We start from the raw sequence: 144,179 nt of genomic DNA on the forward strand, positions 1-144,179 counted from the left end.
ATAAAACATCGTGGAACTCTTCAACAATACCAAGACCTAACCACTGCCAATGATTGCTTTCTTGAAATAGACCGTTTGTAATAAGGCCACTGGCAATTGATCACATTGCTAAGAAAGTCCATAAGATTGCATTGTTAAATCTTCATCCATCGGCAAACATGAGACCACAGAATTTGGGCCAACAATGGCATCATTACACTTGCATTGGACATTAAGTGTGAACAACCAAATATGGATTGAACATCAATAAAGTAATAACACACAAGGAATTGAATGTTAACAGCAAATTAATTCCATTTTTCCACCATAGACTTAAAGGGGGAGTGCAGGGATAACAACTTCAACAACATCATTTGTACGTGAGGTAGACATATATACATGCGCAAATCGATCAATAAAGCCAACCATGTTTGTAAAGTCCTTCTGTGTGCGCATTGGTTGAAGGGCAAATAGGTCAAATTCGAGCATGTGTGCAAAAGTAAAAAAGTCCTATTCAATGTTCATTTTTTCACACGCCTGTGCAACAAATTCTTGATAGGTCATCCCACAGTCTATTGAAATGCCTTCTTGTCTTCCACTCTTATATTCGACATTCCAATAACCACCCTTTATTAGTTTTCCTTCCGTATGAAGGTAACATTATATTTTGTTGGATGATTCCATAAATAACCATGACAATTCTATATTTATCCAACCTATTACAAACAACCAACAATTAAAAGAGAACCAAGTGACAAATAATCAACATACAATGACAATCAAATAATTAAGGTGAATTCAAATGTTTAATTTGAGCTACTTTATGGGTAATGAAACAAAGGGCAACATAAACTACTAGAAATCAATTTTCCAACTTTCTATCACAAAACAACTTTTGCATTTAAGGCCAATAATAGTCTAACAAATTTCCCAAATCAATCATGACAAAAAACTATAAAATCGCTACAATAAAGTAATATGTGAAAGATAGGAAAATAAATTGACAAAACCAAAAGAGAACAGGGACATTACTAACAGTGGGATGAACCAAGGGGAATAAACTCTAAAATGTTAGCTCATGCCATCAGATTATGACCATTGGGTGGCAACCATCGTCTCTCATTTGCACTCCAGCAAATACTTTACTTGTAATGAAGAAGATTTGCAAAAAGTTCATTTGTATGTTATCGATTTTCAAATCAATTTCGTCTTCCTTCCTTGACAACAACTAATGAATTGATGAGGATGGAGTTCCCCCCTTTATTACATCGACCACAATGTGTGTAGAGATCGAACCTCACTATGATATAGGATAATGGGCTAGCGACTGTCTATAATAGTTGAGGGTTATGACTCTACTAGGGATATGATGTGTGGGTTAGGGCAACATCTTAATAAATGACCTTTGTGGTAGGTTTCCCACTAAAAGAATTGTTCTTTATTTTTAAAGAAAATGTATTTTTATGGTTAGACTATGTCATGAGAGAAAATATGTTCAATGTGTTGTTGGTTAATAGTATCAGCTACCAATTATGTCGCGGTTGCTGAATTAACGCTATATGGACTACACCCTTGTATTTGTACATATAATAGTATGTTATGTTAAATTGCCTGAAATGGTAACCAATGTCTAAAATGACTCAATTTTTACATGAGAGCCATGTTGTAATCGTTTCCATTCACGTGGTTGTCTAATATAGTGATGGTCTATGGATAGTGTTCTGTATTGAAATTGAAATGTGTTAGCTACCACAAAACATAAGTAGCCATTCTCCTTAAGAAATGTATTGTTTACAATGTTTATGGATACATCAACAAATTCATCAATTACTAAGGTGCACTTATGTTGTTGCACAAACTTAGAAACAAGTCATTCTCAATTCAGTTTGATTAACAGGCATTACATGTAATAATGTTTAGGTCTCATCATTTAAAACATTGAGACCTTGTTGCTAAGCAATTCGTATTAAGAACCCAAAAAAATGTAATTAAAAATTGAATAGATTTTCATGTGTGTATTCGAGGGACGCATGTTTGAAATTGTAGTTACAACAAAAAATTTCGTTGGGTTAATATGACATAATTCAATGTTTGGGCAAGTTTAAGTAAAATTTTTTAATAGGTTTATTTGATTAATGAGATTAGTGAAAACCCAATTTTTGAAATTTATCATTTTATCATTTTTTTTGGTCTTATTTTGACAAAAATGTCTTGTTATATATATATATATATATATATATATATATATATATATATATATATATATATATATATATAAATAATGTTTTGTTTGAAAACCTAGATGTAAATATTTGAAATGACAAAAGACATTTATGGAAAAGATAAATTACTTTAAAAAAAAATAGGAAATGATTAGATTCACAATTCAAGGATTATTTCATCATTTTTAAGCAAATATTTCTTTTTAATGTATAAATTGAATTGGGTTAAGGTTGGATATAACCTAAGACCAATTCAAACCAATTTAATATTTTTATAATGTATATTATGTTATATAATAATATTTATCTTCTTTTTAAATTTTAAAGGAATATATTATGTTATAATTAAATAGTATATTTTTCATTTTTTAGAAAGATATAAATTTATTTTTACTTTTTTGTTTTATCTTGAAGTTTTCTTTTATTTACTATTTAAATTATAATATAAATATATATATAAAAAGGTTTTTAAAAAATATTGTAGATGAATTTGAATTATACAACATGATGAATTCAAGTCTAATTTAACTAATCGAATCTAACCAGATTTATTTAAACTCAATTCAAATTTAGAAAAAAAAAAAAAAAGTTAGGTTAGACTTGGGTTGAATACCTGGAGTTAAATACCTTAGGTTCGAGTGGAGTTAAGTTTGACTTGATTGTTTTTTAATTTGAATGAGGTTGAAGAGGTTAATTCTAAACCCGATTTTATATTCTAAACCCTAACATTCTAACTTTAGGAGAGAATATTACGAAGCATCATATTTTACTATTTAATTTTCAAATTATTGTTTTCTTAATAATTTGTTTAAAAATAATATTTTTAAAATGGAATCCCCTTTTCCCAAAAAGCTCTTGCATCCATTGGGCCCATATTGTTTACATTGAACCCCATGCAAGTAGGGAAGAAGGGATTTTTAACATGTTACCAAGGGAGTTTCTTCACAGCTTCCAAATCTAATTGCCAACTGTTTTCGAATACATTTTATTTTATTTATATTTTTATTTAAAAAAAAAACAATTTAGTGGGTTATATAACTGATTTCTATTGGATTCAACGGTTAAAAAAGTATGGCCCTTCCAACTAATCTTTAAATCTGAAGAAATTTAATTTCATTCCTTCACATTTAAAAAAATAAATAAATAAATTCAAACCCAACCTTCATCCATCTTTGTCACATTTAATTTAATTTTTGGACCAAAAAGAACGAATCTGGGATTTAAGATAAAGTTTAAGCTTTTACCCTTTGACCCACCGACCTAAATGAAGCCCTAAATTCAATTTTTGAGGTGGGGAGTGTTTCTTTCGCCTCGGGCAACTGCAGATGGTAATAAAGAGGAGAAGGGGGAGTAGTACTTTACCCTCAGCCTTAACCTAAAATCTAATCCAAAATCTCCCTCTTTCATCTTCCTTTATTTTTTTCATACCATCCCACCCAAGGCACAACATCAAAATTTTTGATTTTTCATCTCTGTCAAATTCAGATCTTTTTGTACTCATATTCCAAATTGTTTAGATACCAAAAAAACAGTATTTGCCCCTTTTTTTTTTTTTTGTTTTTGTTTTTTTGTTGTATCTGAATCTCATCTACAAGGTCTAATAACATTCTCCTCGTTGTTTTACCCTCTTGACTACAAAAACAATGTCGACTCATCATCATCTGAGTGAGGAGGACCCAACAACTCCCACAGTATATTCAGCGCAACAACAGCCTCAGAGTGAGGCCGCCACGCCTACACATGTCTCCGCCCACAGGCCCTATCCTGAGGCTGCTGCCCAGTACCAGGAGGTTGTTCAGAGTGCTGATCTTTTCTGGCAGACCCTCAAGGATTTTCACAGATCTTTTGGTACCAAGTTCATGTATGTGTCTCTCTCTTCTTCCTCTTCTAATATACCCATGTTTCTTTCCTTGCTTGTTTTGTAATTCTTGGTGTATTTTTCGATGGTATGTTGCTCAAAAGAACCATAAACGCACGACCCATTGTCATAGCACCCAAGAGGGCTGGTTTCCATGTGGATAATGGAATACCCAGATAGCAGACCCACTAGCTGGTTATTTCTTTCACTGCTTGGTCTCTCTTATTCTGTGAAATCGTTGTTTTTTTGTTTTTCTTCTTTTGCTCATGGACGATGGGAAGTACAGTGGGTTGGCTTCCACATCAAATAAATGGATAAAGTTCTGTGAAATCTTATGAGCAGAACCCAGGGTTCGTTTTAAGATGCCTTTTGCAAAGGATGCACTTGGTAAGGGTTTCCACCAATTTCTGGAGTTTAATAGCTGTGTCAGTGTTTAAAAATTTCATCTGAAAAAGAGGCAACTTTTATAGGTGGAAACGGAGATTTCCAAAGAAGTCTTGAGGCCAGCATGATATCCCCACTATTTTCATTATCTTAAGTTTCTGGGTTTCGTTGTAGCATTATTGCTATGATTGGAATGACAGTTGATTTATGAATACCTTCCAAGTTTGTGACTTTGTGTGTCTCTCATTTTATTATGCTGTATTGTTCTCCTATGAGGAACGAACATCTCAAAGAATCACTAAGAAAAGTTGCCTCTTTGCTAAAATTCAATCTTTTTCATCATTAACAGCATTTGATTCCTTTTAAGAAGAATGTTGTTTTCACTCAAGACATCATTATCTTTTGTTTCCCTCTGCTGCTTCCACAAGGAAAGATTTGATTTTTCAAAATAATTTCAGATTCATTTGTCTTAAGATCCCTAATTGATATGACCTGTAGTTTGATGCTCTGTTAATTTTTGAAACATGTACGAACTGAATTGCACTAGGAAGGGGAGAAAACCGGGGTTGGAGGTTGTACTTCTTGCTAGCTATTGCTCAATTTAATTTGAATTCTTCGTTCATTGTAAATCCGCTATAAAAGTAACTCCTCCAGTAGCTGTTTTTTCAATTATCTTAAATTGGAACTCTAAAGTAAAGTTTACCTCATTTATTTGCCTAAAATAGATGGCAGTAATTAGTTATCATGTAACTTGATCTATCCTATTTCTATACTCTGTCATTGTTAAGCGATTGATTTTTTAATCTGGTTTGGTTCCATATGTGTCCAATGTCAGATTCATGGTAAATGCTCATAGGGGCATTTTCTTTTCCTTTTCTCCTTCCTCTGTGTATGTGTGGGATTTGGAAGGGGATTCAGTTTGTCTTACTTATGTATAATTTGCTTCAGCTTGTAAAATTAAGTGAATCAGATTGAGTTACGAGTTTTCTATTCCCTTTTTCTGGTTTGGTTCCATGAGTGTCCAATGTCAGACTCATGGTAAATGCTCATTGGGGCATTTTCTTTTCCTATTCTCCTTCCTCTGTCTGCGTGGGATTTGGGTGGGATTCAGTTTGTGTTATGTATGTATGATTTACTTCAGCTTGTAAAATTGAGTGAATCAGGTCCAGTTATGAGTTTTCTATCCTCTTTTTCTTTATCTGTGCTTTCAGGAAGTGTGTGGGTTCTTGGGAGGTATTGGGGAGTTGGAGTTGATTGTGGGTGTTGCCAGGTGGTTGTGGGGAAGGGGACCAGGATGATGCTTGGGGAACAGGTGTTTTCCTTATATGTTTCGGAATTACTGTTTGATTCAACTTGTAAACTGAAATCAGTTATATCTCTCTATTTCTTTTCTAATGATCCCTGCTCAAAGTTGAAATTAAATTCCTCTAGTGACAATAGAAGAAAGTTGTTGGGTTTGTTATCCTATAAAAACTTGCTGCCTCAAGAGAGTGGTGGTCTACTGGTGAACATAGTAATGAATCTACTTACTAGTTTCATTATGTTCTTGTTGCCAAGATTTGATCCTATATTTGACCGACCACCTTTTATCAGCAAACTCTTCAACAATGTATGGAGAAAATATTTGTCAAGCACAAAGAAGAAAAATTAATAAGGATTTTGTTAATATTCTTTATGCTTTGGGTTTATAGGGTTCCCACTACAGGAGGAAAGGCTCTAGATCTACACCGCCTTTTTGTGGAGGTTACATCTCGTGGTGGCCTAGAAAAGGTATGAGTTATTATGTTTTTTCTGGCATATTTAGGACACCTTGCATGATATGATGAGGCTCTGAAAACCAAAACTATAAAAATGTTACAAATCAATTCCCTGCTAATCCTTTATTGGCTGGTGACGTGACTAATTTAAATCTAATGGTGATGAAGGGGAATTAGTTCACAGGTCATCGTAATATGAGGATAATTCAAACCCTGCTATCCTAAAGTTCTCAGGGGCCATAAGTTGTCTTGATTAGGTTCCAAATTAGTCTGCAAATTTTTGAAAGAATTGATATGTTGTATTCAGGATAACTTTCTCTCTCTTTTTTATCTTTGACGGGTATATTCAGGAAAACAATTGAAAACATTTTGCACAGGGATTCCTCTAAACCAACTTGATAACTCTTTCAAATCACGTTTCCTGCTGCTCTCAGCAGTGTGACAAATTTCTTGGTCCATTTTATCTCAAAAAGGAAACCAAAGTAGTAAGGTTCTAGTCTGCAGTATGTTCCCAAAACACAACCAACCCATTTTGGTCAGCTTCAAATATTGAGCTCTTAAATGCACTGGATATTCTAAATGTGCTTTCTGTATAAAATACAGATTTTATCCTCATTTTATTGCGAGAGATTGATGACTAAGCAACTTTAGGGCATGAACTTTATCTGAAAGCATCTGAATCAATAGACTCAGTCAAGCTTCCTTTTCCCTTTAGATGTGCATTTATCATTGTGCACCTGTGTATATTATTTATTAATGTAAACAGGTGCACAAAGCATTTTGTATCCTCATTTTTTTTTGCTAGAAATTGATGACTGGAAGCAACTTAGGGAGCTTTATCTGAAAGCTTCTGAACCAATAAACTTGGTCAAGCTTCCTTTTCCCTTTAGGTGTGTATTTATCAGTTTGTGCTGTGTGTATTATTTATTAATATATACAGGTGCACAACGCATTTCTACAAGGTAATCTCTTGAACTGGTGGCAGGTTATTCGAGATCGCAAATGGAAGGAAGTGACTACAGTTTTCAAATTCCCAACAACAATCACCAGTGCATCATTTGTTTTACGGAAGTACTATTTGTCATTACTTCATCACTATGAGCAAGTTTATTACTTCCGCAAGCAATCCTTTCCAATCTCAATGGCTGGTAAGTATGATCCTTGGTTTTGTTATATTGTTTAGAATTTTCTGTTGGTTAAAATATACATGATTTTTCATTTTGTTCTACAGATCCTCTAAACAGCAGCCCCATCAATGGGTCAGCTACTACACCTGTTTTTCAGGACAGTGCCACTACGAATGATTTGCCAGGTCAGGCTAGGTGTTGCTATCATTTTGATATAATGGTTCTATAAACTAAGGCCTCATTTATATATACTATACTCCTGCATCTGCCTTCATTATTATGAGTATTATTATTTTGGTGCTTTTATCTATAGTTTTTCAGTATTGTGAAGGATAGCTGCACTTGAGTATTCTTGAAAGGAGCTCTTCAATCCCTCATTTTTAGAGAGCATCTTCTATCTGAGCATTCAGACCTCTATGGGCACTCCATCATTTTGGCACCTTATTTGCAAATAAAAGATCAGAACCTTACATAAAATGAGCTGTAGCTACAATATCTTTATGTTGATTTTTTACAGTGATTAGATGATCATTTTATTCAGTATATTATTTTAGATGGTGGAGAATTTTTTCTGACCAGAGGAAATCACAAATTAAATGGTCAATCAGTTAATTTTGTTGAAGCTTGGCCTCAACAATCCCAAGTGCAACTTATGTTATCGTGTACTTCATTAAGTGCAAGTCACTCCCAATTTCTTATTGCTCATTTAAAATTTTTATGCAAGTTCAGGCACAGGACCTTGACTTTACTAAACTTCCTTTTGTATGCCACTCGTAGAATTACATGAAATTTGGAAGTACTTTAGTGACCAAGCTCATGCAATGCCCTTCTCTCTTTTGGATGAATATCCTTAAACTACAATTTGGGAAAGAAAGAACAACATTAGAACTATAGGGCTGATTGTTTATGATATTGATCTGCTTGCTTTAGAAAATTTGCCTTTGTATCTTATTTAATACTCATCACTTGTTCCTGTTTTCTCATTTGTGCATTTAGTGTCTCTTTTTGTGTTATTGAATATGCTTTAGCGTTTCAGTTGCGATAAGGATTTTGTTGTCTATGTTGCATGCAGTGAGCCCTAGATTGCAGCCTGGCTGTTTGGTGACTGGAACTATAGATGGAAAATTTGATAACGGATATCTAGTTTCTGTGAATTTGGGTTCTGATGTGCTGAAAGGTGTCCTGTATCATATTCCTAATAATGAGTCACACATGTCTCGGAGTTCTAACGCTTCAGCTGTACCTCCTCCCCGTAACTGGAAGAGATCCCAGCTGGCACTACGGGATCCCTCTCGGCCCAAGCGAAGCCAGAGTGGTTACAACTTCTTCTTTGCAGAGAACTATGCCAGGTTGAAGCCTTTGTACTCTGGTCAAGAGAGGGCCATCAGTAAGAAGATTGGTTTCCTATGGAACAGACTCACAGATGCTGAAAAACAGGTATTATGGAGCGTTTTTATCCTCTTCATTTTTCTCCCATGGTTTTCTGATTAGAATTTTCTATACTCATCTGACTTACTGAAAGTCCTAAACTTAAGCCTTGTTTGTGATAACTGCTTCCTTTTGGCTTTTGTTAAAGTTGAAACCGAAACTGAAGTCATGAATTTTGAAGGGGGTGATTATGGTATTATAAAACTTCCATTAAATGTATAACACCTTTCTGCATAAGCCAAACAAAGGGCTTCCATGAAAAGCAAAATTGTCCTTACTTCTCTATTAAGCTCTTTTTTAAGCCAAAAGCTCTTTTATTGAAATTAGCCAGACACATCTAGAAGCTCCTAGTGACCTTAAAAAATAACTTTTGGTTTCCAAGAATCCAATCCAAATAGGGCCTTAATATGTCTCAAAGTGAAAATATATTTCATGATGTTATGAAATTTACAGATCATTCCCACTTTAAGAATGTTGTTTATGACTTGTGATTCAAACAAGGTGATCATTTGTGGGCCTGACCAAAGATCATTCTGTATGTCCTGAAGAAGTCGATGTCTTCTACTAGTTATGGGTACAGCTAGATGCATAGGCAAGACATTGAGCTATGTTATCTGGTCCCTAGGCTGATAGAATATAATCATGTGATCATTGTGAAGACAACATAACTCAAGAAGTCCTTTTCCAATTATAAAACTTTTGACTGACTTCATCCTTTTGTCAAGCACAAATACCTGATTATATCAGGTGCCTAGGCTGATATATGGTATTTATGCGTTCACAATTTTAAAATTTTAGACTCAAGACCTGCATTCTTTGGCCCGGCTGATAGTCATGGCTGAGCATTGAAATGTTCAATTCGTATTCTTCCTTTGTTGGATACCTTTGGGTTTACATGCTTTGGAGTGGCCTGGCAATAAAGTTTGATTTTTACTTATTTACAACTTATCTTTGCCCTTGGAATTGTTATGAGTTTGTTGTTTGCCATAGCTTCTTTCCAAATTATTCTCAAAGTCCATGCTATATTAATCTCTAAGTTGATATTTTGTTAATGTTGGTAACATGAGCAAATAAATATCCAACCATCATGTAGTCCATCTCAAAAATTAAAAGCGTATATAAAATTTTCATGATAGAAAATTCCTGCCCTTTGAAATCTTAACTAAATTGTATTCTTGGTAATGCACTCATCATATGATTTGAAATCTTTTAATACTTCGGTAATATAGTACTGCACCACATTATTTCATTGTCGGGTGATACTGCCTTACAAACCTTGATTGTCTGGATCATGATTCTTCATTTATATAGAGATTGTGTTCATTGCTTCATGCTATGTTATGTTTGCTTTTAGTTTCATGTTCTTGCATTTTCGTTAATCGTGTTATTTACTATTCTTATATTGTGTGGTTACAATGATAATGATTATGTCTTCTTCATTATTTATATATTATTCATAAATAATCAAACTTTACCTGGAGAGAGTTTCTTGGAACCAATGACTAGTGAGTCAAATGCTAATGAGGGGATGGCTGACAGGTCAAATAATAGTTTTCAACTTGTGCATTACCAGGCTGATTCGTTTTAACCCGAATTTAAATTCTCAATTTCCAAAGCTATATCTGTGTACCTTTTTTCCCTATATTCTGAATTCACATGCCTTTTTGTTGTTTTTTGGCCAAATTGATAAAAAAAAAAGGTGGTGCATATCCTTCTGCAAGTGTTTTATTTGCACATAGCAAAGCATATCACTGCTGTGTTGATATGGGGGCCTCAAAATACCACATTATATCAAGAGGATCCAGTGTGATAAACTCTCATCCTGCAGAAAATAGGAAGGGAAGATTTGATAATATACAGAATAAGAGTCCGTTTGACAGCGATTCTAAGAAGCGTTTTTATCCCAAAAAGTGTTTTTTTTTTTTCAAAAGAAAAAATAGGTGTTTGGCAAAATTTAGGAAACACTTTTAAAAATATGAAAAATCATTTGTAGTGTTGAAAAATTACTTGTAGTGTTTTTCAGAGAAATACTTATAAGTGATTCTCCTAAAAAACACTTAAAAAGAAAATACTTACACTAAAAACGTTTCGAGTAGAAATGTTGCCAAACACACTTTAAATAAATAAAGGATGGTATAAGAATATTTTGTGAAATTTGATAAGATTGTATTATTATTAACAATTTCAAATTATTATTATATTCTGTTTTCTGCCCTTATAACAAGAAGCTTGCATTTGAAAATGGTCAAAATTATTTTGTAGTGGAACTTTAGATAAAATTGTTTGTTAAAGTATAAAATGGAGCATCTTCATGAGATTGATAGTTTGAGGATCTTAATTTCTGTCAACAGTCTTTATGACAAATTTTCAACTTTTCATTCCTGCACTGCAGGTCTATCAAGAAAAAGGCATGATAGACAAGGAGAGATACAAGACTGAAATGTTGGAGTACAGATCCGCATATGATTCAAAACCTCAATAGTCCCCATCTTGTGGGGTTACCCATTCAGGACCTCATCTCTCTCCATTTTGTTGTTGTTGCTGCTACTGTTGTGTTGTCTCCATTATGTTCTTTACAAAGATTACCCGATAACATGATTCCTATGCCAAAACTATTGGTCTTGGAATCTGTAAATGGTCTAGGGAATTTTAGATTCAATCTGGATCAGTGGAAAATTAGCTCAGCTTATATACACTGCTAGAATCAGAGAAGTCAATGATCTGGTTCCCTTTGTTGTCGTTTTTTTTTTTCCTAATTATCAACCTCTGTTGGCCAAAAATGCAACTTGTTTTTTGTCGTCCAATATTTAGAAACAAAATGTCTGAATTATTTGTGATGATGGATGCATGGGTTAATCGTATTCTAAGTGAGCTCTGACCCCCTTCCATCCGAATTCCTGGATGTTGTCACGTTGGGCATCCTTGGCCATTGCTGGGATTTGGTGCAGAACCTTCTTGTTGGTTCCACAACACAGTATGGTTCCTGATATGGGGTCAAATAGGGAGTAAATTACGTTGGAAACGAGGCTACTCTTTCAGCATCGCCCTCTTTCATTTGTCTTTATGTGGGTACTATTGAAAATGCTTAAAAGCTGCATAACTTGATTTGGTACACTGTTAAAGCACAGAGGAATTCAAGGATTGAACTGTTGTATGTGAGCTTGTCTCATCTCGATATGGAAAGGTGCTACTATTCTATGACTGAATCAGTATTTCAGATTTTCCCTCCTAAAAGTGGTCTCTGGCCATCCTTCTTTGATTTTTCCCAAGAAGGGTTTTATTCATATTGGAGGCAGAGGAGCAGTCTTTCAGAGTTGTCCTAGTATTGGAGATGGGTTCATGAATTACCAGGAGGTTCAAGTGAAGAAGCATGATGGTGGGACAGGTTTTGTCCAGAAGGGAGTTTAATGTGGGAGAAATCAGGAGGCAGGGCTTTGAACAAAAGGATGTCGGCCAATCCCATAGCTAATAGTTTTCAATTTGTGGTAAGAAACACTAATCACCAAAGCCCCTGGATGGTGAAGGAGACTCAAGTTTCAACCCCCACTGCCTGAGAACAATTCTTGGTCAACTACGATATAGGATGCTGCTGTCTGGAAGACATGATGAGACACTAGTATTGGAGCCTGGGCTCCCATCCAGGCCCCACCAGCCAAGAGGCGAGCTAAGATGTCAGTTGCAGCAAACAAGTGAGGAATTGAGGGAAGTGGGGCCTCTACTAACTGTATAGATCCGGCAACAACAGTGGAAGACATGGATTACCCGAGTGGTGATTATAAATGCATCCACACAACACAAGAAGCAGAAGAAACAGGAGGCATCTCGTAGCAACGAGCAATAACACTCATCACCACAATTTGGCAACTTCTGGTTAATACCAGTGCATCGCTCGTCATAAATCTGCCCCTTCTTACCATGCCTTTGGTTGGGGTTTGAGAAGAATGAATTCAACTGAGGCTCTAAATTCAACAGAGTTTGACAATGTGGCCCAGAGGCTGCAAGTACACACAAATGTAAAATCTGCTACAAGAGTTTTGGACTGGTCATACTCTTGGGGGGCCACATGGGATGCCACCGGACTGGTAAAATTGTAGCTCCACCTACCCCATCAATATTAATGAGCTTTCATCCATGGAGTCCTAGTTGTAACTTACAAGAAGCTAGGTTTCAAGCTTATTTGCATCTTGGAAATCCATCCATATGCATCTTCCTTTCACAATCCCTTTCAACTGTGTAGATATTGTTTGCTTTGAATCCAAGAGATTCATATGGTTTTAAAACACATACAAATTTAAGAGGTGTCCATAGTAGCTTTTGGAACTTTTTCTCGGGATATCGCATGGATGCTTACTCCATTGGATTACATAGCAACCATTAGAAACTTTCTTTACATGAAAAGCATAGGACTACTCATCCTCCACTTCTAACTTCCTCTGTTTTCCATACACCATATCCTCTTTTAATGCTTCTTCTGCATGCAGTTGCAAGATATGCAATTGTCGTGAAATCGTCATGCTGATGATCAATTTTCAAATACGCGCTCTGGGCAGGTGAAGGGGCCTGAAACAACTAACAGAGCCAGGGAAGGAATTCAACTAGTCAACTGAATCATATAACAAAATTATCACATCACAATAATTAACAAAGCTACTGCAGCCATTCATATTCTATCCTACATGCTGAAAATTTTCAAGCTAACAAAAAATTGGTCTCAAAATCTTTTCCTGCAACTTTGAAGAAGTCCATTTCCTGGGCATATGTAAGTTTCTATTTAATATATGGTAGATAACTATTGACGCAGTCATTAACTAAGATTCAGTACATCAAAAGTCAGGTCAAAGGGTTGACAGGAGAGGAAGAGAAAAAGGAGAAAATTTGTGATGGTGCCATCACATGTTAGGTCACCCTGACTTTGTTTTGTTGTCTGTCCTACCAAATAAGACCCAATACCTTCCTGCATCAGCTGAATCAAATTCATCTTTGTGAACATCTTTCCTTTTGACCTTTTGGGTGACCTCTACAACAGTATCATCAGTCTATGAAACATTATCATGTTACAGCTCCTCCCACCACTTTTGGTGGGTGCCTGGTCTTTGGATGATATTGTGAAGAAACTTCCCAGTCTGATAAAGATGGTGTTTCAAACCCAAGGTTCAAGCTTAAGTTGATTTTTGGGTAAGCAGTTCACTTTGAGTATGAAATGAAATAGTCAATAGGGCTAGTCCAAGGAACTTTCAGAATCAACTGGCCCCAAATGAAGATCAGAACAGCTTCCCCCTACCCATGAAACAATGGTGTGATTTAGAGACTTCAAAGAGGAAAAGTCCTGTGGAAAAGATTTATGGAAGAAGACCCAAATTTTCCTTTTTGGTACCCTATATGCTTATACTATAAGTCAATGAAATATTGAATACTGATATTTTATTGAAGATATTAGGCAATGTGTAAGGACCTTTTTAGAACCCTATATGCTTATATGTTAATGAAATATTGAATAGTGATTTTTGATTGAAGATATTAGGCAAGGTGTAAGGACAGATGATGCATAGTATACCATATATGTGAGTGGCTTGTTATTAAATTCCATAAACAGAGGAATGTTACAAAACTATACCTTTTAAATGTGTATGTAACCATTAGCTTTTAAAAAGGTTCTTTTTTCATTTATTTATTTTTTAAATTCATCCTAGTTATTAATAAATAATAATAATAATAATAATGAAATGAAGATGCATTTGTTTTTATTTCAAATTGGGTTTTTTTTTCTCCTTTTTTGTTTACATGAAAAAATGGTGGGTTGTAATTAAATTTTATGAACTATCAATGGAAATGAAAGGAAGAAAGAGAATTTTGATAAGGAGGGAAGAAAATGTTCATAAATAAGGTGAGATTCTTTGAGATTTGATTTTTTTTTTTTTAAATATTTATCACAATTCATCTTATTTGTTATTTTTATTGAGAGAATTACTACTATAAATCATAGTCCACTATAGAAATGAGCATTTTTCCTCATCTAAGAGGTGGGTTTTTGCTTGATTTTGTATTAGGTTTTTTCTTTTAGTCATAGGGTTACCCACCTTTTAAAATAAATAAATAAATTTAATTTTACAATGGGATAAAATATTTATTAGTGCCAATTTGGCTTTTCTCCCTTTGGTGTTAAAAGCAAGAGTTAAAATTCTTGTCAAATGTTGCTTGTAAAATATTATGTTGGGTAAGAAGTAATTTAGTTAATTATTGAAAATAATTAATTAAAATAAAAAAAATAAAAGATGATACTACCAATCTTATCAATATTTTTGTCATTTGTTTAAATGATAATAATGGAATAAATAAAAATTATTTAAATTATTATTTTATTAAATATAAATTTTTTTATCTCTAATTATCATCTTTCATCCAATAAGACAATAAAAATAATAAATAAAAATGGTAATAAAATTAACATTTTTTTTAGAAAAATGAAATAGGAAAATCTTTCATCAGAGTAACCAATTTAATTTCTAATACACTCTACTATTTTTAATTATAATTATCAAATTATTATTTAATGCTATTAGTGATGTAATATCTTTAAATGCTAAAACCCCTTTTCTTCTTCCTATTTTACAATATCAAAATAAAAGATATGATAAAAAAATAAAAAAAAATAAAAAATTAAGTGATAAGTACCCTTCTTTTTGTGAATTGAGTGAATTTGAAAGACCTTTTCACCCCAAGGATAATCTGATAAAATCTCCTCACCAAAGAGAGATTCAAAAGGAAGAAAAGGTTGGTTATTTGGGTCGTATAGATGACCCAAAAATTTGAAAATTTGAAATTTAAAATTTTGATAATTTAGATTTAATGAGATTTTGGTAGTAAGATTGTTACCGAATCTGGATGATTTAAGAAATCACGCTCCCTTAAATGCACCTTTGACCCATGCCCATGCCATGGCTGATTGTGAATACAAGGTTAAAATATATGGGTTGGGTTTGTAAATCATTACTCAATTGAATCAAATTGGATGGTGGCCTTTTCGCCTTTTCATTTTTCTTTTTGCTTTATGGGATGGGTGTCATGCAAAATCCTTTAAATAAAAAAAAATAAAAAATGAATTAAGGTATACCCATGTGTATAAAATTCATTAGTAATGATATGATATGATATGATATGACCGCTTGTATAAATTATAATAGAATTACCAAGAAGGAAGAAAGAGAGAGACGGTATTTGGGGACAGAAGAGAGAAAGGGCAAAAGAGGAATGAGAATGAAACCGCGTGGAAGAGGAAGAAGGAGCAAGATGGCAAGGGGAAGAATAAGTAGAGTGTGGTAGAATACAAGAGAGAAAGAGAGAGAGAAAGAATAGTAATGACTGGAGATAGCGATAAGCACGGATTTTAAAACCAAGAGTTTCTGGTTTGGAAGGTTTCATTTTCCTTAAAAACTTTAATAAATTACCTTTATTGTGTTGATTTTATTTATTTTCTTTTTTTTATTAATGGAAAGAGAGATTGTTGGCGAGTGAGCATATCCAGAGAGGAAGTGACCCGTAATTTAAGTGAAGAAAATAATTAAAAAATAAATAAAAACAAAAATCTTTTGACATTCCTGAATTACAGAATTACTACGTTTGGGATTTGGTGATTGAATTCAAAAGTTGGTGGTGTATTTTTGGGGAGTTGAGGAGAGAGATAGAGGGGGGGGGTGGGGAGAGGGGATACTGAAAAAACGGAATAAGAGGCAAAGGGACGAAGAACGTGACAGTCAATATCCTTCGTGAGCAGTTAAAGAATGACCCTTGAGTATGTACAGTGTATTCATTCTCTTCTTCTTCTCCATCTTCATCAGCTCTTCTTCTTTGGTTTTTCTCTTTACCCATTTCTAGATTTGTCTTCCTCTCATAGATAGCTTTGTTTTTTCGGATTAAGGAGCTGTTTTTTCTAGCTGGGTATACTGCAATTTTAGGTGATCATGATCAGTGCTTAAGATTTTTTTTTTTTTTTTTTTTTTGAAAAAAATTGAAAAATCTTTTTTTTGGTTTCTTTTCAGCTAAGCTACCTTTTCTGATGGATTGATCTGAATCTTGAGTCTGTGTTCCCGTCAGTTTTATCCTTAGGTGTTGGAAAGTCGGGTCGTGAGTCTGTGCTGTAAGTCACGCTAATTGGCTTCTGCCTTGTTCTCAGCTGGGATTCTTCTTCTGGTTTCGCTTCCATGGACGATGATCAAAAGAAAGATTACTGTAAAATACTGGAAGGAGGTGGACGGGAGGATCACGTCGCTTTAGAAAAGGGCGCGCTGAAAGAGAAGCCAGCGGCGGCCAACGGAGGGCCAATGATGAAGCTCAAGCATCAGAGCTCCTGGGAGTTGAATGGGGAAGATAACGTCCGGGAACCTCGGATCTGCAGCGTCTGCAAAAGGGAGTTTAGCTCCGGTAAGGCTTTGGGGGGTCATATGAGAGTTCACATTCAGGCCAGCAAGAAAGAGGACGAGCTTGTTAACAAGAAGACCGCCAAGCTCAAGAAACAATCCGTGAATGGTCCTGGTTCCACAACGAACAATGCCGATGACACCACTTGTTCCCTTTGCGGCAAGAATTTTCCGTCTAGGAAGTCGCTCTTTGGGCACATGAGATGCCACCCCGAGAGGGAATGGAGGGGAATTCAGCCACCGCCCACCGCCAAAAACAGTTCATCTTCGACCTTGTCTGAGCTTCTTCCCCGAATAATGGATGATCAGTTTGATTCGGCTACTACTGTTACCAAGTGTGTTACTGATTTGCAGCAGTCTCTGTCAGGATCCGGATGGTCAGTCACTGATAGGAGAGGCCGGAAAAGCTTTCTTCCTGATGCTGACTCAGATGCTGATGCTGATGCAGCTTATAATCTCTTGATGCTCGGCCATGGGGATTTCCTCTATCTTGGGCACCCTCCACACTCTTATCAGCAACAGCAAAGAGTGAAGGAGGAATGTGAGAGCAATTCCCCAACTAACAAGGCCGAAATTGAGGAGAATAACCAATATTTTGAATGCACAGCTGGGTCGAAGAAGAGAGGAATTGAGGCGTCACTCTTCGGCAACATGAAGAATTCTCCGTCAAAGAAGTTGAGAATCGGAGAAAAAGGTTCCACTGAGGCTAGGAATGGTGGTGCCTTAATGTCGTTGAAAAAGATGAATGGTGGCAAAGGCAAAGGTAAGGCTGTGATGGAAACTGGTCTCTCTGTGGACCAGCCAGGGGACATGAATGGCCTGTGGGCGGAGGCTTACTGGCCTAGAGAGGAAGCTGTGGAAGAGGAATCTGATAGCAAGAACACCTATGGCAGCGCACTTGGGGATCAGCTCAACTCCAACTCAAACTCCAACCAGGAGATTAGCATGAAAACGAAGAAGAAGAAGAGGAGGAAAATGAAGCTGACAGAATTGGAAGCAACAGGAGGAGCAGCAGGAGATATTGTGCCGGTCAATCAAATTCATCAGAAGCAGGTTCCTACTACTCCTGATAGGTACAGATGCAGTACTTGCAATAAATCTTTTCCAACTCACCAGGCCTTGGGGGGTCACAGGTCCAGCCATAACAAATTTAAGAACAGTCAAACAATGGATGATTCTGCATGTGCGGATGCCCCGCCGGCTGATTATGAAAATTATGGATTTACACCCAATGTCAACCTCACCACCCAAGCTCATGAAGCTCTAGGATGCAACGATGCAGCTGCTGCCTTAGCTTCCATGCTCAGTACTACACACCAATGCAAGTGCTGCAACAAGACCTTCCCAACTGGTCAGGCTCTTGGAGGCCACATGAGGTGTCACTGGAATGGTCCATCTGAAGCTCCATCCAGCCAAGTCACATCCCCAGGAGAAGCCAGTCAGACTGGTCCTAAACTCCTCCTAGGTTTTGATCTCAACGAGCTCCCCGCCATGGACGAGGAGGATGAAGGTACTGAGTCTGTCACTCTTGCAGCTGGTGATGCATCTTCCTCTCACAATTCCGTTAACTAATCAGTAGAATTTCTCAATCCAAACAACTTGGTTATAGAGTTGAGTAGCTCAAACTTTAGCTTCTGATGGTTTCTGATAGTTTCGGTTAGTATTGTTTTTGCTCTTGGTTGCAGCAGTCAAACATTATTGCAGAGGAAACCTCTTGGTTCTTTCTTGTTATATCTCTAATGGGTCTTTTGGGGCTTGTCTTTTTGTGTCTATTTCTTCAACCAAAGCATGATGATCCAGCAGGCTCTCTCATGGAAAGATCCAAAAGGACCTTTTGTTTCTTTCTTTGGGACGAAGAAGACGATGTAAAGCAGCTCCATATTATACATATGTTTCTTTTTGGTTATTTAGATCCTATATATATTCCTCATATTTTAATCTCCTTCTCTTTGGTGTTTAATGACTCTGCTTATTTTATTCAGATGATCAGTTTCATCTTTCCTTGCCCTTTCTTGGTAAAAATTTCAGGTTCCAATGAGGATTTTTTTTCTTTTAATCTTGGATGCCAAATGAGTATTTGAATTAGGTAGAATTTATCTGACTCATGATTTATTTATTCTAGTATGTGAGGCCAAGAAAGCAGCACTAAGTAGTGGAGGTCCAAAATATGAAAGAGCAGTGCAAAAGTCAAGAAGCAACTCTCCATCAGGAGAAACCTCACCCTCTATTAACTTTCCTTGCAAGGATCAACTTTTTTTCTTTAGGGAATTTTTTTAAATAAAATAAAAGAGGGTTGATTTGGGAAGAACATGGAACTTGCTCAAAGTTACTTAGGAGGTGCTTGGAACTTCCTACTTGTGGGGTCATTTGAAGGGGTCTTGTTGTACTCATGACAAAGATGTACAATTATCTTCCTATGCACTATTATTATTATCATATTAGGAGAAAAAAAAATACCAGTTCAAACTTTTGAGCTTACCTCAAATAAACAATTACACATGGCTCTATTGTTTAATCTACTCTTGATCTCAACTGTGGAGCTTTCGGTTTCCTGTCCATTTCGCGCTCCATACATCGTTCTCGTCTCTTTGCTATGGCAACTTGTGACCAAGTCAGAAGCAAAAGCAAGGCACACAACTGAGTCATAGAGAGGGTTTTAACATTCAATTATTATTAGGTCTGCAAATGAATTGCTTGTATGTATGATGTTCATATATTTGAATGAATCAGAACAGTAGACAGAGAAAGAGGAAGGCAGATAGAGAGAGCAGTTAATTGGCTGTGGTGGGGGTGTAAATGTTATGAGGGTGGGGGCAAGAGAAGGGTAGTGCACAGTAGGCACATCTTATATCTTTAGCTTATCAGAGAAAGAGAAGGCTCAACTGTTTTCTTGACACATTCTCGTGACCCTATGAAAGCAACACTTTTTATACGAATCATTTTTGACTTTATATATACATTGCCACCTTTCTCACGCCTTATTCTTAACTTTGGAATAGTACTAGACTTACTCACCTTTATGTGTCTACGCTCATTTACATTGTCACACATATATATACTCCTAGCTAGCTCCTTCAAATTAGAAGTCCCAATCTCCCTATCTACTACCCTTTTCTACTTTGATGTTAAATTTAGCATAATTCATTACCAAAATTGCCTTTCATTTCACAAGGCACAGTAGGACAAAGACTAGAAAAAAATCAAATTACATGATTGAACAAAAACTTACATTATAAAGCGTATGTAGGTATTCGATCTTTTGTGGATTACTCTAATGTTTTCATGTGCACGTCTCGCAACATGCCAACCAGAAACTACCCTCTAACCCTCTAATGATTTGACGCGTTATTGTATTTTCATATCCATAATTCATTTATTTTCTTCACATTCAGCAAAAAATTCACATCCCTAATCTAGAAACAAAAAACTTGTGAAGAAAGTCCTGACATGCTGCCTTGAAATTCATTTGGTACATTGTGATTTTCGCAGCATTTGGGCAGACAATTGGTCACTGTAACATGGGGGGGCCATGACTATGATTGCCAGGCAAATATAGAAATGGAATCACTGATTGAAATATGCAATGCCCTTGTTGCATAGCAAGTGCTATGAAATGTGACTCACTTCATGTCCCCTTTCAAAGACAAGATGGCTCAATTTCTCCGAACCATCCAAAAGTTCATTTTTGCAAATTCTTATTTATTTATTTGTTTATTTTTTGAGAGATTCCTGCAGGAATATACATTCAACATTCTTGTCTTGTAACGTATTGTATGCTTGCATTTCTGAGGTACCACTCTTGGACCATGCTCTATGATATGCTGATTTTTGTTGTCTCTTCATCCATAACCAGCTAGGGTGTTCACTTCCATGACTGAAGCTGTATTTACCATAGAATTTATTCAATAATGGTGATTGTTTGGCATGTGGGTTTAACAAAATCGGGGTGACTGTGATCTCCAAATGACATTGGTTGCTTGAGACTAAACCTGTGCCTTTAATATATATGAGCTATCAATCCACAATTGTGTCTTTTCTTAATTATTCAAATGAATAATTGCCATGATTGTTCAGCTGGGGTAGATGGCCTATCCATCAACTATAAAATCAGCCAATTTTTAAAGGGGATCGATTCCCCTTGAATTCATGATCACAGTTGAAACCAGTGTGCTTCTTTCATCCATAGTTGATTATTCATGCTTCCTTGTGAAAATTTGCCTAGATCTGTTCTGTACAACATAACTAGTTGTTTAGACTCTGAATGCATTTGCTTCTCACATCTTGCATCAAAAGAAATATTTCCACTAGCTGTTTTCAATTTTTTGTTGGACACTGCAATTGTTTCCAACCTTAAGAATCCAAGACTACATTGGACCCTCTTGGACCTCATTACCCTTGTGGGGACTAGGGAGTAGGTACTACCATAATGACATGTAGATTCCTAATCATGTTTATCAGTTCGTTGTTTCTTTCAGTGGCCTAACATCTTTCAATTTGAAACTTCATCCTTTTCCATTAATGATAGGAAGTTAAGTTTTCAAACTGCAAGATGCTAGTCAAGATCTCTTTCATATATAGGCATGGCATGGAGTATCTCACCATTTATCTCATATATACCTTTAAAATACCCCCAAGGACAAAGGGTGGGATCCTAAAAGTTTGTTCACAAAAGACACCCATGAGAACAAGAAGATGCTGACCACCAAGGTGCATTGGGGTTAAGTCTTTTATTGAAAAATTTATTCCTTCTCCTCTTCATATACTACTGGGGATGTTAACATCATCAGAAAGACTAGTATTAGAACCTGTTATTTCATGGGACCCTGTTAATCTTGGTGGATGCAAATGGGGTTAGTAGACTTTGAAGATATCTTTTAAAAAGAGGGGCTCCATTGCGATATGGACAGATAGGTTGAATAGGAAGAAAAGGTAGGGGAAGTGTTGCGGTGTAAGCAAAACTGGGAGGGAGTTGGGAAATGGTAGTTGACGACCCCCAGAGTGTGGGGGGCCCTTAGAGCAAGGCCCGCACCCCACCTTACTTTTTGTGGAGTGAGGGGTGGGGTGGTGGAGGACGTAGCACTGCCCCCGTCACTTTTGACTTCCTACGTACCCTGCATTCACCATTTCTTGGAATTTATATACGACCATGTCACCAAGAGTTGCCCACTTTACCCTTAGGTTAGAGTTCTAGGATTTTGGAGCTTGAGCTTGTAGTTAGCAGTTATCCGTTATGTTCAAGAGGTCTAGGAGTTGCAGTGGTTGGCGGTTTACCGTTAAATATAGGAGTTTAGGAGTGTAGACGTAGGTTTAGGGGTTTGTGTAGTTATGGAATTGTTAGGAAGTTTTGTTATTGAGACGTAGAAATGGAAATGGGGAAGATGGTTCTTAGATATATTAAAGAAAATTAACTCCTCTAAACCAATTATAAAGGTTATTTTGGTTCTCAAAAATAAAATAAAGATGAAAAATAGAAGGAAAAATGAAAAAAAAAAGTTGAAAAAGAAATATAAAATTAATAAATTATTTTTATACATAACTTTAATTCAAGTATTTTATTTTTATTTTTATATATAAAGATTAAATAATTTAAAAATATATGAATTAATTAATTATAATTATATTTAATTTTTTTTATTTTTATAATAAAATAAAATATATATAAGAAAATAAGGGGCTTGACTTGCTAATTGTTCGGTCAAACGATTTTTGGTTTTAAGAAAATGAAAACATGTTTAGCAAATATAAATTATTTTTTTATTCTTAATAATAAAAAATGATTTTTTTACATGTTTTAATTATTTACGGTTATTTTCCTATAATTTCTAATGACTATCTTAAAAAATAATAGGGTACATATGAATTTATTTTAAAAGATATTCGAGATTATTAGAGCCATTTGGAAATAATTTTAAGAAACGCCTTTAACATTTTAAGTGTTAAAAATATTAGAAAATATTTTTTAGAATCACTGTCAAATGATAAGTATTTCTATCATTTTTAACACTTGAAAAATAAAAATTTTCAAGTGTTAAAAAAATTAAAAATATTTTCTAAAATTATTGTCAAATGCACTTAAGAGTGCGTTTAAGAGTAATTTTAAAAAACGTTTTCACAATTCCTAATACTTAAATGATAAAAAATTTCAAGTGTTAGAAAGATTAAAAAAGTTTTCTAAAATCATCATTAAACGGATTCTTAGAACGTGTTTGATAGTGATTTTAGAAAATGCTCATACCATTTCTAATACTTGAAAATTTTTATTTTTTAAGTATTAAAAATATTATAAATACTTCTTAAAATTACTACTAAACAGAACGTATTTAGTAATGATTTTATGAATTATTTTTAACTTTTTTAATACTTAAAAAAAAAAAAATTAAGTGCTAAAAAAAATAGAAATGCTTTATAGAATTAATGTCAAACACACTTTTAAATTGTTTGGTAGTGATTTCAAGAAGTGTTTTTAACTTATAAAGTGTTTTTAGAAAAACATCAAGGTTGAAAAAAATTAAATAATCACTTATAATATTAAAAAATGACTTAATAATATCTATATATATATATATATATAAAAGAAACACTTAATTAATAAATCATTCTCTTAAAAACACTTTATGACAACACTGACATACCCAATATTTTGATAAAAGATTTGAAAACGTTTCTAAAATGACTCTTAACTCAATATAATATATTTGTATTTTTAAATCGGAAGATGTGTAGCTCTCGCCTGAGCTCGGAAGTTGGGTGCGGCTGGGTCCACCTTTCTCATATTGTATTTGATACGCTGAACAGAGATTCCAAAATAGGCGCCCCACCAGTGAAAGGGTGGAAGGTAGATTGAGGGTGCAGGAAGATTCAAATCAAATCATTGGCCCAACAACTGGACCACAGCCCACCCTCTTAAATTTATACCACTTTGGAGGCTGCAAATGATCATACCCTCCCCTCCCCATGAAACTGATTTCTACTAATAATAAATAAACCTCAGTATGACCAAGCCAAGACAGCCATAACCCTGCAACCACCTGCCAAATTTTGCTGCCTTCACTTTTTTCATTCATCACCATTCGTTATTAATTGCACAACCTTCTAATCTTACCACTCGAAAGGGGAAACAATTGTTGAAAGAAAAATTTGTGGGAGAAACAGATGAGGCCAATTTTAGCAAATAAATCAAACTGCTTGACAGTGCCCCTTCCCCAAACTATTGAGGGAAGAAGTAGTAACCACTCAACCAGGACAAAATAAGTTCTCTATTAACACTATGAAAATACTAGAAAATGAAAATTAACACAGATATTTCTCTGAGATATGTTAAGAATACACAAGAAAAAGGACCTAAAGTTCCCAGATTTTTGTTAAAAATACAGCCAAAAAAAAAGAAGGGTGGGGGGACCCTCAAGTTCCCAGACTTATGTGGGTACAACCACTGAAGAATGGGGAGGTAACTGAAACACAAACAATCCAAAAGCCAACAGCAATAATAACTGTATAAGAAAACACAAAGTAACCTTACACAGCCTTTTCTCCATCTTCATAACCTCTTCTGAGCCCAAAATATCACCACAATATGTCTCCAACTTCTCAGCTTGTTTCTTTAGCATTGCAGCCTTGCCTTCTGCTTCTCCAAGCTTGTTCAGCATCTGTGCTTGCTCCCCAGCCAGCGCTTTTTGTTCTTCATAAATCATGATTTGGTCCCCGGCTCTCAACTTCTGGATTGTCCTGGTTAGTGTCAGATACTCGACCTCAGCTTCAATCTTTTGTTTAAAGAGGTCCTCGAGCTCGGTCTCCATCTCTCTACACTGTTTCTGCTGCAACTCTATGGCACTTCCCGATTCTTCAAGTTCAACAATCCTGTATTCCTTGACCTTGAGCATAGCCGTCGCTTCCTCCAATTTGCTCTCCAGAGAACTTATATTTTGTTTTAAACTATGCATCTGGGTTTCCATGAAACATGAATCACTTTGTCTAGTCTCTTCGGAACTCAACTGACATGATGAACTCGCTTCATGGATTTCTGGACCCATGGAAGCAAAATCTGCAGAACTGCTATCCTTAATTGAACTGTTACATACTGAAATAGGTTCCTTGGCAATCTCTCCAAATTTCTGAACTTCTGCAAGAGTTATGCATAGTCTGTTAACTATATATCTTAATGAACAACCATATATAATTAGAAACGACACACTCATAGCCCCACATTTTACTAATTCACATCACAAAAGTGCAGATGAGGAATATCACATGAAAAGGAATATGTAAGTTGAAATTCACCAAAGAATGGACAACTATCTTCAGGTGACTGACTACAAACAATCAACTCCAAATTAATTAGTGAGCAACAATTTGAAAGTGAACACCTAATGTCCTCCTTTTTCCCAGCCCTATTAAATCAAGTAAAAAATGTTGTAAGTCAATAGTGATCTCACCCCTGTGAGGCAACCACATGCCACCAAACTTCCCCTCATCAATATGAACAAAAGATGACAGAAGCAGAATATATGAGAAAATTATTAACTCCAGTATTAATGAGGAGATGATGATATTTAGTAAGACTACTAAAATCTAAATAATATATGAAAAAAATCACATAAAAGAAAATAAGCACTTGTCACAAGCTCTAGAAACAAGTTTTGCTAGCCCAAATTAGTTGATAGCATACTAAGGTAATGTTCACCACCTTTAAAATAGAGATTACACATAAAACATCAAACCACAGGAGTGAAACTAGCATATGATAAAAGCAAACAAGGAACTTAACCACAAGCTCTTCAAACAATTTTGGCCACAGAGAGTATTCTTTTCGTAAAGCATTGCAGAATAAAGATTTTATTTCTATTTTCCTTTCTCAATTTTCATAAAAGAAATTCTATGGAAAGCTGATGCGCAAGCTGTTAACAAAAAGAGGATGAAATAGTGAAGGCCTAAAAATTAGGCAGAGAGAGAGAGCATTCTTTTCATCAACATTACAAATCTTCATTTTATTTCTAAAGTATTCTTTCTATAAATATAACAGAATCACCATTTCACTGCTATTTTCCATCTTCCCTTTTCATACAAGTTCTATCAAAAGAGGACGTACAAGATGTAAACCAGACTAATAAAGCCAAAGCCCAAAAATCAGACAAAGAGCCAGTAATTCATGAACTAAAATGTCAAAAGTGATATAAGCAAAATCCTTCAAACAAGACATTAAACAAGGGGTCTCTTTACATCATATATCCAAACATAATCCTAACCAGGAACAACATAGTTAATTCCTTACTGAAAATCCAACTTAAGCTTCATGATGCCTTTCCATAAAGCACCATCATGATAACCAGGGAACAGATACATAAGCCAACAAAATGCCATGGACAGAACAACTATAGCTATGATGACATCCCATTGATGGTTTTCCCTATCTGCATCAGATATCTGCAGCTTTTACACCTAAGATGATATGTTGCAAGCCCACCACTAGAAGGATCACACAAGTGATTGATATCGACATTAAAAGAACAAACCGGGCAACCCCTTGAAAGTGCTTACCCCAAATTGGAGAGAGGAGAAACCCATCCAATCTAGAAAGAACAAAACCCATCTGATCTTTGACTAGGTTAAGGAAGCTCAAGAAAATCTAAAGTCCATCAATTCATAATACTACCACAAATCCTATGAACTTTCTCATGGTTGAGGCAGTTCAGTTCATCCGTATTTTCCTCCCCATAAGAGAGCCCATCATGTTGATGGATCCTTTCTTCACCATTTTCTAGTTTAGAGAAAATCTTTCATTTCAATTGAAACCAATGGGATCCAGAGTTAAAGCAGAATAACAGCCTAGACCCCTAAAAGCCAAAGTACCAGACAAAATTCACTCACCCCTTAAATTCCCACGACAAATCATAACCAAGACTTTGATCACTTGGGTAGTACAGGCCCAATAATCACAAATCATTTCAAATTTTGCACATTTAGCATGAATAGAAAATTCTTCTAGAAATCATCACCACTTAAAAAAATGTTAGAAGGGAAAAAACCACTGAAAGGAGCTCCTAATTGGAAATTGGAAGGACAATCCATATAGATTTGTCTACATCTTAGCACTCTGTCCTCCACCTCCACCTTGTTTCCAGAACACCTCTTTATCCACCTTTGCTGTTTCACAATCGGTTTGATGTGTGGAACTCAGAGGAGGAGAACTAGCCCATAGCCTTTATAGAATGATGTAAATCTTCATAACTAAATAATCAAGTCTTTCTGCATGTACAGGAACAATATTTGAAATGAAAAGAAAAGAGGGTGACCATGCTAATTGAATAGGTGAGTTAGTCTGTATAAATTCAGTCCTATATTTTGCCGTACTTTTGTAGTTTTCAATACTCCTTTGTCATGATAATTACAGTGAAAATAAGGAATTCTGTTCATTTGATTTCACAAAATGTCCATATAGAAACTCACAAATACATTAGAGGCATGCTATAATTGCAAAGAAAGGAATTAATGTTATGATTATGAATTAATAATAAATATAGAAACATCCTAAGGGTGGTTATCAAGGTTGGCAGTGGAGGGCATACACACCTCTTTCTAGTGCTTCTTGAACAGACTGGAGTGCAAGGATGGAGTCGACCAATGGGTCTTGATCTATCAAGGGCTGATCAGTTTCACCTTTTTCTTCTTTAACCTCCCAAGGCAAGTCAGCAGCTAAATCATCTAGTGAAAGATCTTCAACTTCCCCCACAGTTTCTTTGCTGTAGCCAGTTTGAAGTTCCTCACCAAACTGTTTTTCACCTGCCTGAGCTTCATCACTATTTTCCCCATCATAATTTGTCAATGTTCCACTTTGTTTTCCATTACTATTGGCAGAAAAATTTCCCTGCATAAAGACAAAGTTTGAGCTTCTTGAGTCAGACTCCATGCTGGAATGAGAGTTTTCCTTCTCAATTTTGACCCTCTCTCCTCTAGGCTTCTTGCTGGTTTCAGTGCGAGGCTTTCCCTGTTGAACCCGCTGAATTGAATTACCTGAGCTTTTCCCACTCAGATTCTTCATCCTATTCTTATCCCGTGCATGCCCCAGTACTGCATTCATATCATGCCTTGCCTTTGGAGCGCTGGCTGCAGTGGAAGACTTGCTACTTCGATCCTCACTGTTCTCAGAGTCTGTACCAGCAGTAAAAGTGGACCCAACTGCAAACCTCGAATCCGAACTAGAGGCATGAGCAGCTAAATGATCATTGACACCTGAATTTTTTACCAAGATATTTGCGGATCCAACAGATCCCTCACTATTTTGCTTAATCTCGGATAGATATGGAGGTTTGGCTGGATTTAATGAACCCGACAAACCCCGTTTCAACATTTTACTGGAATCCACACTCACACTTGAATCCTTAACAAAGTCTCTTCTAATCCGCCTCCACTTCTTCAACCCATACCCTTTTGTGGTTGGATTGGAGCCTCCGAAAAGCCCAGGAGATTTGGTTGGGACCGTTGATGGCGAATCTAGAGGCTCAACAATCTGCTGATCATCCTTCCCTTTTGCATCAGGTGCCAAGACATTAGCATCCACAAATTCCCCACCAGAGCTCACCTTCTCAATTGCACAAGACCCATTATTATTGATCTTAGTGTCCTCAACAAGTGAAATTCTATCAGGGTTTAGCTCATTATCCTCGATGGATTCGGATTCTTCATGTCCAAGACATTCCCTTCCTAAATCCATCACTCAATTCTAGGTAAACCCTCAATTAAAAATCTTCCCTGGAATACCCTCACCGCATATTTCAGATCAAGATCAACTAATCATAATCATTCCAGCTCATGACTACATGAAATCGAGATAGCAACCATCTGAGACAATCAAAACACAGAATTGTTGTTGAATTGAATACAGATACAAGCAAGATCCAACAAAAGTAACAAACCTCAATTGCAAAAACAAAAAATAAATAAAAAATAAAAAATAAATAAAAAATTAGAGGAATTAAAACCCAAAATTGAAATGGAAAAACTGACCTTTTCCTCCATAAATGAAGCAAGCTGGGGACATGAGAAGAGCTATGAAGAACACGGAAACCCTAAACTCGGATTGGATTTGGAAATTTATAGCCATCAAAATTTAATTCTATTTTCTTTTACAAATATTAAAATAAATAAATAAAAGAAAGAAAAGAGAAAAGGAGTGTTAGAACGTGGGAGGGTGCAGATGGGGCCACATGCCCACACGTATACAGGTGGCTTCTGCTGCCCATCTGGCTGACACCCCACTCCAAGAATCATTCCCCTTTTACCTTTCTACCCCTGCGCACAGCTCACTTCATGACGTAAATGCCCTCACCCCCCATTTTTTTAATTTCCTTTTTTTGTTTTTTTATTAATTTTTTTAAAGATTTAAATTCTTACCCTAAAATAAGGATAAAAATAATATAAATTCACATAATTTCCATGATTAGACGTTATGAAAATATCATAAATATTAGATGAAAATTGGAGAAATTTTTTTAATAAAATGAAAATATTGAAAAAAAATTATAAAATAAGTAGTAATATATATATTGAGAAAACAAATATATGTAAATAAATTTTGTAATGTTGTGTAATAATATAAAAAATATTTTAAAAAAAATATTTTTTTTTAAATTACAAGCATTTTTTTTGTCTTTTTTATTTAATAGCTTTTAAAAATATTTGTAATTATGTTCACAAGTTTAAACTCGAAATTAAAACATAAATGAGAACTTTATCAGGATATTATTACAATAATTTTTATATGTGCAATATGTACTTTAATGAAATTTAAATATGATTAAAAAATTAAAATTTATTTATTATTTTGATTGAATTTTTTGGTTTTCCAAAGGATATGAGATTAAGGCTAATCCAATCCTAGTTATAAATCCAAAGGAGTAGAATTGGGTGTTAAATTTCGATAAATGTAAAAACAATAAAATTAAATAGTGCGGGATACAAATATAGTTTTTATGGTAGTTTGATGACCATCTATGTCTATTACTTCTAACATCTTTTAGACTTTTTCACTAATCTTAGTACTTTCTTAATTATAGGTTTTTAGGGCCGATTTAAAAACAACCCTCGAAAAACAAGTAAAAATAACAGAAAACGTTAAAAGATATTTTTTAAAACCACTCATTTTTTTTCTTAAGAATAAAAAAATAGAAAATAATTTTTTATTTTCTAACATATTTTCTATGTTTTTGTTCTAAAGAACAAAAAAAATTGTTATCAAATAAGCACTTAATATTGTTGAATTCAATATTATAATTGAACTTTATAAGGTTGAGAGTATTCTCCCATACTCAAAACACTCTTTTTCACTTCAAGAAATTCTCTCTCAACCATTTAATGCATAGCTTTGAGTGGAATGCAAGACACGATACAATTAAGGTCGATGGGCACCATATGGATTTTGCATTTGAAGCAAATGCACTCAAAGAACAAAATAAAAGCACTTTTCTCAAAAGAGATGAGTGATTTTCAACAACCGTAAACATCTCAAGAACTCTCGAAAACTCTAAGTAGGAGTTTGAAGCTAAAATTGGTATGTCATATTCAAGTTATAGTTCAATCAATTGATTTGATAATTGACTACTCCACTACCACTACACGTTGGAGAATTGTGCAATTGATAGTGCTACTCTTTCATACTACCCAACATGTTCCACTTCCCCTATTGAACTCATGAATTGTGCAATTGATCCACCTAATCCTTTGTTCTCAGAATTATGATTTTGTCCTCTTTTATGCCACAAAGAGTAAGGGTGGCTAGCACAAACTTTTATTTAATTTTTCAAAATCATTTAATTTTTCTATTGTCTGCATAAGTTTTTTTATAAGAACAGGTTTTTTCGAAAGAGAAGAAAGAAGTTGTTAGAATGTCTCTCAATGATCCAAGAAATGATCATAATTGGATGTTCTGTTTCATAAAAATTGGGCGTCCACTTGTAGGTACCTTCTCTAACGGGATAGACAACCCCTTATGTGGGGCGAGTTTTCATTGGAGGAAATCCGGGATATAGTCATCGGTACTAGTTCAAAGAGAAGAAATTAGTTTTCATTAATCTTATGATGATCATCTTCACCCAATTGTTAAGACTTGGAAACATTGTTAGAAGGGAATTTGACGAGGATTTTCTTTTCCAAATTTTGAATTTGATGCTCGAAGATAATAATTTTTCAACTTTATATCATGCTCAAAGAACTTAGCATCATGTAGAACAATTTAAAATTGTTATTCCTTCGCCTATTGCAATTTTTTATGTTCTTAGTTGTTTTGCTTTGCACCTTGTATTTTAGATATTCCTTTACTACATTTGAAGTGTGGAAATATTTTAGTATTCTATTTGAAGTGTTCACACTATTGTATGAGTTATTACTCACTTCATTTTGCTATGGAGATCTTATTCACACTAATATAGTGTTCAACAAATTTAATCATTGTTTACCATTAATGCACTCAATTAATTTAAATAGATTGTTTTGATCAACTGAGCTTGGATCAGATCATTGCAATTTCTAATTAATTAGTGAGTGTCTTTTATTTATTTATTTATTTATTTTTATTTTTAGAAATTTATACAAGCATGCATTGAGAATTATAGAAAAAATAAATAATAAATATTCTAAAATTAAGAAAATAAATATTATTTCCTAAATTAAGAGAATCAAATATTATTAATATTTAATTGCTTTAAATTTACGAAAAAATTGATTAAAATGGATCCTTAATATTATCGGTATGTCCTCCCATTATGTGTCCTGTCATTCTATGTCCTATAGTTATGTGTTCTATTTATACCTATATAAGTTTTTAGATTCCATCAATTTTAATATGTTTGATTTTAGTGAATTGTTATTGATATAAATGAGCCAAAAATAAAGGGGATTAGGACAAGATTTTGGTTACTATTGAGATGGAGGTGTTAAAAATAAAGCAGTTGATTCCTTTTATTTAGGTTACCACCTGTTATTATTAATTTGAGTTGCCTTTGATGGAGTTGTGTGCTAAAATTAAGAAAATAAATATTATTTCCTAAATTAAGAGAATCAAATATTATTAATATTTTATTGCTTTAAATTTACGAAAAAATTGATTAAAATGGATCCTTAATATTATCGGTATGTCCTCCTATTATGTGTCTTGTCATTCTATGTCAGTCTTGTGATTCTATGTCTTATAGTTATGTGTTCTTTATGCCTATATAAGTTTTTAGATTTCATCAATTTTAATATGTTTGATTTTAGTAAATTGTTATTGATATAAATGAGCCAAAAATAAAGGGGATTAGGACAAGATTTTGGTTACCATTGAGATGGAGGTGTTAAAAATAAAGCAGTTGATTCCTTTTATTTAGGTTACCACCTGTTATAATTAATTTGAGTTGCCTTTGATGGAGTTGTGTATGTGACCCTTAACTTTTTGGTGCACTACTAAGTTATTAGGGGATTTATATTTTTTTTTTTGAAAAGGACAACTTCAATTGTCAAATGATTCTTTTGGATGCATTATTCTTTTCTTTATTTTTTATTTTTTATTTTTATTTTTTCCACCCATTCTTACTAAAATAACTTATTTAACTTTTTCTAGTAACGATTCGATTGACAAGGAAGAGACTTTAATTACTAAGGACATATTTTATAATTGTTTTTTAAAATAATTTTCTATTCTTCAGAACAAATTATCAATAAAACACGTTTGATAATCAAAAACTATTTTTTTATTTGATAAAAGATATTTTCAAGTAACATCTTTTAATTATTTTCACTTGTTTATCTAAGGGCTGTTTTAAAAAATAATCATACAATATGTAGAATGATTTATAAACAGGTTAAACATATTTTATGTTTCTAAATAGACTTTTGTTTTATAAAGCATTAAAAAATAGTTTTCAAAAATTGTTCTTCAGAATCGTTTTTAAAAACAGTTATCAAACAAGCTTAAGAAAACAAAGAAAGTGACTTTCGAGTTTTTGATTTCTTTCTCATATGTATCTCTTTTGAAGTGGCAATGCAAGCTCCAATGGTGCTAAATTCTACCTAAAGAACCCGGATAAGTTGATACCCATGTAGCTCCCCAAGTGGTGACTTATCCTCATGTTTTAATTCACTTGCTATACATAACTAAACCAAGAGAATATATGCTTCAATTCATTTCACTTGGATATGTTTTCATACTTTAAACATAGAGGAAGAATGTTTCTTTATTACCCATCTTTTGGAAGATTCAAAGAATCATCATCATCATCATCATCACTAGACTTATTATCATTAAGAATTGGGAACCAATTGATGCTGGACTAATTGGGGTTAAAAGTTGATATGCATGGACATGACTAATAAGGGTAGAACAAAAAAGGACATGGGGAGGCACCATTATCAGAATTTGCTTTAGATGGGTTGCAATTGTCTCATAAGATGTACAAAAATTGTGAGATTGTGAAATATGAAGACAACTTTATGTTTCAATTGATTAGTCTTCTCACAAGTAAAGCATACATAATGTTGAAGTACAACTCAATGCCCCTTTACATAGGACTAAGAATCTTCCCATATGTCCTCATGGGTAATAGTTGATTTTTAGATTATGAGTTTTTAAAAATTTAAAATATTTTATTTAAAAATAAATAAATAAACATGCAAAGCAATTTTTAAGAAGTGTTTTTAAAAATGATCCAAATATATAGTAGGATTTAAATAAATAATTTCATAAATTTAAATAATTTCATTTTTATCCTAATCTATTTTTCATTCCATCATTGTATTAAATTTAACCGATTCGAACTTTCATTTCTTTGTATAAAATTTTTATTTTTATAATTTTTTTTAAAAATAAATTGAAAGTTTTACAATTTTGTATTTGATAATTTATTAAATTATTTTTTTAATGGTGGGTTCTTATTAATTTTGAATTTTGAGATGTTTAAATATTTTTTTATTAACATCAGTTTCCTTTCATAAGAAGCTCTTTTTTTAAGTCATAAATCCTCTTAGCAAAATTATCAAAAGATGCTAAAAGCTCTCATTATAAGATTCAATGTTTTTTTTTTTTTTTTAATTTATTATTGAACAAAAGTGATCATTATTAGATCAACAAAATATCTCCTTTTTTTTTTTTGCCTTTTCACATGATAATTATGTTATCAAATCAAAGCCGTTTATTTTTATTTTTTGAATTTATCTTGATATTTATCCTTTTTATTTTGCAATCATCACAATATTTATTCAATTTTATTACAATAAATTACTTATTTTTTGGTTCTCAAATCATGCAAACTTGTCCCATGAGGATTCATAAGACATTATTTATATTATTTCTTATAATATAAATCTTACCCTTTTGACTAGTTTTCATATAAGGGAAAGTTATAAAAAATGGTGGGCTGTGACGATGATAATAACTTAAAAAAGGTCACTTATCTCAAAAATTCTTAATAAAATTTATCATATGACAAATTTTTCCTTTGGATATGGTTTTCTATATTATCCACTATGATAAGTATAGTTAATCAATAGTGCATATCTCGTGTCCCAAAAAATTATTGTTCACTTTTAAAAAATGAATATGCTATTTAATATAGTTTTATTTATAAAAGTCAAAGATAAAGATAATTTTATTTTTTATTAAAATGCTAGAATTTCCATAAAAATAATCTAATAAATTGGGCATTATTAATCTAGTTTATTATTTTGCATTAACATCATAAATTATTTTATATTATCGCATCAATTTGGTACATTTAATAAATTTGTCATTGTTTTGTTACTCTTTGCTTACGTGAGCTTGAAAATTTTGGAAAAGTGAAAATATATATATATATATATTAAAGCAAAAATAATAAAAGATTAAAATATAAATTATATAATTTATTATTATTTTATTATAAGAAATTAAATTATTTGAAATATTTCTTTTTTCAAGTTCTTTTTCTTTTTCTTTTTTTCAAAAAATTTGAGATTTTTTTACCGAACTAGTAAAAAAAATTAATTTTCTATATCTCTTAAATAAAAACGACACTCTAATGTTATTATGTCGCTTTATATATGTAACATATAATTAAAAACTTTGTTACTCTAATAAAATGAAGAACTATTTTTCACGAGCACCTATCAATTCAATAATACATAATCATTTGTTTGGTAATATAATACGTGATTTAAAAAAAAAAAAATGTTGTAATGTATTATAACATTAGCATATTTATATTGTAAATATAATACATTTATGTTGTACCTATATTTTATGACAAAAGTAATAATTCTAGAAATACTTATTTATGTCCTATTGACATTAGTATTAACATATCATATCAGTATATTGACATAATTCACTCAATGTATTAAAATTGTTTAATAATTTATATATATATATATATATTAAAATTAATATTTCATTTGATTTAAAAAATGATTCATAATATATCTTAATTTGATATATAACATGTTGTAGGGTCATCTCATACGTGCATGGATACTATTTCTTCTATTGGACTAATAAGAAAAAAGTTAAGTAAAATCACTTTGTTCATGTCAGTTTAAATTTACTATTTTAATATGTTGTCTGAATATTGTAATATTGATTATGTTTATTTGTCTAAGTGAGAATGATATCTATACTTTATATTCTTTAACTATAACTTAAAAAACACATTTTTATTTTCTAATTCCTAAATTATACTTTGCGAGTGTAAATCATACCTTTTAATTATGTTTGTTTAATATTATTTTAAGTTATTATTTTCTTTCAAATCCCTTTAATTGGTAAATTATTTTCAATGTAGTATATAATCATTTATTTATAGGTCATATGTCACATCTTAGATTTTAGACTTACTAGTTAATAGTCAAAATACAAAATTAGTGTTCCCAAAACTTTGGAGACAATAATAAATGTCGAGTTTTAGGCAGTATATATGTACCCTATTATAAACCTTTGAAACCATTAATTAATAAAATATAACTTGTTTCACGTAAAGAAAACCTATACAATATTACTTTGTATATACCAAAACTTCATTGTTCAGGGTAGCCTATTCTATAAGTGTACAAAAATAAACATAAGCCTGATGTGTGTTTAAGTTGTTTCACCTTGATGAATAATAGTCTCTTTCCACTCTTTTTTATTATCTAGAATGGGTGCCCATTTCTTCAAAATGATCTAGTCTTCTTAATATACAAAGGGAAAAGTCTCAAAAAACTCTCAATACGAGCCAAACAATATTCAATTGATAGCACATGCAAAGTTCAAATATTAACCCCAACAAGTGTCTTCTAACTTGCATCTAAAAGTGAAAGAAATAAGGTGAGTTCACAACTCAGTTGAAAAGTTTCATCCTATGTATATTCTTAAAAAAAAAAATCCTTAAATTAAATATATAGAAACATGCATGATAAACATTTTATAATCATTAACAAATATGCAAGAATGTCAAATAAGCATGCAAGTTGCTGATGGTTTCATCTCTACTCTACCTTGTCCATTCTCTTACAAATGATAAGTTGTTAATTCTCACTAATGTACATATCATCAATCAATGCTCCAAAAGATGCTCGACCATAAATAAAAACTATTCTAGGACTACCACCCAAGGACAAATCATATCCCAAGTCTTTTTGGACTCATATCCAAGGACAGGACCAACCAAGTATCTTTTGAGACTACAACCCAAGGAAAAGACCAACTTCGTGTCTTTAGGGACCAAAACCCAGGGGCAAGACCAACCCTATTCACCAATATTAGAATGTCTTTCTCAAGAGGCGTAGTAGACCACACATGCCAGAAATCCTGAGGCCTTGACTAAATGGATTTGCCCGTTTAATAGGTCCAGTCGGCTCGATTTGTCCATTATGTCTGGCATTATAGGGTAGTCTGAAATATCAGTCAGCTTGGTCTGTCTAGGCATTGTAGAAGAAGGAAAACTTCTCATTTTTGGTGCCATACGGAGCTTATCTTGGTCCAGACGGAGTGACCCCAAACAGGTTATATGTTTGTTCTGGACAGTCAAAGGGTCTTGAGTCTAGAAATGACAAGTGGAGGGAAGCCCTCCACACATATCACACCTTAGATTGAACCATGATGACAATACACTTGATTAAATCATGTTCTTGTCTAAATTAAAGTAGAGATTTGTAATTATTGTAGTCTTGTTATATATATATATGTGTGTGTGTGTGTGTGTGTGTGTGTGTGTGTGTGTGTGTGTGATATGGACAAATTGAACCTAGTGAACTCTCCTTGTTTTACTTGAATTAAACAAAAAGATGTTTCATCTCAAAGAAGAAAATGAAAAAATGTTTGGTCCAAAAAGTATTATCTCAATGTAATTAAAGTTATGTATCTTACAAATTGCACATAACAAAAAATAATACCTTTTATTAATTTTATTAGCAAGAGACAATTCTACTCCATCTTGAAAATATTGGAATGAAATTAAACATATATTACAAAATCTTTACAGAACAATTGACATGAGTTTGTTTTATTTAAAAGAATTAGAATAGTAGATGTCTGGATATGCAAATATTGTATATCTTTCAAATCCCCAAAAGACTTCATCTCGAATAAGATATATATTTGCTTGTGAAAATACTATGATACTACGAAGATTGATCAACCAACAATGGTAGCTATCTTAAATAATTCAGAAATACTTGTAATTCATTAAGCAAGTCATGAATATGTATGGTTAATATCTATGATCGAATATATTTGAGTCATGTAAATCGTTCTCTATTAAAGGTAATCTAATGGTATTACATGAAAACAACTCTATATATATCATACAAATCAAAGGAGAATATATTAAAAGTGATCAAACCAAAGATGTTTCACCAAAATTCTTTTATAAACATAAGCTTCAGAAAAGTGGTTAGATCAATTTTAAACAAATAAGATCAAATGATTATAAACTTATAAATAGAACTCGATCTATCTAAAATATTTATGTTTTTCAATCAATTTTTACCATTTTTCTAATCAATTCTTACCATTTTTCTAAATTTTATACAAAGTTATGCTAATATAAATATTTTCAACCTTGCTTAAGAATAAAACATATGCTCTAATGCTGCATGTAGGTATAATATTCATAAATAATGGACCCACTAAGTTACTATCCAACATGCACATGGTCCCGGGCAATCATCTTCTTGTTAATTTTTGGATGAATAATAGGTTATTATTGTGGAAATACCACTTCTTATTATTCAAGTTGCAGGGAATGGTGCATCATCATGAAGGTGGAATTGGCACTTACTTGTTTGGATAATAGGAAAACTAGAGCACATGGGATCTAAATTTGTTGTAATGTTGGGATGGGGGTGTAATTGGATGGCAAATAAAGAAGCTTAGACTTATCTCATTACCTTCATTATTTTAAGAATAGAATGGCAGTGGGAGGGACTTGAGACTTCAGAGCTATAAAATAAACTTCTCTCCTACCAATGATGTTGCATTAAAAGAGGAGATTTAGAACATGCATCTCTTTTAAATAAATCAACAACCTCAGAAAGGACCACAGTTCCTTTTTGGCTTAAAAGCCGTAGATATAGGACTCCAGCCTAACATGATACAAGCTGAATTCAAAATTAAAATCAGTTGAATTCAGCTGCAAAATCTACCCATCTGCAGACAGCCAGGTAGAAAGGAGGAAAATTAATATAATGCCCAAAAAAGGAAGACTAAAGGAAAGAGAAGAAAGGAGACCTTGTTAGAATGCTAATAAAAAGGAGCTAGGAAAGTGAACTCAGGGCTCAAAGCCTCCTCCTGCTGACACATTAAATGAGTCAGCACGGCTTTCCAGCTTGGCCTAATCATATAGAGAAAAAGATACTATACTAGTACAGATAGAGGTGATAAATATATGCATATATATAACATGGGATCCATGATTCAGTGCAAATGATCTTATGGGTCCATGGTGAACTGTAAGGGTATCTTGGGCATTAGTATGGGATCACCAAACACAGCGCCACACCGTTTGCCATGTCCAGACACTGGTGGAAGTGCATTCAAAGGGAGCCTATGATAGAACTTAAAAGACTTTGAAGGGCTTTGGATGAGGGACAATGTCATTAAATTGGGTGTTATGCAAACCATTAAAACATACCCCATTTTCATCAGACAAGCCACGATGCTGCCGGCAAGAAGCAATAAGGTGGAGGGTGCTGAGCCCATTGACTAGTACCTTTGTAATTGTATTGTACAAACACCCAACAGCTCAGCGGACCACTCAAGTCATTTGCAGCATATCAAGACTTAAACAATTGACAAGAGCTCATGCTGACTCAGGAATCTCCAATTAAAAGGATTGCTGGGTCAGCTCAACTTAGAATTGAGCATGTATGCACGTAAGCAGAGAAAAACCCACCACCAAGGCATTAAATTAAATTACTTGGGAGGGGGGGCGGCACCAATATGAAAGAGTTGCCAAGTGGGATACTTTCTCCAAAATTTGAAAGGGGTTGTAGTGGGTGAAGTTGCCATTTTAGTTGTCTTTCCTCGGGAGATGAATAATTATTGTTTCAGTCCTCAGTTGGACTGGTCTATGGTCCAATTTCCAGTGCAAATAGTTTCAACCCTGTCAGATGAGTACACATTCAGAGAGCAACCCCGCCATTGCAATATATAATAGTCTTTGTTTTTACATGCAATGCAATGTGAAGGCCTAACATGCCCATTACCAACAGGTCTGAGTTATGGTTCCCCTCCCAATGCCCCTTTTCTCTGAGTTCTTTCTGACCAATCTTGGCTTCTGTAACAAGTGAGAGAGAACCCCCATGTTAGATTAAGAATAGAGGCATTAAAATGTACAGCACATAAAACAAAAAGATATAGTCCTAACCCCAGACAAAATGCTAAATTAATATAGAATATTACACCATTCACTCTCTGCAACTTCTTTTTAAGCACTAGTTCAATATTTTATGTTCAAAACCTTACAGATCCAACCCATCCATTCAGATTCCCCCTCTGTACAGCTTGTTTATTAGAGCAAGAGAGAGAAATATGAATTGTCTGGGGGTTGCAGCTACAGAAGCCCTCTCCCTCTTCTTCTTTGCCCCAAATGAAACCAAGTTAGGGTAAGTAAACTGAATCATTCTGAGTAACTGTTGATTCACACCATGTGCCTTGGGTTGTTTCTATAATGATCAGTGGCACCTTTGTTTGACTTTGATTCGGAGTAGTAGATCAAAGAACAAAGAATTTTTTTTTTTTCTCTTGGGTAATTTTATATCTAAGTTGGATTTATATCCTCCATTGTTTCAGGTACAAAGCTTGATGATTAATTTGATTCTTTAATGCGCCAAGAAGATTATGAACACTAAGTTTGTCATCTTATGTTGCTCTTCCATCCCTGGTCTGCATCAACTCCAGCGGCAGAAGTAAAACCAGGTCTGCTTTTGACTGAGAGAGGCCCACAAAATGGAGATGATTGATAAGTATCACATGCACATTTCTGTTTTAGCCTCACTGTTGCATTCATCTTATGGGCAGTCCTTTGTCAGTGTCAACCACTTAATTGTATCTGGCAGCATGGATTAGAGCAAAGAATCCGCAGTGAGCTCTGGCTAATTTTCTGATCCCCTCTGTCAAAAATAGTTGTTGTCAAAGACATCTTAGACTGATAATGGATGGGCTTTATCAACTTCCAGTCTTTGATAGCAGTGAAGTATAACCGAGGGGGAATTTTGTACTAGAGAACCTTTGTAAAATTTGAATTTCTTCTGCATTTTCTAGAACGAAAATACATATTGAGATCTTCACTAGGCTTGGTGGATTCATTGATGGTCATGGATGAAGAAGCACCACTGTCTGCTGAACTTCCTAAGAAACTCCCAGCTGTTGATTTCTCTGATTCTGGTGATCCAACCAAGTCCCTCACCATCAAGATAGCAAGCTCTAGCTGCAAACCAGGTAAGGAGTTTCTAGCTCCCCTCATATCTCCAAACATAAAAACCTCAGCTGAACCATCACCATACAACTCTCCATCACTCATCTCTCCACCATCATCAGCATTTGTTTCTGCTCTGCAGTCACCATACATATCTCCAAGAGCTCAAATCCCCAATCTCCAGGAGAACCCAACTCCAGTTATCCACCCGTCTCCGCCCATATCATACTGTGGTTCCCAGTCTGATGACATCCCCAGCTGTTCCTACACTCCCCCGCCAGAGAGAAATGATTTTTCTGATGACCCAACTGACCCAAAACTCAAATTTGTGACCTGCGTCCCAGTTCCAGACCCGGCTCCTCCTAGAATCTCCTTCTCATTCCCAGTCCCTCGAATTTCCTTTGCAAAAGGCTCTGTTTCTTCGGCTTCTAATGCAAAACTCAGGAGCTGTGACGTTTACATAGGCTTCCATGGCCAGAATCCCAACTTGGTGCGCATTTGTAAGTGGCTTAAATCAGAGCTCGAGCTCCAGGGAATTGCTTGCTTTATTGCAGATAGAGCAAAGTATTCAGATAATCAAAGTCATGAGATTGCTGATCGTGTCATCTGCTCAGTGACGCATGGCATTGTGGTTGTCACTAGTTCTACCTTCCTCAACCATCACAGCCTAGAGGAAATAAGATTCTTTGCTCAGAAGAAGAACTTGATCCCCTTCTTCTTTGGCACAGACCCTGCTGAGATCATGAGTCTTCTCAACCACAATTCAATTGACAAAGAATGCAAAGAAGCAATTGAAAGATTGATGAAGTCTCATGAATTCAAGCTGGAAGCCAGCGAGGGGAACTGGAGAAGCTGTGTATCTAAAGCCGCTGGGATTTTAAGGGCAAAGCTTGGAAGGAGAAGTGTCGCCGAGAAGGAGGTGGAAGGATTTGAGGAGTTACCTTTCCCAAGAAACAGATTTTTTGTAGGAAGAGAGAAGGAGATGATGGAAATGGAAACTGCCTTCTTTGAAAGTGGGGATTGTCTGGAGCAAGATGGTTCTGTGCCGATTGTTAAAGGAGGAGCAACTGGGCAATGTGATGGTTTTGCAGATGAGGAAAGCGATGCAGGCACAACTAGAGGAGAGAAGTATATTAATTTAGAGGTGGGTAAGTGCAAGGAGCCAACTTTAGAGGCTTGGGTTGAACCAGTAGTTGGAAGAAGCTCATTGAAGAGGCCAAAATACAAGAAATCAAAAAGTGGAAACTATAAGAGCTTTGGTAGCAGCGTGATCTGCATTAATGGAGGTCCTGGTGTTGGAAAAACGGAGCTTGCATTGGAGTTTGCTTACAGGTATTCCCAAAGATACAAGATGGTTTTGTGGGTTGGAGGAGAAGCTCGGTATTTTAGGCAGAGTATATTGAACCTATCACTAAATCTGGGATTGGATGTCAGTGCCGATGCTGAGAAGGAAAGAGGGAGGATCAGAAGTTTTGAGGAGCAGGAATTTGAAGCATTCAAGAGAGTTAAGAGGGAGCTGTTCCGGGACATGCCTTATTTGCTGATTATCGACAACCTTGAGACCGAGAAAGAATGGTGGGAAGGGAAGGATCTACATGATCTAATCCCCAGGAACACCGGAGGGTCCCATGTGATTGTTACCACCAGGCTTTCCAAGGTAATGAATTTTGACATTATGCATCTTCCACCATTGTCCTTGTCTGATGCAATGATTTTGATTAGAGGGAAAAGGAAGAAAGACTATCCAGCTGAGGAGCTAGATTTTCTCATGAAATTCGATGAGAAATTGGGAAGGTCTAGCTTTGGTTTGTGGGTGATTGGATCACTGCTTTCTGAACTAGCAATTTCCCCATCTGTTCTCTTTGAAGCTGTGAACCAGGTCCCATTAAATGAAGGTTCTAATTGCTCTAATTTAAGCATTCTTGACCAACAATTCTGCAGAAACAATCCTTTTCTAATGAAAGTTCTGGGATTTTGCTTCTCTGTTTTACAACAAACAAATGGGAAAAGGAACCTCCTTGCCTCTAGAATGCTTCTTGTTGGTGCTTGGTTTGCCACTGCACCCGTTTCAGCGAATTTACTTGCCACTGCAGCAAATCATATACCAACCACTGGAAACCGGTTGAGGAAGTGGACCAAGTGCCTGAGTTTGGCACTTTGTTGCTGCTCTGGTTGTTCCTTCTCACCACAAACTTGGAAAAGCGAAGAGGATTCAGCCCTTCTTCTCGTTAAACTAGGATTGGCCCGAAGAGCTAACAGACAGGCTGGAATTTGGATCGAGTTCCACTCCATAACTCAGATATTTGCCAGAAGGAAAGAGGGTCTACCTGCAGCCAGGGCAACAGTCTTAGGTGTAAGGAAAATTGGAAACCCTTCGGTAAATTCAGACCACCTATGGGCTTCTGCCTTCCTTGTATTTGGCTTTAAATCCGAGCCTCCACTGGTCCAACTAAAGGCAATTGACATGGTGTTATTCATCAAGAAGACTGCTCTCCCTCTAGCAATTAGGGCCTTCACCACTTTCTCCCGGTGCAACTCAGCTTTGGAGCTCCTGAAGGTATGCACAAATGTGCTTGAGGAAGTAGAGAAATCATTTGTGTCTCAGATACAGGACTGGTGCCATGGCTCACTTTGCTGGAAGAAAAAAGTACAGTCTAGTCAAAGGGTGGATGAGTATGTATGGCAGGATGTGACATTGTTGAAGGCTACATTGCTGGAGACCAGAGCAAAGTTGCTGTTGAGAGGTGGACATTTTGATAGCGGGGAGGATCTCTGTAGAACTTGTATCAGTATCAGGACAGTAATGCTGGGCCATAACCATGCCCTAACCTTGGCTGCTCAGGAAACATTGGCAAAGTTAGTAAGATTACGGAGTAAAATATGATTTTCGCTTCTCACTGAACAATCAGTCTTATACATGGGGGGCTCAGTTTTGCTCACACTGTAATCATTATATAATTATCAATTAACAATCAGTTTTGCAGCTTTCTCTTTTACTCAACACAGCACTAGACTTGAATAATTTGACAATAATCAAGTTAATCAGACATTTGAATCACAGTGGTTTCAGACTTTCAGTTAGAAAGTCCCTTTCTCCTAATAAATGTGCTTAGGTGAAGAACCAGTCTATCCATGCTGCCAAGTTAGGAGAAAGGGAGAAAACTAGACAAATCCTGTCAAAGAAAGAAAATCAAGCATACTTCATTTCTCCTTCTGGGTTGATGTAAGGCCCCATTTCAATGAATGGTACCTACTTTACTATGACATGTGGCTAAAATACAGAGAGGTGATCAGAACTTGCTTTTGGTTTTAGGTGTTGGATTAATTCTTCACTGAGATCTACTCAACTAATCCTATTGATCAAGGAAAGTTAAGGGCAAAGAATTCAGTCTGGAATAAAAACAGTGGGAAACACAAATCAACAAACCCCTTGACAACATAAAAACAACAATGACAAAAGCCTCACAAACCCTCATCACAGGCATCAAAACAGCTCACATTCATCCACTGAAAATCTCCTATGTACCCTCAAACTTGAATACCTCAAAGCAACAACGGCCTGCCACCACCATTCGGGCTTTCACTTACACAACTGAATCACTCAACACCTCCACCCCAAGTCCACAAAAACCAATTCTCACATCCCATCAAAGCTGCAATTCATGAATCTCAACCCTCACAAGTCAAAAGGAAATTCACAGGTAAAAAAGGATTGATTAATGAGTGAGAGCGCTCTCCCGTAGTCCTGCTTCGTCATCTTCCAATGGGTTCCTGAAAACCCCATGAACACAACATACAAGAAGCCCAATCCCAACTCCCACCACCAGATTCTCAAGCACACCAGTGAACCAAACCGCCATAACCGAAGCCAAAACCAAGCACAGCAGAACCAGCCGGTCGCTCACTTGCCGGCCGCCAACGAACAGCGGATCTTCCCTGAAGAAGTAGAAGATCAACCACATCCCCAACGTCAAAACCCATACCATCAGCGATATTGGGGTGCCGACGAGGGAAATCATCGCACAGCCAAGTATCAATATGCCGTAGTTGATGCGAAAGTAGCTCGCATTCTTGCGGACTCGCTCGCCGGCAACGGTTAAAGAATCCGGGCGGTGGAACACGTCGGCCGCAACGAAATCCGGCCATGGGCGACGAGATGATACAGCAGCGGAGAGGTTGTGGAAAGATCGGGAAATGACGTCAGCGCCGGAGATCGGAATGGAAGTGTAGGTGGCCGGAGTGGCAGCGGGAGTGGACATTTTGGGGTTTGACCCAACTACCATTCAAAGTTTGACCTAGCGAAGACATTTAACTTATTTTGTTGAACGTAAGTGTAAATTGTAACAAAAGTTGATGAATGTAAATAAGGCTTTTTTTTAAGAAAAATAAAATAAAATAAAATAAATTCTAAGGATATGTTCGGTTTTGGAATATTTGAGGAAAAATTGGAAGAAAATAAAATAGAGGGAAAAAGTGAAAATGAATAAATAAAAAGAAAAAAATAGTAAATTATTTTTATATTTTTTTTAATTTATTTAATTTATTTTTTTCTATTATCTAATTTTGATTATATTTTATTTTATTTTTTTTATAATAAAACCCAATATAAGAAAATTATTTTTCTTGATTATATTTGATTCTTGAAAAGAATTAAGGAAATAAAAAAAAGTAAAAAAAATGTAAAATAAAATAAAATTAAAATTAAAATTAAAATTAATAAAAAATTTATATATTTACATTAAAAAAATAAAATAATTTATTGACTTTAAATTTAATTTTTTTTTTATTTTCTATTATTTTGAGAGAACAAAAATCTTAATTCCTTTGAACTTGTTGTTCAAATTCTTTATATAAAATGATTAATTTCATTTATTCATCTCTTATCTCGGGATATATGATAAAATTTTAAACTTACGAAAAGTAAATATGAAATTTTAGAGGAGGTGAATGATTAGTATAACCCCAGGGAAGGTTTTAAGTAAAATATCATGAGACTTGGGGGAGTTTATTGTAAAAACAAACGTGGCGGCTGTAGAATAGGTCCACGTATACCATTGAAGACAGAGGGCAAATGCAAGCATCACGTGATGGGTTCACCTTTCTAACGGCATCCCATTAGTTTGATGACGCATCTCTCTTTCTCTCTCTCTCAATGTCTGTGTTTTGTTTTTCAAAGTTTTGAAATCATTCAACCTCCCCCCGAGATTGCCCACGTACACTTTCGCTATTCCAGCCACTGACTTGCCTTTTGGAACTCCAAAACTTTAACGTCTTAATAAAAAGAAAACCTAAAATCTTAATATAAGAATTTATCATATTACAATTAATGTATAGTCTTAATACAAAAATGGTTTCAGAGTAGTGCTTGCATGTTGCATGAGGAGCGCCGTCAAAAGACAAGAGAGGAGTGAAGTGAAGCAGCAAGCCAGCGACCACTACCCACTACCCACACATGGGGCTCGTGGGTGGCGGTGAACATGGGTGGATTGGGAGGAATTTGAAAGAATAATAATAATAATAATGGTAATATGGCGGAATGGTGGGGGAGTGGTGACGTGAAAAGACAGAGAAGAGAGGCCCACAAAGAAAGGGAGAGGGAGAGAGAGGGAGTGTGGACTTGCCAATAGCCATCACCCATCTCCAATAAAAACAAGTACCCAAATTCATTCACTTTTTAATGTACACACCACCCCCAATAAAAAGCTATTCCCCATTCCATCTCTTCTGTAGTTTTCTACTCTCACATTTTCTTTTTTTTCTTTTGGGTGCTGAGTTTTGACCACCTTTCTCTTTCTTTCCATTGCCACGCCTCTCCCTCCTCCTACCCTACTGTTTGTAACGGTTATATTTCGTGGGTCTCCCAAACTTGCATGCATGCTCCGTAAACCTTTGGAACATGGCCTACTTAATTCTCCCACTTCTTATTCTTCGTACCACAAAAGTTGGGGGACAGGGTGACCAAACTACCCACGCAAATGAACAAAACCACACGCTACAGTGACTCTCTTTTGGAGCTGATTTTGAAGTTAAATGTTGCAGATGCAGGTGCAGATGCCGACGCTGATGGGTCCTTCTGTGGACTAACCCACGTCTAAATTCAGAGTCGCTTCTAGATCTGTGTGGATTCAATGCCTCAGCATCGTCTTCTCTTATTGAAAATAGGTTGCATTCCATGAATCAACCAACAAAAAATATTGACATTGGCATTGTAATTCTGGAGCCTACAACCCTTGATCCACTCCTTTCTGACAATGATGTGGTTCCAACTTCCAACTTTATCTGAGGTTGATTTGGAGGACCCAAATCCCACTACTTCTATTATGTCGATACATATACTTAAGATGTTAACATTTCTTCTTCAGATTCAATTATTTTATGTAATTATAGACATAATTAACCAAAAGAGTTGATGTCATTGATGATGTTTCAGTCGATTAATGCTACCAAAACTATAGACTAAGTAGTGAAGATTCCAACCTTCGGATTTTCTGCCCAAAAGGAAAGAGAGAGACAAGCAAAACCACTCTCAAAATTGGGATACAACTAAGCTCTTTCTCAAACAAAAATGCCAACACTAAAGTATGAATTTATGCAGCCTAACTGAAGTAGAAAAACTGTAAGCACAATCTGAAGGGGGAAAAGAAACATTTTTTTTAAACAGAGATTGGGAGATGCTCCTTCATTCATTGATTTCTTGAGGGTCATCGTGTTTTTGAACAAAAATGGAATTGTAGGGATATCACCATAGTGGAGAGTTAAATTGAGGGGGCTCTCCAGTGAGGGCCGACAGGCCTAGCAGCATGGTCATGGTGTCAATATGTCAACCATGCAAACTAAGCAACACCTGGATAACAGGATAACAGGATAACATCAACCAGACAAATCCCACCCAAATCACCATCACCATGCCCAAGCTGAAGGAAGAAAAGAAAAATCACTTATCCTGGTAATCAAATCAATACTACTTTGAGTTGACATAATTCCGTTTGGTGCAACGTCACATAATCCATACCAATATGTGCAGATTATGCTATCAAAAACAGCTGAAGATAGAAAACAACCAACCATGATCAAACTAAAAGTCTTTCATGACTCAAATATAACAGGAGACAACTTGTTAAAGGAAAAGCTGCTCTAGTCCAATGTGTGAACAAGATAAACATGTCATATATATGAAACTTTTAACTCCATTAACTCAAAGCTAAGGTTCCTCTGGGTCACCTATTATTCCAAGATTGCTTATACACTGTCTAGTCTGGGAAAGCACTGAGATTTGCCTATTCAGAAGCCAGAAAAACTGTTTAAATCCGACTCACTTTTAGTACATTCAAAATAAAAAAGCAACTGTGTCCGAGAGCTCATCTGCTGGATTCTTGCAGGTTCTGTCTTGATCACCGCCAGTATGTTTGCCATTGGAAGTCATTTGAAAACCCAAAAGTTTCTAGCAATTAGTTTTGCAGAAACGGTGCAAGCTTTCAACACAAGCTGGATTTTTGTGAAAACTGGTAATGGACAGACCAATTGAAAATGGCTATCCCAAGCAAAACTCCCTGACTATGACAAGCTTGGAGAATAATACAAGTCGGATCTCAGATGACCAGTTGAGGACGATGAAGCTATAAAAGGATTCCGCTGAATGATACCAGAACTTTCTGAAGTACAACCCCATTTAACAGGACTTGTATTTGTTCGCCTAGAGGGGGGCACAATAAAGCAGTTGCTGTGTGCCGTCGGTGATTCGCCTAGGGAAGAAGGATCTTGCGACTGGTATCGGGAGAGGGGATTCAAATGCCTTAAATTATAATTGGGAGGTGCTGGAATTAAATTGTCAGCTGAAGGTACCTGGCTTTCTCTCAAGCATTTAGTGTGTTTGGCATCATCAGTGGTTGAATCAGCTTCACTTTCAGGAGTATCATCAATGATGATGATTTCTTTAATAGAACTTCCCATGGAAGATGAATTCCTGTATTGGGGGTGAGGAGAATTTGTTGCTTTCTCCATATGATATACCGATGTTGCACCCAGTCTGGTTGTGGGTCTGTTCTGTTGAGTCACCAAATTGTATTCACCTTTGTAGTCATGCGGTCCCAAGGAAGCTGCAAAAGCACCACCCATATGCTTGTTAGGAAACATGCCCTCCAGTGCCTGTGGTGTCTTAGGATTACAGTGGCCTTCAAAACTGTTTGGCAACCTGATACCAGAACACTGCCCTACTGTGTTATGTGGATCCTGGATATATCTGAAAGAACCTGGAGGGATCATATGATGAAAGTAATGGTAGTCAGGATTTTGAGCATTGCCATGAGAGACTCCAGAAAAGTTCAGAAACTGTGGATTCGGACAGTTACTCAGTGGAACTGGTTGGGTTTCTCCGAGCTGCATAGGTGCAACTTCATCTTTGTTGACTACCATCAAATTTTTTCCCATCAGCCTGAGAATCGGATTAGAACCAGATGGACTGGCAGAATCACAGTCACTGTGACTTGGGATTTTTAGTGCAGCATCAGTAGAACCATTTATAGGAATTGTATCAGTAGACGCCTTCATGACAGGGAAAACCACCTTTTCAGATCCTGAACTAGGACAGTTGCTGATAGAAATCATTTCAGGACTCACATTCAAATTGTTCGGTCTAGTATTCATATTGCAGCCTGTTTGCTTCCCAATAGCAGGCAACATTACTGAAGCCATAGTCCTTCGCCTTAGAAGCTGTGATTCTTGATAATTTAAAGCAACACCTTGAGAGGTCCTCTCCTTCCGTGAGCAACAGCATGGCTGATCATCATCTTGGAAACTGAGAGGTCCCTTTATGGAAGAGGTCACTTTGAATTTCAAATTTCCTCCATCCAAAAGGATTCTTTCTGCTCCAACACTAACCTTCTCAGGAACCATGAGATCATTTTCCAGTACAGGCCAAATGCTAGTAGCTGAGAAATCTGACCTGATCCTCTCTTGAACTGAATGAGCTCTGACAGATAATAACTGTTCTGAACATTTTAAATCAGGTCTTGCTACAGTGGAGTTTGAGATGGTTGATGTTGCAGAAATAGGAGAATCAGATGAATCGCCATCAACCAAATCATGTTGATCTTGGGAGGATGATTGAACCAGGCTTGTTGTTAATGATGAGTGCCCTTGAAAATCTTCAGAGCCCATATCCCTAGGACTTGGCAAAAATGAACCTGGGGGTCCTGGAATAGGTATTGGATCAACCTCAGGAAAGGAGTTCCCTTGCCCAATTTTAGACTCCATAGCAGCCCCCAAAAAGGAGTTTTGCCCAATTATGCCATTGCCAACTTCATCTAGACAAAACATCCCTTGCTCATCTCCCAGACTTGGATCAGTTAAACGGCACGATGCTTCATCTTCACATAGAGGCCCTTTATATTCTTCCATAGGTTGCAGTGAGCTGGATCCATTTTCCGGAGGATTAGCCAGCTTGTTGAATTTGGGACCTAATGATTTGTTCAAAGTTGTAATATTCCTGTCAGGACACATTTTGGAGGATTCAATAACAATGTCAGCTGCATGCATTTGAACCAATTTTCTTGCAGATTCTAGGCCATCACATTTATCAGTCATATCATCAGAGACTCTGACAGAAGAATCTATATTTTCCCCTACATCATGGCCATGACTCCAAGATGCTTGTGACCTCTTCAAAACCATGGCATCCTCCCCCTGGGACACACCCATAGCCCCTCTTTCTTGCCTGATTTCCAGCACACTGCTTCTATCAAGACACACACTGTCATTAATCTCTTCTACTCCAGATTGATTTTCAACATGATCATGCATCATATCATAATGTTGATCCCCTTCAGAAGGTGACTCCTCATCTATTTCTGCTTCAGAATGCAGCACCCAAGGCTTCTTTAAGGCTGAATATTTCTTGTTTAAAAATGATTGATGAACTGACAAAACATCCTTCCTCAAAGTGGAGGATTTCATGGCTTTTGATGACAATGATTTACTCCGGTATGGTTTTGGGTTTGCACTGGTAGAACTATCAGGGCTTCTGACAGGACCTGCAAGAATGTCAGATGTCTTATTGCTGAGTGGAGATACATGATTTCCTATGGTGTTTGTTCGTTTAAGCATAATTCTATCACAAACAGAAGTATTTTCTTTGCTTAATTGATTTGCATTTTGCTTCAGTGGTTCCTGAAACCTCTCCACATTGTCACTAATTCTGGCTCTAAACAAGGAACTTCCCAATCTCTTTCTTCCAGGAGACTGCTCCCCATCATCATAGCCTCGGGATTCATTCAAAGAATTCTCCACTTTCTTCTTGCTTTCAGAGGAAATAACATTCTCCATCAAGTTTGGAGATCTTCGAGTATTTTTCTCCACATAAGAATCACCCAAACATGACTGATCACTCTCAATTGCCAAGTCTTGTGTTGTACGCAACTTATATGCCGGCCGCTGATGGCCATCTTTACCATTAACCTTCTTTGAGAGACCAGTTCGCTTGGAGCATACCCACTGTCTCAAAGTTCCTGAATCACTGGGTTTGATCTGCTCTTGAGCTTTAAAATTATGTGCCCGATGTTCCTCCTCCTCATGAACTTCTGCCCCACAGTTTTCTTCCCGAGTCCCATGAATCTGTTTGCCAACAATTCACACCCATATAGCTGAAATCTCATACTACCAATTTGCAAGCAAGATGCATTTAAAAACTTGTGATTCAAGGTGAACACTAGGATACAAGAATCACAGCCTCAAAATATCAGCTTAACAAAAAGAAATTCTAAGCAAGCACAGCAACTAAATAACATGGGATCCAAATGAGCCCAATCATCAACAAAAGGGGCAAAAAATGAAGAAAAAGAAAGGCACAAGGAGTACGGAGCCAAGCTAAATCACTAAGGTATAATGCACCAAAGCTTTTACGGCATTGAAAGACATAATGCCAATAGGTTGGTGTTTATATGCTTCGATTTGCAATGTTTTCCTTATAGGCCAGAAACTAACCCTAGCCTAAAAAATAAGCAGTTAAAGAGAAGAAGAATGCATAAACAATCGGCCAAATGGAAAGACACATAGGTAGAACGTACCTCAGAATTATGAGCCTTGGGAGAACAATCTTTTTTGCTCTGAATAGCAACTTTCAGGTAGTTATGATATTTGTTCACATGCCGCTTTCTCTTGTTGGTTGAGAAGAATTTGCTTCCTTTACTTCCTCTTAATGGTTTGCTTGTCCGGGGATCCTCTCCTACTTTTGAGACAGATGATGGAACGTTAAGCTTTGACAAAATTCGAACTTTTGTGCCACTTGCATCAATATAGACTGCACCTTCATCGCCAGTCTCCTCAGGATGAACAGGTGAAAGTCTTTGTCTTTTCTCATGGGCACACCCCTCAGTATTTTGAGTAGGTAAGCTCAAATCCGTGGCCCAGTTTGAACCATTTCTTCTGTCAAGCTCCTCAAGCGTGCACCGTGGTGCTGTTGCGCAGATGTCCACCATCAATCTTGTTTTCCTTGGCTTTATTCTATGTCTGGTCTGTCTAGAATCCTCCATCCACCTGGAGGTTGATTCCACAGAAAGGCACTGATCTATATGAGCATTCAATGTGGTGTTAGAAGAGGATGAGAAGGTTTTGCAAACAGGGCATATTTTAGAAGCCATTGCTTCTGAGAGGGTTGTACAATTTGATGCAATATCTTCGGTTGAGCTAGGATCAGAGACCGCCCGCAATTTCACTATCAACCTGCACTTCTTAGCAGAGGGTTGAGTCTTGCTCTCAGTCTTATGGGGTGCGAGATCTCCTGCAGCTTCAAGTTCAGCTGAGGCTTCCAGTAAAGTATCAGTTTCTACTGCTGAGCTAGATAGCCTGTGAGTATGAACTGACCCTATATCAGATTGAGAGTTACTGGTTGTGGATGAAGGAAAATCTTTTTCTCCTCCAGATCCAGATGAATTTATGTCTATGCAGTCTGCAGCTATCCTCAGGTTCGGTTGAGCACTATCCGAAGAGCTAGGCACCCACCCAGAAGGCTCCCCATTCAAGTTCCTGAAACTATCCAAATTGCAGATATTCTCCTTGTCAGGCAGACAAGTCTCGGCCACACATCCTTTGAAGGACCCCTCCCTTACTGAATCAAGAGACTGAAATGGTGGCAACACATCCTTCACGCCATGCTTCAAGCAAAGTTGCAAATTTTTCTGAGAAAAAGGCCAATTCTTCTTGATATCCTTGCCCCGGGTACCAAAAACATAATCTCTGCAGTACAAAACCATAAAACTTTTTATCAGATATTTTGATCAATTTACACTAAATCCTATAAAGCCCAAATCATGGACGGCCCTTACACAGCCAAGCTCCCTTCAGACGAGAGCCCACCAAAACTGAAACTTTGAAAACTGTCAGACCCCCCCCATATTGTATGTTAACCCATGAAGGGGAACATATTGACTATGAAATCCAAACATAAAAACGCTAAAGACCGGCATGAATACCAAGATAGCAGCGGGATTCTATGATCTAATGAACCCTTTCCTTTTTCAAGTAGACAGTCACTTGGGTAGCTGGCATAAATACATACATATACATGTATATATCAACCAAAGGAGAACCAAGTAGTAGGGATTGAAGAGGAGCTGCAACAATCAAAGCCCAAAGGGCAGATATCTCGTGTACAAAAACGACATGAAATCATAGAAGGAAGGTCAATGGTGAGGAGATGGGTACGAATTTGACTAAATTTAGGTGAATACGCGCAAATTAAGAGGCTGGATTAAGTACTGAAACCCATATAGAAGAGCGTGCCTGCTGGAATAGGATGCGTGAATGGGTTGATCAGCAAACCAGGCAGAACCCCCTCCCCCCACAAAAGGACCCAAAAGAAAGAGAGACCAAAGCTGGGTTTCGTCATGTTGGACTGAGCCATAACACCCTATCATGGAGCTCCGGATCTGACCCAAAAATATCCCTTAGATCACTTGAGATCTACATGGGAAATAGTAATCGTCGTGGTGGTCGTAGTAGTAATAGAAACAGTGATGGTTGCTGCATCCGTGGGAGGAGAAGGGAGCAGACGAGAAGAGAGAAGAGAGAAGGGAGAAGAGAAAATTTGATTACCTTATGGAGAATTTGGGTAGCTGGGTATCATCAAGGCCTGAGTTGAACAGATCTACCTCTGGCAAGGCAAGTTTATCAGAAGCCCTCTCATCACTACCTTTCAGTTGGGAAATTTCGCAAGGACATGGGGGATCTGGTGGAGGGTTTTCAACGGATAACATCTGCAAAACAGCTTCTCTCTTCTTGTGCTGTTTTTGCAACAGTCACAAGCTCTTCTACTATTTCTCCTGCTATTGTGCCTTGTCTTCACCTTAGCCTCCCGCATAACAATAGCCCTCTCTCTCTCTCTCTTTCTCTCTCTCTCTCTCTCTCTCTCTCTCTCTCTCTACTCCGACCTCCACTTCTCACAAATTTAAGCTTCAGCTTCACCACCACCCAACAGTAGCAACAAGATCAGACAACCCCACTAGAATCTTCATCCATCAGCCTGCAACATACAACAAGATGAACATGAGATCACCAGTTTGAGGACCTACCCACCAAAACAATACACAGTCTCTGATTCTAACCCTCTCTAGAACGTTATTTTATGTGGTTTGGACGAGTAAATTTGAAGTATCTACGTCAAATCATCAAACTCTAGGAGCCCGATTGATGAAGCAAAGAACAAAATGGGCAAAAGAACGAAACCCACAAGCAAACATCGCACTCACTAAAGGATCAAAGTTGTGAGGAGCGTTATTTTATGTGAGCATACCCAGAAAGAAAAAAAGGTATACGAATTTCACAAGCATCAAAACATGAGATTTGGGAAACCACTATGCACTTGGATACTTGCTAAATCAAATCTCTAAACACCACACAAAAATACCATATTAGGGATTAACTAAAGCAAGGGGAATATAATAATAGATACAGAAGAAAGTTTCAAAGGCCTACAAACAACAAATCTCGCACCCCCAACGAGTTTACCACTAAGTGGAGGAAATGATAAAAGAGAGTCACAAAAGAGAAAAGATGGTCAGAATCAAAATCACCAGATGTAGAGAGATTAGGATTTTCAACAGTGGGAAGAAACCCAGAAACCCTGAAACCCCAGAAGCCCAAATCCCATCCCAGGTCGTCTGGTGAATAGTTGAAGACGACCAGAACTAAATCTATATCTTTGTTCCTCTTCCAAAATCGGGAAGAGCAGAAAAGAAAAGAAGAGGACCAGAGAAAGTCCGTGAAAACATTTAAGGCAGCCTAGAAAGCAAAGAATCGTAGACAATAAATCATGAAATCAAACGAAGCTTCACCATTCAAACTTGCCCGGTATGCTCTCAGCTCAACAACAGTGCAAAACCGAAAGAGGGGAGAGAACCCCAGGATGCAATTGGCAGAAAAAACAAAACCCACAAATGAAATAAAAATGGCAGAACAAAACGGAGAAGAAAAAAGGCTGCTATCTTACAAACCTTCCCCTTTGGAAGCTTTTTCCGGATGGGCAGGACAGAAGAAATAAAAAAGAAGAAAAAAAAAAAAAAAAGGGAGAGATAACGGAGACTTAAACAGCCCAAAAAAACATAAAAAACAAGGGGATTTAGCAGACTAAAATACAAAGCAAGGGCAAGAAGAAGAGAGAGAAAGAGAAAAGGAGGAGAAGGTAGAGAAGGTGGAGAGGGAGGAGGAGGGAGAGATTGAGAGATCTAGAGTTAGAGAAAACAGCACCACCCACTCACACATCAAGGGCATCAGGTTCTTCCACCAAAAAGCAGGTTTGTACCATCAAACACCTCACCACGATTCACATCCCCAATCCCATTCTGAATATGCGTTCAAGTCTCCATCCAAGAGAGAGAAAATTAATTTAAAATTTTTCTTTAATTCTTAAAAATAAAAATAAAAATAAATAAAAAAGAAAAAGAAATGTGTTTTCTCTCCTCTCTTCAAAGCTGTCCTATCCTATACCTACCCTACATCCCCTCATTTTCTCCATTCTTTTATTCTTTTGATTTTCCTCTTTATTAATATTTTTTTGTTCACCACCCATTTCCCAAATGTCCTCACTACCCCTCCCTTTTCATGATTTTACAGACCCTGACACTAGACGACAATCTTCCCATGTTGACAATTATGTCCACTTCCCCTTTTCCTCCTCCCCTTTCTGATATGACCATTATAACCTTTCTCTAACTTCTATTTACCATCATTGCCTTGGGTTCTCCCCAATTATTACTCTTTAAATTTTCCCATTATTCCCCACCTTTCCTTCCAAATTACATCATCATTTACTTCCAATTAATGTTATCTTATATTACTATTCTCTCTTTTTTTAATTGCATGGCGTGCCAAGTGGGATCTCTTTTTATTTTAATACTAATATCCTACACATACTTGTAGTTTTATTCTTATAAATTCAACCATTCCAATTTTAATTTTGAATATTTTTTAATAATATTATTATAAATGAAATCCAACCTCTAAATCCAAGTCTTCGTTCAAAATGGCCTTTCGTCCAAACAAAACATTCATCTTAAGCGTGTTCTAAAAATTTTATTAAAAATATAGCTTTTTTTTTAATCGTCTTTTCAAAATACGATTTCATTCATATCATATTTTTATTTGTTTTTTTCTTTTGTGGTAAATTTGAAAAAAAGACTAGTTATCGTATTCAAAACCTTGTGCTAATTATCATAAATGGGTTTGTTGAATAAGTTTTTCAAGCAAATACATGACTAAATTGTTCTTTTTCTAGTTGATTCTTTTGAGAAAGGAATTCCATAAAGATTTTTGAAAAAGACTAAACAGTTTTCAAATTCATAAAAGTCATCCTTCTTGAAAATAATCGAATGAGAAAATAAGTTTCCATTTGAAAGTCATCTTTCTTGTTTTTTTCTTTTTCTTTTTTTTTAACAAAAAGTCCATGTTTGTTAAAGAAAATTTAATTTTTTATTATAGAAGTTATTTAAACTTAGTGTGAAAATTTAATGTTCTTGGGATTTTTTTGTTTTTGCATTTTTAAAATTAAAAATAGTAACAATTTTTATATAAAATATTACTCATCTTACATTGAAAAATAATAATAATAATAATCCGAAAAACTATGCTAAAAAATTAAGGTATAAAAAAAATGGTTTATTACACTTTACCCCTCCAACCTATACTATGTTTTGTGTATTGTCTTATCGAGTTCAAAATCGAGCAATGTACCCTACAAGCTTTAAAATTGCATGCAATGTGTTTTTTTTTAGTCACGTTACATTTTTTTACGAAATTACATGTGCTCTTCGTGTGATCGATGACAAAATGATCATTTTTTTAATAAGTAAAAGTAAAAAAATCATTTCATTTTAAAACCCCAAAACCCTAACCCAACCCTTCTTCCTCCTTCATTTGTTTTCAAAAAACCACATTTTCTCGACAACCAAACAAGCTTAACCAAAATACTTTTTCCGAAAACCTTTCACAATCCAGAATCAGGGCCTTAACCGAAAAGAAAAAAAAATCCATGGAATATATGTCCAAAAACATTTTTTGTCAAAATAAGCACAAATCCAAATGAAATCAAAAGAAATCAAAATTGTAATAGATCATGGAAGCAATGAATGAAAAACAAATATGTTCAACATAAACACCGGAAAAAAAAATGTCATAACAAACTACAAATAAGTTTCACCAAATTTCTCCCACATTTTCCCAAACTTTTCTGAAACATCAAACTTCTAAAACAACAAACTTAAGTATTACATCAAAATTTTCATCTATCTTCTTTCCCAAGTTTAAAAAAAAAAAAAAAAAATCCCCAATTTTTCTTCAAATTTTCTGAAACATTAAAATGAAACTCTAACTCTAACCCTAACCCTCTTTACCAAGATTTTTCTAGTCACTAAAGAGATTACAAGACAAAAAAACATATCGTTGAACTCCATGCCTTTTCTTCAATGTCAGCTCTTCGATACTTGCATGAGATTTTAGGGCTTCAACTACAATTTGGAGATTCAGTAAGAAGAACAGTAAGAAAATGAGAATGAATGGGGAAGAGAGGAAAGTCAAAGGGGTTTTGTTTTGTTTGTAAAATTACCCTTTTGCCCTCACTTAAATAGGTTACATGGGGAGCACATACGTCTTCCATCGAAAAATGTAACACTGTCACTCAAAAAATACACATTGCATGTAATTATAAAGCTTGGAGGGTATATTGCTCGATTTTAAACTTGATGGAGTAATTAATGTACAAAACACGTTATAGGTTAGAGGGGTAAAGTGTAATAAACCCAAAAAAAATTATGGTTTCAAAGTTCTATTTTTTATATAAAATTTAGAATGTATTTTAGTGGTGTTTTGGTGAAAGTATTTATAAGATATAAGTGTTTTTCTATAAAACATTATAAATGATTTTTAAAATTTTTAAAAATGTTTCTTAAATTTGGTCAAAAGGCTCATTTTTTCTTTTCAAAAATATTTTTTAAGCTAAAAACACTTTATAAAATAATCGTAAAACATACTCTTATTATTGTTTTCCATTTAAAAAAAAAAGTATTCAAATAATAATTATAATGAGCTAATAAGAGTTAATGGGTAATATAAAAAATTAAGAATTTGATCCCTCCAAAATGCACAAACTCTAATAAATTTGATTTTGACTTTTAATGATTGAAATTACATCATTATAGCGAAACGTTCAATAGCTCTAATGACAATCCTCTTGCATACCTCTAGCTTTGGGAAATAAAACGCTTCCTAGAATCACTGTAAAATAGACTCTTATTATTGTTTTCCATTTAAAAAAAAAAACGTATCCAAAGAATAATTAGAATGAGCCGATAAAAGTTAATGGGTAATATTAAAAATTAAGAATTTGATCCCTCCAAAATGCACTAACTCTAATAAATTTGATTTTAAGGTGGCAGTCCTCTTACATATGATACTCAGATCAATTTTTTCATTGCTAGCTTGACTTTTAACTTCAGGAAATGAAATTAACGCTTATTAGAATCACCGTAAAATAGACTCTTATTATTGTTTTCCATTTAATTTTTTTTTTAAAAAAACGTATCCAAACAATAATAAGAATGAACTAATAAAAGTTAATGGGTAATATTAAAAATTAAGAATTTGATACCTCCAAAATGCACTAACTCTAATAAATTTGATTTTAAATTTTAATGATTGGAAATGTATTTAGATGCAAAGTGATAAAACTAGTCCCACCCCACAACCACCAAACTAAAACCAAATGTAAGGAAATAAAGAAGAAGGTAGTAGTAGATGGAAATCACCGATGAATGATTCCCCTCTCCCACATTTGGTTTTAGCCTCCCCACTATCACCAACTATTCCATCTATTAGTTTCTATGCCATTATCTTCCATTCCCTTTTTATTAGGAAATGGTTGAGCCATATTAATCACCCAAAGACAAAATGCGCTCTTGAAAATAAATGTCCTTTTCCAATGAATCATTCATATGATAAAAATTATCCATATATTTTCAAACTTTTATTTTAATTTTTAAGTATGGTCCAAATTCTAAACTATATCTAAATATCAAATATATGTCTTTATTAAGATTTTTTTTTTCCCATAGGGAAATCCCTATGACAAACATGTGAAGATGTTAGATATATATGATATGTACAAGCTCATGTCAATATCCATCTATATGTCACATGGGTTTTTTCATCAATTTTTTTCCTTTTTTTTTTTATTTTTAAGAAAAAGTTGTAATAAAATGGTATATTTGGCTTTTAAATATAATTAGTACATTATTAAAAAAAAAGTTTAAGAATCAAATTTAGTGGGTATTTGGTAAATCAACTTAACAAATTAAAGTATTAAATAACTTAATTTAAGTCATTAAGTAAATTAAGTATATTTGATAAAATGATTTAATGGTACAACTTAAAATAATAAGTAAAAATAATTAACTTATTATTAAGATCACATTTTTATTTTTATATGTTTTAGTTATCTTTATGATTTTTTTTACTACTTTACAAACTTTATGATTACTTGACTTCCTTTATCATAGTTGTAATTTATAAAGATAAATATATTAATTTGAAAATTTAAAATAAATTTTAAATTAATTTTATCAAACAACCTTAATACTTAAAGTAAGAATTAAGTAATAAGTTTTAAGTCAACAACCTAAATATAATTTAACTTAGAGTCAACTTAAATCATTAAATAATAAGTAATAAGTTTTATCACATATTCTATAAAACAAGATATCTATAATTTATCATAAATATTAGTTCGAACACGACACTATAAAATTGCATCAACCAAGTGGGTTAAAGAAATATGTTGATTAGTCCATGGAATGAGGGGATTGAGTGGAGTACAAAATTGATGAGCTTATTATAATTTGGGAAGTGATTGAATGAGCTTTATTCTTATAATTGATGTGGGGGGTGGTAGCCATCATCATCCATTGGACATGACAATTCATGCCTAGATTTCACAATGAAAAATGGATTCAAAACACAACACATCCTTGCTTTTGTTTGTATATGCAATACAGGAATCACACACATACATATAATTTCACTCACCACAAAATTAGGGAGGGCATGGATTAAAAAACTTTACCCTTTGCCACCATCTAATAACAATTTTACAGGCCCACCACCATCTGTGTGCAGAAGAAATGAAAAAGAAAAATAGAGAGATAACAAATAAGCTTTTGAATGAGCAAGGTTTTAGCAGTACTTCTCTTTTGTCACATACCAAAGAAACCGTCTTTTACTCCCTACATAAAGGTGGGGATGAAAAAATTAGTCAAAAAAATTATCCAAACATCATCATTATGAGCCAGAGGGAGGAAAATATCACCAAACCAACAAGTCGGTTCAATTTCTTAACGTCCAAAGTCAAAATATGGGGAGGGCTTGGAATCACTTTCCCTACCACTCCCATCCTGAAGATTTGAACCTGCCTGCCTCTTGAGCTTTTCTTGTATGTATGTATGTATGGTTCCTCTTCCTCTTCCTCCTCCTCCTCCCCCTACTATTACTAGTACGAGGTGTGGTGTATTAATAATACAGGAAGTCTCTACCTTCACCACATGATGACAAAATGAAGAAAGGTAAAATTTCCTCTAGTTGTAAAAAGTCCAAACTGCAGCCACCGCAAGGAACAAAATAATCTCCTCCTTCAAATTGAATCATTGATTTATGATGAATACCGACAAAGGCTGGTTTGTTGGGTGATTTTTCCAGTAGAATTTCCTGATCCACACTTCCCTTTGGGGTGGTTAAGCGCTACATGGTGGAACTTGAATGGTTGGAATAGGGAATGAGTTGTTGTTGAAGTGAAAGAAAAAAAAAAGGTTAGAGAGGTCTCCATAATTCTTGCTTGCTTAGTTTACAGTCGCATCCTTGAATAGTGGATGGGTTCAATCTGCTGCCCCTATTCTACCAACACAAACATTCATGCATCAACCCTGAAAAACGTTGGAAAACAACCAGGTACGCCTCCTCTGCATGTCGGTGTCTGAAATGGGCTTTGCTTCTCCATTATCTTTCTTCCTCTTCTCCCTCTTTTTTCAAACTCTCACACTCCCTACTTTCTAAGCAATCTTAGAAAATCAACTCCATTTTTGAGTGCTGCCTGGGGTATGGACCATTCTAGTTGTTTGACAAGGCTGACTTGCTTTCTTAGTGTTTGACCCATTGCTTATTCAACGCCTTTACTGATCTGCAGTGTTGATCCCATGAATTCAAATATCGAAAAGGCAGCCATAGGCCCGTAAGCCGTGTATGGGGGGCACTGCTACTTTGAAGGTGAATGCAAATTTGAGATGGGGAATGGGGAATTTTGCAAATGGGCAAAAAGGGAAGGAGTATTGGTAAAGCCCCACCAAGCATATATATATTTTGGCTATGGACTTCTGGTTTTTAAAATAGGTGGGTATGCAATAAAAAATAGAGATGAATAGCTTTGGTTGCACAACAAGTCCAGATTCTGATAATTGAGCACATTGTTGTGAGTACTTTTGCTCATACTTTATCTGTGTATGCACTTCTTTAGTAACTAAGAGGGAACATAGACAGACCCCACTAGGCATTAAAGCCACGCCAACACTCATCAATTCAAAACATCAATCAATGTATCATGTTTTATAATATGTCACACATGTTACCTCCATTCCTTATTTTATTTCTCTTCAAGAAAAACAGAAAATAAATAAAAATTTACATGGGTGGGTCATGAATCCAGTAGCTAAGAGGTGACAATACTCAAAATCTTAGAGTTCAAAATACGTTAACATAAAAGGAAATGGGACTATCCTCCATCTTTGGCAATGATCATATAAATAATTATAATAAGAGACGTTGGGAAATTGTAGGAGTTAAAGAATGAAAGAGAATGGAAGTGAGGATTGTCAACGTCGAGAACACGGAGGAGGGAGGCGGGGTTGGGTAGTACAGCTAGCATTTGCAAGCAAATGGTGATAGGGATATGACGGTTACATGTCTCCGTCTGAGGGTCTGAGGCTCTCAGAGGCCGAGGGTCCCCTCCCCCTCTCCTCCCCTTCCCCCAACACAAGACTTTCTCTCTCTCTCTCTCATTGTGAGTGTTTGATAGAGAGAGATGTGGTCATTAGTTATTAACTTATTACTACTCTCTGCATCTCACTACACCCCTTGACGCCTTGGGTTTTTGCTCTGGGCTTTAGTAAATCACCCATGGGTCTCAGAACCAGAACACATGCCTCAATGCTTCGTCCACACTCCACACCATAAACAAGTAGATATAGGCTCCTTAATTGGGTTTGGGTTAGAGACCAAGACTAATAAAAGGGCAAAGGCCCCAACTAAAAAACAAAAGGGTCTAGAAACTTGATTATGAAGGAGGGTCAAGGGTGGAGTAGTAGGGTGATGTTTAGTGACAGACAGTGACGTGATGTATCCTACTATTACCACAAAGAAAACAGTATCCTATGATAACAATACCAGTAAGTTTTTCAGACTACGTCATCCATCCTAATTCCTATCTCCTCCCCCCGCCCCCAACTTTATTATTCCCTTCACTTATTTAGTGTGTAAATGTAATGAAATGATGGAGTTGCATAATAGTAGTTGAAGTTCAGACTTCACACCACGCTTTTGAATTGACAATGTCTAAGATATGGCAACTGTGTCCCATCCTCCTGCAAACAAGGAAATATGACTCAGCTACCTCTTAGAATTGCCCAGCTGAGATTCTCTGCCATATTTAAGGTTATTGGGCAGTGTCATTCCCAAATCTAGAAGAAAGAAAAGGGTTTGCTCAGATCCAAATAAAAATAAATAGAAATTAAGATAAGATAACCAGGAAAAACACCAACACCCATCCCATTCCCTAAGTTTCACTTGTTTCCATTTCTTCTCATTTTCTAGCTACCCCAGCCAGCGCGCTGACAGGTTTGATGATCTCTCTATATCACTAAGATTCACATAAATCCCAATGAAAATGAAACTTGATCTCAAAAATCTGGTATAAAGAAATGGTCCTAAGTGAAAAGCCAAAAGCCCACTTCCATTTTCCTCATTTAATTATTCACAGATTCTAAAAAGAAAGGGAGGAGAGGAGACAAGACAAGGACTTTCCTTCTGTGTAACTGTAAAAGAAGATGACCGATCTTTTTTCTAAACTTACAAATTGGGCTAACCGCACTCCAGAGTAAAAATATTCCTTCAATTCCAACCTTTTATGACGTGAAAACATTCCCGATGGGCTCCACTCTTTTCCCTCTTCATATGCCAGCCAGAAAGCTAGAAACCAATAAAAAAAATTTAAGATTTCCTGTCCCTTCTCTCAATTGAAAGGGCAAGGAGCTTACCGAGACTCCCACTTGAATGGTATATGAAATATGAAAGAGAAAAATTGTGTATTTTATGGGGTAGCATACATGCAGAACCTGTACAATGCAACAAAGCAGAACAAGCCATATCACCGCAACTCACCTTAATCACCATAACAGGACAGAAGTGCCAAAAATACCTCAATGTATATTACTTCAAATAGTCTGCAATAACAAAGATTGAACCTTTTAAAAGTTCAAGAACTAACAATTGAAAGGTAACCGTCCAGTAATCATAGGAACAATTATCTAGCTGCAAATGAGGCATAAGAGGTAAGCTAACAGTCACTTTGAAATCATGAGTTAATTATAATCATTTCTCATCCCACATTCACTGCAGCTCTTGTTATTTCTGATAATATATTCATGGTCAAATGGTTTCTTGCCATGCCATTTCTTTCAACAACGCTGCTTTATTATCATTTTCTGATGTAAGATCAGCAAGTGCAAATAGGTCACATAGGTATCCTTTAACCACTTCTGCTAATCAACTAACAAACTTTTCTCATTTGAAAATGAGATGCAACAGCTAAAAGAAGGAAGAAAAGGAACATTTGACACCTCTAGAAGCTCCTAGGAGAAGCACACTTACTAGCATTTGTTTTAAGCAAAATCAGAGTAAGAAACCAAAAGAGACTTGCATTTGGATAGAGCTGGTGATTGCAGCAAAAGAACCCCAGTGACTGATACTATGCATACCAAACCACATATCAGAAGGGCTTCTCATATTCTTGTGTTGGCTGCTCCCAAACCCGCAAAAGGCCTGCAGCAGAACAATCCAAAGCACTTAGGGAACAAGGATAAAAATAAAAAACAAAAAAGAAGAGAAAAATTTTGATGTACAAATGAACAATTTTTTTTATTGGATGATGTTTCAACAATGCTGAAGAAGGTCATAAGAGAAATAGAGAAAATGCAACAAAAATTTTATGGTTTGCTTTGTATGTAAACACCCACAACTAGATGCTATATTGCAAAGGCAACATGAGTTCACAACCAAGACGTAGCACAACTGCAAGAATAAAACTAGCACTTGGGTTCTTAATCCCTCTTGACCTGAACAGTCTGCATGCTATATTCTAGAGGGAGAGACCCCAACCTCTCAGATTTGGAAACTTCAATTATTATTTGAGTCAATCCTCCAGCAATTCTTTTCACCAACATTTTTCTGATAACTTCTGGGCTTAGGGCTAACATGGCATGGATTTCATAACTTAACACCTTTCTCTTTCAGATAATTCCTGGTTCCATCCAGAGGCTATATCTCCTCTATCTACCAGATAATTAGTTCTTACTTCTTACCCATTCAAATCACAAATCCTGAATCTTCTGAACCTCACAGGCAATATGACATGACATTCCTTACAGGCACCAATTGGCCATAATAAATTTTCACTACATGGATTCTAAGCTTTATGTTCTCAAAACATGCCACTCACTGAACTCAATTCATTGATCAATGGACAACTGCCACTGCTGAATCCTCATCCTGTAAGCGGCATTTAGCACAGAAGCATGACAGAGCTCAAATAATTCTTTTACAATGATAATTCCAAGGAAAGAAAGGTGTGGAGGAAAGAAGGGGTGGGATTTAGTTTCCGTTTCCTCATGAAGATTAGAATTTTGTCTTGGAATGTTAGTGGTTAACAATAGAGAGAAACAAAAGGTTATCAAGTCTGTAATCAGAATACAGAAAGTTGATTTGGTTTGCTTGCAAGAGACCAGGATGTAGGAGATGTCAGGGCATTTGGTTAGAAGTCTTGGTGTGGGTCGTTTTTTGGATTGGGGAGCAGTGGAAGCAAGGGGATCACCTGGTGGCCTTGTGGTTTTTTGGGATAACAGGGTGTTAGTTATTAGAGATGGAGGGTAGGTGCTTTACTTTTTTCTTGCCGTGTTAAAAACTGTGAGGATGTGTTTGTTTGGGTGTTTACGAGGGTTTATGGACTGATGCTAAGGGGTGAATGGGATGACTTTTTAGCAGAATTGGGAGATATTAGCGGCTTGTGGGGAGATCCATGGTGCATTAGAGGGGACTTCAACATAATCATATATCCAAGGGAAACGAGGAATTGTTTCAGGTTGTCTGCGACTATGCAGAGATCCTCAGAGATTGAGGAGTTGAAGTTAATGAATGGAGGGTCTTTTACTTAGTGTGGAGGTTTAAATGACCAATCCATGTCTGGGTTGGATTGTTTCCTCGTGTTAGAAGGGTGGGAGAATCATTTTTTCAGGCTTCTACAGTGTGTCTTGCCAAGGCTGGTCTCTGATCATTCACCTATTCTGTTAGATGGGGGTGGTGAAAGGAGGGGAAAAACTCCCTTCAGATTTGAGAATATATGGATTAAAGTGGATGGTCTCAAAGACTTAATTAAAAGCTGGTGAATGGTTTTCAATTTCTGGGGCACCAATAGTTTTGTCTTAGCTTCCAAATTGAAAGCCCTAAAGGACTTGAAGATTTGGAATCAAGAGGTTTTTGGGTGTGTGGCAAACAAGAAGGCAAATGCCCTCAATTGGCTAGGTTTTTGGGAGGGCAAGGAGAGGGAAGCTCCGTTGGTAGGGGATGAGATTGTGGCTAAAAGATTGGCTACAGAAGAATTTAAGAAGTGGACACTGTTTGAAGAGATTTCTTGGACATCTAGAGAGTTATGGCTGAAGGAGGGAGATAGAAATACAAAATTCTTTCACAGAATGGCAAATGTTCATTGTAGAAGGAATTTTTAGCTAGTGTAAGTGTAGCTGGGAACTGGTTGTCTGGTGAGGAGGAGGAGATTAAGGAGGAGGTGACCAATACTTTTAGTCATCTCTTTACTGAAAACAGTGACTAGAGACCCAACATAAATGGGTTGTCTTTGGAGTCCTTGACTTGGGAGGAGGCGAGGAGTTTGGAGTGTCCTTTCTTTGAGGAGGAAGTCTTCTCTGCTCTATCAGCTTTGAATGAGGATAAAGCTCCGGGCACTGACGAGTTTACTATGGCTTTCTGGCATCTTTGTTGGGACTCTGTCAAGAGTGAAGTGTTGGGCTTCTTTAAGGAATCCTTTTACCTAGGGCAGTTTGAAAGAATTTTGAATACTACCTTTTTGGTCTTAATCCCAAAAAAGGATGGAGCATATGATCTAAAGGATTTTAAGCCTATTAGCTTGGTTAGGAGCTTGTACAAATTCTTGGCCAAGGTTCTAGCAAATAGACTTAAAAAAAGTGGTGCTAAAGGTAGTCTCTTCTTCTCGGAATGCTTTTATCAAAGGGAGACAAATTCTTGATACAATCCTTATTGCCAATGAAGTCATTGATTCAAGGTTAAAGAGTGATTATAATGGCATTCTATGTAAGTTAGACATATAAAAGGCCTGTGATCATGTAAATTGAAACTTCTTACTGGCAATTCTGGAGAAGATGGATTTTGGTCATAAGTGGATTAGGTGGATTAATTGGTGTATTTTTACAACCAAATTTTCCGTTTTGATCAATAAGACCCTTGCTGGTTTTTTTCATAGTTCAAGAGGGTTGAGGCAAGGAGATCCTTTGTCTCCTTATTTATTTGTTTTGGTTATGGAGGCTCCTAGCTTTCTTCTTAAGAAAGCTAGGGAGGGGGGTTGATAAAGACAAGTGGCAGCCACCTTTAAAAGTTTATCAAAGGTGCAAAGGAGTGGGCTCCAAGGCCCAAGCTTTAATTTGGCACTCTCTAGATGATAATGGGCTTAGTTGGGATCTTATATAAGTCAATATGGGTTCGGCTTAAGTTATGGGCTTAGTCAAGGGTTAAAGTTACCATTTTCAGTCATTATTGTTGTCATTTTCCAACAGTCTTTAATGTGGTCAGTAATTAGTCCAAGTTTGTCATTTTCAAGTTGCCTTTATTGTGTATAGTTCCAAGGAGTTATAAGTCCCTAGAAAAGTCTTATATGGTAGTTGATTAGTCTTTTGGAAGGAATCAATCAATAATGAATTTTCAGCAGCCAGTTTTTCCTTTGTGAGATGCAAAGTGTACTTGGGTGCGAAGCCTAAGGTTTGTAGGAGTGATTCCTAAGGTCCTTTCAATTATACTCTCCTTTCATTTTATTTCCTGTACTACATCAAGGGTTTTATGTTAGGATTTAAGGTGGGAGGCAAAGGTGGCGAAGGAGTGGAGGTGTCTCATATTTTGTTTGCGAATGACACATTGATTTTTTTGTAAGGCTTCTAAGGACCTACTATTGCATCTTCTTTGGGTCTTGATGTGGTTTGAAGTAATTTCTAGGCTTAAGATCAACCTTGAAAAAAGTGAGCTAATCTCTATTGGAAAGGTTCCTATAATGGAGGATTTGGTGGATATTCTAGGGTGTAAAGTGGGGTCATTACCCTCCAAGTATCTTGGGCTTCCTTTGGGGGCTACCTTTAAATCAATGACAATGTGGGACTTGGGGGAAGAGATGATGCAAAGAAAGCTCGCAAGATGGAAGAGACAATTCCTGTCCAAGGGGAGACGCTAAACTCTTTTCAAAAGTACCTTGTCTAGCATACCCATTTATTTTGTGTCCATTTTTTGTTATTCCAAGAAGGATATGTTGTAGATTGGAAAAACTTCAAAGGGACTTTCTTTGGGGAGGGAGGCCCCTTGAAAATAAGCCTCACTTAGTGAGTTGGCACAAAATTTGTAAGCCAAGGGTGGAAGGAGAGCTAGGCATTTGGAATCTTTCTATTTTGAACAAGACTCTATTAGGCAAATGGAGTTGCCCTTGTGGAAGAAAGTAATCATTAGTAAGTGTGAGGTAGAAGAAGGGGGTTGGTGCTCTATGGAGGTGAGGGAGGGTTATGGTGTAGGATTATGGAAGGCTATAAGGAAAGGATGAGATGCTTTCAAAAGCAAGATTTTTTATGTTTTGAGCAACGGACTAAGGGTAAAATCTAGGAAGGACATTTGGTGTAGGGACACCCCTTTGAGGACCTTTTTCCCCTCTTTATTCGCTATAGCCACTTCAAAGGAGGCTTAAATATGTGATGCTTGGGAGCAGGCTGAATTTGGGGGGTGTTGGAACCCCCGTTTTGTGTTGAAGCACTCCTTTTGACGGTTGCATGGTAAAATCAGAGTAGGGAGGTGGATGACAAGGTGGTGTGGATGGATACTAAGGGGGTCAGTTTTCAATTAAATCTTTCTATGATGGGAAGGTTCAGAGGGGTTCAGATTCTTTCCCGGCAAGACTTATTTGGAATTCTTGGGCGCCAATAAAAGTGAGTTTTTTTGTTTGGGAAGCAACTTGGAAAGGGATTCCAACTATGGACAACTTAAAGAGGAGGGGTCAGACTTTGGTGACCGGATGTTTTCTATGCAAAGGCAAGGAATTTTGCAATCACATCCTTCTTCATTATTCTAAGGCAAGTTTGTTATGGTGGTTGGCCTTCTCCTTGTTTAGAGTGGTTTGGGTGTTGCATACCTCAGTCCAAGCAGCGCTACTTAGTTGGCATAGCCAATCCATTGGAAAGAGGAGAAAGAATGCAAGGAATGTTGCTCCTCTTTGTTTGTTTTGGACTATTTCGAAAGAGGGGAATAGAAGAGCTTTTGATAATGTTGAACCATCAAATCAAGAGCTAATATTCTCTTTCCTATGTAACTTTGTAAAATGGACCAGGGGTCTAGGGCAAGAATCCTTCTCTATGATTGATTTTATTAATTGGTTAGGTTGCCAATAGGAGGAAAGTTTTTGTGTTTTTTTTCTTTGGTGCGCACATGTATACTTCATGTGTACTTGGTGTAGCCTTTTCTGGCTCTTTAATATATCTATTGCTCTATTGCCTACCCAAAAAAAATTACTTTCAGCATTGATAAATGATGGTTTGGGTGTTGCATACCTCAGTCCAAGCAGCGCTACTTAGTTGGCATAGCCGATCCATTGGAAAAAGGAGAAAGAAGGCAAGGAATGTTGCTCCTCTTTGTCTGTTTCGGACTATTTGGAAAGAGGGGAATAGAAGAGCTTTTGATAATGTTGAACCATCAGATCAAGAGCTAAAATTCTCTTTTCTATGTAACTTTGCAAAAAGGACCAGGGGTCTAGGGCAAGAATCCTTCTCTATGATTGATTTTATCAATTGGTTAGGTTGCCAATAGGAGGAAAGTTTTTGTGTTTTTTTTCTTTGGTGCACACATGTAACAATGTATACAATGTGATTAAATGCAACAGGTGTGGTTGGCTTGCCAGCACCTGAAACTCATGAATGGAAAGCAAATTTTAAGAAATGAACCCCAAGAATGCAACAGATATGAGATCCTCATTCTAATGTTTGGCTGATTAGGAACTCGAGATTTTAGTCAAATTTATTCTTATTCTAGCGTTTATTAAAATTAGATTTTGTTAGCCCAAGGTTTTTCCTAATCAAGTTTTGATGATAACAAAACAAAGTTAAAGTTACTAATGAAATCAAGTTGAACATTTTAGGTTTTCTTGAAATATTAAAGAAAAGTTCAAGCAACTCAAATAAAGATTCTTGTTAATGGAGACTTGAGCTTATTGAAGACTTAAGAAGACCTAGGTACCAATGTAAGTTTGTATTTGTTGGCAAAACTTGTCATTAAAATTTCAGCATGCTCTTAAACTTTTAAAAATCATTTCTTGAACTTAATTTGATCACATCTTCATAAAATTGGATAATTTCATGTTTTTAACCTAGCTTTAATTCGTTCAAAATATGCTTTAAAAGGTTTAAAATGGTGTTAAGGATGCTTTATTGAAGGCTTCCGACCTCAATCTAGCCTTTTTCTATGGTTAGTACAACCGACTGAGGCAAGGAGAAACCAATTGAGCTAGTTAGGCTCAACCGATTGAAGTAGTTAGATTCAGCCGTTCGATGTGCATTTTGTGCATCTTAGACTTCCAATAGGATGTTTTAACTAGTTGAGGTAGGAGCCTCGACCAGTCAAGGACCAATTTGAACCAACTGCTCAATAAGTTGAGGTCCAGAATCCCAACGATCACCTACAAATGCATTTAACGCACAACGGCTAGAGAACCTGCAGCTGAGCTAGTCGAACCTAAATTATAGGTTTTGGGAATTCCAAGTTGCTCACCTATATATTGATCATTGGTGTGGTGATGAGGCGCTGTCCAGAATTTTCCCTCAATTATTTGCTTTGGCGGTGCACAAAAGTGCAACTATCAGTGAGGTTTGGGACTCTAGCCGTGGTCAAGGAGGTTGGAACCTCAGATTTGCTAGGGATTCAAATGATTGGGAGCTGGAATTAATAGAAGCTTTGTTTAACATGCTGAGGGATTTCAAGATCTCCCAAGAGGAGGACTCGGTGGTTTGGAGCGGCGGAGGTCAAGGTATTTTTGGAGTCAGATGTGCTTACAACCTGCTGGCTGCTCCTAATTCACTTGACTTCCCGGTTAGATGCATTTGGGTGGACAAGGTCCCTACTAAAGCTGCTTTTTTTGCTTGGGAAGCTACATGGGGGAAGATCCTGACGTTGGATAGGCTCCAAAGAAGAGGGTGGCAGCTTCCTAATTGCTGTTTTTTGTGTGATTGTGAAGAGGAAAATGTAAATCACATTCTTTTACACTGTACAGTGGCTAGGGTTCTTTGGGATATTATCCTTGCCTTGTTTGGGGTTCATTGGGTGTTCCCAGAGATGGTCATAGAGGTGTTACTTAGCTGGAGGGGCTCCTTTGTGGGGAAAAAGAGGAAAAAAATCTGGAATTCTATACCGGTGTGTATTTTTTGGACGGTTTGGAAGGAGAGAAATAGATTAGCCTTTAGAGGGGGTTCCTTAGATATACAGAAACTCAAAAATTACTTTGTTTGTAACTTGTGGAGTTGGGCTAGAGTGTACATGGGAGAGGAGTCCTCTTCGCTTTTACTCTGTTTGGAGTGGCTAGCGGCTACTTAAGGGCCGTTGAGACTGCTTGTCTCTTTTGCTTTTTGGGGTGTGGCTGAGTTTGTATACATCCTGTATGCTTTTGGCTTTTCTGCCCTTTAATACAAGTTGTGCTTATTTATCAAAAAAAAAAGTGCATTTATAAACTAGAGACCCATAGATTTCAATTGTTCACCAACTTATTTCTCTCATTCAAAGTTCTTTTAAGTGCATTTAAATCCTAGTTTCCATTGTATTATGAGGATATTTTGCTTCACTAAGATTTAGACTACTTAGCTTATCATCATCTTCTCCTTATAAAAAGTGTTTTCAAGTGAGGTAGATGACTTAAGGTATTTGTGAAGGTCCCTTAGAACCTTGGAATCCAAATTGAAGGCTTTTGGTTTAAAGCCTTGGAGATTAGTGGAACCCTTGCTCAATTAGGACCTGGAGGAGAGTGGACATAGGCGATCAACGAACCACTATAATTTGCAATCTCTTTTCTCTATTTTCTTTACTTTCGTGCATAATCTAGCATATCCACTGTTTTTTTTATAGGTATAATCTATAGCATTTCTATTGTTAATTAGTTGCATTTCATTATATTTTTTAAAAAGGGCCAACACCTAATCCCCTCCCACCTCCCCCCATCCCCTTCTTTCCCCTCCCCTCTTGGGTGTTTAACTAGGTTTGAATTAGCTTGTTTTCACAGATTTATTCATAAACAAAGACAAGGATTAAAAAAATGGATTATCCGCTATTATTTTCATTCTCTAGAAATGAGAATAAAAATAAAAAAATAAAAACCAGATCTAAGTTAGCATCTCATATCCAAGGAAACAAAATTTTCCACAATTATTGTACCCCAAAAATAATATTCTTAATCTTGCCCATTCCCTTGTTAAGATATGCATGAAATAAACACAAGGCATCAATGAGGAAGGGACACATTATCTCAATAATTAAATGCATTTTGTGGATTTTTTTTTTCCTATCATAATGACACAACAAAGGTTTGATGGAAATGCATGCTGTATGTCACTTATGGTAAACTAATTTTGATTCAATGCATAAAATGCATCATCACATGTCCATATGTCATACAAAACCACCTTAGGGGGATCAACCATAGTAACTGTAGAAATTAAAGAAAACAATAATACCATTAAACTAAATATCTGGCATACTTATTGGTATTTCTCCCAGCGACATATATATTGAATCATCATCACCACCAAGCATTCCCTGAAATAATCAGAAACAGTCAGTTGTATTGAAGGCATATTAGAAGTGCATTTGATCAGTCCTTGAAATAATTAGAAACAGTCAGTTGTAATGAAGGTATACTAGAAGTGCATTTGATCATTCTATGACTATGCATTAAGATCCAAAAAAGCCATCAAACTTTGAAGTATCAGACACATATGAGTATGCGTTAGGATCAAATTGAGTAACCATTCAGCTATCAAGTCAATGTATGCAAAAGATGGTTAGCATATGTTTAACAGTTTGTCGCAATACCTCTCCATTATGAAGGTTCATCTCATGATCCAGAGAATTAATATCTGTAGGTACTGAAGAACAATTTGAGATATCATTTCCAAGCAACTCTGAGATCATAAGACCATAACCATCCTGCGCATCAGGCACATCACTGGTATTCTGCGCATGGTTGGGAAAGGTCTCCAGCTCCATGAATACACTTTCTGTCCTGTAGGTTTTAGAAATTCAGTTATAGGAGAGAACAACCACATGGGCAAAGAAATATAGAATCTATAGACATTATTACCTGCAGCCAACACTTGGAAGACTAACAAAGTGCCTTAAAAGAGAAAGAAAAGAAAATTCAAAGCAGAATTAATGGTTGCATAAGATGATACAACCATAGTCATAAATAGCGGAAGACTAAATGAACAGATTAATATTGAAAACAAATTGATAAAAGAAACGTACTTTCTCTCTGAATTAGGTAAGGCATTGTCTTCTGGTCCAGAGTCATTTTCCAAATCAATTACTTCAACCTCCTTGCCATCAGCAGGACGCCCACCACATTCATCTGACAAATTGCAGCAATTACTGATTGACAAATCAATATCAACTGGTGCTGCTTCTTTTTTGGTTTCCAGAATAGAGGGAAACAAAAGAATCGGATCAGTATCATGATTCTCATTCATATCAGAAGTTCCCATGAGATTAAGGTCACATATCTTAAATGAACTTGGGAGAAGCTGCTTCTCTTCTGCAAACTCAATACATTGCTCACCTCCACTTTTTGGAAACAGGGAAATATCCATAGAGTTCTTTTCATTGGCAGTTGAAACCACCTCATCAACAGGTGAAGCCCTCTCCTGTGAACTTGTTTGCATTTTGCTCAAGTTAGAAAGAGTGAAGCACTCCTCGCTCCTACTAACCAAGGAGGGAAGCCATTCTTTAAGTTTCTTGATTCCCTCCATTGCGTCGCTCTGTTGTCCAGCCCGTTTCTCACCTCTCTCCTTAACCATGGAGCTGCACCTTCCAAACCCAGGGGGTCCCTGACTTGCTTCCTGCTCATACATGAAAGCTCTCTCCGGGAAAGACTGAGACCTCACACATTTACCCTGCTCCACAACATGTTTAGAATCCAATTCTTCAGCATCCTCCAAGGACTCTACAGTAAGAGCTCTAGAAACATCCAAGTTGAGACATTGTGATTTTTGAGTTTGATCTGACAGTGCCCCACCCAAGGACTCCTCGACAGGATTGTCTTCACTGGAATAGCTAGATCCCCTTAGGGGTCCAATATCGGAAGTGTTTCCCTTTGCAGTAGTTGGAGTTAGATCGATCTTTAAGGCCTTATACATCAATGAAGAACGAGTTTTGGTGGGCACCTTGGCAAAGTTGCACAATCTTAGCAAATCAGTACCACTCTTGCCAGCGATATCATCATCCACTGCACTATCCTGGATGGTTAAATCCTCTGAGGCAGTCTGTTTCTCAGTTTCATCATCACTATCATTATGGGTACCGTCCTTCATTTCCCCAGGTGCCAGATCTAATACTCTGGAATCATCAGGCCTCTTATTGAGTTCCCCATCTGTCTCAAGTGGGATATCTCTCCCAACTCGAGAAGAACCTGCTTTTGAGCTCATATCATCCGGAAGTTGGGTGTTCTCTGGCTCAGTTTCTGAATCACCCACATCATCAATTATTGGGGGTAATTCACCCGGTCTGGACTTCTGAACCCCACTACCTACATCTTTACCAACTAGCTGCTCCTCAGGGTACCCACAAGTAGAATCTTCATCACCCTCTGTATCAGGGGAAGCCCTAGCCTTATCCCACGACCCACTTCTTCCATTCCAATCAGTGCCATAACTCCGAAAGGATCCCATTCTCCTCCTTCCTCTGGTATGATTTCTCGACCCCGTTGGGTTATATTCATCAGAGAACCTTCTCCTACCAGAACCCGAATCAGAAACAGCATTTCCCAAGCGGGCAAGCGCTGATGTCCGACCCTCTGCAGGAAGCTGCAAATTTTCGCCATCCTGGAAATCCCCCACCTGCTTCTTCAAACTACCATTCTGCCATTTCACAGGAAGCGCACTAGGAGGAAGCAACCCCGTAGAAATCAAATACTCAGTTGCTAGTCTACCGGCTTCCATGAAAATGTCACCTTTCCGGGACAAGTGAGGCTGTTGATAGGGTTTTGATTGACCCCGCCCAAAACCACGATTAAAGTTTCGGTACTCAGAGTTATGGAAGCCATGTCCTCTAATTGAGCCTTCGGGTGAGATCCGAGAGGCAGCCATGCCCATTCCCATAGAACTGAGCCTATATCCATTTCCAGGACTTCGATGCCTAGCATGCATGTTTCCAAACAAACACACTAATATCAACTCAACTGGTTTCCCCCAATTCCTCCGAAAAAATAAAAGTAAAAGATTTCGATAATTCCTTGGGTTTTCCAACTAATTATCCCCAATCACCATTAGGAAAACGAAATCCCCAACCCAACCTGTCACCCCTACTGCTTTGGCTATTTAACTGAAAAATCAAGATTGAATCTTTAGGCCTTATTATCAGCAGCAAGATCAAATCACAAAGAACCTAAAATTCTGAGATAGAGATCTCGGGTTTACCTCATGCCGTTCTAGGATTTCCCACACAGAATACCTCAATCAACCCCATCCTTGATCACCACCAACAAAAGAAGAAAAAAAAAACAAGCTCAATGATTAGAAATGAAGTTTTTTTCGATTTTTGGTCAAAATTGACAACAGCCAGATGGCGCCTGTTTGGATTGAGGGAAAATTATTTTCGCGAGTATAGCAATTAGCACGACAATTGGGGATACTTTCTCACTTTCTCTCCCTATTCCCACGACGATGGTGGTTGTAGTCAGATCATACGCGTTTGGTCTGTCTCAATCCGAATCCACCGCCCCCGTAAGGCCTATGCCCTCCGCTCACACGCGGCCCATTTGCAATATGGACCATATGGTATTTGTGCCTCGCTCCCATTAGGCCTTTTATCTCATCATTATATTATACTAGTATAAGGTTATCACAATATCAGCCACGTCATACCTGCTGGCTCTACTATATGTCCTAATCTGTTTTGAAACCTCCCCAAAACTGTTTTTGAAAACAGTTTTTCTAGAATAGTTTTCAAAAATATTTTTAAATAAAAATTTATTAAAAATTTTGAAATATTCATAACCTATTTTAGTAACTTTTATATGTAATATTTTATTTTTGTACAATTATATATTTAAAAATATCCTTAAAAATTAAAATAATTATAAAAACACTTTTAAGAAGTATCATATTTTTTGAAAACTAATTTTTATAAAAAAAAAGAAAAGAAAAGAAAAGAAACCTTTCTTTCTTTATTTAAATATTTATTATCTAATAAAATTATAAAAATGATTATAAATAGACAAATGGACAATGTCTCAAAATATATGACTTTAGATAATGTATTAATTAGCAAGATAAGTAATGTTTTAATAATTATTACCAGATATGTGACTTTAAGATATAACATATTAACTATTGAGAGTAATGAGTTCTTAAACATAAAAATTGAAGATGATTCAAAAATGGTAATAGATTGTTATCATAGAAAGATTAATATTCCTAATTCTATTATTATTAATGAAGAATATTTGAAAATTATTTTAAATTTTAAATATTTACAATTATCATCCTATTTATAAAGAGACAAATAAAATAACAAAATATTTAGTTAATTTTTTTTTTTTTTGTAATAAAGTCAATCATTTAGAAGTCCAATTTTTTTTAAAAAAAAATGTTACAAAACTTGGTTTTGAAAAGTATTATGACTCATCATGACATGACACATACCATAACTCGTGCCAAAACACATGATACATGCCACCACCCATATCAGTGTCATGACCATGACATGATAATGTGAAGAGAGCACACCTAAGACACCGTTGAGAGCTCCGAATGCAAGTACAATCACCTCATGCCTTGTCCACACATACCATTATTTAGTTTGAGGACTAGGAACAAAATCATCATAGATAAATAGAATAATAAATTATTTAGTTATTATTATTATTATTATTTTAATAAAGTAATCAGTTAGAAGTCAATTTATTTATTTATTTATTTTAAATGTTACAAAGCTTGGTTTTGAAAAGTATTATGACTCGTCATGACATGACACATACTATAACTCGTGCCAAGACACGTGATACGTGCCACCACCTGTGTCAGTGTCATGACCATGACATGATAATGTGAAGAGAGCACGCCTAAGACACCGTTGAGAGCTCCGAACGCAACTACAATCACCTCATGCCTTGTCCACACTGCTCTCCTTACACGTCCCATGCTTTCTGCTCCACGTTGTGTATGGAAAGGTATGTATGTGGATCCGCCACCCCTACACCATTGGTTTCTTAGCCTCTTTTGATTTAAAAACAAAATGTTTATCGTCTAATCAACTTCCATTACTTTTAATGGGTAGGAGCCTAACAGCTTTGAAGTCATTAAAATATCTTGTCGAACTTTTCCTACTTTTAGCCGGTGGCAGATTTCATGTGCAGTAAGAAAAGTCCTCCAGTCAATACCAACCATTTACAAAGTTGGGTTTTGATGGGATTGCCGTATTGCTTTTCTAATCTTCGAATTGGCCGTGTTTGGACCACTGATTTTTTATATTCCTTATTAGAAATGGAAACCAAAAATCAAAATTCATTCTTTTTCCATCCCATTCCTATTTTTGCATAAAGTGAATTTTTATGCTCCTCACCTACTTTACAAATTGATACATTTTTATGTTTTTCTCCTAGATTTTTTTAATTTTTTTTTTACCTTTTGGAAAAAAAAAAACTAAATTGTGAAATTTTAAAATGAATATTTAAATTATATTTCTCCTTAAAAATGAATAATAACATTTTAAATTTTTTTAATAGAATTATGATATTTAAAATTCACATAAATTTGATATATTTTAAAATAAATAATAAATTATAAGAAATAAATATTAATTTTGTAAATAGTAACATTAATAATAAAATACAAATCATGTATTTAAAAAAAAATTAATGATAATATATAAATAAAAATGATAAAATATGAATATGAATATTAATATTTTAATAAAACCTTCTTGAAAATAAATTTAATTCATTTTTTTAAGATGCATAAATAAAGTAAGTTTTTTTTTTTCATCATGCTTAAACATTTATGTTCAATTGTAATCTACATCCTTTTGGTCTAGCAAATCTCATAATAATTGGCAATTTTTTTTTTAAATTTTAAATAAAAAAAATAGTTAAAAGATCTAATACATTAAGTCTCACTTAATTTGAAGTTTGTTTGGCTATTAAAGATTCAAGTATTAATTAAATCAATTTTTTAATTCTAAATTATTTTTAAAAATTGCTAGATTCATTAATAAATCTAATATATTCAGTCTTGCTTAATTTAAAATTCATTTGTTTAGCAAGAAAATTTGGGGAAGTTAGTAAACTCATTTAAGGAGCTATGGCTATGTACTCAATGGTCAAAATAGTACACATTATAACAATGCATACTACACATTTACTTGTATTTACTTGCACTCCACTTTTAATTATTTTTTCCTTTTTTTTTCTAATTATGCAAATGAACTTTAAATCAAACAAAATTTAACGTCTTAGATTTGTTAAGAAGTATAGTAATTCTTAGAAATATTTTGGAACTCAAAATGGAACAAATTGACATCAGAATTTTTCAAACCAAAATTAGTCTAAAATAACTATATCGGCTTCTTCTCTACATATAATTATATATTTTTCTTAAATAAATAAATGCCCGATTATGAAGACTAACTAATACAACCTAGACTTTGGGGGGTTGATCTAATTTTAAAAATTATAGAGCAAACAACAATTAGCAATGCAATAACAAGAAAAGTAGATAACAAAGAGAAAAAATGAACGCAAATACAATTTTCATATTGGTTAAGCAATTGCCTACATCGAGTGTCTCTTGTTTTTTTTCCCAAGCTTGAGGCTCCACTCCATTCACTAATGCAAGGCTTTCTTTAGCCAAGCCTTTGAATCCTTATACACTTGGATTTAAGGTTCTAGTGGACCTTTACACTACTTTAAATGAATCCTCACACTTAAAATAAATAAATAAAAAATCTTCTCACAATATATAAAGGGAAATTCACTCAATTTCTTGTCTTTCTTAGACATAATGAAACTTAAATATAATTAAAGAAACTAGGATCAAAGGTATACTAACAAAGTTTGCAATATTAAGAGTGCTACTAAGTGGGCATGTGTGATGCACATTGAGCATTCACTATAAATATGTTTTTTTTTTTAAATGATTTTATATTTCAAAAAATAAATTAAGATTTGAGAGCCAATAAATTATCTTCATGTATATTCTTACGGTAGAAGAACAATAGTAGCAAATAAGTCAAATCCCTCATACTAATGCAAGATTGATCTTATCCACTATTTTGAGATAAATTAAGGGCCTTGAATATGAACAACAGTAAGGCAATATAGAGGCCTTGAAACCTTCAAAATCCAAGTAACATATGCAATTAGTGTATGCAAGGAAGTAAGAAGGTTGTTGTCATAACATTATAGAACTAATAAAAAAAAATTGTAAGGAAATGCAACCTAGGAACTAGATTCAATTGATCATCTAATTGAACTTTCACAAATCCTAGAAAAGATGGGTCTCATTTCCAGTTACTTCATAACACTAAACATCTAGTACAAGAAAAATGGGAAACAATGACGCTTTTTACGCGTCAATAAAGGTAAAAGATGACGCTTCTCTAAAGCCTCGTTTTCTCCCCTATCAAGTATGTTTTATCCAACAATGACGCTTTTAGGAAGTGTCATATATGATAAAGGCTATCAATGACACTTAAAATGTGTCATAATTGAATAACATTAACAATGACACTTTTAAGAAACATCGTCTTTGAACATTTTCTAGTGAAATAATTTTTACAAAATTAACGATATTGACACTTTTAGGAGCATCATCTTTAGTATATTTTATCAATGACACTTTCAAAAGCGTCATCTTTGAACATTTAATATTAAAAATAATTTTTATATTTGGTATTAAAATAATGATTTCCTGTATAATTAAATAAAAAGAAAAAAACCAAGCCGCAAAATTAAATTGAATTTTACTAATGAAAATATCTTCAAATATTAATATACAATAATAACGTAATTCAAACCATTAATGTAACTACTTATATGTAAAAATTACAAACAAAATTGTTAATTATATCAAAATATTTCAACAACAATTTCTAATTCTTTCAATAAAAAAACAAACATTAGTGTAACTATTAACATCTATATTCTACAAAAAATATAGTTCAACCTCCAAATGACTTTGTTGATGTAATCTTCATGGGTTTTGAGATCATCTCCTTCAACACAATGATTTTTTTCTTTTGACAAACTAATTGCTTTTGCAACCTATAAACAAATATAAAAAGAATAGAAAACCTCTAAATTATACATTTAACGACCAACAAGTACAATTGAAACCATGTATAACTTTCACAAAAAAATTGAAGGAGAAAAAAAACACTAGAACCAATATAAAGTAAAATATAAAAAAATTTGAGAAAAATAAACATGAATTAAAGAAAAATATATAGTTAAAGCTTATCACTTAAGGATAAAATGTCTTTCATTGATGGACAAAGAAACTTTGTAATAAAATAGTGTTTCATTAGTAAAAACAAAAAAAAAAAAAAAAATTGAAAATAAAGATTCATGGTACCTTAGAACAATAAGAGGATAAATGAAATATGACATAAACAACTAGCCTAAAATAAATGTTCTACAAGCAAAGCAATGAACATAAAAAATTCCAATATACAAAGAAAATACCAAAGGAACACAAGACTAGGTGGGTAATCTCTCTAAAAATTTAAAATTATAAATAAGGGGAAAAAAGATGTAAAAAGTAATTTTCCTCACTATTAATTTTCATACTGTATTTTCTTAAAATTTTCAAATTCAAAAATCATGACAAGTTAGACTTTAGATAGGGTTGTAGACCCTCCATTTTGTCTTCCTAGCACATGTCCCATTAAGTATTTATTCAGTACTTTACAACAATTCCCTAGTGGCCCATTACTACTCGTGTATCCTATCTTTTCTAAACTACCTTAGGGACTTTGGTTGAGAGATTTATCTAACTTCATTGTGACACTTGACAGCCCTAATTTAGATTTTGGCACCCTAGGCCCCTTTAGGTACACTTGGCCTGTTAGGTACCACCTTAGGTCCACTTAGACATTCTTGGCTCATTAGGCACCACTTTAGGTCCATTTAGGTTCACTTAGGTCCACTTAGGCATACTTGGCCTATTAGGCACCAACCCACTTAGGATCACTTGGATAGTTCTTTAAGCTTAGCGCACTAAGGTTTGTCTTCTTGAGTTCTATTTGTTTTAAGTGGGTTCTAGTTTATTTATTTATTTATTTGTTCTTTTATTTTTTAGGAAATTATATGATACTAATGTTATGTTTCTTTATCACATGAAATAACATTTTGGTTGTCTTATGCATGCATATGATTAATTTTTATTTTTTTTAAATTTTTTTAGATTGCATGATTTTGTTTTTATTATTATTATTGCATGATTCTTTGACAAGATGAGGTGTAGTTGCACCATCAAGAAAATGAGAATAGCTTGGTGAGAAATAAAAGAGGAAAGATGGTAGAGGATATCGAGACTAGAAGAGAACGGTGGAGGGGGGGGGGGGGGGGGGAGGGGAGGGAGGCTTTGATGAGGAAAAAGTTTGGTTTTTTTTTAGTATAGGCCACGATCTGTAGCACCAAAATTGAGAAGATGAGGTGCAGCCGCACCATCAAGAAAATGAGGACAACTTGGTGAGAAATGGGATATTGGGTCAACTTTTTGGAGAGACGATTAGCTCGTGATTGGAGAAGGTTTTTGGGAATTTGAGTTACGGATTTTCAAGAGTTGAGAGAATTTGATCTGCGTGTGGAGCATTGCTTTTGTATTTTTTGTGATTGTGTTCAAGTTTGTGTTTAGTGGAATTTGGAATTTGGGGATTGTGATTTTGTTTCCTGGGTTGTTGATCAATGGAGCACAAATTCGGAGGAAAAACCAACCATTTGCGTGGTCAAGCGATGTTTGATTTGAAGAAAGTTGGGAAGAGGACTCTGGAATGGGATATGAATGGATGGAAATGGGATGGGGATATTTTCAGGGCTACTCAGCTGAAATTTGTGTCATTAGATTGTGAGAATGATGGGAAAGGATAGGAAGGAGAAATTTTGATACAACAGGCTGACGATGAAGAAGAAGAAGCATGTGCTTCCGGAGAAGCCTGTGGCTTTAAAGGTGGCAGGATTGGATCAAATTTTGGAGGCGTGCAAATCCAATGGAGTGCAGTTGATGGACGGCACGATGTGGATGCACTACCCTTGGAAGACTAAAATGAAGGAGTTGCTCTCTGATCCATAGCATTTCAAACAACTCAAATCGGTGTAGTCTTGCTTTACATTTTTTGTTGTTTCTGATTTTCATGAGAATAACATTCTTGTTAAGCCAGACCTTGATGCCCTTGGTGTTCTTAATGAAGGCAATCCTGTTTGTTATTGACAATGAATTGCCTAAATCAGTGAGAGCTTTGTTTGGTTCTGTTTTCTCATTTAATTGGAAACATGCAAACTCACTTGCAAAACACCATAAATCTCAAGCAGAAAGCTCTACAATAGTAAAAGCCCTAAACCACCATGATGCTACCATTTCACAGCACCCACTCTTCTGCATCCTTGCCTACATCGCCGTCCTTCCTTCATCTCTGACAACAACAGTTGCAGCCATCATTCTAAGCCACCAACACAATTACCATGCACCACCGCCCTCCAGCTCCACTACCAACCTGTACCATGCATCACAGCTCCTCTGCTAACACTACCACACCCCACTATTACACTGTCATACCACCATATCTATTATTCTCAGATCAGTCGTGCCATAAGCCACCCATCTTCTATCGTTGCTGCTGCACCGACCATGCCCTCATCGTTGCTCATCTCCTAACCCGCCTACGTATAAAGTAGTTTCCGATGAATCCACTGGAAAAATGAGACTCTTCGACTTGCCTTAGAGGGAGAACGTGGGTGTGTTGAAGTTGTGCACGAAGAAATGGAACAAGATAGTTGCAGTGTATGTGAAGAACCCTTCAACTTCATTGACAGCGCTCTATTCTCATGGCAATGCAGCTAATCTTGGTCAGATGTTTAACATCTTCGCCGAACTGAGTCTTCGTATAGGAGTGAATCTCATGGGGTACGATTATTCTGGGTATGGACAATCCTCTAGAAAGCCAAGTGAGCAGGACACATAGGCAGACGTAGAGGCTACTTACAATTGTCTCGAAGACACCTATGGAGTCAAGGAGAAAGACACTATACTGTATGGGCAGTCGGTTGGCAATGGACATACTCTAGAATTAGCCACTTGTTTGCCTTGATTGAGGACTATTATTTTTCACAGTCCAATCCTATCTAGGCTTTGAGTCACGTATCCTGTGAAGTGAACATTTTGGTTTGATATCTACAAGAATATTTATGAAATTCCACCGGTGAATTGCCCTATTCTAGTCATTCACGGAATGGATGATGAAATTTTGGATCGGTCCCATGGTAAACAGTTGTGGGAGCTCTATAAAGAGAAGTATGAACCTTTGTGGCTTAAAGAAGGGGACTCCATTCGGTCGCGAAAGTAGAAAGCACATAGGTCGTATCATTCTTCAACGAGACAAAGCAACATGCATTCTTGAAGGTAAGTTCTTTTTAAAATTTTATTTTAATTTAGTTTTAATTTATTTCGTTAGTTTAGATGTTTTTATAATTAGTTTAATTAATTCTACATGATAAAGTTCTTATTTTTCATTTCGATTTAGTTTAGTGTTGATTTTTCTTCATGATGTGTTTGTGAGTTTCTAATTTTTTGGTTTAATCAATTTTATGTGAAGAAATCATGTTTTTAGTCTACTTTGATCAAATTTAATTCATCTATTTAGTTTAAATACTTTCGTAGTTTTAGATCATTGATAAAATTGATCCTACGTTTGAAAATTCATTCCTTTAGTTTGCTTTCATTCAATTTGGTTCATTTTAATTAGTTTAGGTACTTTTATAATTTTAGTTTATTAATAAAATTAATCTCATGTTTGAAAGTTCACGTTTTTAATTTGCTTTAATTTAATTTGGTTCATTCTATTCAGTTTAGGTATTTTTATAAAATTAGTTTATTAATAAAATTGATTTTATGTTTGAAAATTCATGTTTTTAGTTTGCCCAGATTTAATTTGGTCCAATTTCAATTTGTGTGTTTTTTGGAGTTTTAGGTAATTAGTTTTAACCCATTTTTTAGTTCAAGTGTGTTAGTAATTTTAATTCATTAGTTTAAATAATCATGTTAGATAAAGTTCATGTATTTAATTTCAAATTAGTTTAGTTTTAATCTATCTTTTAGTTCAAGTGTGTTAGTGACTTTAATCCAATAGTATAGTTAATCATGTTAGATAAAGTTCATGTTTTTAATTCCGATTTAGTTCAATTTTTTAGTTTAAATATGTTTATGTGTTTGATTGATCTTATGTTGGCTCTTGACTATTATTCTCAACTTATGTGCTTAGTTCCCCGTTTTTAATTCTTGATTAATATCTTCTAATTTTATTTGATCCAAAGTCATTTAGTTTATCGCTTTGATAGTTCTTTGTGAAATTTAATTTTTCAGAGGCTATTGGAAAATCATGAAGATTGACCTCTATCCTCACTTTTATTAGTTTTGTTGATTACTAAAAAAAAAAAAAAACAAAAATTTACTTTGTGATTTTGTTTTCTTTTGTTTTGCTTGGTATTTTATTTCTTATGTTTTGTTGTTTTCAAATTAATTTATTTTATTTTAAAATAAAACACTTTTCTTAAAGGATCCATTTGAAAATCTATTTTAAAAAATTCATCTAGAGTCCTTGAAATCTAAAATCTCATTTCTTAAATAACATGCAACCATGTCTTGATCAGTTTGCATATTTCTCAGTTTTCAATAAAAATTATGGTTTTGAGTAAGACATGAATCTAGGCTTGTTATCATGGACTTAGTATTTTCCTAAGCTCGTGTGACACTTAAACAAGTCAAGACGCTTGATCTTGCTAAGTCAGCCTCACTCCCAATGCTTAGCTTGCTAGGCTAAGATGCTCACAACTCGGAAGTTTTAGAAGGCATAGTAGGTGATTCTTAAAGAATGGAGGTTTTATTGCTCAAAGGAAGCTTTACAAGTGCTTCTGGGGACTCGCTTGGTTGGTTAGGTTCTTGGGTGGTGCCTTGGCCAAATGAGGGTCTCACCTATTTATAGGCGCCAATGGAACTCTCTGGAACCTTAGAGGGTTCTAGAACACCCTACATAATTCTATGTATAAACCTATGTACAAGAATATACAAGAGATCTCTAGAATTCTTTAGAAAGCCTTGGACTCCTCTCATGCCTTCCACCATAGTGTAGAGATGTGTGAACATCTCTAGGCATCTCTAGAACCTTACACACTCTTCCCACCAATGGCTTAGTGTAGATGGCTCCAAGAGTCTCTAGAAGCTTCCTAGGCTCTATATAAACCCATGGGGAGGCTCATTTGAAGCATCCTGTGACATTGTGGTCCCAAACAAATAAGATAATTCTAGGCTAGATTTGTGTATATCAATTAGGGAATTGGTGAAACCCCTACATAAAAAATCGTTTTTTCAAAACTCATCTTTACTGCCATCTTTGCCACTTGTTGAGATCGTATCTATCTATTTTTTAGGAATTATATACAAGATGTGTATGATAATTGATGATTTCGTATACTTTGATTATTTTTGCTATGCTAATTAGATAACAAGTATGCTAGGATTTCTTTATTTTATTATTATCTAACCCTTCATGTCTTGTGGAAGTGCATTATAAGTTATCCATGCTATCCAGGTACACCCTCTATCACCCACCTTCTAAATTATGTGAATATGCTTATCGCTATGAACTGCACCTATATTTGGTAGTGCTTGGGTGTCTTGATATATATGTTTCATTGTTATGCTATTTCTAATAAAGCGCAAGTTGGATGATATACTATTTGAACTAACTTTAATGTCTTGTGATAACATTTGAGAAGCAATCCAAGTATGCACCCTAAATCTCTTTTATAATCATGATTTGATTTTTTTCTTGTTTAGCATGCTATTTTTTAAAATCACCTCAATCTACCTAGATACCCTCAATCAATCAATTAATTGCCCCATTTCCCTCAACTTAGTCAGTAGAGACCTTTATAGGGCTTAGAGGGGTGTTGCCTGTTAGAAGTACCTTCCCAATAGGTAACCTGATCCCTGGACCTAGACTCGGGTTTTTCAAAGACACGCTTTTCTAAAAACTATGGAGTCACTTCTTTAGGGTTTTCTCTCTTGTTTTATTTTCCTTTTTAAAATAAAATAAATAAATGGCGACTTCGACTTTTCCAAAACTAAATTTTTCACCAAATAAAAAGCGAGTCTCGCCAATCGAGTTGGGGCGCACATGAAAAATGCAGATCCACAAAGGTATTTTTTTCATTAGCTTTTTTTTTTATAAGTTGCTTGCTTATAGAAGTAAAATTTCTCTTTCAATCATCAATCATCATTTTTTATTGATCAAATGAAAAAGAAAAAAGAAAAAGAGACATACATATATTTAAAAGTAGCCTATTTCTAGACAATTAATAGAATATTCATGATTTATTCCAAATCATAAAATAACAAAGAGGAGATACTTTTCTATCATTAAAGAAAGAATATGTTCTCTAGAAACAACCACTCGATATTAGTTTCAAAATTTAGAGATTTGATTTCCTAAATGTGGAAATATGGGATTATGATTTGTGATTAAGTGCCAAGATTTGAGGGATTGTGTTAGGATATTTTCTATTTTTATGGATGAGAGAATCTCTCCTAATTAGTTATTGTTTCCTTAGAGATAGTGATTGTGTATATTATATGGCTTAGATTAGGAATCCCACTTGTATATATATAGGTCACTTTGTATTCAGTTTTGACACAGAAAAAAAGAAGAATATTTTCTTCATGGTATCAGAGCATTCAGATCTGAACCACGTATAAAAAAATAAAAAAAATTAAAAATCATCTTTTTCCATGGAGAGCAGAACGGAATGATCAAACTCGGAGGTGACGTCCAGACCTGAAGCAGTTCACTCCGACAGTGCCAACACCATAGACGACATCATTCTTCCCATAACAGGTCATAAACTCAATGGGCAGAATTTTATTCAATGGGCTCAGTTTGTTCGAATCTTCATCTGCGGGAAAGGTAAGGAGGAATACCTTACGGGAGCCATTGTTTAGCCGAAGGAAGATGATCCAGGATACTGAACCTGGAAGTTGGAAAATAGTATGGTGATGTCTTGGTTAATTAACTCTATGACCAATGACATAGGAGAAAACTTCATGTATTATGGCACAACAAAGGAGATATGGGATGCAACTAGAAAGACCTACTCCAACATCGATAATACCTCAGCGATTTTCGAAATCAAGAGTATTCTCCAAGATCTTCGACAAGGAGATTTAATTGTTACCGGATATTTTAATATTCTTACACGGTATTGGCAACAACTCGATATTTATGAAGAATTGGTTTGGAAGTGTCCCGAAGATGGAAACCTATACAAGAAGGTCATTGAAAAGGAACGCATCTACAAATTTTTACTTGGCCTTAATAAGAATTTAGATGAGGTACATGGAAGAGTTCTAAGTATTAAGCCATTACCTAGTGTTAGGGAAGTTTTTTCTAAAATACGCAAAGAGGAAAGTAGACAAAAAGTGATGTTGGGAACCCAAAATTCCTCCAAAAATCTTGAGAACTCAGCCCTAGTTGCACGAGGAACCCAATTTAACAACAACAACAACCACCAAACGAAGAAAAATCGTCCATGGTGCGACCATTGTAGAAAACCTGGACACACGAAAGAGACTTGCTGGCATCTACACGGTAAACATGCTGATTGGCAACCTTATCGGCCACAGCAAAATAGAGAAGGTCGGGGTTACACCGCTGCGGCCAAAGAAGACACATCTGGTACTATCTCAAATCCTGGTCTGTTTAGCAAAGAACAATTAAAAGCACTATAGAAAATGTTCCAACATACTCTTCAATCAATTGGAACAACTATTGGTACCACATTTGTAGCCCAGAAAGGTATTTTTTCTCATGCCCTAAATGTTAGACAGGAAAATCACACTACATGGATAGTGGACTCAGGAGCTTTAGATCACATGATTGGGAATCTCATGGTTTTTCATGAATATACTCCTTGCCATAACAATTCTTCTGTTCGAATTGCCGATAGAACCCTTTCTAGGGTATTCGGCACAGGTTCAGTTATTATTTCCAAGGATATTACTCTTCACTCCGTGCTCTATGTTCCGAAATTGGATTGCAACCTATTGTCTATAAGTAGACTAACATAGGATCTTAATTGTGTTATTAAATTCCTTTCTCACATGTGTGAATTTCAGGCCTTGAACTCTGGGAAGAGGATTGGCAATGCTGAGGTGCGTGCTAGACTTTACCTTCTGAGAGCTAAGGAAATTCGAAGGCTACCAATGAAGACTGCTTGTGTAGTTTCCAACCCTAGTACCAAGACGAATAGTGTTGTTATGTTATGGCACTATCGATTAGGTCACCCAAAATTTTCCTATCTTGAAAAACTATATCCATCATCATTCAATAAAAATTCCAAAAATTTTCAATACGAAATATGTCAATTGTCGAAACATACTCGCAACTCCTATTCCATTCAACCATACAAACCATCTCATCATTTTTCCTTGATTCACAGTGATGTTTGGGGGGCCTCTAGAATCAACAACATTACAGGTTCTAGATGGTTTGTCACCTTTGTTGATGACCACACTCGAGTGACTTGGGTATTCCTTATGAAGAAGAAATCAGAAGTGAGGGAAATATTTGAAAACTTCAACTACATGGTTCAGATGCAATTTCAGGCAAAAATTCAAGTCCTTCGGACAGATAATGCTCGAGAATACTATCACAACATTCTTGGGTCATATCTTTTGGAGAATGGCATCGTACATCAAAGCTTGTGCATTGATACTCCACAGAAAAATGGAGTTGCAGAAAGGAAAAATAAACATTTGATGGAGGTTGCACGATCCCTCATGATAGCTTCAAACGTGCCTAAACAATTATGGGGTGAAGTTGTACTCACAGCAACCTACTTGATCAATCGAATGCCTTATAGGATTCTTCAATTTAAAACCCCGTGTCAAATCCTCCTCGCTGCATATCCATCCGCTTGAATAATCTCGTCTATCCTAGTCAAAGTCTTTGGTTGTACTGCTTTCGTTCACATCCATAAGTCCCAATGTAGTAAACTTGATCCGACAACCATTAAATGCATCTTTCTCGGGTACTCACCAAACCAAAAAGGATACAAGTGCTATTCTCCAACAACTAAGAAATTCTACACTTCCATGGATGTCACTTTCTTCGAAAATCAACCCTTCTACCCCAAAATTGCATTCAGGGGGAGAACTGGTCCACAGATGAATTCCAATTTTGGGAAACCGAAATCAGCACTACTTCTCCTTTGAGTTCATCACTGCCTCCTTAAATAGATAGTACTCTTTCTGTCCCCGAAAACTATTCCTTGGATGTCCCTTCTGTCACACCTGAGTCAACTACACAAGGCAGTAAAGAGGTAATAGTTTATTCTAGAAAAAAATTAAAGGAAAAGCCCAAGAAACCTCCTCAAAAAGAGCCCGAGGACAGCACTCCACTTGAGTAGAACCAAGAATTGGACCAGGATCCAAGCAACCCAAACTCACAACCAAGTAACACAATTTATGATCTAGATTCCAGTAATGACCTTGATGATCTTGATCAACCCATTGCTTTAAGGAAAGGTGTAAGATCCTGCACTCAGTATCCAATCAGTAATCATGTGTCCTATGGAAAGCTTTCACAGAATTTCCAAGCGTTCATCACTTTTCTTGAAGATGATCGTATCCCATCCAACATCCAAGAAGCACTTCAACAACTTGAATGGAAGACTGCTGTTTAAGAAGAAATACAAGCCTTGGAGAAAAATGGGACATGGGAAATCTCAAAATTACCAGAGGGTAAGAGGCTTGTTGGATGCAAGTGGATATTTACCGTGAAGCACAATTCAGATGGAAGTATAAACAGGTTCAAGGCTCGACTAGTAGCTAAAGGATTTACTCAATCCTATGGCATTGATTATGAAGAAACATTTGCACCAGTAGCAAAGCTCAACTCCATTAGAGTGTTATTGTCAGTTGTAGTAAATTTGGACTGGAATCTGCACCAACTTGATGTCAAAAATGCATTTCTCAACTGAGAACTAGAAGAGGAAGTCTACATGAAGATTCCACCTAGTATGGAAACTCCAGAAAATTTAGGAAAAGTGTGTAAACTGAGAAAGTCCCTATACGGTCTAAAACAGTCACCTAGGGCCTGGTTTGATCGACTGACTAGATTTGTGAAAAAACATGGGTTCATCCAATGTCAAGAAGATCACACACTGTTTATGAAGCACTCTAAGGAAGGTGAAATGACTCTGTTCATTGTCTATGTTGATGATATTATAATTACCGGAGACGATGAAGAAGGGATAGGGAATCTCAAGAAGCTGCTAGCAAGAGAATTTGTAATAAAAGATCTTGGACAACTCAGATACTTTCTTGGCATGGAAGTTGGCAGAACTAAGGAGGGAATTGTGGTCACGCAAAGGAAGTATGTCCTTGATCTACTTCAGGAGACTAGGATGCTAGGTTGTAAGCCAGTGGACACGCCTATGGATCCTATTGGTAAGATTGATAAAGATAACGACAATCATCCAACTGACAGAGACAGGTACTAGAGGTTAGTAGGAAAGTCGATCTATTTAACTCACACAAGGCCCGATATAGGTTTCGTTGTGAGCATGGTAAGTCGTTACATGAACAATCCCATTGAAAGACACATGAAAGCCGTATACAAAATTTTACGGTACCTTAAAAAGAGCCCGGGTAGAGGACTCTACTTCAAGAAAACCTCAAGTAGGGAAGTTGAGGTATTCACAAACGCTGATTGGGCAGGATCCTTGATAGATCGGAGGTCGACTATTGGGTATTGTTCCTATGTGTGGGGAAACTTGGTAACTTGGAGAAGCAAGAAGCAGTCCGTAGTGGTGAGAAATAGTGCAGAGGCAGAATTCAGGGCAATGGCTCATGGGATATGTGAAGGAATGTGGCTCCAAAGAATACTCAAGGAACTTGGAATTATATCAAACTCCACTATGACAGTTTTGTGTGATAACAAGGCTACCATAAGTATTGTAAAGAATCCAGTTCAACACGATAGAACCAAGCACGTGGAGATAAACCGTCACTTCATCAAGGAGAAACTTGAAAGAGGAACAATCGGACTTATGTATATTCCTTCAAGTCGTCAAATAGTAGACATTCTGACAAAGGCACTTCCAAAGGCCACCTACGAAAACATGAAAAGCAAGTTGGGAATGCTAGACAACTATTACCCAACTTGAGGGGGAGTGTGGAAATATGAGATTATGATTTGTGATTAAGTGCCAAGATTAGAGGGATTGTGTTAGGATATTTTCTATTTTTATGGATGAGAGAATCTCTCCTAATTAGTTATTGTTTCCTTAGAGATAGTGATTATGCATATTATATGGCATAGATTAGGAATCCCACTTGTATATATATAGGTCACTTTGTATTCAGTTTTGACACAGAAAAAAAGAAGAATATTTTCTTCACTAAATAAGCTCTTAGAGAAGTTAGTGAGCAATCAAAGTTATTTTGAGAGATCAAAAAAAATGAAAAAAAGGACTTACAACTAAGGATGAACCAAATTGAATGACACCATGATGAAGGATAAGAATGACTACAACCATCTACAAACCATATCAAAACAATGTAATGGAATAGAAAATTAAAGATCATACTAAAAATCAAACAATATGACAAATAAGTGACCAAACCTACATGCTAGTTGAAAATTGGTGATAAACCTCATTCAGAACCTAAAAGTGCCAATAAGCTTAGTTGTCACATTGATTCATATCATAAATACCAACCCCTTTATATTAGCATCTAGTCCTTTAGGAAAAGAAAGATAAATGTGAAATGTCATAAATATTTTATCATTTATTCTCATATATAAACTAAACAGAAACATGGACTTTTCATCAGCTAGCCAATGCCCCAACATAGACAATGAGCATGAAAAAAATATATGATATTTTCAGCAACAAGGAACTCTAGGTATAATAGTCATTACCTTTGTTGATGGGTCTCCTTAGTGTAGTTTTCTAAATGATAGTTTCTTGTGAATGCAACCTATCCTACTATCCCAAAACACAAATAAAATAAAATAAAATAAAATGAATAAACTCATACTTGAAGGAAATTACATTATAATGACATTGGAGTAAATTTAAAAAGGAAGGAAAATGAATATATATAGACACACATACCCTTCTCCTACTATATTCACTCGATTATTTATCATCATTTTGTTGACCAGAAAATGGATGACTCCTTAGCTAAACCATCAAGCTAAGAAATAAGAGTTTTTGGAGACACCCGAAAACCTTCTTAGCGTTCAAAACTGTTTTAGAACCATGTGGAAGACTAGAACTTGGTATAGGTTCATAATGATATTTTTCGCAAATCAACAACTTGCCAAGTCATGATTCATTTCTCATATTAATATGGAAACCAACATAAACCCTCAAACAAATATATGAGAACGTGTAAAGGCCTATAGGACTACAAGGCTAGTGGTAAATCAAGGATCACCTTATCATATTAATATCATAATTCATTATCTTCCATATGGCTTCTGAAAAAATAGAAAGAAAAAGAAAAGGAAGATGACATGGAATTGGATCTCATGTTTTAGGTTGTTTTCGTCCTTGAGGAAAGAAATACCCAATCAAACGTAGCCAAATGGTTGTGTTGTACATTTTCTTAGCAACCAAACAAGGATTTAACAACTAGTCAGCAGTTACCCCCTTGTTGTCTTATCAAGTAAAGTGAAAAACAATATGTTTCTTATTTGAAAAAGAAAAAACAAATATAATCAAATGGGATAGAAAAAAACCAAATCAATACATTATGCACAAAAATCTCAGCCTCTAGAATGGGTTCATCAAACTAATACAAATCTACTTTTTTGCTCAGATTCTTAAAGACAAAACAAAGCATACCAGATATACCATTCCAAAAACAAGAAAAAGAGACATTGGTTTACATACCAAAAACAAGATACCAGTGAACAAAACAAAGCACTATCACCTCAAGTTGTATCCGAGATTCAAATTATTCTAAAATACCCTAATTCCCACGACTAAAAATAAATAAATAAACTTTGAAAAGAACTTCTGCTATCTTGGAGAAACATAAACTAAAATTTGAGTATTGCATTTTGCTTCAATTTATAATTTTTTTTTTATCACAAACCAAATAACTTAAAATAAAGGGAATTAAAAATTAGTTTTGAAAAAGTAAGAGAAAATAAATGGAAAATGGAAAAAAATAAAAGTAAATAAAGTTTAAACAAGCAATAGATATGATGTAACCATTTAATACCCTATAGTATAATAAGATAATAAAGTATATCTTAATTTAATCATATTAATATTTTCTTTCCCTCAATGTCAACTATTTAGTAAGGAAGGAAATCGAATTTTCTATCACTTAAGAGATAATATTTTACTTCTTGTTTTACCAAACAAGCTTTTATCATTAGCTTTTCTTGTTTTGGAATATACAATAGTTCAATTCTCATTTCTGCCTATGCCAAAATACCATCTCCAATATGGCCTATGTTGCAATTTCAATGAATAATATTTAAATTGTTGTTATTTCTTTGAGATTAAAATAGATTTGATCTTACCCAGAACAACCAATTTTTCTTAGAATTTTAAGTTTCGAAAAGCAACTTTAAATAGAATGATCTGTTAAGAAAATTATACATTTCTTAAAGCTCAAGATTTTTATGGTAGAAAAATAAACTTTTTATACATAGCACCATAGTCAAACATGATATCCTAACCTGAAATGAAAACATTAATTTAAATGTTATCTTTCTTTTTAAATTTTAATCTAATTAAAAAAGTAAATAATATATGAAGAAAAAAAATTCTTTTTTCATTATTTATAAAAGGAAACAAAAGTTTTTATGGAAAATTTAAGAGGTACAAAACTAAATCTCCTATAAACCACAAGCGGCACAACCACTCAACAACACAATAAACAAAGTCAAAGGCCATAAACCAAAAAAATATAAAAGGAAAAATAAAGACACATATAACACCAAAATGGTGAATAAATTTTATGGCCTATAGTGGGTTAGTGACCGGGTTTGGAGCCTTTCAAAGGACAAAATAATATAAAAAAAATGAACAACAACACCTTACTTGGTGATTTTTTAGATTGGTTCCTCATTGATTATAGAAGTCATTCCATTTGTAACAATGTATTGGACATCCCACCAATAAATTTCTTTAGGCTTCAAAGCATTCATCACAAATCTACAATATTCCATCAAAATTGAAAACCAGGCAGAAGAATGTAAGTAGATATGCCCATTGTCTAGAAGAGAAAATAAACTCAATATCTTAGACACAATATTTGCAAAGAAAAAAAAGTAGGTAGCAAGACCTTAATTTAGTTCCATTATTTATAGATAGTGAATTGTAGAACAAAAATTATTTAAAGTTTCCCAAAAAGAGAAAAAAAATTGGAAATATTATTATTTTGTATATCTATTATTGTTATCATCTTTTAAAATGAGATGAACTAGAAGTTTCTAAAGAGGCTATGAGGAAAATTGATGTAGCTTAGGTTAGAAGTGAAAAAATAAGGGAATATAATAGCCAAGCATAATCCTTTTCAAGCTCCTATGAGATTGTGAATAGGAACCTTTACCAAATCATGAGCATTATGAGGCTCTTTTAGACCATAAGTGAGACCTCAATACATTCCTATTGCCAGTCATGCAATACAAAAACAAATGTTATATCCTTTCCCCTCTATATACGACATGTGTACCAAATCTGGTCACTAAATATATAGATTTGGGACTTCTACTAGGCCATCCCAAAATATTCATTCTAAGATAACAACGAAGGCCTCCCGTATCAAGATAGAAATGATCCAATCTTCCACAATCAAGTCTTAAGATAGGTGAGAGAATGGGAATATTCAGTCATTTCAGTTTATAAAAAATTATTCGAATTCAAGCAAATAGATGTAATTACCCCATTGAAGAGATTTTTTTCCTGTGCATTTCTCTTGAAAAATATTACAAAAAAAAATAACATTTAAGTAGTCTACTAATGAGAAAGCATTATGATAAATAGAAACATTTAAGAACAATCATTCTTCTACCATATCCATCAAAGTATAAAACAAATATAAAAAGAATATTTATACAAAATCACAAAACGATTATCAGGGTCAGGTTTCTCAATCAAGTTCACAATCACAAGTAAAAAAGGAAATTAAAAAAAAAAAAAAGCAATTCATCTTCTAATTCGCAAATTTGCTATTGCTTCTTCTCAAGTTTAATATATAAGGAAAAAAAATTAGTCAACAAGATAGGCCTTTCAAAGCTTTATATTAGAAACTTGCTCCATTTTCCCAATCCTCAACCCACTGTAATAACTATTGACTAGCAAAAATTCCAGAAAATGTGGATAAAGAGCTATAAGAAAAAATAACATGATTGACAATAATATACGAAAAATTAGACCTTAATACAGGATAAAAATTAGGAAAGATAAGTGGACCAACTGTTTACTCAGTATTGGACTAGCTAAGAAGTAACCCCAAATGCCCTTACCCATATTTCGAATTAGATACATTTGATAAATTAGATTCGAAATTGTGGAAGCTCTCGCCTATTCAAAGAAACCTAAATTTAAATTTAATTTTAAAATTTTCAAGAATGCAAGAAAATCAACAATACCCAAATCCAAATAAGAAGTGAACCATAATTAATTGAAAATGTAAAATAATAATTGCCAAAATAAGATGAAAAAAAGCTATGGGTTGAGTTAGTGAAACTAACCACTTTAACCAATTAAAGTGCATTCCTATCAAGACCTTTTGTGAGCATGATTGCTAGGGTCTTGTCTTTAGTTTCACATATGCCTATACCTAGAATAGAAAACCTCATAACACTATAAATCAAATCAAATGTGGGTTACATTTTCACAATTCTTCGATTCATTTAGCAACTAAAAAAGGTCAAGGAAAAAAATAACCACCAATTGCATCCCAAAACCACAAACCTTTAATTCCATCTCGCCTAATTTTCTCACTATCCAAACACATAAAAAGAAAAACCAATATTAGGGCATGAATGTTAGGGCTCATCTATACCTTGATTTGGGTTTCACACTGATAGTACTTCAGGGTTTTGGAAAAGCCATTGTATTAATGAGGTAGTGAAGAGTTTAGGGTCTTATAGAAGGCTTATTGTTGGGATTGTTCATGGTTGACTTGAGAAGGAAAAGAGAAAACCCTAATTTTTAATAAACTTTCTCATAAAGATAAAAATAAATAAGAAAGAACATGTCTTAAAAGAAGGAGAAGTAGATTACAATATACAAAATTCACCATCATTGAAGAGAAGGCAATGCTAGGGAACAAAAAGGTTGGTGGAGTCGAGAGAAGCTTTTATGAAGGAGACTACAATTGGAGAGGCCTCATTTGACTTACCTTTCCTTTCTTACGGGGTTGGACTAAGGGCACAACTGGGTATATTATGGTTAGAAATGGAAACATGTAAAAAATTTAGGGTTTTCAGAGAATGAGGAAAGTTGGTGTAGGGTTTGTCGCGTGTAATGAAACATTGGAGGGTTGTGTTTCGCGCTTTCATGTGAAGAAGTGGGAAGATTAGAAATTATATCTATATATATATATATATATATATAGATATGAGATCATGGCATTTTTTAAAAAGCGCCAAAGTAGTGTGCAACCCTCACAATGACACTTCTAAGAAGCACCATAATATTGAAGTGCCATCATCCTAGTTTAAAAAGTACCAAGGTTGATGTGGTTCTCTATCAAGCGCCAAGATTGAACACAAGTGCCATAATTTACATTAAATCTTGACACTTCTCAAAAGTGTCAAGGAGTAAAGCGTCTTTGTTTGCATTTTTTGTAATAGTAATCTATCAATAAATATATTTCCAAAATTTTAGACCTACTTATAAGCAAGAAAATCACAATTTGAAGTATAGGAATATGCGTAAAGAATGAATCCTCCATTCTAAAAAACTACTCTTCTTCAAAAGAAACTAAGCGTAAACACTTTTCTAGATAACTTGACCCTAGAAAATGTCTTATATCAACAAAATAGTAACATAAGGAAAGAACACAAACAAAAATAAGAATGTCTTGTTAGATGTTAGCTCTAGTTTTGTCTTTGCTAATGAAATTATCAGATGAACAAATTAATATTACAAGAGTACTTATAAGAAGTGAAGTTAAGTTTAGACTTTGGCAATCTTGAGATTTTTCCGCAATTGTAAGTTGTCACTATTGCATGAATTGACAGTGTTTATATTTTTTTCATTATATACTTCTTTTGTAATGAACCTTACTGACATTTAGGCCATGTCATTCATTTTGTTAATCTTTGGGATGAAAACAAATGCCTTTCCATAAGAGTTGATCAACTTTTTATAAAATGAACTATTCATTCCTTTCTGGAATACAAAGTTGATGAAGTTATGTAAGAAGAATTTTTTCCTCTCTAATCATGATCAAAATTTGTTATTTGGTAAAATTTCAAAATATTGCACTTGTTTTTTTTTTTTTTTTTTTTTTTTGTTTCAACAAATTTAGGTATAGGACATCCCATGATTTTTTTGCAGCATCAAACAAAGTTAAGGCAGCTTGGTGAGTTCCATCAACAATTGTAAGTCTCAACATATACCTATATTAATTCTATTAATCAATAAAATAAATAAAGAAAGAGGAGTTTTAGTAATTATCTTCGTTGCTTGAATGTTTAATAATCAACATGGATGAAAGATATTACCTTGGGACAATAATTTGCATTAGTGTTGCAGCATTTTGGGCACTCCACAATTTGGTCATTCAACACCACTTTCTTATTACATTTTGTGCATGTGTTGTACCAAGGTTCATCCATATTGTCAACACTGACAATTGTTGCTTTGAATGAATAATGAATTTTCTATAAATTTAATTAAACAATAGTGTTAATTTAAGTATTGGAATCAAAGAAATATCAATAGGTTCCCCCCCTCCTCCTTCTTGTAGGATAAAATGTCATATACTTGGAATTTAGATAATGATTTTTCTATTAAATCAACAAGTGTGACATATTCTGAGGACATAATCTTTATAAGACTAGCTATCCTTGTCATACTTGCATTGATAATAGAGTTTGACTTACAAATCACGTTTACAATTCATATTAATACAATAGTGGTATTTGAACGTAGAAAGAAATTTTTTTTTTTGAGGCATTAACTTTTTAAAATATACCATTCCTTGATTTTCACAACTTCTTCCAAATTCGGATTGGCATGAAGCATGGTAATCGACAATGTGCATAAACATAAATTCCCTAATTGTCAATAGAATTCTTAAATAGTTAATATTGATATGCATAACCAACAAATAAACATGTTTAAAAAAAATCCAATAATGTGTAATACATACATTCATATGTTGTGATATTTGCTTTTGATAATGCAATTATTGGTTTACAAGTGATTTGCTCTTCCAATATATGACCATTTTTTGCAAGATCTCTCCATAATGTTAATAAAATTGTATAATGACTGTAACAAACATGAATAAAATATGTTATAAAGTTATAACCATTAGAATTTAAAAATATTAATTCTAAAAGAGTAAAAATAAATACGATGAATTCATGAATGTAACATTGCGCTTGCAAGTGTCACCAAAAGCTCCATGTCTCTTTATGAAAACAAAAGGATCAACATTCACAATAACAACCAATAAATCTAGAAAGAAATATGAAAACATTGAAATGTTAGTATCTTAAAATTGTAAATATGAAATGAAATTTTCTAAATAATATATAACTATTTATTGATTATATTGTTGGTTTCTAGATGATGGTTGATGTCCTTAAATTGAATGAAGTTGTACATATCATTTGACAGGTCAATGCTAATTGTAGCCTCCTCCACTCAAGAATGGATAAATAGGGTAAACTTAAGAGTGTCATGAACATTGAGAAAATTAGCATTCACTTGTTTAACCAATCCATTTGAAATAAAATGTCTTTTCCTTAATGAATTCCTTTTCAAACTTGTCAATTGCATCATTGAATAAAATTGCTTGCATTCTTGTGCCCTATGAAATCATAAAAAGATAATTAAATGTATGCTTAAATTAAACAGAAGGTAAATCAAAGTAAACATGAACGTAATTATATATATATATAAGCTTATCAAACATTGTCATCCATTAATATTATCTTCCAAAGTTTTCTAAATCATTTTGAAGTATTATACAATTCTATTGATTTTCAACAAAGAACAAGTGCTTTTATAGTCCAATCCCTATGAAAAGGCCAAAACATGCTAAGAGGTATAAAGCCTCGGGAATTAATTTCTTCATTAGACATTGTGGCTACAAAAATATTGAAAAATAAAATTAGTTATGGCAAGAAATCTAATCTAACAATATGAAAAAAGGAAAACTAATTAATAAAAATAATGAAAAATAGAAAGCATGGGTAGGTTCATTACCTTCTTAGAATTAAAACTTCTTTATATACCACATACTTAGTATAAGATCTTTTGTCAATGGTACATTGGGGAGTGCTTTCTTTAATAAGGACATTTGTTGTTGTCATTGAAGTACCACATGATAATGCAACATATAATTGACCATGCGAGAAGACATTTTATGGTAAATATACACCGACATATGGGATTGTTTGGCCTTATGCTTTGTTTATAGTCATTGCAAAACTAAGTTGAATTGACAATTGGGATTGTCTGAAATGAAAAAGGTATCTTTCATTTTCTACTAGTGAAAGAGGTCTTCTTAGGAGTAACACTTGTTTTTCAACATAGTGTCTTGTTGTAATTTATGTAGATATTACATTTGACTCAAAACCTTTTCACATTCTAGTCCTATTGCAAACTCCATTTGATGGATCTAAGTACTATAAGAGCATGATAGGACAATTTTTCTTTAAGACTAACTTATAAGAAGGAAGCCCATTTGGTGTTAGAGTATTCAAAAATTCTTCTTGGCAATAATTTTGAGTATCATCAACTATAGAGTCAAAACTATAATATGTTCTAGATTCCCTTGGAAAAATTTCAATGAGTTTTTCATTTAGCATATCAACATTGTCATTTGTTGTTGCAAGGATAGCTCGGTCTGTAATATATTCAACTGAGTATGCATGATCTTTAAGTAAAGGAAAGACGTTAAACATTCTTCAGGGTTCTCATCATCTCCATATTTAATCAACATTTCATTAGGGATTTTTATAATATCTTCATCTGTTGTGGGTTCATCACCATTCCCAATATGTAAAAGAGAATCACTAAAAATGGTATCAGAACGAGCTCTCATGTTTGTAGTTGCTCTTAAGTTCTCCATTTTAGGCCAAAGATAATACATGACTAAACTTGCATTAATAGTTTCAGCTTTTGTGTCTTGAGGTGTAACTAATAGCACTTGTTGAAAATCTCCTCCAAATACAATATCCTTTCCACCAAACACTAAGTGGGTATCCATAATATCTTTTAAAGTCCTATCAAATGCCTCAATAGCCCATCGTTTTTCCATTGGAGCTTCATCCCATATTATCAATTTTGCTCTTTTAAGTAATTCTGCAATACCAATTTGCTTATTTATGTTGCAAAAACTGGATTCATTAGCGTTAATGGGTATTTTAAACCTTGAGTGTGATGTTCGACCACCTGGCATTATGGAATAAGCTACTCCTGATGTTGTTGTTGCAATGGCTATCATTCCTCTTGATTTGGTAGTTGCAAGTAATGCACGATACAAATATGTTTTTCCAATCCCACATGGACCATCTACAAAGAAAACCCCGCTTGTCCCATAATTTATTCGATTAAGGATAGTTGAATAGGCAATTGATTGTTCTAAATTTAAAGTAGTTGGAGCATGTAAATCCTCAACGCTAATGTCTATAACCAACTCATCAAAAATCTCTCTTTTTCCAATGGTGTTTGTTTCTAGATCGCTTAAATCCATAAATGGTAAGTTATAATCAATACTAATTTTTCCGATACTTTGCAAAAAAAAAAAAAAGTCAATACTTGTCTATTTGTTTAAAATTTGAGTTTCATGTGTAAATTGGTGGATGGTTTGAAAAAATTTTGACATCGATTCAAGATAAGTATCCCACAATTTCATAACATCAACGGGTTGATAATAAACCAATATATTTTCAAAAAGGCGACGCATTGCTAATGGCATTTGAAAACATGTAGCTTTATGTAAACATTCTGATATGAAGTCATCAGATTCCAACAAACATCGTTTTTGTGCAGCCTTTTTAAATAATAAATATTGAACACCATCATAAGTTAATAAATCTTGAAAAGAAGTTGATCATTTAACATGGTTCAGTAAGAGTCTCAAATAATATCGCTCCCCTTCAAATGGGTTTGTTCCATTCACCCAACCAATAACTTCTCTACTTTTTATTTTATTTCTACACTTACCCTGCTTATTCCAAACATAATACTTCGAGAATTCTCTATACAAATATGTTTTTGCTTCATCATCTTGAGAGCATGTATTGAAAAATACTGTAAGCATTGTTTTAGATGCAACATGAAAACAAAGAAAGTTTTCTAAATTTTGGTTTTCCTAATAAGAAACAACTTGCTTACTTGGCAAATGTAACTGCAAATTAATAATAGCGGGATATATTTCATTTAATTCAAACTCAAAAATCCTCCATACATCTTCTTGTGATAATACTTATCAAGCATCTTGGAATTGTTGAATTTTGTCAACTAAAACATCATCCTTATTATCAGTTACATAAACTACAATTCTATCATGACCCTTACATATGTACTTGTAAAGATATTTAACTGCCTTGATGGTAGAGCATATTTCCACATTAATATGATAGTCATATCGCATTAAAAGATATGAATTATAAGGCACAACCCAACAATAATCTAATATTGCATTATGAACCAATACTTGATGATTGTCGTTTCTTTTACGGTAAATCAAATAAGAGTTCTTACCTTACACTGTTTCACTATAAGAAGGACGAGAATACTTATTTTTGCATTTTCCATCCTGCATGCATGTATTATTTTTCTTCAATACTCCATAAGGGTCATGCATCATATGTTTCAAAATATTTTCATGTAAAATTGGATATCTTGTAGGATATGGGATTTCAACACTCACAAATTTATCATATTGATTAGGGCTCATAATTTTGTATTCTACCTTTAAGGTTATCAAAATGTGTGCATGATGCAATCCTTTTTTTTTTTTTTTCTTTTTTTTGGAACTCTATCACATGCACATGTACAACAACTTTTCTGAATATATGTTTTTTTAATAATTGGTCCTTGAAATCTTGTAGTTTTTCTTGAAAAACACATGCTGTTAAATCAGGTCTATTTTGTGACATGTGATTTTCCTTTAATTCATCTTGAATCTTCTTCCACTTGGGATTGCATGTCATTGTTATAAAAAGATCAGGTTTTCCAAATTATTGAACTAATGACATAGCATCTAAATATTGATGGCGCATGTCTCTAGGGCCACCAATGAATGATGTAGGCAAAACAATTCTTTTCCCAACTTTGTTCGCTCTACTTTCTCCAGCTAACACACTTACGATGCCTTGGTACAACTCTACTTTGATATTTGATTATTACCTTCGATAATAGTCTAACCTTGTTGTCTTAAGTTTGATATACATATCAACTACACATTGTTGTAATAATCATCCAAAATACAGTAGAATCGATTTATCATCTCTAATTTGTAATTTATAACAATAATACTGGTGACATGAAACCTTTTTGTTTCCACCACTATCAACATTTTTTTGTTCTCGATTCATAATATCTTTTATAGATTCATAATCATGTACACATGAATCACCATATGAGTGTGTCATATGATAATTAGCTTGAGCACAATTCCTTTTTAGAATATTTTGATGTCACCCAACATCTCCTTGAGGAAATGATAAAGGGTATTGTAGTGGATCATAACAACCATAATAATGTTTAACAGTATGTTTGTGGCCTGAATGTGCATGAACAATAATATCTCGTTCATGAGCTACATTAGGGTTATTTTCTTCAATCCATATAGTAACCACTTGATCAATTGATGGAGAATTATAAATTCTTTGGTCTAACTTTACATCACTTCGTATTCGGATTTCATAAGCATCTAGTGGAGCATCCTCTAATCTACGAAAAAATTGTGCATATGGGTTTCCTAACAATACTCTCATTAATCGTTGAACAGTAACCTCATTAAGGGTAGTAGCTTTTAGTATCCATAATCTATTTTGAAGCTCGTTATGAGTATCATAAAAATATAACTGGAAGAAGCATGGAGAATCATTATATGGTAGTAGAGATGGAATATTATGATATATCTATCCTTGTGCGCGAAATGTATAAACTTGTTTTTTTGAAGTTGCTAGTTCTTTGTCCAACTTTACTCCAAATTATGTAAAGGAAAATATGATATTGTAATCTCGAACATGTCATCAGAATTCTAATGCTTCATCACTTTGAGAAGTGTATAAAGTATGTAAGTCCATTGGAACTTGAGGGGTAGAAAGAAGTGTTTGTCCATTGTAGCAATAAAAGCTTGGTAGTTCGTATTGAAAATACTTCACACCACAAAAATGACAAGGTTGTTTTTTACTTAACTCATGTAATAGGGAACACATAAGTTGGCTTGTTATTTCACCTATATCAAATTGTTGTTATGTTAGTTCTAAGAATAAAAATTACAGCAAGTAGGAAAATTTCATGAATTAGTTTCATTTACAAACCTTGTGGTTCTTCTAGATTTGAATATGGTTCATTAGAGATAATCAATGTTGTTCCAATTACAACCATTTTGGTTCTATGTTTAGACGAAGTACGTTCCACCAACATGATACTTGTCTTTCTCCTTTTCCGATTATCCATAATATGTTGTATATATTCTTCTTTTTGTTGAGTAGATAATCTAGCATATTGACTTCTTCGATAGCTACGTTTTTGTGCTTGTATTTGATATGTGTTTTCTTTAAATATTTTACAAAATGTAATACAATGGTGAGTTTTCAATCAAATATGATTTTAACAACTATATGAAAGACATAGGCAAATCTTTATACCTTCTCTATGTTCCATTTTTGGTGATGAGTTTGAAGGATACGAATTCCTTGTTAACAACTGTTTATATCATGACACTGTGTACATGGTGATTATTATTATTATTACAAAGGTAACAAAAATTTTAATATGATTCTAATGGTTTTTTGAAGTTGACGAATTAGGAGGAACAATAAAAGAAAGCAATCAAAGGAGCGAAAAGTCTAGTACTAAGGTTAAATATCAAGAACTTCAAAAAATTGATCAATCATTTCATAGTAAATATATCAATGATAAAATAATATTAGATTATATAGCCTAATATTGCAAAATTGAAACAACTTTAGTAAAGAGAATTATTTCATAATAATATCTTGATTTATCATTATCATTATTATAATAAATTCGATAGACATCCAAATTTCATTCAAATAAGCATCTAATTTCAGCTATGTGCCTTAAATCTATCTCACTTGCATGTATGTATTTAAGTAATCAACAAATGTTTAGATGAAAGTAAAGCATATACAAAATCTAGGTACAATGAATTCCTAAGCACGACAATGTTGCTTGTTATAATTCTTAATTAGTTTCCCTTCCTCTTGTTGTAGGACAAAAAAAATTAAAAATTGAAATGGAAAATAAACGCATAAAGAAGGAAGAAAGGTAAATTAAAATATTTATAAAAAATAGGTTTATTTAATTAAAAGGGTAATTGAAAACTTAATTTTGGAAATCTAACCCTTCATAATTTTTTTGCTTGATTTTGACAAAAATGCCCTCAAAATTTTCTTATAAAAAGAATGCTTTCTTTTAAAACATACATGTAAATGCTTGAAATAATCAATGGCATTTATATATAAAAAAATGGGCTACTCTTCAAACAAAAATATGAGAGGGCTCAAATTCACAAATATGGGGATTATTTCATCCATTTTAACCAATTAATTCGAATATATATATATATATATAGACACACACACATGTATGTATAAAATATTAGTTTCAAGAAAAGAAAATATAATAGAATAGGTAAGCTAAGTAGGATGGTGGGAGCAAGGTTTAAAGTTGAAAAGAGCCTTATATATCATTTAGAACAAATATATATATATATATATATATATATATATATATATATATATATATATATATATATATAATTCAAAATATGTTTTTTTTATAAAATAATTTACCATAAAAAATAATTTTTAAAGAACTTGTTTGGAAAATATGTTTTTTTCAAACGAGTGTTACATGTTTTTTTAAAACAAGGTTTGCATGTTTTTATTTATTTATTGCTATGGGAAATAGTTTTTTTGATTGTTTATTATATGCTCAAACATCTTGTCATATTGATCAACCATTCCATGGTAAATATAACAATAATGAATAAAATAAGATTATATAACCTAATATTAGGAAATTAAAACATCTTTAGTAAAAAGAATTATATCAAAACAATGCCATGATTTATCATTATTATAATAAGTGCAAGAGACATCCAAATTTCACTTAAATAAGAATTTAATTTTAGCTACATACCTCAAGTCTATTCCACTCGTAATGAGAGTCACGTAGTTAGTGTTGAAATCTCTAGATAAACAAATCATAAACACAACACAACACATAATCAATATTAGAATTAGTTAATTAAACTTCCTCAAAAAATCATATATCATATATCCTATCCTTCTCAAGTGTCATCCAATAATATATAAATAATACTAATTTAGAGTAAATAATATTGCAATTATTGCAAAGCCAATTTCTAATAATTTAATTAATAAAATACAACTAACTTATACAAAAATAAAATAACATCCTTAGTGGAAAAGATTAACTAAAGACTGCTATTAAGGTTATGTAAAAAACTTCAAAAATATTTATTAACTATTTCATAGAATAATAATAAAATTAAATTAAATGTCATCAATAATTTTACTTGTGACCCACATTTTAACTCAAAATATGAGGAGATTATTAATGGAATCATTGCAACTCAAACCAAAGTGGGTAATCCAAATTCAGTTTTAAACATATATGTATATGAGTTATTAGGTAGAATTATTTTTCATTTTCTAAAATAAATCAGATGAGAATAACATAGGAAACATGCTTTGGAATCTAACCTTCAAAAAGGAAAATTGGGGAAAAAGAAAAGCAATCTAATAATTTATGTGTTTTTTTTTATAAAAAAAAAAAAAAATTCATTGTTTTCATCATTAAAACACCCACATATTCATGGGAATGCAAAAGAATTGATTGGTTCGTATTCTTAGAAGCACTCACATTGTTTTAAAAAAAAATGATTTAAACCAATTCTAAGTGGTCAATAAATATATATTTCAATTCTATTTCCTTTTTGTTTTTCCTTAGTTTAGCCAATGTATCATGAAAAGTAAGAGGGGGGCAAAATGCCCTTGTGTTGATTGTACTCTAAATGTAAAGTTTCTTCTTCCTCATGTGGCGGCTTCATAAAGTGTTTATTTAGTGGTTAAACTTCAGGGCTCATTGGAAGAGCTAAAGCAAGTTAGAATTTGTACGAAAACAAAGAATAGAGAATAGTATAAAAGAAAAAATTTTAAACTTTAAAGATGAAAAATGAAATGGTTGCAAGAAATTTGAAAAGTTTTTAGACCTTTTCTAATATGTGATCAAAAGGCATTTGAATTAGAACCATAATGTTAGTCGGAATACATACAATACCAAGCTATTTAATTTTTTTTTCAAACTATAAGAACTTGAGTAAGATCTAAAGGAATATATTTAACCTGAATTGATTGGGAATTTTAGAGAAGAAGGAAAAAGTTTGAACCAATCAACAATCTATAATGTTAAAAAAGAATCCTTTAAAAGATGTCCAAACACTTAATGAAAACAATATCTCCTTATAATAACAATAATAACAATAATCTTTACAGCTTCTCCATTTTTCTCTTTGTGCTTGAATTTCAATTCAATAGAAACATCAATATTTGCATCCATATGTAGATTTGCATGTTAATACTATTGAAATTACACCATCATGCAAAACATTAAATCCAAAAGCAGAACCAAAAATTTAAAACGAAAAAGCTCTTGGGGTCTGGTTCAAGTGACAAGGATTTGGTTTGGGTTGGGTTGGGTTGGGTTAGGAAAGCATCAATAATTTCCCCTTTGATCCTTTAAAAGTAAGAGAATTGAAATATGCTTACAAATTATTTAGAAAGAGAATGTATCTTTTTCTTTGATAGGCAAATAATCATTTTTTTCATTATAAAAACATCTAAACATAAGGGTGTACTAGGGCATACATGGTATATACAAAAGTGTCAGCGAGTGGCCTACTCTGCATTCCTTATGGCAACTCCACGACTTATGGAACCTGTATACTATGTAGAGGTAAATACTTCAGTATATTAAGCTATTGAAGGAAGAATGCAGGCTAATAACCCCTCTTTCCAATCATCATTCAAAGAAAAAAAAAATTGCAAATGGACTGTGCCTGGCCATGGGAACTAAACAGATTACCTATCTAACCCCAACCCCTAAGACCATTCATAGTTGCCTCAAAAAATATATAAAATTTGTGAATTAGGCTTCATTTTATAAGTGAAATTTCTGGATATTGCTAAACTAGAACGTGCAATTATCAACTTCATGGAAATTTCTCATAAAAGTTAAGAAGGAAGTATTTCTTCCTTGAAGGTGTATATGAATATAGAATCATAGGGATAATAGATGCAGACAGTAAACAAGTTGAGATTTAATCATCACAAAAAATAATATTTAGTTTCAATATGTTATTAGACTAGTTTCTCTTCTGATGCTCATGATAACACCTTCGGCCCTAATATGTTCTCAACACCCAAACGAATGCTTAAATGGAAAACTCACCTATGATTGATTGAGGAAGCTCCACTTCGGTTTCCAGAAACCTTTAAAAAATCAACCTTTGATGAAGAAATATGAAGATCTGCCTCGACTTTGGCTTCCTTGAAGGTTTTTGGAAGAAACCTATCAGGTTTGGGTCGTCAACTTGTGAAAAGACACGCTAGGGTTAGGGAAAAATCAAACAAAGCCGAATTTCGAAAGATGGGTATCCATCGCCTACTCAAGACCTCAATAAACAGATCGATTGTATCAAATGAGCTATGAAAATGAGAATTTTCTGAGATCGGGTTAGGGCAAAACGAGATAAAGTGATAGAGATAACTTCAAGTTTCAAATGTTTTTCAGGTCAGGTGCTTTGTGGGTTTCAGACTTCATAACTTCAAGTTTCACATTTTAGTGTTTCTAAAATTGCGCATCGGCCTGCTAACTTGGAGACCGGTGGCTACTGACAGGGAAAACTAAAGGGCAATTTTGGAATAGCTTACCAAAACAGTATATAGTGCATAAGAATAATAATAGTTTTGTTATTAACGGTCAAAGCCCATATTCCAGTTTCTTTGGGTTTGATTTCCATATTACCTTCAAATGGGCTGCTGCAAACACAACTTTCCCTAAAAAAAATTTTTTTTACAACTTTTATTTAGAAAATGGATTTTTAGTTATATATATATATATTTAAAAAAAAAAAGACTTTTTATAACCTTTATTTAGAAAATTGAATTTTAAGAATTATTTAGAAATGATATTTCAACCAAACTTTTATGCAAAAAAAAAATGATTTTTTTTTAGTTTTATTTTAAGAAACAATTTTTACAAATTCATTTAGATATTCCAAAATAGTTTTTATTCCAAAATGGTACATTCAATCGTTATTTAAAAATATATATTTAACTTTTTCTTTTTACAAATTTTAGTTAAAAGGAAATTTCAATTCAAATTTTATTTAAAAGAAACTTACCCAATTTTATTGGAAAATATTTTATTAAAAAAACCTTCTATATTGTTAAAAAATATAGATAAATAAAATAAAATAAAATAAAATTGTTTCTGATTTCATTAAAAGTAATAGTTTTTCATTAGCATTAAAAATGTTTACTATAGAAAAGAAAATCTATTTTATGAAAAAAAAAAAACTTTTACAAACTATACAAAAAAAATAAAGACATTATTTTCTTTAATAAAAATTATTTAAATTTTTTTATTTAAAAGAAAAGGTTTCACTTTATTTATTTCAAACAAAAGGATTTTAAGTTTACAATTTAGAAACAATGTCTCCCAAATTCATTAGCCATTACTTTAGTTTATTAAAAAAAATCAACTTTAAGACTTTATTCAAACAAGAGAAAGAGAAAGAAAAATATAATTATTATTTATTATAATATCTTGAAAAAGTGAACCAACAAACCCACAATCCTTATTCATTCAAATACCTATTACATGTATATATATATATATATATATATATATATATATATATATATATATATATATTATAACAAAATAAATAAATAATAAGCAAAATGTATAATAGAATAATTACAATATATTTACAACAATTACATAGCTATAGGACAAATAATAAAAATGAGCAAAACATATACCCAAATATTTACAAAAACATATACAAGTATGTATAGAAATAAATATAAATAAGAGGAAAGAAACAAATGAATATGTATACTCTTACAATGCAATCCTAAGATCAATAATGACTCTCCCACAGCTTTCAAAATGAAGCTCAAACATATCCAAACTTTCAACCTTCACAAAACACTCATAGAAAAATACACCAAGAGAGAGCTTGTCCTTCCCCCTCCTCCCATTTTCCTTGCTGCCAATGATCTTCTTATCCCAAATCAGATTCAACCCACTTTATGGCCATGCCCATACCCTGTTTCAACCACCCCAATTGCTCCCATATCGTTTTTTCTACCCTCAGCAACAACCAAAACATGAAGAAATAAAAAAAAAATGTCACAACTCATTGAAAATATTTTAATCAAGCCCAAATCACATAAGTTAGCAACCTAAATCAATAAATATGCAAGCCTAATATCTCAAATAAAAAATCAAGTCCAATTAAGAAAACAATCCCAACTTAAAATGGAATCCAAATACCAATAAATCCAAAGCCTAAATAATATTGAAAGTAAGCTCGAACTTGAATTCAAACCTAAAATAGTTACTATGTAAATCAAGATGGAAACCTCCTTCTTACCATTAATCCCACCTTGAAACCCATAGACAAGAAACAACGATGGTAGAAAGGATAGCAATGGAGTTGAAGGGCATAGTGGCCATGAGTTGCTTGATTGAAAGCAGAAGGGGATGAACGCTCTTGGTAGCAACCATGGATACGAGATTTCATATAAGAAAATATGAGAGAATGAGAGGAGAAAAATATGGGGAAAATAGAAAGAGAAAAAAAAAATGTGGCTGGAGAGGACTGTCTAATAGTGGCATTGCCAGCATTGAGAGGGGTAGCGTCATGGGTATGAAAATAGGAAGGAAGAGAAAAGAAAACGTAAAGAAAGAAAGAAAATAGAAGAAAATGCAAATAGAAGAAAAATGAAAGAGAATAAAAGGGAGGTGGGTGTGGGATCTAAATGAGAAGGTTAGGGTTTTGCTTGAAATGAATGGTGGGGATTTGATGAAAAAATGAGGCTAAGATTAAATCTCTAATAGAAATTGGGTTAAAAGTTAAAAGGAATAAGTCTAATAATTATTTACCAAAAGTCTTAAGATAAAAATCAATAAATAAATAAGAACAAAAACAAAAATAAAAGAGTTTGGGACAAATTTTGGGCTCTACAGTATCATAGTCCCCTACTACTCTACCTTAGACTTATTTTTTAAAGCTAATATTGTAAGCCCACATGGTCTTAGTGATGATCATGCTTTATGATAACACTAAAGACTTGTTCTCACAACACTATTTCATATGTTGGAATATGATATACCCATGGTTAACTCATATCCCAACAAGAATACTATCTACTAATAAAGCCTCTAGGAAAAAGATATGAAAATGTAGCTCATGATATGATGTAGGATTGACTCATTACAATGAGTTAGTCAACTAAGGGTTTGTAGGTGTATTAGAAAAATGGCAAGTCACATGTCTACTTAACAACTTCTACTACCAAAAGATGATATCACTATAAAGAAAAAATGACTTTTAGTGACAAGAGGTTTAGCTGTAGTTGAAATTTCACCACTAAAACCCTACTTTTAATGACATAAATATATTATTAACACTAAAAGTATAATAATAACTATATTGAATGATAACATAAATGTCGTAGGAAAATATTGTCACTAATTATTTGATGCTAGTTTTTGGTGCTACCTAATTTGGAGGAAAAAATTATTTAATGACAATTATTTTGTTATTGTCATTTATAATCTACCATTAAAAATAAAATTCATTATTTTTTGTAACAACAAAATATTCTATGCCACTAAATATTAACATTTTGTGGCAAGATTATAATAATGTCACTAAATATGTTGTATTCACTTTATTGCTTTTAAGAACAACTAAAAATGTTATCACTAAAAATACTATAAAATTATTATTTTCTAACAATCATAATATCCCTACAAAGAATTATTTACCAATTTGTTGATGCACATAATGTAGGGAACATGCATTAGTGACAACTATAATTTATTATTGGTAATGTTATTTTTTTAATGGCAACTATTGTAACAACAACTTATAGAGTTTTTACAAATAAAAAATAAAAGACAATCATAATACAAACTTAAAGAGACCAATAATATATATTATATCTATGTTTATGTTTTTTTAAATTAGTAGTAGAATATATCAACTAAATTTTATATTTAGATAAAATCTTATTTTTTTCATAAAATTTTATTAAAAATAAAAAATAATTTGAATGCAAGTTCAAACAAGAATTTATATTATATTCCTTATATTTATATAAATTTTGTACAAAAATTATCATATAATTAAATTTCACATTTAGGACAACATTTTTCTAATTTTACATTTAATTTATAATTATGATATTTAAGTGGATTTTTTTTTAGGGAGAATTGTGTAGCTGGGCCCAAAAATTAACATTTGGTCCTCCAACCACCCATATTTAAGCCCAAGACCCAAACAAAGTATGAAAATTAAGATGAAGGATATTGTCTTTCATTAATTCCTAAAATACCCTTATCCTTTATATGCCTACAAGTGAGTGTGAATTTTAATTTTTTTTTGTGTTTTTTTTCCTTTTCTATTCCCTATTAAATATTACTCATTTCTAACTTTTTTTTTCCTTTTTATTCCAATATATATTTCTATTTTATGTCAAATAAAAAATAATAATATTTTTTTATTTTTCATTTTTAAAGATATTACATCTTTTTGCTCTTATTAAAAGCAATGATAAAAATTTTGAGATTTTTCATCCAAATATTTTTTATCTTTATGTATTTATCTTTTCCTTTAATTTTCATTTTTTATTTTAAATTTATATTACACTTTCATCTATATTTTTCTCTTATTTTTTATATTTTCTACATTAACCATATTTTAAAAAATTTTAAAATTAACTATCACTTCACTTTATTATATATATATATATATATAGCTTTTTAATTTTTAATGTTTTTATTTTAAAATTTTTAAAAAGATAAATTTGTTGAAAAAAAATAACTAAGATATAAAGTTATAATATTATATTAATAATTTTTCTTATCTAGATAGACTAATGCAAAGTATTTTGACTCACAACAAGAAAATTGTCGATACAATTTTTTAGTTAAACTTTAAAAATTAAGTTTCAAATAAAATATATTATATAAAATTTTATCTAAAAATTATTGAAAGTGGTATTTAATTTTTTTATTTATTGACTTTGAAACTTATCTAGTTTTTTACTTGAAAGGTAATAGAACATGTTTACAAAAAAAATTAGTTTTTCATTTTTTAAATAAATGAGTATAAATATATTTAAAAAAATTAAAGATAATCTTAGTAAAAAAATTTGATAAATATGATTATAATTTTAAATATAGATTCATGTGGATAAAATTTCACAAAAAAAAATAGTGGAAAAAAAGAACATTGTTAAAACTACAAAAACAAAATATGCAATTACAAAAATTTGATGATAAAATTTAAAAATAAAATTCGAAACAATTCTTAAGTGAGAGAATTTGAGTGGGGAAAAACATTTGTGGGGAAAAAAAATATTTGAGTGGAAAAAAATGGGAAATCAAAATCACTTTAAATTCTTAACAAAAAGTAGTCTTGTACACCCTTGTACAATTAGTAAATTTGTCTTGTACAGTTAGTGTAATACCCTTGTACAGTTAGTGTAATACTCTTGTACAATAACTCAAATTTCATACATCATTTTATGAATATCTAATAATAGGTCGGTTAACCATGTTTGCATCGGTTTGATTTTAAAAAGGAAAAAAAATTGTTGTATAATTTTGTTTTACAATCATTATAAGTGAGGTACCTATTAAAATGACCATATACAAGTTAGATAAAATACATGAAATGAATGTATGTTTAACCAATGTGTGTAAAGAATGTCATTTATCCTTGGTTAAGGGAAATAAACAAACAAGTTTTTTAGAATCACTTAAAATCCTTCACAAATAATAGTCTTGTACACCCTTGTACAATTAGTATATTTGTCATGTACACTTAGTGTAAATACCTTGTACAGTGACTAAAAAAAAACATTATTTTATTTTATTTTCAATGCAAAATGTAATTAAAAATAAGACAAAGAAATTACTTAAAAACTATTATTTAAGCCAAATTTATTTATTTATTTCCTTTTATTTTTGGAAATAAAGAAAAAAGAATAAAAAATTTATATAACCATAAGAAATATGAATATAAGATCAGTTGGAAAATTCTAAATTTATTTATTTATTTCATTTTATTTTTGGAATTAAAGAAATAAAAAATAAAAAATTTATTTAATCATAAAAAATATTGATATAAGATATATTAAAAAATAGAAATAACTCCAAATTTATTTACTTATTTCATTTTATTTATTAAATTAGAAATTAATTTATTTTAATAGATTAAAATGTGCACAATTGATTTATTACTTTGTTAATTATGGATATATTAAAATTTTCGATAAAAAATAAATAAAGAAAATAAAATTAAAAAGAGTAATAAATATATATAATTTAGTTATTTAATTATTTTTCATGTAAAAGATAGTCCCACAAAAAACACATAATTGATCAATTTCTTTGTTTAATCGTAAACATACTATATTTTTTTTATTATTAAAATAACTAATGAAAAAAAATAAAAATGGATAATCAATGAATGAAATTTAGTTCTTTTTATTATTTTCATATAAAAAATAGTATTAAACAAGGTTTTCAATTTTTATTTTTTAAAATAGTTTTCATTTTTTAAATAAATGTTTTTTCAAAAAGAAAATATAAAAAATATAAATCATATTACTATTTTTTAGAAAGTATTTTTTAAAATAGCTTTCGAACATAATTTTTCTTTATTTATAATTTAAAATAGAAAATAATGTTGATTTTCAATTATTTATAAAAAAAATTAAATAATGAAAAATCCAAATTGTTAAAATGGAATTAGTATGGTTGCATGAATAATGGTGCAATAAAGACAAAAAAAAAGTTTATGTGAAAGGTCATTGGGTATTTTAGTCCATCACTGTTTTATGTCCTTAAAAGGTAATGTATAGAAATTTGAAGGATATATTGGTCTTTTAACATCTCATATCCTTTCCATCAATTATGGAAGTTATATGGATCAAATGTTAATTTTTGGGCCAGTTGGACCCAAAACACAATTCTCCCTTTTTTTTATTCTCTCAAATTTCCTTTTAAGAGTCATTGTGACTAAAATTAAAGTAAGTATACATATCATATTTCTAATGAGTTAAAAGATTAATTTATATTTAAATAAAGATAATTTAAATGAAGGACTAAATAAGAATTTATATCTTATTCATAGTATATTTTAGTATATTTATTATGTACTTTAAATATAAGAAATTACTATTGTTATGACATGTGGGAAGATACTCTAGCTAAGCCAAATATTAACAAAAAGAAAAAGGAAAAAACTTTCTTTTATTATAATATCTTACCATTTTTTTTTTGTCTTTTTGAGAAATTTAGCATATTAAAATCAAGCAAAAAAAACTTTCTTTAAACAAATTATTATATTAAGTGATTTTGTCAAAGTTTTCAATTATTTCCTTTCAAAACTTTAGTTGTATTAGAAGGAAGGTTGAAAAAAGTTTCTTTATTATAAAATTATTTTATAGAGAGATTTGCTATAGTTTTATCTCTTTCCTTTTTAAAGTAATTTTTCAAAAACAAAATTATTTAATTAATTAATTTATTTATTTTTTTCGTATCTCTTACCTTAAAGCTCAAGGCAGTATATAGGTTTTTTTTTCTTTTTTCTTTTTTCTTTTATTTATAATACAAAATTTTGTATTTTGTATTTTTTGTAAATAATACTAATCGTTTTTTTAATTTGATAGTTTCGAGTTTTTAACCTTTTTAAATATATGAATCAATAGTAATTAATCTTAATTACACTTTTTTTTCTTAAATTTTAATTTTATAATACATCAAAATTAATCTTTCACTTCAAATATATTAATTTTATATAATCATGAATAAATATTATATGCAGTATTTTTTTTGTAATAGCAATTCGATTATTCTTCATTTGTTTTCTTGCATATTAGAGACACGTGATACTATACTAGTGAAAAGTTTATTAATTATGGCATTGTATTATTATTATTTTTTTTGTTTCTAATTGTAATCCCTCTAAACTATTCAACATAATGATGTTTATGTATAAACAATTATTTAAGAGGATTACATGAATTGATTATGAAAAATGTATATTTTTTAATTATTTTTTGTGGTAAAATTTTATATTCTCATTTATCTGCATATGTAGTCAATAAAAGTGATGAAAAATTTTGTTGATCACAAATAATTATGGTTAGTGACATCGTATAAATGAAGCTAAATACAAATTATTGATGATAATATATTTTAATAATAAAAAGGACATGTGTCAATGATACATCATTATGACTAAAACTATATATATTTAAAAACAATATAAAATTGTAGCAAAAAGTGTACAAATGATTACCATATACAATTTCTAATAAAATATATATATAGTACTGATAAATAATTATCACTAAAACATTTTTTTAGTTGCAATATAAACTTATCCCTAAAAACATAATTTTTTAGTGATAAAATATTATCACGACTAAAAGCTCATATTAACGGCGATAGATGATTGTCACTAAATTTTATTATTTAGTGGCAACTTTATCCTTTTTGTGACAATTATAATTTGAAATAGTGATAATAAGTATCGTCGCTTAACACAATATTTTACCCACCAAAAATATATTGCACTAAAATTGTAATAATTAGCAATAATATTTCAAAGTAGTAATTACAACATTTAGTAATAGTACTTATAGTGACAACATTATGACAATACTTTTAGTGATAATTTTTAAACTATCAGTTACAATTTTATTCGTAGCTACAAGATTTTGCTCATAAATTATCTAACAAAAAAAATAATGAATTATATCTCATAAATAAGCATTCATTATATCTAAAAAAATATCATCTACTACAAGAAATTAGACTTTTAACTATAAATAAAATTACGGTTAAAAGATTTAATAATAATATTTTGGTTGCCACAACATTGGTGCTATGAGTATTGTCACTAAATATTATAACGATCATTCTAAAATATTGTCACTAAATATTATAGCTTTAACCATACTATATTTTTTTGTAGGTTAAAGTATGTTTTTTTGTGACAATATTTACTACTACAATGTTAAATTATAATTACCACAAAAATACACAATTTGCATTAAAGAATAAAAATTAGTGACAATTATTTTTCACCATTAATATGAGCTTTTAGCAGCTATAATTTATTATCATTTATATATTATAGTGGCATGGTATAAATTGTCATAAATATATATTATTATATATATTTTTATTATACATATATCATAATTTTTTTAATTTTATTGAATTTGATTTTGCATTTCAACCCTACGCTTTTCAAGAATTTTCTTACATGTAAACAATAATATAAAATTTTCACTTCTAGCAATAATTTGATATATAAGTTTTAAAATTCAACTCATATAAGTTAAGTTTATATATCGTTCAAATATAAATAAAATTAAACCAAATGTTTGAGTTGATTATGTTTTAAATTTGATTATCGAGTTTAATTTGAACCGAATTAGTGTTTCATAATTATGTAAAACATGAAACTTCCACATTGAAAAAATAGTTTGGGTTTCATGAACTTGCTTTTAAAGGAGAATCTATGACTTTTGTTCTTTTTGACTATTTAGTCAATTAGATATATTTCAACTTTATGTTGGATATTTAAAATTGGTAATATTACCCTTGGTCTCGGGGTATAGAGTGTTACAGTATTAATTACATTTAAATTATCTTTAAAAATATTATTTTTATTTTTTATTCTAAATATTAGTTAATTTCAAGAGTATATAGTAGATATGAAAAAGAATCCCAAAACATTTGATGAAAAAAGGAAAAAAAATTCAATTTATTTATTTATTTTTTATTTATGTTTATTTTGTATCTGTTACTTGATGTCAAAATTCAGTCAATGTCTTTTTCCATCATAAATTTCAAATCATAGCGACTCCCTTACCATATTTTGACATTTTTATGATTGGGTTCGAATATTTATTTATTTATTTATTTTTATGGTAAAGTAATTTGGATGCCTTAACAGAGCCGGTGGAAATTTTGTGAGTTGAATTGACCCAGGACGTGTTTGCCTGGCGAGAAATTGAAGGAAAGGGGTAGAGGCTATGGAATTACGTGCACAAGCCGGTTGTCGTCCTTGCACAATACACAGCACGTGAAAACGTTGCTGATTTGTTTTATAACTTGAGATCAAACGCGGGGGTTTTGATTCTGAATTGAGGAGTGGGCTTTTGTCCTGTGTTGCTTGTTGCGTAGGCTACAGTTAGGATTGTCGAGGAAGGTTGTGTTGTCCATATATGTGGAAGCGCGTGATGATGATATGAGAAGAGGAGGAAGGGGATGGAAATGTCGGGAGGGGAATTGAGCGATCAGAGTCATCTCCTGAGATCGAACGGAGAAGGGGACGTGGAAGTTGGAGGAGGAGGAGGGGGCAACAGCAAGAGTAAAGGCATTAAGGATCTACTGAAGCATCACCTGGATCGAGGATTCTCCGGACGCCGTCTCAGCTTCAAGCGATTGGAGAGTAATAGGGAGAGAGACCTCCACAACCATCACCATTCCTCTTTTGATCACGCCGACCTCGGCGATGCCCTCGGCGACAGCGCCCCTCCCGAATGGGCTTTGCTCCTTATTGGCTGTCTTCTCGGCCTCGCCACCGGTCTTTGTGTTGCAGCCTTCAATCGTGGGGTCCGTTTTTCTTCGTTAGCTTCCTTTTTTCGTTTTTGTTGATCTGGATCTGTTATTTCGTGTTTTCTCAATACTGATTCGTTTCTTGTCTTTTTGGGAAAAATATGAATATCTTTTATGAGAACATATGAATAGACTTTAAACCCAAAAAAGAAATTTTGGAATTTGGTGTTCAGGGTTTAAAGGAAGAGATAGCACTTCACCATAGAATCATAATCCCATATCAACAAAGTGAGTAGATTAGTGGCAGTTCAATGCTGTGAGTTGGTGGTTCTGGTTGAAGGGGAAGACTAAAGAGCACTTTGGGTTCAATTAGTAAGAAAAGTTATGCTAGCACTTGATTAGGAGGCTGGTTTGAATCAAGTTTTGATGTGTGATTGAATTCACTGGAATGACTATCACATGTCTTTGAATGGAATCAATTGTGGGATTTCTAGTTCTGATGAACGAGGTCAAGATAACTAATAACCAATTTATTGTGGTGGTCTCTTCTTGTTCTGAAAGATGATATTGTTTTCTAATTCTCTCCAATTTATTCTTCTGTAACTTAGGCTCAATATGTCGTGCAATTACACTTATATTGATACTTGATAGATGATAGATGGTGCTTTATAACCAGATGAAAGGGGAAAAGAGTGGAAACCAATTAGATCATGTTCTATGGAAATCATGGATATTGATCTTTACATGATGGGTCTCGATGCTCATTTTTTTTTCCTTATTTGGAAGTACACAAAACACAATCATTTAAAATCTCTTGTGATAGAAGATTAAAATAAATTAAAGTTCTAATCTTTTTAGATGCCACTATCCTTCATCTATGTTTGTATGCAGATCATTTTCTCTTCTTTGCAGATGGTGGCCCTTCTATCTGATATTAATATGCTTGATCTCTATTGTTATCTTTACATATTAAACCTTTTGTTGTTACTCCAAATCTTTTTCTTTTCTTTTTTACATTTACTGACTCCAAAGTGCAACTTATCTAGGTGCATGTAATACATGAATGGGCTTGGGCTGGAACTCCAAATGAGGGTGCTGCTTGGCTCCGGTTACAAAGACTAGCTGATACTTGGCATCGGATACTTTTAATACCTGTCACAGGAGGAGTTGTTGTTGGCATGATGCATGGTTTACTTGAAATATTAGACCAAATAAAGCAGTCCAGTTCTTCTCAAAGGCAAGGTTTTGATTTGCTTGCTGCTGTCTCCCCAACAATCAAGGCCATCCAAGCTGCTGTGACCTTAGGCACTGGTTGTTCCTTGGGTCCTGAAGGCCCTAGTGTAGATATTGGTAAATCATGTGCAAATGGATTCTCAGTAATGATGGAAAACAATAGAGAACGAAAGATAGCTCTCGTTGCCGCCGGGGCCGCAGCTGGCATTGCTTCAGGTATCTTGTGTCTCTGGTTGCAAATTGTTTTAATTGTACAAGTTCTCTCTTCTTCTTCCGTTGATTGGCACATTTCCAAAATGATTTATTGGGTCTGTGCTTTGGTTGTTAAGATAAACCCAGAAAGAGTAGATTTCTAATGCGATTCTGGATTTCCCTTTGTTGCAATTCATCTTATGGCATTTTTCTCAAGGATAGCCTAATGCAACAAAACTGTGTACACTTAATGCTCCAATAAGTAATGATAAGATACTAAAAAATTTATTAATTGATAGAAGTCTAGACATATATTGCTTCAAAGGTATAAGATCTTGATGATGAAAGATTGAGGTTGTTGCAGTTTTTCTTGCGGTAATTCACCATGCAACTTCTGCATGTGATTAATAATATCACAAGTTTTACCTTTGAATGAGCTTGAATATGCTCTAATTTGTTAGTATGCTTTAGCAGGTAGTGTATCTTAGGAGTGGGGTGAAGAGTTGCAATAGTTGCTTGGAGATGCCTCCTGTCCTCTTTTCACATCCACTTGCATTGTTGCAACAATAATTTGGGCTGGGGCTAATTTGAGATCTGTCTCACTTCTGTATTTCTGTGTGGAAAATTCAGCACTTCATTCAATGAAAGATATTCTCTGATTCATATTCAACTTTGTTAGCATGTTTGGCTTCCTTCACTTGACCATAAAAATATCTAGTTCTTTATAGAAGCATGTATTTTTTTTTCTCCCCTTGTTTTTATTTTTTGATAGACAACAAGATCATGTATTAAGAAGTGCCAAAAAGGAGGGGGCACGTTTTACGTATTCAAGTAGTATACACAGAAACAACCCAAGACACACCTCAAACAAAGATGATCTACACTAACAAACAAAGGAAAGCAAGGCTAACCATAATAAAGAGTATCTAGGAAATTCAACATAGAGGGGAACTCCAACTTCAAAGAATCCCTAGACCACTCAAAAAGTATCTGAATGAAGGGATCCTTTAATCTTTGGTCGGAAAGCTCTTCATCTTTGAAGGTCCTTCGATTGCGTTCTTTCCAAATATACCAAAATAAGCAAATGGGAGCCAAATGCCTAACTGCTCTTTTTTTCTTTTAAAACCCCTTAACTTTCCATCGTAGAAGGAGATTTCTCACTGAGTCTGGAAATACCCAAACCAATCCAAAAAGGACTAACAAAAAGGTCCATAGTTCTCTTGTCTTGGCACAATGAATCAAAATGTGATCGGCTGATTCTTCATCATCTTTACAAAGATCATATTTGTTGACCATTTGCCATCCCCTCTTCATTATATCTACAATTCAAATCTTCCCCCAAATAGCTTCCCAAGCAAAACAACAAGTTCTGAGAGGAGCATGGGATCCCCAAATCTCCTTGCCAGGAAAAACCACATTATTCTCTATCTTTAGAGAACAGGAAAAACTACATTATTTTTTCTCCTCTCTTTTTACTTCAATTGTGTCCATATTTATTTATTTTTCATTGTTTTATTTTCTTTTTTCTCCCTTCAGGTTTTAACGCAGCTGTTGCTGGTTGTTTCTTTGCCATTGAAACGGTGTTAAGGCCTCTTCGTGCAGAAAACTCACCTCCTTTCACAACTGCAATGATAATATTGGCCTCTGTTATTTCATCTACTGTGTCCAATGTTTTACTTGGGGAGAAACCAGCTTTTACAGTGCCTGTGTATGAACTGAAATCTGCAGCTGGTATTTATCTTACTCTAACTGGGTTTGTTAAGATATGTATTTATATTTATGTGTATATATGCATGTGCTGTTTATTGATTTGTATCTATGTGTATATGTAAACTGACCCTATCTGATGATCCTCATCTTCTTATCGATTCTTTTAACTAAAAAAAAAAAAAAAATCTGATTGTGCTTAGTTTACCCTTTTTCTCAAAAAATTTCTGGTTTCTCTGAATAAAATATTAGTTTTCTCTATCCTCTGATAAACATTTTGATTTGATTGTTTTCAAGTTATCCTTACAGAGTTTTGTTTATCTACTTACTGAATTGAGGGTAGAAAATAGTTGCTTTTGCACCTATTTTTTTTGTTGATAGGGAAATAAGAATAGATTCATTAAAAAAACATCTAATGAAAATGAGGGTGCAACCTTAGTACTCAGAAAGGTATACAAGGCTTGTCAAGGCCACAAAAGAGAACAGGGAAAGAGCCTCACTGAACTGCCTTGGATTACCCATTGCATGAACTACCGACAAAATCTATCATGGAGCAATTGGTATCCCCCCCAAAACAATTTTTCACGCAAGTAAAAACTCTAAGAAACGTTGTACGTTCCTCTCCTTGAAAGTTTCTTCTATTCCTTTCCATTCAAATTGTCTAGAATGAACAAAGACTGGCATCTTCGATGGCATCTTTTTACTTTGACCTATGAACTATCATACAACTCAGCTAAACCTTTAACAACTTTCCATGGAAGAACCTAGGCCACTCTGAAACAAGAACGACCATAGGATAGAAGACCATTCACATTGAAGGAAATATGGTTAGTTGACTCTTTTTGTTGCTTACTAAGACAATACTTGTCATCCTCTAACCTCTCCTCATTAGGTGAGAATTTTCCCTCAAAGTTCCTCTAAATGAAGAAGCAAGCAAATATTGGACAGCACCTTAGAAGTCCAAATCTTTCTGACCAAAAAGGACAGACTTTTTCCTGACACAAATAATTGTAGTAGGATTTGATTGAAAAGATACCCTTCTAGGATGCTGTCCATACCAACTTATTTTTGGAATTAACATGGAGAGACACTGAATGTAAAAGTTGCAAAAAATGCTCCACCATCTCCATCTCCCAATCAAAGAAAATTTGATTGGAAAATGGGTCCACCACCATTTTCCCTACATTTTTTCTAAGGACAGACTTACACCACTGAATGTAAGAGTTCTAAGAACTATATCTTGATCGCTACATGGGTCCACCACTCTAGCATCTTTTTGCATTGCTACATTTAACAAGATTGGAAAATGATCCCTGAAAGACATCTAATTTCACCATATGTAGTCCATACTTATGTCCATGAATCATTTACCAATGGAAATGCTATTGTTCATGCCAAAGTATCTCACTCTTTGCTTATGGGTTTCCAAAGGCCTTTCTACTAACCCTATATCATCAAACATTTGTCGTCTCTCCAAAGTTTACAAAATGATGTGCATCTATGATGGAAAATAACATTCAGCAACAATAATTTAGCAATTTTAGCATTTCAATTTTTTAATTGGACCTATTTTTTATTTTATTAAAATAGGTTGTTGAATTTCTATCTGTTTTAATTTCTAGTTTGATTAGAAAAGGAAGTTATATTCCTATTTGGAAACATAGTCTTGTTCTGATTATGAGAATGAGTTCCATGGGTGTATATAAACCCACATAGTCTTTCAATTTAAATAAATATGTTTTTCAAGAATTTAATAGCTTTTGTTTGCTCTCTTGCTTTTTGCTCACCTGTTGGAGCTATTTATATAAATCATGTGTACTTTTGTGTACCCTTATTCAGGTGCATGTAATATATTTTCCTGTTTTGCCTATAAAAAAAAAGAAAAAAAGAAATTGAGGATTTAGTAGTAATGGAACTTCTTAAAGGTGTGATTTCTAGGAACCTTGGTATGATTGTGAGGGATTTATGTTGTTTTTTTCCTTTTCACTTAATTGTGATTGCCAATGATATATTCTTTTTTCTTTTATATGTTTTTTGTCTTCTTTGAACTCTCATACCATTATATAACACTAAGTTTTTAAAGGTGAAAAGCATAAAATAAGGTGTTTTTGTGCCCTTGAGGCAAGGTGTAAGCTTCGAGACTTTTGAGGCATAAGCCTTGGAACTTTGACTTTCATAATTAATAAATATTTAAAAATAGTTTATAAAAAAATTTAAAATAAAATATATGATATACTTCATAATAAGTCAATTTAAATTACATATAAAATAATTGAATTAAATAATTTTTTTCTTACATTAAAAATGGAAAAATTAAATTGCATAAACTTTTTGCTACAAGCATATGAAAAAAAATGATTTTTTTTTTTGTAAGTTTTTTGTTACATGAAAAAGATAAATTGCATAAATTTTTGCTATATGAAAAACAAGAATAATTAAATTGTATAAAATTTTTGCTACATGAAAAAAACACAGAAATCAGTGGAGTTAAAAAAAAAATTGCATAAATGATATACAATGAGAGTGACATAAATAACTAACAACCTCAATAAAAACAAACAAAACATATAAATTGAAGTAATAGAAAAAAACCTAAATGTTGGACTGAGGTGCGTGCGTGAGAAGAGAAGTTATGTGAATGCATTGAGAAGAAGTGGGACTTAAAAATCTAAATGAAAAAAAAAAAAAAAAAAAATCTGAAACATGGCTGTGTCAGAAGCATGCCTCACATATGCCCTGACCTCTTAAGGTGTACGCACCTTTGGGGGTTCTTTGCTTTTCTTTTGTGTGTTTTGGGTTCACATCATGCTGAAGCGTGCTCCAAGGTGTGCCCCTGAAGCACACCTTTGAAAACACTAATATAGCAAAAATCAACTTTTACAGTGCTGGAGTTTTTATAGTCCTGCATCACTCCACAAACTATTCTTCTCACTAGTGTATCTCTACAACCTTTTCTTAATCAATGCCTTGTTCAACATTGAGAGGTTCTAATTGCCAACCATTCTCTACACTTTTAGAGAATACTACATTGCCATTGATTATATGGATCTTACTATCAGAAGGCCCACTTCTCCACAGAAACTCTCCTTGAACTTTTTTCAAGTTTAAGTTGAACTTTCCTAGGAAAAACTATGCGTGACAATAGGTAACTGTGGGTGTGGGTGACAATAAGAAAATTAGGAAAGTAAATGGAGTTCTTTTCAACATTGTAAGCTTGACTCCTTTTGGAAGGTTTTAAACCTCTTGCATGAAGACAATCTTTTCTTTGAAACTCTTCTCTACTGAATCCCAAACAGCGATGCATTCAAAGGAAGCCCCAAGAAGTAAACCTAACACTTGATAGGCAGTTGCCCTGAAAACTAGAGGCTGGATGCCCTTGCCTCAACTATCTCCAGCTCCAAAAGAGTCTGGTTGCAGTTCACTAACTAGCATAATAAAGTGAATTGTTGAAATGTTAGACATAATTTGACCAATCCATTTTTCTCCAAAACCGATGCTACCTAACAATGAAAACAAAAACTCCTAACACTCATAGCACTAAATTCTTTCATAAAATGACAAATGCTCATAGGAGGAATTTTTTAGCCAAGATTAAGTTAAATGGTTGCTAGCTTTCTGAGGACGAGGAGATAAAGGAGGGGCTAACTTAGCCCTTTCGTAGACTTTTATCCATTTCTAGTGATTGGAGACCAAGTATTGGAGGATTGTCATTGGGGAGCTTGAGTAGAACTGTTGTTGAGGCTATGGAGGTTCCGTTTTTCGAGGAGGTTTTGTTTGCTCTCTAGTCGATGCATGTGGATAAGGTGTTAGGGCTTGACGCTTTCTGTATGGTGTTTTGGCTACATTGTTGGGATTTTGTAAAGCATGAAGTGATGAGTTCTTTCAAAGAGTCCTATGATTATGGTTCTTTGAAAGAAGTTTAAAATGCCATAGTGTTGGTGTTGATTCCAAAGAAGGAATGGGTAGAGGACTTGAAAGACTTTTGGCCTATTAGTTTGGTGGGAGGTTTCTACAAGTGGATTGCTAAACAATCTTTCATGTATATTTGGTAGGAATGGGTCAGAGTGTCTATAGGTGATTGCTCTTTGTCCATGATGGGCTTTGTAGTGTTGTTCAACTCTAAGTAAGGCGTGGTTGTTGTTTTTTATGCATCCCTCGCCTTGGTTTTTTGGCTGGTTGGCATCCTTGTATGCATCGGATATACTTTTGTGTACTTTTCATTGAGCCATTTAATACAATCAATATTTACCTATAAAAAAGAATTATTGGTAATCCGTTATTTGTGTCCTATCTAGAATTTAGTAAGTCTTCTTTGCTAATAAGTCATTATACTTTTAAACTCTTCTTTGTTTTCTAAATGATGATTATTTTATGGAAATCTCTAGTTTCTAAAAGTTTCTACATTTTAAAAAGTTTATATTTTCTGAAAGTATTCACTTATTTATTTTTTAATCCTATTGTTCGAAAAGTTTTGTACTTTAGGAAAGAGCTAAGAGTGATAATAAGTTACCTTATAGGTTAGGTTTTGTTCTTAGTGGTTTGTTTGGTTTTTTGAATTTTTTCAAAGCCTATAAATAGGGTTACCTGATGAAACCAAGAGAACAATAAATAAAATGTCGAATGATATCAATTTTTGTTTACTTTGCTAAAGAATCAATGGTGTGATTCTCTCTCTCTCTCTCTCTCTCTTCTAGCAGAGACTCCCAAAAGGGCTTATTTAAATTCCAAGTCTTTCCTATCTTTCCCTTTTTTATCTTTTGTTTACTTTTCTTTTTTCTTTTGCTTGATGCCATAAGCTTACTTCCCTGTTTTTAAGCATTCACACATGGTTGCTTTTTGAATCTAAAAGTGCAGAACTTGACCTGATCTGGCCTGAACAGGGATCAAATCTAACGGCATTCCAATGTTCTTAGTAGATGGGAACAGTTCTCACCCTGCCTCTGGTTTGGTCTGAGAATGGAGTACTTTGGCTGTGGGGGTACGGTTGGGATAGGGGCAATCTGCCCCGTTGACATCCCTAGTTTGAACCACTTTCCTTTCTCCTTTATTTCACCAAAGAACGGCTTTCCAATTTCCTTGTAGCAGCTATTTTAGCAATCACTCCAAGTCTTTCTACTCACTTTTAACCACCTTGAATAACTTTTGCCTCTTCCTATATCTTGCTTCAAATCTTCCTATTGCCTTTCCTGAATCTATTTCAAAATTTTTTTGCATCCACTGCCATAAGCTTTTAAGGATGCAACCACCACATGGTCTCTCTGTATCAGCTTCCTTGTGAATCTTGCTCGCTTGATGCCAAGATAGATGATATGAACCATGTTTGGAATAACAATTTTATTTTATTTTTTATAATTTTATTATTATTTTAAACAAGAATTGTTTTTGGAATAGTTTTTTGCTTTTGGCTTTCACTAGAAAATGAAGTTGAAGCTGAATTTATCATTTTAAGTCTTATTAAACATGAAAGAGCATCTGGCATAAGCTAAAAAGGATTTTCTGAAGAAACAACTTTGGTTTTACTTTCATGTTAAACCTCTTTTTTGAGCAAGAAGCTCATTTAGTTGTAGTTTTAAAAGGCGCAAGCCACACCTAAGGTATGAAAGTCTCTTGAGACTTAGGTGCATGGCGCAACACAAGATGCACACTTGAGCGAAGTGAAACACGGTATAGGCTGCATGATAATTTTATAAAATATGATCCAAAATCCAATCCAAGTAACAAAAAATTTAAGATTCCAAACATTTAAAAAGAAGCATGTAACAAAAAAATAATAAAATTATATGAATTTCAATATATAATTACAAATTCCAAAAATAAAAGTGTTTAAAAAGAAAAAGCAAAGTAGATGAGGCTGTGCCTGTGCACCAAGGTGCATAAGCAAGGCACTATAACTAGGAGTGGTTGCGCCTTTGGCTTAGGCGCACTTTAAGTGCACCTTTAACAACTATGCATTTAGTATACAAAAGCAGTTTTTAGGTTTAAGGAGTTTTTGTCTTCCAAAAAAGTTGATCCAAATAGGGCCACATGCGTAGAATATGCAACTTTGCTCTTCATATTGCATTTCCCTTGTTTGTATGTCTTTATGTATGATAGTATGGGTGTGAAGTGTATGCATGTATGATAGTATGGGTGTGAAGTGTATGCATGTATGCATGTGCTATGCAAGTTCATGCATGCATGAATGTAATATGGGGCAATAACTGTGTGCTAACATTGGACCTGCATAGATCAACGCCTATTTGCACTTGTTCTGAAACAAATGTAATGAGAAAAGAGAGGAAGGAATCTTGAATTCTTTTACTTGGTTTATCATGGAAAATATGAAGAAAAGTGAAATGTAATGAGAGTTATTTAAAAATCATTAGGAACTTATACAATGTTATATGCATCATTCTCTATATAAAAGAGAAAAGAAATTGGAAAAACATGATATAGAAAAATTATTGAGTTTAAACTTTTGTTTCCTTTTTTCCTCCTTATTTTCTTTCTTTTCTCCTTCCTTTATATTCTCTGTTTGGACTGCCTTGATCAACTCCTATTTGCACCTTTTCTGAAACAAATGTAAATACTTGGGCTCCTTTTGGATCTTGGAAAATACCAAGGAAAAAGAAAGGAGAGGAAGGAATCTTGAATTCTTTCACTTAGTTTATCATGGAAAATATGAAGAAAAGTGAAATGTAATGAGAATTATATACAAATATTTAAGAACTTATACAATGTTATATGCTTCATTCTCTACATAAAAGAGAATTAATTGGAAAAACATAATATAGAAAAATTATCGAGTTTAAACTTTGTTTTTTTCTTCTCCACTTTTTCTTCCTTTCTCCTTCCCTTATATTTTCTGTGATCCAAATGAAGTCTTGATAAACTTATGTTGATGGATGAATGTTTGCCTAAATTTTGGTATTCATTGATGTTGCCTTGCAGAATTACCTTTGTACCTGATATTAGGTATGCTATGTGGGGTTGTTAGTGTAGCATTCACCCGCTTGGTCGCATGGTACTCTAAATCATTTGAACTTATCAAAGAAAAATTTGGCCTTCCTGCTGTTGTATGCCCTGCTCTAGGTGGCTTGGGAGCTGGGATAATAGCTCTTAAGTATCCTGGAATACTTTACTGGGGTTTCACAAATGTTGAAGAAATTCTACATACTGGGAAGAGTGCTTCAGCACCTGGAATCGGACTATTAGCTCAACTAGCAGCAGCCAAAGTTGTGGCAACAGCTCTGTGCAAGGGATCTGGGCTTGTAGGTGGCCTCTACGCTCCGAGTTTGATGATTGGTGCTGCTGTTGGTGCGGTCTTTGGGGGTTCAGCAGCAGAACTTATCAATTCAGCTATTCCGGGAAATGCTGCTGTTGCGCAGCCACAGGCATATGCATTGGTAAAGTTTTTCCTCTGTAATTGGCCAAGTTAACTTGAACGAGGATCTGGTCTTATTTCTTCTCCAGTTGGTAAAGGTGATTTTTGATCAATTGAATTTGATGCATATCTTTTCAAACTCTTAATGCAGGTTGGGATGGCTGCTACATTAGCTTCAGTTTGTTCTGTACCCTTGACATCAGTTCTACTTCTGTTTGAGCTGACAAAAGATTATAGGATATTGCTTCCTCTCATGGTAATTCTTCCATGTTCTTTCTTGATAATGATTCAGGCTTATTCCATAGCATAAGCTGTCTGGACTGTCTAAACATTTGGAAGCAGCTCATAGCTGCTTTCGCTCCCTGGAGCAGATTCTTTCCTTACATCCTTGTTTATCAGCTTAATCTAATTTCTTTTTTGAACATAAATTTTCTGCATGCCTAAGGTTTAGTAAATAATTGCAGCAACAGATGCTTTATTCTATTCTATTACACCACTTTTCAGTTTGCTGCTTGCAAAAAAGCAGTAATTACAGCCTTTTCTCCGTGGCTTGTTTTCCTTCATTTCTCGTGCCTGGCAGTGTGAACCATGTATGGGAAGGAAATATGCTATTGTTTTGAAGCAATCTAGAAATACTAGAATTTCCCAGTGATATTATAGGCTATTTCGGGATGATTTTCATCCATCGAATACATAAATAAATAAATAAAATGAAGAAGAAAAAGAAAAGAAAAAGGAAGGAAAGAAGCTATATGGAGGAAAATATATGCCCAGTATGGTGGCTTTAAATCAATATCTTACATATCCTGGCTTGGTTTGGTTATTCATCACAACACTAGATTTTTAGAACCTTGGATTAAGTTGTTATTTAAATGTTTGATTTTATGTTGTGTGAATTTTGCAATTAGGGAGCTGTTGGATTAGCAATTTGGGTTCCTTCTGTGGCAAACCAGGCCAAGGAGACTGAAGCATCTGATACAAGGAGTCCATCAAGAGGTTATTCCTTTGTTACGCCTGTTGAAGATAAAAATGAGGGCATTTGGAGACAAACTGGTGATGGAGATAGTCTAGAACTCTCTGTTATAGGAAATTCCTCTGACAATGAAGCAATTAATGATGATGTACTTCTGGAAGATTTGAAGGTTTAATTTCTTCTTTTCCCAACTGATAATGAATATTGATAAACTGGATCATGATTTGATCGTTTTAGTTTACCATGTAGTAGCCTGGAGCATAATTTCCGTTATTTGTTTTTGCTTTGTGGTCCTAGTTCCCTTATCCATACTATTGATTGTATCAGGTTTCCCAAGCCATGTCAAAGAACTTTGTGAAGGTTTCATCAACCATGACCTTGAAAGAAGCAACAAAATGTATGCATGACCGGCAGCAGAATTGTGTGCTTGTGGTTGATGCTGAAGATTTTCTGGAGGGAATCCTAACTTATGGTGACATTAAACGTTATCTGTCCAAGAAGTCCAAGGAGGCTCCTAAGGGTGATTCATCACTTCCTGATGTATGTACTGTTTGAACCGTACCATCTTTATTCCTGATATATTTAAAAAATTTACCACAGTTATAACTTTTGTTTTTAAAGTCACAATTATTTTATAATTATAATACATGTGTGTGTGCATTATAAGGGCTTGACCATGAAAGGTTCCTCTGTTGAAAAAAAAAAAAAAACGTGTGTGAATGTATGCATGTGTCTTGGATTTTAGATTCTTTTAGGTGATCTATAAGAAGTCAAGATGGTAGCTTTTCTGCTCAAAGGAATCTGAAGCAGGCTTTGGACCCTGACCTTATAAGATGGGGTTACAATGTGGAGCCTGGAAAACCATTTAATTAGAAGGTGGGCCCATAGTGTGTGTGTGTGTGTGCCTGCACGCGCATGCTTGGGTGCTACAATAGGAGCCTGGGAAACCATCTAGTTAGAAAGTGGGCCCATGGTGTGTGTGTACATGCATGTGTGTGTGTGTGTGTGCACGCGCTTGGGTGCAACAAGGCAGGCCCTCTGTGTGTGTTTCTCATCTCCATCCTTTTTTGGTGGTTGCTTGTGTGAGAAAAATTTATTAGAGCCAGATTTGAATTTCTATTGGAATGATGAGATGCTGCTAGCGGTGGTATAAAATTTTTACATTGATAGAGAAGGTTCTATTTATTCAGAGTTTCATGATACCTTCCTTTTTTTTATTCATGTTTCTAGTTCTAAAATGTGATATTTTACTCTGCCTCTTTATGGTCTTTCATAGAAAGATTTGCAAACCTCAAAACTTTTACAGGTAAATGCAAGTCTTGTTTCCTCTGTGTGTACTCGAGGGATGAGCTACCGTGGGCGAGCCCGTGGACTTTTAACTTGTTATCCAGACACTGACTTAGCAAGTGCAAAGGAGCTAATGGAAGCTAAGGGAATCAAGCAGTTGCCAGTGGTTAAGCGTGGTGGTGAACCAAAAAAAGAAAGAAAGCGCAGCATTGTTGCTATTCTTCATTATGATTCAATATGGAACTTTCTCAGGTGCTCATTGGTTTCACAATTTATGGTTATAGCATATAATGTCCTTGTTTGATTACCTATATGTGATGCTCGTTTCCTGGTTTTGAATTGATTCTAACACCTAATAATCCCCTTCTCTCTAACATACTCGTTTGTGTATGAGTGTGAGAGTGAGGGGGGAAAATGCTCGTTACTAGTAACAATGGTGTATCTAAATCACATGGCTTTCTTTTTCAGAATCCACCAAATTCTTTGTTCAGGAACTGTATGATTTGGTGATTTTAACTTGATAAACACTGATTTTCATTCTAAATCTTTGCATCGGTCTCTATGTAACAAAGCTAAATTGGTTTCTGAAATACTGGTTTCATATCTTGGTCTCTGCTTAATCTCTTCCATAAACATTTTAGTATTAGTCATGAGTTTGACAATATGATACTTGGTGCTTTTCAAAATACTTTTTTAGCTGTTAACATTGGCACTAGAGTGTTTTTCTTTCACTGATTGGGCATTGGCATGGTCTTTAAGATCTTCTTCGCGCCTATATCGTTTTTAGACTTCCAAAGCTCAATGAGTATCCAATAATTTCAACAGTCTTTCTTCATTCAAATCACTTTAATGAAATCTTAAATTCTAACTGCTTGTGTTAGCTACATGAATCTTATTGGCCATTCATCTCTACTACCGTTTGTTAGATTATATATTCTCCTCTTAAAGTACTTCTACAAAGAGGGATAGATGATTATGTCACATATAAAGAAATCAGGAAGGTAGCTATACTATATGCCTAGATATTTTTGCATATATTGGAATATGATTTGATTTTTGTACATGCCTTTTTGTCATATTTATTAATTGCTTCGTCCTATCTGATTTCCCTGCTCCTCTGCAGAGAGGTGATGAATGGCAGAATACCAGTCTATCAGCAGAGGAAAGAAGAGAATATTGGTGGTTAATTGCAAATAGCCATTGATGTGGTGATGGAACTGATTGTCAAGACTCAAATTCCATACTGCTGCTTGAAAACAAAGTTGATAATGAGAGCTCGGTGTTCCTATATAGACATTTGGGATTTGAGCCTCCATTCTCAGTTGATTCGGCATCTGTATTTCCTTCAATTGCTCATTTTGAGGGTAGAGATGGCTAGTATGATGAGTTTTGCTGATTCTTCTCCGTAATTTTGGAATTACAATCTGTAAATGTTAAGTTCCTATCCCAATTTATATATCAAACTACTGTATGAGTGGGAAAAAAGATAACAATATACAAATTAAGAGAAAAATTTATACTTTATTTTAGGCAACTTAAGTAGAGAATGCTTGTTGCTATATGGGTTAATTTTGGTGCAGAATCTAAGGAAAGCATATCGTTTGTCCCCTTAATTGGAATTCATGAATGTGATGACGATTCATATTAATGATAAGCACCCATGTTTTTCTGTTTTCTGCCTCGTCTTGTTTAATTTGACACCCATGGCCACGAGTAAGAATGTAGCAACTATAGGGAGCTGTGCCTCCAATGGAAGGCCTAAAGGCAGAGGTGCCCACTCTGAAAGCTTTTGATAGCAAAGGGGATGCTAGGGAGCTTAAGAATACCTATATCATATGGAGTGTTACTTCAAAGAAATGATACTCATGGTTCAAAAGGCTAGGTATGGATTTCCACCTTTTACAAGGTATGAGAGATAAGAAACACTGCCAATAATCACTACCGCGGATTCCAAGTCTTTGTAGATATTTTTCTATAGTTATTTTGGAGATACGAGTGGATTTAAATATGTATGTGACTCTTTACTTTCATGAATAGTTGCCGAAATTCAGTTGAGAAGGAACTTGGATGTCGTGACGGGTGGAACCTGACTCTGGGAGGAAAGGAAATGTGACCAATAACAAAAATGGGACCATGATAAAGGTAAGGGAGATGGAGAATTCAAGGGTCCTGTAGAGTTAGACATAACGTGTGGTGCTCTCAAGACAGGTAAAGACTAGGGTATAAGACAAACTTGTCCTAGAAAAAGAACTTCCCATTGGCACGACACCCTTGGAAAGGGTCAATTGGTTGTGACTGTCCGGTAGAGTAGATCCGTTTCCACCGGTGCATTTAATGAGATACGACGAGCATTAAATGTGATATGACCATAAGTCATAACTATGGTACGATAGAAGTCAAAAATATAAGATATAACCGAAACTTACTTCGGTGACATATAAACGTCGTGTAATAAATTTTTTTTTTAAATCATTTTAGTTAAAGTCTTAATCGACAATTTTGATACTTTATTTTTGAAATGAAATCGCAATTATCAAGAGGCTTTAGTTAAATTTAAAAAAAAATTAAAATTTAATTAAAATTATTAAATTACAATTTATGATTGAAATTTAAAAAATATACTTAAATAATAAATTATTTATATTTAAACTTAAAAATCTAGTATTACTTCAATAAATATAAATTGATAAATAAAAAATATTATAAATAAATATTTTATTTATTAATAAACTAATAATCTTAAAATAATAAATTTATATAACATATAAATAATATATAAAATTATATAATTTATTAATTTAAAATATTTAATTCGCAGTTGTTAATTGAGACTTTATTTTTACATTCATTTTTACATTGAAACTTCAATTGATAATTGAGGTTTTATTTTTGAACTAAATCGCAATTATCAAGAGGGTTTAGTTAAATTTTTTTAAAAAAATTAAAATTTAATTAAAATTATTAAATTACAATTTATGATTGAAATTTAAAAAATATACTTAAATAAAAATTATTTATATTTAAACTTAAAAATCTAGTATTACTTCAACAAATATAAATTGATAAATAAAAAATATTATAAATAAATATTTTATTTATTAATAAACTAATAATCTTAAAATAATAAATTTATATAACATATAAATAATATATAAAATTGTATAATTTATTAATTTAAGATATTTAATTTATTATTTTTTAAGATATTAATTTATTTGTATTATGACAAATTTATCTTTATCGAAATAATAGTATACTTTTAAGCCGTAGTTACTAACTGAGATTTCAATTATAATTTTTTTAAATTACAATTTATTATTGAAATTAAAAATACATACTTTAATAATAAATTATTTATATTTAAACTTAAGAACCTAGTATTATTTCAACAAACATAAATTGATAAATAGGAGATATTATAAATGAATATTTTATTTATTAATAAATTAATAATATTAAAATAATAAATTTATATAACATATAAATAATATGTAAAATTGTATAATTTATTAATTTAAGATATTTAATTTGTTGTTTTTTAATATATTAATTTATTTGTATTATGATAAATTTATTTTTATCGAAATAATAATATACTTTTAAGCTGTAGTTGCTAACTAAAATTTCAATATCGAAATAATAGTATACTTTTAAGCCGCAGTTGTTAATTGAAATTTCAATTATAATTGAAGTCTTAGTTAGCAACTACGGCTTAAAAGAATACTATTATTTTAATAAAATAAATTTGTCATAATACAAATACATTAATATATTAAAAAACAACAAATTAAATATCTTAAATTAAAAAATTATACAATTTTATATATTATTAATATGTTATATAAATTTATTATATTTAAAATGATTAATTTATTAATAAAATATTCATTTATAATATATTCTATTTATCAATTTACGTTTATTGAAGTAATAATAGATTCTCAAGTTTAAATATAGATAATTTATTATTTAAGTATATTTTTAAAATTTTAATAATAAATTTTAATTTAATAATTTTTAATTAAATTTTTAATTTTTTTAAAAATTAATTAAAGCCTCAGTTGACAACTGTGGTTTTAGTTTAAAAATGAAGCTTTAGTTGCCAACTAAGGCTTCAGTTTAAAAATGAAGCCTCAATTGGCAAATGCGGCTTTTGTTAAAAAATGAAGTCTTAGTTGCCAATTGAGGTTTTAACTAAATTGATGGAAAAAAAAATTATGACATGACGCCTACGTGACACCAAATAGGCCAATTTGAACATAAGTTTCAAAAAACTGTTATATCTTATATATTTTTTTTTAATAAATTGGCCATTTTTACCCAAAACTTGAAAAAACAATAGTTACCCATGATCACATTAATTAGTGATGATGAGAAGAAGTTCCCCATTTGTAGAGTGAAACACAACACCTACACGAAAGAAGGCTCAAGTGCCCCACAAACAGATAGGGTAACAATATAAACAAAAGAGAGGTGTTAGAGCCTTAGGATTACTTCTCATAAGATTGGTGCATAGGGATAGAACTAACCCCTAAGAAAATCAATATTGTGATTGGGGGAAAGGAGAAAGAGCAGTAGGTAGAGTCTATATAACTAATAAATATCCTAAGGGCTAAACAAAAGACAAGAACATCTCAAACAAAGTGTTCATGTGCTTGGAGACACTCATCTATGGGGAAGCCTACATGTGCTATGGTAAACAATCGTTGCAACGCATGACTAGAAAATGGAATTAATTAATTGGAGTATGAATAGAAAGTTTAACCATATTAGAGAGATGATTCCAAAGTGGTACTTGAGATGGATTTCATAAATAAGGTGAAGAGGATAGCATGACATTTCCTTAATAGATATATTTGGATATGAGGCACCTTGCATAGTTCCAATGACCTTCATGTGAGGATGGGATAGTGGTTGTATGCTCTCTAAGATACTAGGGTTATTAGATCCAAGCATATAGGAAGTAAATATATATATTTTAAAAATTTTAGATCTAGGTGGTAAAATTCTTAATTTTTCACCGTAGAGATCTCAAAAACTAGGTGTGTCTTCCACCCAATGGCTTTGTCCTTGCTCCTTGGCATGAATGTAGAGTAATTAAACAACCCTGAGAGAGAGAGATAAGGGAGACTAGGGTTTTCTTTTTTGGAAATGGAAGAACACAAAGTGTCTAGAGTGTCTAACCCTAAACCCTAAAGGGGTTTATATAGATTCTCTTATGATCTTAAGTGACTTAGGTCCATCATAGGTTTGTGTCACTTAAATTGACATAAGGGTTTTAATTAATTAATTAGCTTAATGGGGTTCCATCATAGACTTGTGTTACTTAAACTAGCCCACAAGGTCTTAATTAATTAATTAGCTTGATGGTCTCAAATTAATTAATTAACTTAATCCAAAAAATCTAAAATGAATAATTATAAGTTCTTATGCAACCTTACATTTTTACCAAAACGACTTTATGCACAGACATATGATTAAGTCCAATTTTCCTTAAAACCTTGTACCAGCAAAGACTATGAGCCTTAGTGGGACCACTAAGATCCATAAGAAAATACTAACTCTCTCATAATCTAATTTTGATTCAATTCAATATTCTACTAAAGATAGTCAATTGTTGTACTCTAATAACTTGTAATATTAAATTAAGACAAAATTAATTACATCTAATTTAATAATTATTTTTTGGATTTGTAACCTACTATCTACCGTTTGTTGTCTCCCCATAAAAACTAGTGATTATAATCTAACGAGGTAGTTGTTGTTAGCCTTTTAAGATTACTTTTATAATCATTGACTATCAAATTCTCTTATTTTGTGATCAATTGACATGCTTTAGTCTACAAATGATATATGTTAAATTCTAATTAAGGAATTACTATGACCATAGATTTCATGAACACAAGTCCTTAGGATCACCTAAGGAGACACATTATCTCGATCTTATGAGATATCATAGTGTATATTTTTTAAAATACTTGTTACCACTTACCTTAATCAACATCAACCTAATTTATAGGAAATATATATGATCGTCTTAAGGTCTTACCCATAGGTTAAAGACATTGAAGACTTTATCAATACTTTCTCAAGGTTGAGAGCCTATGCAGTATAGTAGCTTGGTGAACTCAGGACTACTTGATAGCTTATGTCACGACTTATCATAGGTTCTATCCAGTGTATACTCACCATGTGAAACCCATCTTGATGACTAAGATAAGTCATCCTTTCAATCAGGATTTAGTGTACTACAATCTCAGATGGATTGCCTAAGTCCATGAACCAACTGTGAAAAAATCATCAACTTGCAAGAAACATCTAATTAGAATCTTCTATACAACTCTTAATGCATTAAATTCATGTACGATACAAGTTATGTCGGTGTAAATACTCAGATAAGTAATAGTCAATCATGGATATAACAATGGAACCTAAAATCATAATATAAATATATTATTAAAATCTTATTTTATTGCATCATGTCATGCTTTTAAGGGCTTTTATCTCAACATTTTAGAAATAAGACAAAAAGTACCCTAGTCCTAGATATGTAATTGAATAAAGAAAATATTCTTATCTATTATAAATAAGAAGGTAGTGAATAATGCCTTGAAAAAAAAATACTACCCACAAATATAGGAGTCATTGAATAGTTCAAAGACATAATTCCACCCAAGCATTTTTAGAAATACCCACTAAAATTAAGAAGGATCATAAGATTGAGTTAGAACTAGGTGGGGATGAGATCACCTTAACATGCAGCACCCTAGAACATGAAAAAACTTAGACACGTGATAAACTTGCCCTTAGGCTTGTAGGCTAAGAGCATTGAGGATGAACTCCTCACCATTGCTCCATGGCAAAGCAAAGTCTCCTCCCATTGATGTATTATGACATGACTAGCATTAAATGCACTAAGACTCCCATTCATAATTATGGCATGAAAAAAATCTATACTCAAAAATCAAGGAGGAAACAATGATTAACTCTAGCACATTAATTAGGAGTGGTGAAGAGAAATTACTTGTCTATCAACATGGCTATCATTGTCCAACCTTTCAACATGCCCCTATAAATTCCTTAAGATTGATCATTATTGCACACAACCAAAATGTGATTTTTTTTCTTTATATCTTTTGTAATTGTTGCCTATTCTATAGAGATAGTGATTGGCATGACATTAAAGCTATAGAGGCCATTGGCACCTCCATTCTGACAACATCTAATCATTCTTTTGAAAGACCAAAGCATTCTATTCATATTCCCCACATCTGATTCCCTTATCAGTAGACTAAAATGCAATAGATTGTTGTTGTCATGGGAAACTAAGAAAAAACATGCTATCAATGCACTATGGTGCATACATGCATAAGAGGGACAACATCTACAAAGAATCCATTATATTTTATACAACTACAAGATCAAACAACAACAATGGAAACACGATTAGTGATGAAAGGGAGAGGATGATGAAAATATTGGAAGAGTTGGTAAAGAGAAAGAAACAACTAGCCTAAGGGAAGCTAAAAAACTTGATCTAGTTGAATGATGTTAGTTAGTAGCTCACCCACAATCAAGGGGAAGTCATGTATGGGAAAATGAGTAGTGAGATAAGGAAAAAGATTTCATCAACTCAATTGACACTAGGCAAACAAAGTAATGGAGAGTGGTAGACTACCCTGAGCCCTTCACAAAAGAAAGATAGTAGTAAAAAACAAGTCTAATGAGAGGAAACATCCCAATTCATTGTTCCAAAGGAATAAAACTGGAATCGCTACATACTATATAAGGAGGTGAGGCTATCCCTTCGAAAAAAAAAAATCTTAGTGAGGAGGCTTAAAAGGGATTTGAGAAAATAAAAACTAATTTTAATAGAGAAAACACCCAAGAAGGGAAAGTGGGGGAGAATGAATTGGGTTTTAAAAAATATTTTTCAAACACAACAAATTGAAGCAAATGAAACAAAAATATGAAGAAATAAAGTTAGAGAGAGTAAACTCAGATTTTATAGTGGTTCGACATTTCCTTACCTATGTCCACTCTCCTTAAGCTTCTAACCGAGTGAGGGTTCCACTATACTTGAAGCTTCAACCAAGTTTCTAATCACCTTTACACTTGGATCTCAGCTCCAATGGGCTCTTACACAATCTATTCAAGTCTCTACTCACTTGAAGGTTTTAACACTCAAATAACAAATGCAAATATCTCAACCTAGCTCAACAAGGGCTCAAATACAACTCAAATGCTAAGATGAATCACAAAGGTGCAATAATGAATATGCAAATGGAGGTTTAATGCAGCAAAGAAAGAATGAGAGCTTTTTAGGTAAGAATAAGTAGGTAAACAAATAAATGCAAGTATTTTTTTGCTCATAAATGAAGTGGGGCTCTCAATTTATAGGTTTATAGCATCGAGAGCCAAAAGGCCAAAAAGCAGTCTCGATCGGTCGAGTTGGGGGTCGACCGATTGACTAGCCATTGGGGGATAAATGCATAGTAGGTAACTGTTAGTCCTCGACTGGGGAGGTATAATCGGTCAATCGGTACCCTAGTCAGTTGAGCTGGTTGGCCAGTGCCTCGATCGGTTCACCATTTTTTGCCTGAAAACCTATATTTTTATGTTTTTTTTCCTTCTAACACTTAGGCAAGGTCTTTAGGTAACTAATATGCCAATTTTGAAATGATTTGCCTAAGATTCATTTGGTAAAACTTAGGTTTTGATGAAAATGTAACTTTAATGCATAAACCGAGTTTTTATAGATACATGAAAAGATATGAAAATCCTAAGTGCACCTATGCATTCATCTTACATATGTTTCCTATGATTAAAGAGTCTTCTAATTGTCTCGATCTTGCATTCATTGAGTCATTTGATCAATTTCCAAACTAACACTTGAAATTCTTTATAATTTAAACCAATTAGCAACTTAACCATGGTTTGTTATCATCAAAACACGATTAGAAGAACCCTTGGGCTAACAAGATTGATTCCCTCAAATTCAACATGTTCAATATAAATCTTTTTAAGAATTTGATCCTTAGTAGGTAGATGATGGTGTTAGCACATTACATTGACCAACTTCTATGCAAGGTCTTCTCTTTTAGCCTCCAAGGATTAACCCTTCTATTGCTCCAATTGCCACCTTATTCGATTGTGAGTTTTAAGGACTAGAGATGTTCTTTCCAATATTAATGCCTTAAGGGAATTATTCTGGTTATACTTATGCTATTTCAACTTTGACTTGATGTAAATACAAGGATGCACTACTTGAGTGGTAGTGATAACCTTTAAGGAGGAGCTACTAGAGGAGTTGGAACTATTAGGGTCCTTTTATAAGTTATCCTCCATTATAGTAAAATGTTTGCTTGCTAAGGCTCATAAGTACGCTATATTAGAAAAAGATATTAAGGCAAGGTGATTATGGTGATCAACCATAATAGTGGACTCACTAACCATGAGATCTTTGGATGGACTTTATATAAAAAGAAAAGACCAAAATAGAAAGGACATTACAGACAAAGTACCACCATTGACAATAAGTAGTGATAGAAAACTAGACCTAAACCTAGTTAAACCATTTTAAAGGTAATATGAGAATATTGCAAACAATCACGAGATGAAGGGATTTATAAACCCAAAATAATTGCCTTCAAGATTAGCTAAGAGAAATTTGCACAAGCACCATAATTACCATTAAGATTGAGACCACAGAATAGAAGAATGTTGAAATTTGATGAAACATCTAGATGATTTTGATAAGAAGGGAAAGCTTAAGGAATTTTTTAACATCATTCCTACCATTAGGACTACCGTTATCTATTATAGCATTAATACAAAAAGAGCTCCAAGGAACTTATGCTAAAGAAAAACAATTATATGAAGTTAAACCTTAGAAACTACTCTTTTAGGGTAGCATCTAAGAAATTTTTAGGTTTCCTAGTGACACAATATGGAATGGAAGCAAATCTTTGGAATATTTGAACTACGCTAGAAATAAAGGCCTTGAAGAACTTGAAGAAGATATAATGCTTGATAAAGCAACTTGCAATACCAAGAGGATTGATCATTAGGTTACTTGACCATAGTTATCCTATCATTTCCTTGCAAAAAGAAATCTAACCATGGTTGGACTAATCATTGCAAAGAAGCCTTCTTGAAGCTTAAAGGTTCTTCTCATCCTCGCTAATTTTGGCTAAACTAGATCCAGGGGACTTGTGTCACTACATTTAATAGCTTCCATAATAGCAAAGAAAGTCATCTTAGTTTGCAATAACTAAAAAGATGTACAAAAGTCGATCTACTATATCAACAATGCCTAGGTTGAAGTTGAAGCTTGGTAACCTTATGCCAAATGAATTGCATTGTCGCTTAGGGTAGTAGCTAAGAGATTATGGCTACACTTTCAAGTGCACATGATTAAAGTGGTCTCTAAACATCTACTCAAGTTGACCTTAAGAAAATCAAACCTTTCCTAGAATTGTGAAATTATTAGTAAAGCTTAATGAGTTTGATGTGGAAGTTTGTTGCTTTAATAACATAAAAAATCATTTGAGTTTTTAGCTAACTTCATTAACCTTAGAGACTAGTAAGGATTATATGAATCAACCTTGGAACAAGGTATTATATGGATATTTTAAGTTGTTAGATCTTTTACCTTAATATTAGTCGAGGTGAGGTCGTCTTAACATCATGTAATAGTGTCTAACTTCAACAATTTCATAAAACTAGCCTTCAAAGCCACTAATAACAAGGTCAAACATGAGGCAATCTTAACTAAATTATGACTTATAAAAAGAGTATGGACAAGAACTCTAAGAATTTATAACCACTTATATATGGTGGTCAGGAAGTCTTAGGCCCTTTTAAGGCGTGAAGCCTTGCCATGTAAATATATCTACATCTAAATCAATGAATGTTGAAGAGATTTATAGATGTAGCCTTCACATAAGTTCCATGAGAGCAAAATGAAAATCCCGACACCTCAACTATTGGAGCCTTAACCAAAAATTTATTAGAAGAATCTATCTTATTAGAATGGCTAGAGTAACCTAGAATATTTGAAACTTGAGAAGTTTACTATGCATGTAAGGAGAACCAAGGGTATATGGAGTCTTATATCTAATTCTTAGTAAAATGAAAGGAACTAGCAAATTAACAGGAGACCAACAAGGTATAGAAGAAGATTACTTATTACAACTTAATCAATGGGAAATTGTATAAGTGATCTATAGACTCTCCATTTTTTCCTCTTAAGACATGTGACACTAGGTTCCTTCCTATACTTCTCTTTTGGCTCGTAGTCATCCCTTGGTGGCCCATCGACACTTATATAACTTTTTTTTTTTTTCTTTTTTTGAGCCACCTTCAAGGGCCCTTCATTGAAAGACTCATTTGGACCCTTACTATGACTTTGGAAGCCTCAAGTTAGATCTAGGGTTTCCCTTTTTCTTTTTAGGATAGTTTATTTAGATACATTTTTAGGACCATTAGACACACTCTAGGTCACTTAGGCACTTTTTTTATCACCGCAGGTCACGTAGGTATAACTAGGTACACTTTTCTTTAAATACCCTCAAGCCCATTTAGGCACCACCTAGGCCCTCGGCCCATCTAGTTCACATAGGCCCATTTGGTTCACATAAGCCCACCTAGGCACATCTAGTGCACTTAGGTACTTTTCTATACTTAGTTTCACTTAGAGTTTTTTTCTTGTTTTTATTTATTTAATTTATTGATTGATTTTAAAATTAAGTGAGTTTTGATTTATTTTATTTTATTTATTATTATTATTATTATTATTATTATTATTATTATTTATTTATTTATTTTATTTTGGTTGTATGAGTTTGATATTTGTATTTTGATTTTTCTCATTTATTTTGCATGAGGAAACGGGTTACATATTTTGGAAAGCAGAATCAAGGTTAGAATTTTTTTAAAGGAAAAATAAAGTCAAAAGATGGGGGGTGGGGGTTGGTGAGCGGGGCGGGCGCTGTATCTGGACAGCTGCTGAAGCCATTGAAAGGTACGAGCAACCCATGCCCATATTAGGAGAGGATCATGTTGGGAATAAGGATCTCGGCTGATTCTTTAGGGTGGGGAAGTGGGAAGGAGGGAAGCGAGCTAAGAGAGGGGGAAGCACTTGGGGTTCTGACAGGAAGAAAGGAGTAGAGGGGGACTCTGATTTCCGGAGGAAGAAACGAGGAACAACAGAGGGAGGAAGGAAACACAATATTTGAAGCCAGGCAGATTATCACTTGAAGGGAGTTTCTTCCAGGTATGGTTACCCTGACATCTTTATCTTCTTGCCTCTATTTGATACTACATTGTTTTTCGGTATATTTCTGAGTGTTATTTGATTGCTTGGTGCCGACGTCAAGAGTT

General features: G+C 33.7%; 8 protein-coding genes and 1 pseudogene across 17 annotated transcripts; 5 read left to right on the forward strand and 4 right to left on the reverse strand.

Annotated features, from left to right (window-relative positions):
- Positions 1 to 3,511: 3,511 nt before the first annotated feature.
- On the forward strand, positions 3,512 to 11,582 carry LOC100244598 (high mobility group B protein 10). 2 transcript variants are annotated; one of them, XM_002264321.4, is made up of 6 exons: positions 3,512 to 4,062; positions 6,135 to 6,213; positions 7,186 to 7,348; positions 7,432 to 7,512; positions 8,400 to 8,764; positions 11,148 to 11,582. In XM_002264321.4, the coding sequence occupies exons 1-6, from the start codon at positions 3,845 to 3,847 to the stop codon at positions 11,235 to 11,237; spliced, it is 996 nt and encodes a 331-aa protein (XP_002264357.1). In that variant the 5' UTR covers positions 3,512 to 3,844; the 3' UTR covers positions 11,238 to 11,582. The 2 variants fall into 2 exon arrangements, with proteins under 2 accessions (XP_002264357.1, XP_010644681.1); XM_010646379.3 differs by having other exon boundaries at positions 3,517 to 4,062; positions 7,141 to 7,348.
- Positions 11,583 to 16,439: 4,857 nt separating this feature from the next.
- On the forward strand, positions 16,440 to 19,174 carry LOC104877642 (uncharacterized). Its single transcript, XM_010646381.3, has 2 exons — positions 16,440 to 16,544; positions 16,926 to 19,174. Exons 1-2 carry the CDS (start codon positions 16,534 to 16,536, stop codon positions 18,739 to 18,741), a joined length of 1,827 nt encoding a protein of 608 aa, XP_010644683.1. The 5' UTR covers positions 16,440 to 16,533; the 3' UTR covers positions 18,742 to 19,174.
- A 5,235-nt stretch (positions 19,175 to 24,409) lies between these two features.
- On the reverse strand, positions 24,410 to 29,347 carry LOC100251593 (WPP domain-interacting protein 2). The gene is made up of 3 exons (XM_002265061.4): positions 29,170 to 29,347; positions 27,736 to 29,004; positions 24,410 to 25,288 (listed from the first exon to the last, which is right to left on the reverse strand). Exons 2-3 carry the CDS (start codon positions 28,874 to 28,876, stop codon positions 24,585 to 24,587), a joined length of 1,845 nt encoding a protein of 614 aa, XP_002265097.1. The 5' UTR covers positions 28,877 to 29,004; positions 29,170 to 29,347; the 3' UTR covers positions 24,410 to 24,584.
- Positions 29,348 to 39,956: 10,609 nt separating this feature from the next.
- Positions 39,957 to 44,043, forward strand: LOC100246258 (uncharacterized). Its single transcript, XM_010646386.3, has 2 exons — positions 39,957 to 40,248; positions 40,436 to 44,043. The coding sequence occupies exon 2, from the start codon at positions 40,954 to 40,956 to the stop codon at positions 43,942 to 43,944; it is 2,991 nt and encodes a 996-aa protein (XP_010644688.1). The 5' UTR covers positions 39,957 to 40,248; positions 40,436 to 40,953; the 3' UTR covers positions 43,945 to 44,043.
- A 387-nt stretch (positions 44,044 to 44,430) lies between these two features.
- Positions 44,431 to 45,465, reverse strand: LOC100241138 (PRA1 family protein G2). The gene has a single exon (XM_002265141.4). It carries the CDS (start codon positions 45,341 to 45,343, stop codon positions 44,777 to 44,779), a length of 567 nt encoding a protein of 188 aa, XP_002265177.2. The 5' UTR covers positions 45,344 to 45,465; the 3' UTR covers positions 44,431 to 44,776.
- A 2,662-nt stretch (positions 45,466 to 48,127) lies between these two features.
- Positions 48,128 to 56,059, reverse strand: LOC100263414 (uncharacterized). Of its 5 annotated transcripts, none has more exons than XM_010646391.3 (4): positions 55,808 to 56,059; positions 54,147 to 54,573; positions 52,121 to 53,288; positions 48,128 to 51,668 (listed from the first exon to the last, which is right to left on the reverse strand). In XM_010646391.3, the coding sequence occupies exons 2-4, from the start codon at positions 54,305 to 54,307 to the stop codon at positions 48,615 to 48,617; spliced, it is 4,383 nt and encodes a 1,460-aa protein (XP_010644693.1). In that variant the 5' UTR covers positions 54,308 to 54,573; positions 55,808 to 56,059; the 3' UTR covers positions 48,128 to 48,614. The 5 variants fall into 5 exon arrangements, with proteins under 5 accessions (XP_010644693.1, XP_010644691.1, XP_010644690.1 ...); XM_010646389.3 differs by having other exon boundaries at positions 55,544 to 56,059; XM_010646388.3 differs by having other exon boundaries at positions 55,385 to 56,059.
- An 8,250-nt stretch (positions 56,060 to 64,309) lies between these two features.
- Positions 64,310 to 76,285, reverse strand: LOC100258275 (uncharacterized protein At4g26450). Of its 4 annotated transcripts, XM_010646393.3 has the most exons (6): positions 75,857 to 76,239; positions 73,692 to 75,761; positions 73,528 to 73,560; positions 73,260 to 73,449; positions 72,926 to 72,983; positions 64,310 to 64,679 (listed from the first exon to the last, which is right to left on the reverse strand). In XM_010646393.3, exons 2-6 carry the CDS (start codon positions 75,584 to 75,586, stop codon positions 64,627 to 64,629), a joined length of 2,229 nt encoding a protein of 742 aa, XP_010644695.1. In that variant the 5' UTR covers positions 75,587 to 75,761; positions 75,857 to 76,239; the 3' UTR covers positions 64,310 to 64,626. The 4 variants fall into 4 exon arrangements, with proteins under 4 accessions (XP_010644695.1, XP_059591592.1, XP_019072817.1 ...); XM_059735609.1 differs by lacking the exon at positions 73,528 to 73,560 and having other exon boundaries at positions 75,857 to 76,285; XM_019217273.2 differs by having other exon boundaries at positions 64,637 to 64,679; positions 72,902 to 72,983; positions 73,692 to 76,233.
- A 6,059-nt stretch (positions 76,286 to 82,344) lies between these two features.
- Positions 82,345 to 83,999, forward strand: LOC100253146 (uncharacterized; annotated as a pseudogene).
- Positions 84,000 to 118,323: 34,324 nt separating this feature from the next.
- LOC100266917 (chloride channel ClC2) lies at positions 118,324 to 133,471 on the forward strand. 2 transcript variants are annotated; one of them, XM_010646241.3, is made up of 9 exons: positions 118,324 to 119,097; positions 120,087 to 120,489; positions 122,002 to 122,196; positions 129,103 to 129,557; positions 129,687 to 129,791; positions 130,444 to 130,677; positions 130,836 to 131,048; positions 131,785 to 132,047; positions 132,919 to 133,471. In XM_010646241.3, the coding sequence occupies exons 1-9, from the start codon at positions 118,750 to 118,752 to the stop codon at positions 132,980 to 132,982; spliced, it is 2,280 nt and encodes a 759-aa protein (XP_010644543.1). In that variant the 5' UTR covers positions 118,324 to 118,749; the 3' UTR covers positions 132,983 to 133,471. The 2 variants fall into 2 exon arrangements, with proteins under 2 accessions (XP_010644543.1, NP_001268117.1); NM_001281188.1 differs by having other exon boundaries at positions 118,996 to 119,097; positions 131,815 to 132,047.
- The last annotated feature ends 10,708 nt before the right edge of the window (positions 133,472 to 144,179 follow it).

The sequence above is a fragment of the Vitis vinifera genome, chromosome 19 (assembly GCF_030704535.1).
Source record: "Vitis vinifera cultivar Pinot Noir 40024 chromosome 19, ASM3070453v1".
In the NCBI taxonomy this organism is placed as follows: domain Eukaryota; kingdom Viridiplantae; phylum Streptophyta; class Magnoliopsida; order Vitales; family Vitaceae; genus Vitis; species Vitis vinifera.

What these genes read in the sequence shown, in the direction of transcription:
- LOC100246258 (XM_010646386.3), top strand. Translation starts at nt 40,954, where the DNA reads ATGGTCATGGATGAAGAAGCACCACTGTCTGCTGAACTTCCTAAGAAA.
- LOC100263414 (XM_010646391.3), bottom strand. Translation starts at nt 54,307, where the DNA reads ATGTTATCCGTTGAAAACCCTCCACCAGATCCCCCATGTCCTTGCGAA. An exon ending in CTACCCAAATTCTCCATAAG is followed by an intron (nt 53,289 to 54,146) that starts GTAATCAAATTT and finishes TTTGTACTGCAG; the next exon opens with AGATTATGTTTTTGGTACCC. An exon ending in CCAAGGCTCATAATTCTGAG is followed by an intron (nt 51,669 to 52,120) that starts GTACGTTCTACC and finishes GTTGGCAAACAG; the next exon opens with ATTCATGGGACTCGGGAAGA.
- LOC100244598 (XM_010646379.3), top strand. Translation starts at nt 3,845, where the DNA reads ATGTCGACTCATCATCATCTGAGTGAGGAGGACCCAACAACTCCCACA. An exon ending in TCTTTTGGTACCAAGTTCAT is followed by an intron (nt 4,063 to 6,134) that starts GTATGTGTCTCT and finishes TTGGGTTTATAG; the next exon opens with GGTTCCCACTACAGGAGGAA. An exon ending in CACTACGAATGATTTGCCAG is followed by an intron (nt 7,513 to 8,399) that starts GTCAGGCTAGGT and finishes TGTTGCATGCAG; the next exon opens with TGAGCCCTAGATTGCAGCCT.
- LOC100258275 (XM_010646393.3), bottom strand. Translation starts at nt 75,586, where the DNA reads ATGCATGCTAGGCATCGAAGTCCTGGAAATGGATATAGGCTCAGTTCT. An exon ending in TTACCTAATTCAGAGAGAAA is followed by an intron (nt 73,561 to 73,691) that starts GTACGTTTCTTT and finishes TTCTCTTTTAAG; the next exon opens with GCACTTTGTTAGTCTTCCAA. An exon ending in GCTGGGAGAAATACCAATAA is followed by an intron (nt 64,680 to 72,925) that starts GTATGCCAGATA and finishes GTTCTGCTGCAG; the next exon opens with GCCTTTTGCGGGTTTGGGAG.
- LOC100251593 (XM_002265061.4), bottom strand. Translation starts at nt 28,876, where the DNA reads ATGGATTTAGGAAGGGAATGTCTTGGACATGAAGAATCCGAATCCATC. An exon ending in TCAAGAAGCACTAGAAAGAG is followed by an intron (nt 25,289 to 27,735) that starts GTGTGTATGCCC and finishes TAACTCTTGCAG; the next exon opens with AAGTTCAGAAATTTGGAGAG.
- LOC100241138 (XM_002265141.4), bottom strand. Translation starts at nt 45,343, where the DNA reads ATGGTAGTTGGGTCAAACCCCAAAATGTCCACTCCCGCTGCCACTCCG.
- LOC100266917 (XM_010646241.3), top strand. Translation starts at nt 118,750, where the DNA reads ATGGAAATGTCGGGAGGGGAATTGAGCGATCAGAGTCATCTCCTGAGA. An exon ending in GGATATTGCTTCCTCTCATG is followed by an intron (nt 129,792 to 130,443) that starts GTAATTCTTCCA and finishes TTTTGCAATTAG; the next exon opens with GGAGCTGTTGGATTAGCAAT. An exon ending in TCAATATGGAACTTTCTCAG is followed by an intron (nt 132,048 to 132,918) that starts GTGCTCATTGGT and finishes GCTCCTCTGCAG; the next exon opens with AGAGGTGATGAATGGCAGAA.